Source organism: Cyrtonyx montezumae, unplaced genomic scaffold (assembly GCF_038088225.1).
Source record: "Cyrtonyx montezumae isolate F1298 unplaced genomic scaffold, pur_monq_1.0 scaffold_10, whole genome shotgun sequence".
Classification (NCBI taxonomy): Eukaryota; Metazoa; Chordata; class Aves; order Galliformes; family Odontophoridae; genus Cyrtonyx; species Cyrtonyx montezumae.
In genome coordinates, this window is record NW_027071826.1 from 26,669,551 (window position 1) to 26,813,729 (window position 144,179).

The window sequence follows — 144,179 nt, forward strand, 5'->3', positions numbered from 1 at the left end:
TGGATGTCAGTGAAAAAAAATCAAATAGAAACATCAAGTCAGCAGAAATAAACTCATCATTTTTCTTGCAGGGAAATGTTTGAAGAATATTTGTTGTTTCTGTGCCAAGTTCTGCTATTTATTGACCTTCAGGTGAATGTAAAGTATGAATGTCATACAGTCTGGGCAACCAGAATTAAAAAAAAAAAAAAAAGAAAAAAGTGATAGGGAATGACCAAACACATTTTGTAATCTAAACTATGAAAAAAGAACATGATTAGGACTCCTAGCCAAAAATTTGACTGATTTTTTTTTTTTCTCTCTCTCTGCTGTTCAAAATGCACCAGGAGTAACAAAATTCTGTCAACTTCTAACAAAAAATACATTCTAAGAAGAAAATATTATTAAATTACACTGGAAATCTTAGCAAAGGCAATGAAACTATCCCCACAATTTTAGCAGATGCACAAGAAATTTCTGTTGTCCAGAGAATGTGGTAAGTGACTTAAGTGAAATATTTGCCTTACACAGCAGTCTTTCATAGCATGCTATAACTAGTAATCTACCCAGGATCAAAGCCAAAGAGGGATTAACCCATCACAGAAAGACATTCTATTTTAGGCTGCAGGCACAAATGCCTACTGACTGAACACACTGAGCTTTGTGCAGTACGCAACTACAGTTTGCTGCTTGATGAAAAAGAACGCTATAATTTATCTTAAGCTTATAATACTGTGTCGATGAATCACACCTGTCAAAATGATGTTGCATAGTAGACTGATAAATCAGATGCTTCTTCCAAGATCCTTTTTTGGTGACTCCTGCAGTATAAAAAAGCACAGCTATGAATTTTCAGCAGCATTTTTTCAGTGTTAGAATCGCTCCTCCTCACTACTGCAGTGGATCCCATGTTTAGCACAGAGACTATAGACTTGCCAGCTGAACATCTTATTCATTATAATGACTATTAAGCTACTGACAAGTGACTGTAGTCCCCAGAGAACTATGCTTTAATCTATGTTCTAGAATACATAAATCTGATAGAGGGATTGAAAAATATTTTTCCTCCAGGGGTATGTGTAAGCCTTTTTCAACTATTTTCTGTAGCAATTACAGAATGCTTCTGTCTAGTCTTCTACTACCTTTCTTTGACAACACTGTGACCTTAATTTATGGTCACAAGAGATTCTTTCTACAAAGCAGGTTTAACAGTTTTCAAGGCTAAACTTCCCTTCAAGTATTCCCAACCCATCCATTTTAAGTTTATTTTACAAGTTGCAGTTTTCCCATTTATTTTTAATATGTCTTACTCAAAAGTATGTAATTCAGGATTTCCACGTGTGCCCATGTGCCTTAAAACTGCAGTCATTTCCTTTGGATTGCTTCACATTTGTGTGTGCTAAAGAGTCTGACATAATGCTGCAGTGGTTCAAAAAACACTGTTCAGCTACTGAGGGGAATGCTCATAGCAGGAGAGGAGCAATATAACTAAAATTATAGGTATGTTACCTTACAGGCTTAGCTTCAGATGATAAATCAAGGGATATGACTTTTCAGATGCAAAAAATCAGCTTGACACTAAAAGGCTTATAGTTACCTTGTGCAGTAGACATCCTTTTGGGTTTATTCTGGTTACACTTTGCTATCACTGATTCTAAAGCAGTGTAGAGAGCTCTCTGACATTTGGATGATTAGCGGAGACCTCCATTGGCTATAATTTCTCTGCACTCAGGTAACATTTTAAATGAGCAGAAAACAAGACATTATCTGGATGTGTACATTAATAAAATAGATAAGGAAATCAATAAGACCACTTTCATACGCTTTTAACTGTTATTTTAACAATTTTATTTACTTTCTTTAGGAGCAAAATGCAGTTGAGGTATGAACAGCTATTTCCTATTTTGCTTTGTCTTCGTGATAGAATGAATAGTACTAATCTTAATTACTATACATCAGCTGGTCTCTGTTCTGAAAACACACTTTCATGCATTGGCCTTCTACTTGTATAGCTTTTGTAGCTCTTAACGATATCACGGAGCTTTGTACTACTCTATAGTGAGCTGGTATTCTTATTCCCTGATGGAAGAATTCAAAACTCTGTGTGAATTTGGATACGCAGTTTTAAACAAAAGTACAAAGAATTTATCAATATATACCATTATTTATTTATGCACAAAAAAAGATTTTTGCTTTTAAATGACGTTTAAAACAACTTACATCTTCAGAAAAGAATAATCACACGTGGATACCCAAATTTACTTTAAACAAACTGTGTAACAGTTAAGGATAGAACCTAATTCTCCAGAGTGACTTTTCTTTGGGGGGGAAAGGGCAGGGTGAGGAAGGGGTGCTTATCATTCCCATTCTATATCTCTCTCTCAAATTCACCAGCAAATTGAACAGTTATCCAAAAGAGAGCAAACTAATTCAGCCACAGTACAGATCTACCTGGTGCACTGAAGTTGGCATTGCTGAGGGGGAAGTGGTGTGCGATCATGTCATTTTAGATCAGAGCTCTATACATTTCAGGACTCGAAGGGCTCATCTTGATCATTCAGTCTGACAACCTGTATACGAACAGTCCGTGGATGAATCTCCTTTCATAATACATAAGTACAAAGATACAGAATTAAAAATGTGTGGGCAGTTTCCATTCTGAAAATCCACGATTTAGAAGGCATGTTTTTGAAATGCATTTCTTCTACAGGAGAGAAGGGTAGAACTGCTGCATGTTTAATTCCTAGATGTTGGCTTCTGAAGCAATCAGAATTATCTATATTTATCCTTTTGAATCAATTTTCTTTCCTCTGGGGTGTAGAATAATGGCTCTGCAGTGTGCCAGTGAAGCAATCACATTGTCTGCAGGAGATGCCAAAAGGCAGATTCTGGAAGCACTGCATGAAATGAAGACATATCATTCTGGGGACAGCAAGTGAGTCTGGGGAATGGGATACAGAGGCCAGGTTTACAGCTAGAGAAAAGGGGGCAGGAATAGAAGGGTATCTAGGGATTTGTTATACCTTATTCTCCACATGCTGTAATTACTGTGTTTGCAGTCTATGGCATGTGTTTCTTGGAATTATGCCCACATCAGACTACCTTCATGACTATTATTTTTACTTATTTATTAATAGACTAAGCACTGTTTCTAAGTCACTTCCCAATTTTAGGGGCAAATACCTGTGAGTGAGGCACATTGGCTAGTGTAAAATGTTATAAATAGATTCAACGGACTAAGAATCAAAGAGTCAACTATTGAATTTTATTAATCAAATTGAGCAAGGAGCAAAGAGGCAATGCAGCGCTGGGCGACAGGGGACTCTGCGTTCCACCAACTGTCGCAACAGTTGAACCAATATCCGATCCTTTTATACAGTCCGTCTTCCGTATACGTGTCCTTTTCGCTTCCTCGTTGCGGTGTACTATGCGCATGATCCAGTTGTTGCTAGGGGGTCTTCTTCTGCCAGTAAGTAGTCCTCCTCCATATCTCCTTCTTGACCCTTTCTGGTGGTTTTTCCTTTTATGGTATGTTATTTATACAAACAAATCTCACTGCACAATCACTAGTCCTTGAACGTGTTTAGGCTAGCTCCTGGTTTGTGCAAGTTTTGTGTTTTCGCAAGCTAAGCTTTCTTATAGTAATGGCTATCTTTTGTGGCTTTCTTGACTGCTTAAGCAGAACATTCATCTGCGTTACATGCTAAATCACAAATCACGGTTACTTATTTACAGGTCCCTTCCTTCTTACAGCGAACAAAAAGATTACTTTCTCACATAAAAGACAACAATTTGTTTGTTCACATCTCAAAGCTTGTCTCCCTAAGCAACCAGAATTTGTAATAAATTGAGCTGAAAGAGCTGGTACACTGGGGTTTTGCACCCCCGATGGCAGGTTGGACAATGCATGAGATGCATTTGGTCAATCACATGCTTCTCCTCTCAGTCTTGTAAGGAGTCTGTTTGTCATAGCATTCTTTCCTCTAGATATATGTCTTTAATAAGACATAGTCACAATACTAAAAACTTGCTATTGTGGGCCAAATTCTGCTCTCAAGCACATTTAAATAAATCTGGAATTCAATAGCTAGACATTTTTTGGATTTGAGGATATGTACAATCTATTACTCTCATCCATATGCCTTTTAATCCAATCAGTTGAGCTGTTTGACCCCAACTGTATACACTTGCTTTGCAAAATGAAATGGAAAGCACACATGCCCTAGTACTTCAAATATCATTTTACCAACAGTCATCATGCAGTAAATGCTGTTAAAGTAACAGAGTTGTGCTTGGGGGATGGGGGTATAGTGCTGCCTGAATGTTCCTTACCTAAGAAGGGGAGAGATCTTTCTTTCTGCTGCTATTCATGTGACAGCAGAGCTGGAGGGACCAATTCAAACTTAAGAGCTAAATTTAATCTGAAATCATCAATACCCTGGAACTTGTCATGTCCTGCAAGATTAGGCCAAGCAGTAGCATCATACATTCTGAGCTTGTGTTGCAATCCACTGTGTAGTCACTAATTCTGTTAAGGAGAGTGCTTTTCCTACTCCTCATCCATTTCCAGTGGATAAGCCCATGCTAATGAATTTGACATTTAGCATTCAGAGAAGAAACAGCTACTGATATACAGAAAAACCTTTTCCAATAACATGCACGAATGCATTCCACAGATCTGTCATAGGATTAAAAGTAAATATCTTAATATTTAATGTTTTTATCAACAATAATTTTTAAAGCCAATATTAGTTCCTGGCTTACAAATTCTTTAATGGCACAGTGCTCATAAAGCTGTTGATTGTAGGCTTAGGGATCAGTCCATCCTAACACACCTTTATTCTGTGTCACTGGTTCTGGCTGCTTCTCTTACAGCAATATGCAGAAATGATCTTTAGGTTCTTTGGATTTTGAGTGATGTGGCAGTCACTTGGGATGAAGGCTTTTCTAGGGGTTAGTATTATTTCCTATGAAACCATTGTTTTTTGGTTTTGTTTTGCTTGTTTTGTTTGTTAATTTGTTTTTAACCCTGGATTCTTTCTGTATGGAAAAACCTGATATGGAATAACTGAATTACATAAGGGCCTGAGTTTGCAGTATGTGAACTATTACAGCTAGGAGCTAAAAACAAGCTTGCTTCTAAGAGTCTGCATGAAGACACTACATTCTTATTGAAGCAGAATATTTGTAAAATGTTGCTAAGTTTTTCCTGTTTTATCTTAGCAGCATCTCTGCCCTGTCTCAAGTCTTGCACTACATCTTGACTCAAGCCAAACTATCCTTATGGTATCCCATGCATAAATTAAACCTGAAAGCCTATTAATAAAACTCAGAGGTTGGAATAATAAGTCTAAACTAACTATTTCAAAAATCATATAGAAGCATGGCAACTTTGTGTCTGTTTTAGTACATTCATAGAGCATCTAGATACTAAAGGTATAGTGACCACAATGTCAGCATTGCATGCAGAGTCATCAGACCTCACCAGAATCATATACCACAGGTTATTACAAACTATTAACTGTCATTTCTTCCTTCACTAGAAGCAGGCCCACATAAAGCACTCTTATATGCAACCATAACATCAGTAGAATTTCAGGGCAGGTTTTGATCAGAAGGGGTATATTGAACTATATACTTTTCCAAATCAGAGCCGTAAGCATACACCCTTGAAATCAAAGATTTAATTAATTCCATGAGAGAAGAAAAAATGCTTTCTGAACACTGATAAAGAAAAACTTACTCCCCTTTACTCCCCTGTATTCAACTGAATTTCACATCTGTATCTACACAGAAGTACTATTCCTTGTCTGACTTTACAAGGAAAGAAAATACATACACAATCAGTGTATTTAGAGATATCAAATATATTACTAATTTAAACTAAGTCTAGATTATCACAGAAATTTAGTATGAAAACACAGTGTATGTTTTTGTTCTGTTTGCTTAGAAATCAAAGGTATTTGAAACAAAAGGAAAAAGCAAAGACCAGTGTGGACAGAAAGCTGAGACAGTACCATTTTTAACTTCACTTTCTATTTAACATCCAGTTGTTGGGCCAACTGCAAAAGCAACTGGTTTGGGGCCCTCTTTTGCTTCTCTTTGTTTTGATATGACTGACATGGCACTCTGTTAACAATTCTTCCTCTCTGAATCACTGATGAGGAGACTGAAGAAAGTTCATTAAAGGCACCCTGAAAAAGGAAAGTTGTAAGGACCACCTGTTGTCTGTAGTGTAATGAGGTCCCACTATGAAAAAAAACATTTTCTCTGAAACAGTTGTTACATTACATACTATTTTTATGAAGGATGTCCAGTTCTGGCCACAGCCACCCATCATAAATGGCAGCCATTTAAATATTCAATTGAGGAAGAAAAAAATCTATTTTCTGCTCTGTTTGTAACTGGCATGATCATCAGGCTGCTCAGTAATGTACATCCAGCAAAAGTTCTCCTTTCTGACTAACAAATGAACAAGCCCATCCAGTTCAAGACATTACTATCCACTCAGTCTGAGCAAGCATAAACATTCATTAAAAAGAACATCCTGTATTTGCTTAGTCTAAAGTCAGTGTCAGAATTGTTTTTGTCTGTAATGTCATTGTTAAATTTTTCCCAGTTCCCCTCAACTTCTGCCACCTTGAAAAACATTTAAATTTGCAGCACAGATAAAAGCAAAGAGACAAGTCCACACAAATTGATCACGTTCTGCAATATCTCACAAGACAAAAAATATCCATGTAAATTCCAGCAGTCTTCCAGTTCTGAGTGGACCTCTGCCTTTCATATTCATGGCTCACCTGCATTTTCATCAGTGTAGCATTCTGAGCCTGGTCCTGTGTTAGTATTTTAATAATTATCCAGCACCTGAATTGGACCAAACACCTATATTTCTACATCACAATGCACAACCAGAGACATTGTGGTTCATTCCACTGTTATCCATTCACAAGTAGAGCACCCAGTTAATATAAAGGTATTCAACTAGCTCACAGAGCTATATCACAAAAACAGATTCTGATCAGCTGGCCAAATACCACTTTTATGCTGTCAATGGCAAGAAGAACCCTACTACATCAAATAAGGTGGGGATCTCACCTTAAATATATTTCTGCCATTTAAGTGGGAGGCAAGCATGCAAAGTCCATTTTTTAAAGCAAAATCACAGTGATACATTATGACTTTTCCAGAGTCAAAAAGAGAACTCCAGCACTTAAGACTCTCAGAAATACCACAGAGAGATTCAAGTGTAAGCATAAGGCTTTAAGGAAGATTTGATTAGCACATTAAAATGGTATTTTTCACTACTGAGCAGTTAAATACTGGGACAAAGTTCACCAAATATTAAGTCACTATTGAAAAAGTGGATTAATAAGAATATATTTGAAAAAGCATTTTAAATCCAAGTATTTTTTCTTGAAGTCTGTGATGCTCTGCTCAGTGTTTTATGCTCCATATAGAACTCGAAGTCTGTTTCTATGAAGAATATAGAGAGCTTGCTACAACTTACATCTGTGTCTGCCAGAAAATTCTGACTGAGAGATTTAATGGCCAATGGTTCCGCATATGTTTCTGTCAACATGATCCTTGACTCCAACTGCATCCTACAGAGAAATGCTTGAGCACACAAGAGCTACAGCTGAGCCACACAATGACAAAGGCAAAGCTGACACAGTGATCCTGTTTTAGAATGGAGACAATATCTTAATTCATCATCTAGAGTAGAAGATGCACTGCTTGAACAGAATGCCATGATTCATAGCTGGATTGTCATTGTGTATGTTTTCACAAGAGGCAGCAAGTAAACTTGATAGGACTATCAATAATTACTAAGTGTTAATTTTGTTCTGAAGTTTCTATTGCATGAATTCACAATTTGAAAGCTGGTACAGCTTGTTTTAACACACTGTAGGTTTATCTGCTGTACAGTTAAACTTCCTTCTATTTTCATCAATAGCTAGGTGTATGAACAGGTATTGAGGATTATCTACTGTAATCTGTAAGGTTTTATAAGAGATATACATCAGAAAACTTGTGTTCACTTACCCTTTTCAAAGATGTGAGCTTACAAACTCAGCCCTCAGCACAAGAGGCAGAATACCTTAATAAACCATTCAATATAGCCAAACTAATACAAAAATCTGAGTCAAAATCATGCAGACTCAGCACCTTGGTCTGAAGTTTTACATTTCAAACTAAACCTGGGTCATAAACTGCTATTAAATAAATCTGTCGTGTCATTCTAATCTCACTGTTTGCTGATGATGAAAATAGAAGCATTTTCTTGGGCAGAGGGGGTGTTAGGAAATTTAAAAAAGCAATCAGTCTGAGCTCCAAGACTCAAGCCAGTGGCTAAGTTACTAAGAAATCCTAATAATTCAGTACATGAGTGAAAGGAGGGAGAGGCTGTGCCTTTCTCCTCAGATTCCCCAGGGGCCTACCACTGTCCCTCCTCCTCAAGTAGGTTTATCAGCAAATTTAAACAGTGACCAAAACAGCTGCAAAGTTGTTAGGAATATATAGAATTTCATTGTGGAGGTGGAGAGACAAATCATAGTAGCCCAGTATTTTTGGCTACTGCTTGCTATATATATTTTAACACATAGTCTAGAAACCCCAACCCTTGTCCTTGTTGAAGATCTTTTAAAGTAAAATGCAATGCTTTTTTTTTTTGTTGTTCCTCTTGAACAAGTCTTTCATATTCTGAGATTAGAAAAGAGAAATGATTTTTCCACCTGCTATCAGTTCACCAGGCCAAGTTGCCTGGGGTAGCTAAAAAAAAAAAAAGTATTCCATAACTCCACATGAATTCCAGTGGATTGTTGAGCCAAGCCAAGATCTGTAACTTTCAGCTGTTCCTTTGGGTTCATTTGGCAAACTACATAGAAAATGCCATACCAGTCATTCCTTCAGAGCAGATGGGTAGAGACTTTAACTAATCATCACAGAAACTGTTATAGGTGTTTAAATCCTCTTTATAAAAACAACTTGCTTTTCAGCCATTTGTTCAACAGCTACTAAACTGAATCTCTTCTACATATTCAAATGTTTGCCTTCTCTTTGGATGATATATGACAGTGACCACAACACACTCCCACTGTAGCTGCAACTCTTAGCAGCCTTATTCTGACCGCTAAAATTGTCCAAGACTCTACAGCTCTTTTATCCTCCATCATGAAATTAGTGCACAGATGAGTCAAAATATCAAACAGCCCAGTTCTATGGTTTCACACTTATCAGGGGAATTGACTGCAGCAGGCAGTATTACACGCCAATCACATGAACACTAGAGCTCTATATGCATGTAGCCTCCCTGCCCAACATTTAGCCAATGCTACCAAACCCTCAGTAATGGTCATCATTCCACTCTCTCCTGAAATCATGGAAAGAGTTTGAGACAGTCAGTCTTCACATCCTGTGTTTGACACATACTATAAGACATTAGGATCTATTTCTGGTTGCTACATTAGTGCCAGTACTACTATAAAAAATAAATATTCTTTCTAAGCACATTGCTGTTACTTTTTTGTTTTTACATTTTTTGCATTATTTTATCTACTATTATGTCTTATGTTTCTCTAGTTTTGAGGAAATTTCTTACTAGGTGGATTTAATATCATTAGGTTTTGCTGTTTCATAAACAAGATTTTTCTTCAGCAATTTATGTTTTCAGTCATTTATTATTGTGTTATCTGCAATGTGTCTATTTTATATTGCATAACTTCTTGATGTTTCTTAAAACTTATATTACAGCAATAAATAAAAATAGCTTGACACCATCTTGTGTCCTCAAGAAAGTGTCATTTGTTTACAGCTAAGAATCATGACAGCAGCTGCATACAGTCCAGAACTGAAGATTATTATCCCATGGTACCACAGTAATGTTATCTCTGTTTGTAGCTACAGAAATATTAGAGCTATCAGTCAAAAAGAAAATGTCTGCATGAAATCTCTGATGAATGAATCAGATACTGACATGTAAAGATTTGGCACTTGAAGTTGTAAGAGTGACAGAGAGACTTGTTAGAAAGAAGTTACAGAAATAATTCATTTTTTAGGAAAGATAGAAACCTTAAAAACAGGAGAGACATATGTCCCAGGAACAGAAAAAAACAAGTAAGCAAATTTTCCAGTAGGTTTTTAACTTTTAGCCCAGTCTCTCTCCCTGCTGCTCACGGATTTATAACAATTACAGCTCCTTCTGTCTCACTTTGAAATCTCCACTGGGAGAAATACAGCACAAGCCATGCCTTGTTAGCAGCTACAATTACACTGATTGGCCATGGAGTTCTTAATTACAGAGAAAGGGATCTGAGCTTGCTGTCAGGGAGAGATCATATTTAATTTTGTTACTGCCAATTCCCCTGTGTTAATTTTCTTAAAACTTTTAGAAGCTTAATTTTGAGATTCCAGATTTATTTGAAATCATTTGTAGAAGTCAGAAATAGTTAGGTGAAGAACAGATGATTCAGTAGACAGAAAGTCTGATTGCATAGATCCATTGTATTTAGGCAGTATTTCTTACTCCGTTTTGGTTTTTTTCCTTCCAGATTAGACAAATATGACATCTTTAAATTGGAATAGCTCTGGTATCATTTCCAGTAGTCACCAACATGTAGATTCTGTTCTTCTAATCTATTCATATAAGCAGAGCCAGAACATATGAGAATATTAATGAGAATCTTAAAGATGCAGCAACACACTATCTAAGCATTCTTGTACAGAATTGTACAGAATAAAACAACGCTGAATAATATAGTAAGTGAAAGTAGACTATCTCGGATCACCAGTAGCACTGGAGGCTTCTTACCTTCCCCGGGGAGCTGAAAGTGACTCAGCTTCTTTCAAGTCTTCAAGAAGAGCAGAAAACGCATACAAAAAATTCAGAAGATATATGGACTGGTGACAGAGCCAAGCATATTACAACACCTTATTTTAATGATATGGCAAGCGATGCTCTTCTGATATAGGCTGACATTCATCACTCTCCTTATAACCAGTATGAACTCCATTTCTCTTCTTGAATTTGCGTCAAGCTCTAGAGTGAAATTCATGGCCCAGAAGCAGCCAAGGTTGTGTTTTAAACTCCAAAAAGTAGATTACACTATATCAGGTAGAAACCAATTGCAAAATATGTATCTCTTTCTCTAGCTCTTTTCCTGTTTTCAAAAGCTAGCAAAAATTTAATTCAAAAATTTTGCTAAGATGGTAGACTTTGACTTAATGTGCAAGTATAGCTCAAAAGTAATTCCAGTAGCAGATGGCTGTAGGGATGGCTGTAGAGACAGTTGTAGAAATAGAGTTGAAAGAGATGGAATTGGACAACACCTGTTAATGAATGACAGACAGAAGCCTAGTGAATTATAAGACTTTAAAGAATGAGGAGATGACATGGAGCTTAGAGGAAGGAGAAAATTAAACTTCAGGGAAACAAGAATAGTATCCTGATAGATGTCCAATTAGTATGACATAAGGATGAATTTCATGTCAAACAGCTGGAGATCCTTAGTGGAAGATTATCATCAGGAATTTTGTAACATAGAACACAGGAAGAGACAAATAGAAATTGAGTTTTGGACAGAGACCAGGAAAGAAAAAAAGGAGCATAAATTATGGGAAAATATTGCTGAAATTGCTTTACATCAGAAAATATTTCATTGGAAGTGCATTTTTATACATACTTGCATATTTATATAAAGGATTTTAATATAATAAGTACAGTCATACTGTCCCAAGTTAGATTGTCAACACTACCTTTGTAAGACAAACTGGACAGGAATACAGAAGCTAAACCTCCCAGTTTATCATCTCAGTTTCCAGAAGTCTATAGTTCAAAGACATTCTGAACCAGAGGACATTGTGTTTAAAGTCCCAACCAAGGGACTTCAACAAATCTATCAAGCTATTATATTTGGAGTATGAAAAGATTTCTTGGCAAAAAGCTCAACAGTTTCATAGTGAAATCTACAATTACTACATGTAAATCATTATAACTCATCTTTTTCATTTATTATTTTGACAGCATACAAAATGCATTAAACAATTTTCTCAGAATTGAGAATCTTATTCTGTTCTTTTCTTTAATATTGCACTTAATATTTTTATATTCTTGCTGAATAGATTAGAGAACTCTTCAATTCTCAACAGTTAAACAACCAGGGGAATCATGCTTTTACTACTTTCGGAAATAATTTGTAGTAGTATAGGAAGAACACCATTCTAAAAGTCACATTTTGGAATGGAAGAGTGTTACAAAAAAATAGAGAACACTTTCAAACCCATACAATATTCCTTCCTACATCTAGAATCCAGAAGCAAGAAAAGCTCAGTAAATAGGCAATGAGAAGTTTGGAGATCACTCCATTAAGTGCATATCCCAGATTTGGTGGAAGCATATAGAAAAAATTGAAACCAATAGCATCCCAAGGGATGCCTGAGAGTTGCAGCTACGAGACCAGATGGAGGGCAGAATTTGAACCAATTGCTTTGTAAAGAAAATATAAGCCGTGCAAACAGAAGGGGTCAATCAAGGATATGGTTACTGTAAACCACCAAGTCTAATCCAGTGCCTTCACTCCAGTTCCAGCAGATTCAAGACAAATGCTCCCACATGGAATCAATGAGAATAAACGGAGAGCAATATTTTATGACTAACCTCACTGAACTCAATGGCAGAAAGTCTTTTTACCTTGTGACAATACTCTGAGCTCTAAAAGGAATTATTTGGAAGTGTTATCAGCCCTAAATGACATAAAACACCAAGGCACTGAGAGAAAATTAATAATCCTCCAGTTAGCCAGAAATGAAAGCATTATCTCTCATCACAAAATGAAGGTGGAAAAACAATCCTTTTCCACATCATTTGCAAAGGTTCCCCCCCCACAATTCAGTATGTATCCTTCTGAGCATAAATGTCTGCAAAAAAAATTATAGTATGTTGCAAATGCACTAATACAATTGCATTTACATAACAAGTCAGAGCATATCCATATATGAAATCTATATTTGAAGGCTTCATAAACAGTAAATGACTCCAAAACGGTTGTACAGAAATTTCATAGTTATCGTGTAACACAGTAATCCTACAGACTTTCCACATCTCTTTATGAAGAAAGTTATTTAAAAAATAAGCTCTTTGGATTATGAATTCTAACATACTGAATCCTATCACTGCAAAAACAAGTTAGATTTCATCTGGTTTTTACTGCACATCTAAGTTTCAGTTCTCTCATTTCTGAGTTACATACCATTGTGATCACAGCTACATAATCAATATTTATATTCACATACCAACAGGTCATATAAAACAAAACAGAAATTGATTTGTTCCTCACTTTCTGAGCTGCTGCACAGTGGGCAAGAATTTTTCTGTTGAGAGGCAGGCAAGCTACTTCCTGACAGGATCCAACCCACTGCACTGCCTTTACAAGCTTTTCTAGGTAGTAAACTTACTCCACAAGTTACACAAATTTTACTCTTAATAGTGCTTTGCAAGCGAAAGCGAAGCAGCCTGCTTCCTCCCCCCTCCATTCCCCCTCAACCCCACTCAATGACTTTTTTGTGAGATCAATGTATGCGACCAGTGCTGAGGCTTCTACCCAAGGTTAGGAAGCTTGCTTCTCTTGTTTAACAAGGTATCCAAATCCTAGGATACAGCTCACACAATTTTTTTTTGTTACTGATTCCTTACCATGGACCCAGGGAAACTTCTACATCACTGTCAAATGCTTCTACAAATAAGCATTCTTGCTCTATTACCTTGCCCTGTCTCAAATAATTTCCAAGTTCTTGTTAACAAGCACAAAGGAAGATGTAATACCTTAGATTAACACTCTACGCATGCCACTGGGCAGGTTCTTAGATGACTTCATGTGAAGTGTTAGATGCAAATTAAATCTTTATCAAGAGTTCTTGCTGCTTAGAGATAGTCATTTATTGTTAATGAAAGATGTTTACTGCCTACATTGCCCTTAGTTTCTCAGCAAAATACAAGGGTACTGGAATACTTTGCATGGCAATCATGCTTAGATATCAAATGTTTCTAGGCAGTTTATCTAGATAAAGGATCACTTTGAGAGATTCTGGTATTAAGTACTGAGGACAAATTAAGCATGAATTTTGTCAGAAGCAATTGTTCTTAAACAATATTCTTGGGCTTTTTAAATGCAGCCAGATACATACTCCACTGTTCCATTCTGATTCTGACACTGCCTAAGCAAGGTCATTTCAGGTGATCTATTTATAGAGAAAAATCTTAGCCTCTCAAAGACTATACTGAAAAAAAACCTGTATAATTGACTGCTACAGGGAGATGATCCAACTCGTTATTTGAATTACACATCCATCTGTTTCAGTCAGTGTGGTCTATAAAGACGGTTTAAAAGTTAGTTGAGATTGTCAAATAGATAATTTTAAATTGCAGAAGAGATTTAATATTCTCCTGCTGTTATGAATCAGCTTTCTAAATTTTTCAAATAAACACAACAAAAAAATGTGTTGCATAAACCAGAGATTTTCAGGAGTTTGTATCATTCCCCTTTGGGCCTTAGACTATCTATTACACTGAGCCTACATGTTGCATATTCCTTGCCCTCTTCTCATTCTGCTGATTTTGTTGTATTCAGTTTGGCCTCTCATGTTGTTTCAATGAGAAATACTTAAAACATATTAAATCATAGGTGGTGCAATATACATAATTCTTTTTTTAATTCCTTCCTGCAGAATATTATGTGAAGAAAGAATGAAAACCTCTCCACAGGGCAGACTCAGGCTGTATTTCATCAGCACTATGTTTCTTAATGTTTTAGCTACTCACAGAGACCAAGCAGATTTTAACAATGTGATACTGCACGATCTCTAACACGTCTCACATTTAAGAACTCCTGCTATCATTTTTTTCCTTCATTTTCATTAGTTACTTTAAGTTGCAAAGGTCCCAATATAACCACTGCTACAGTGCAATCTATTGCCTCCAGTCTTTCACGGCATCACAACCAGAACCTAACTTCTACGATCTGGAATTTCTTACCATCTCATTGAGAAGCATTAGCACATATTTCCTTCCACCTTTATTCTACGTTTATCTGTTACATTACATAACCTCTTTCAAAACTCTGGAAGTCACTGATCTTTTTAAGCTATGGATCACTATGAATAGCTCAGAATTACGTTTTTGTCTATAAATTTTGAATTCTGAATATTGACATAGGTCACTTTGGAAATATATTTTTCACACAGTCTGAGAAAGTGCTTGTAACTCTATAATGTGATCAAAGGCACAGCAACAATAGTAAAATGGCAAAGTCTTTGGCTACAGCAGATGAGGACAAGCCCAAACACAGTAGCTATAGACACAAAAATGAAGGGAAAAAAAGAAACTGCTTACCTTTAGCAAGCCTCCAGAAGGCAGAGACCTCTAGTGAGATACCCTCAGCCCTACTGCCCTTAAATGAGGTCTAGGAAGGGATGAATCCTGGCTCCAACCCTTTCAGTCACTCAGGTGCATTGTTTGCACCTGAGCTTCCCTGAGTTGGCCCTGCCTTCCCACCAGGTCCTGCTCAATCACTGTTTCAGGTTGTGACTTGCATATCTGCTACAGTACCTCAGTAATTGATAAGGTCATTCTTTGTATGTTAGGTCATTAGTAGTGAAATCTTCTTCCAAATATACTTCCACTATAATCTGCATGAAGGTAATTGTTTAGTTTGGGTGTGATACTTGTGGTAAAATTTTTATCCAACTCATTATAAAGAGTGACAAGGGACCCCTCCTTACATGGACAACTGTACCTACACCTGTTATTGATCTTCTTAGGTCTGGAGAAACTTTGCTGGTTTGCAACAGCTCTATGTTAGTGTACTCTTATTTCAGAATATTTCAATGTCTTTTAGAAAATGAAAGAAGTGGGAATTTCCTAGTAAACACACTTGTAATATTAATCACTAACAATTCACTGACATAACAGTTCATTTCTACTCAGAAGAATAAACTGAGATAACAGTTGAGTTCCCCTCTTTTTAACCACAGATGTGGAAAGCCTAACTTGCCAAATACACCTGTCTTTATTTTTTTATTTACTAAGAGAACATTAGCTCAAAAGTTAAGTACAGAATCTTTGTTTCTTGCACTGCCATGAAGTGCAAAGATGGAGAGGTTCGTGTCCACAAGAAAACAGGACAGGAATTTAGTAAATTAACTTTCTCCCTTAGCTTGTTGATGCTGTTTTGTTTTCAGGCCCATCTCCCTACTCTTTTCCCCCTCTCCCCCTTTCCAGGGTGTGGTCTCCGTACCCCATTAGTCACAGAACCATTCTTCCATTGAAGAAAACATGCTAATGAAAGAAAATAAGCCTTTAGCTCCTGCTAAGATAAATAAAGTTAGCTAAGTAAATATCCAAATTCATAAGCTGTAGTATGGAAGCAGACTTAACCTGAAAATATTCATATTCGAGCTGTCATTTAAATACCCACAGCCTAGTGATGTTCCTTCGGAGCTTTCCCATAATATTTTCAATGTTCCCCAAAAAACTGGAAGTATGACATTATCTCATCCAAATCTCTTCAGAAATAAGACATATTTGAAGGCAGTAAGCTCTCCTGGCCAAATACTTCTAACAGTCTCTTTTGAGGATCTTCAAACTATAACCCACCACCAGATCTGAAGCCTCTAAAATGGCAATTGGAATACGTGTTCTTCAGAAGGTACACACAGGTTTTACCAGATCCACCAGGACAACCAGTATGGAAAAAAAGTTACTACTGCATTCTATATCCTCTCACCTTGCTCTTAGTTGTCCTTGTTTGTTCATTTGAAACAGGGAGTCAAAAATCAATCAAGCATAGTCTCCAGCCTCTTTACCCATATTTCCAGCTATAGAATAATTAATCAGGCAGTACAATATACCAAGGAAGTAAGCCTCAACTTCCCTCATTCATAAGAAATACTTCACCTAATTTGAAGGAGATATTTTCATATTCTAGACAGATACTAGGTATGAAAAATGTCAACTCATAACCCCATGATTACAATCACTTTAGTCTGTACAGAATAGAGTTTGGATATTTTAGGAACTTCTAAGCTGGAGCTAAATATACTGTAGAATTTACTGTTCTGTGAATAAAAGTTTCACAGCACTCTAAAGTGATCTGAGGAGATGGTTATGCTAACTTAAATTTGAAGATGAGGGCCAGCCTTGTTACAAATCTTAGTCCAAAATGTTAGGCTTATTGTCACTACAGTATTAATACTGCTATATTAAATATTATCTCTACTGAGATATAATCCCTAAACATATCTTCTCCAAAATTTCAAATATATATACACACAGTTCCATATCTTAACTCTATTGAGTTACTGATAACACAGGCTTATTTAGACCCTGTGTTCAATGGAAACAAAGGATGCTGTATATATATAACCCCTACTGAAAAAGAAAATATACTGTAGGTTATTGTTGGATTTTGTCTCTGACAGCTCCCTGAGGAAATTGTACAAAAGTATTTATTATTTATATGTAAGCTAGCATGTCAACACATTTTTAGATAACTGTGTATTTTTTTTCTGTCTAGCAATAGAAACTACAGAATAAATTATATATGACATTTGTAGCTATTCTAAGAACATTGGTATTGCACAGCCAGCAATATACAAATTAGATACAATACATTGGATGAAGACAGTGGTTTTGGTATGTTGTTGATGTTCCTAACTATTTCATGCCACAGTCTACACATAATATAAAAACTAGTCAGCCTAGTTTTCTGTAATCTGATAATATCTGTCCACTTTATGCACTTTCAGATGTCCTGAGGTTGTATGCCAGCTGTTAGGAAAGTTGTATTTTACTTCAAAACCCACAGGTATATAGCAAACATATTTTACTATGCATACCATCTGGTACCTGTTTTTACCAGAGAACAGAGTGTGTTTTATCTTTAAATCCCATCCTGCAATACTTAAATTAATTCAGATAGATATATGCATTTTACTCCCTATGGGTTTTCCTATCCATAGGGTAAATAGTCCCCAAGGATGGTACTCAAAAATAGTATGAAAGACAGTATGAAGATGGCATATTTCTGAAGATCTATATAGATGGTACACAAATAGTAAGCAAAAGAAGATAGCTCACCTTTAGGACAATAAAGGCTCACTGTGGACTCCACACAGGAGGGATCTCCAAGAAGAGATCCTTCCCTGATGGTGGTCAGCCAGGCTCCACCCCTTCCACTCACACAGGTATATCACCTTCACCTGTGCTCCTGTGGCTGACTCAGTGCTCACCTTAGGTGACCAATCAGTGGTTCAGGCCGTGATTCAACAGTTCCCATACACTATCAAAATAATCTTTTTGCTTTTTGTGGCTGCCGATGAACTCAGTGAATCAAATTATACTCAGACAGCCACAGATAGCAAACAGAAAATCAATAGGTTTGTACAAACATAAGTGTTCAGAAAGTAATCAGATGTAAATTACAGCTATGATTAACAAGTATCATGTATGCATGGTGGATTATCAACTTCTCTAATTTTATCATGGTATGATTTAATTAGGAAATCAGGATTTATTCTGTGTTCACATTGAGGATAGGTACCAATATTCTTTACCTAGTTTATTCCTGAAATTCAATTCTAACAATATTTCTTCTGTGAACTAATGAAATTTTTTGTACAGTACTTTGGTCAATTTCATTACACAAAGGATTTTCTAAGGAAAATATATATTTTCGTCAATGGAAGAAGGCTGAGATATATTCCAAGATCATAAAAAAAAAAAAAAAAAGAAAAGCAGAAAAAAAATTTGCATCCCAAATAGAGAAATACAGTAAATAAATAGAAAGCAAATAGAATCTTTCCTTTGTTTTTTTTCTTCTATCTTCAATTGAATGAACAGACACTTTGGAATATGAAAAATGATTTTCACAATTATTGAAAAATTGCAGTTTTTCACAAGAAATTAGAAGTTTGTATGAACATCCATGTTTTAATGCAAAAAATAAAAATAATAACAATTTAAGAGTTACAACTAATTCTTCCCAGGAACAAAACTTTATTTGGTGGTTAGAAAAGGTGGATCTGCAAAGCTGTGAAATGGTAATCTACTGAATTAAATCTTTATTACAGAAGACTGTAATTAACTGCATATCTCACTTTTATCCCTGATACCAATCTCTCATCAGGGTGTTACAGTGCTACATATGGAGAGTATTTTTGGAATGCTCCATTCTTTCACCTTCAAGATTTTTGCATAATGAGATTCATTCCTATTCATCTGCTTTTGCTCAGGACATCAGAGGAATTACACATTACTGTACTGAAAGCATCCTTGGGTTGTACATAAAGAATTGGAACCAATTAATGAGCCACAAAATGGCTATTTTTAGCATATATGCATGACATGGATATTTTTGTCCTGAGTTTTATACAGTGGTCATACCTCCAGACTTCTAAACCAAATTCTAAACAAAGAACTGGCTCCATGCAAAAGGGCTCTATAAAATTTTACAAACTTTGTAATGCAGGAAGAATATAAAAATTCAGGAAATTCAGCATTTCCCTTCCCAACTCAAAGTTTCTGCTAACCTCCTACTTAGTAACACAATTCCAAGGTGGCTGTCAGACTTTGAACGTGTGACTCGTCTGAGAGTAAATGTCAATCCTCCACTATAACCAGTCCTGAACAAGAAATGTTCCTCGCTTCTCTCCATCACCTCTTTATAGATGTATGGGTTTAATTCTCTATTAGGTCTTACCCCAGAGTGTGTTTGTAGAGTAATAATCACCCACGAAAGCATAACGTTGAAATAAATGGTGCTATTTTGTTTTCAGTTCTCTCCTTTTTTTGCAGTACTGTAATACAGAGGGTTGGAGAAGGTTATGTGAAATTCATTTAATTACAAGCTCTTAATCTCTAATAACTAATTCAGAGCACCAGTTTTCAAAAGAGCGGGTTAACTTAATCAACAGCATTTGAGAAACTAGATTAAAAAAAAATCTCAAATACCTCTCAGCTGTTAAGAAACACCACAGGAAGTCTCTTGGTCATTTTGCTATGTTATGAAGATGCTATATAGAAGGAGACTGAATTACATTATGTGGTTTAGTCAAGTAGTTCCAGGTCATTTACTTTAAGTAACACAGCTTGGCCAATTTTGTTACCATTCATCTTTGTAGTCTGTGTATCAGCTATCAAACATGCTTGAATAGCTTCTGAATAATGAAGAACAAGGATTCACACCGCACTGAGAGTAGAACACTAGAAATTACAGCCTGATGTACCTTTAACCTTATCATTAGGGCTTGAATGTTCCTATAAGCTTTATTATTGACTCTGCTGCAGATTTTCCTCGTGTTTCATAAAGTATCTTTGCCATTTTTTTTAACATCTTCCTCTGACTTTTACTTGCATACGAGATGTCAAAGGACAGTCCAGTTTGTTTAATAAACAAGCAACCATGTTCCCACAGTTTCATGGAAGGGAATAAAGTGAAAAAGAGTAAAGCAGTTAAATTTGCTACACCAAACGGACATGCATATTTGAGCTTATTTTATTATTTTAGGTTTGATTGATGTACAATGCAGAATATTTTCATAAAACTTACATTGAGACCTCGTGGTCTATCATGAGCTTTTAGTAGCATGGGAGGCATGGGGGAGAATATTCTTTGCTCCACCACTCCGCTATTTATGACAGTATAGCTCCAGCACAATTTTCACAGAAGACACCTAAACTGCACCCTAAACATCCCTAAATTGCCCACACTGGGGTAAATTGAAACCCAGGTTTATTTAACCCTGGACAACTGAGCCTCAGGAGAATGGCAGTCAGGAGGCATTAACAGCTCTGAGTTCTTTGTCATCACTGTTAGATTCATAAAAGTGTTTGAGCTTAGTTGTGTTTGCAGCATAGTAGTCCTCACAGTGAGTGACAGGCAGGACTAGAAGAAAATGACTTACAGGGAGAGAGGCACAGGTTTTCTCACGGTATGTTCAAGTCAGTGGAGTAACTATAAATAGGAGTAACTGATAAATTCAGCAGAAGGAACTGCACCAGGTAATTTAATTTAAAGGTGACTGAATTTCCTCTCGCTATGACAAGATGTTCTGCTGTTCCATGAGGCTAAGCCACTTACTTTCCTTGATGTGTGTTTTTGTCATTAGCTTCTAAAGTCACCTGAATGAAGTAAAAATGATCCCATGGCTATTAAAGTGCAGTCCATGTGGAAGGGAAGGCCTAACACATCTGAGCAATAAGAAGGATCTTTGAAACCATCTCTCTTTGTAAATATGTATAAGACAGCCTAAACACACCAAGGGAGTTGACAGAACCTCAGATCTTTACAACAAATATAAATAATATCCTGAGTATCTTAATTCAATGGGGAACTAGCAAGATGACAATGTGACTGGAGTAAAGAAAGAAAAAGACGGCTGTCATACCAGTTTTGAAGTGCCATACTGTTCATACTGAGACGCAGCTGCAGAAACTGCACAACAGAATAGATGTAATCAGTATTATATTTTTATGACACTGCTTAGTTGTAGAAACAGCACTAGATTCCATTCTCACTTTACACGGTGATAATGAGAGTCTGAACCAATTCTACAAACCAGTCTGCACACTAGTGAAGGGAAGCTAGGTCAGGACCACCACGGGCAAGTTATATTGCCAATATTTCTGCACATTCTTTTTTATTCAAATATTTCCATCTTCATATTTGCTCAGTGCATACCACATTCCTTGCATCTTCTTTGCAAGAGGACAGATGATGAGCAGCTGTCTGCTGCGCAGTACTTCAAGACAGACCTGCCACCTGTAATAAATATACCTGAAAAATATTCAGGTATCAGATTCTAACAGAGCATTTGTGAGAGGCATTTTTTATGCATTAAAATAGCTTTTTCCATTAATACCAACAAACACTGAGCTGAAGAGAAAGAAACCGATTTACAAATATGAGGATTGAAATACAAACTATTTTTTGAATTAATCAGATTAACAAACTAAATGAAAACAAAAAACAAGTAACAGGACCTTCACATATTTTTTCATACATTGAAAATGTGTGAAATCATAAACCCAACAGTCAAAACTTTACATATATGCTGTCAATAACATTGTTGTGAATTTAAAAAACAAAAACAAACAAGCAAACATAGGAACGGCAGCGTGGATAAAAGGGTAAGTTTTTCATTTTTAAGAATAAAACTCTAGATGAAAACCTGTGTTCCTTCAATTAGACATAAACCCTAAATGCTCATAAAAATCTCTTGCATATACAGAAGTTATAATGTTCTTCCCAAGGAATTCAGTAATAGATTTGGACCAGGGCTACAGAACCTAATGTCTCAATCCAGAAAAACGATTTATCACATGCTATGATGGACAGAAGCTGCTTTGCTGACTGAGAAACAAATCTAAGGCTGCTGACAGGTATTGAAGAAGAACCAGCTGAGATGATTTAAGAAGTCACTGACCCCAGCTCTCAGTTCCCCTTGAGAAGACGTCAGCGGTGAATTTCTTAACTGTGAAGTCAGCTTGCACTTAGGTTACTGTGAGACGCTTTCATTGAGCTGATGAAAGAAATGATATCCCAGGTATAAAGTGACTGAATACCCGAGCAAAATAAGAAAAAACTTCCGTGTTTGCGCTCTCAGATTCTTCTTACAAAGCTTACCAATGTAAGTTGAAGCAACAACCTTGGCAGTTTGCAAGGATCTTGCACAAATACTGTTGAGGAGATTTTAGCACTTTTCCTGTTATGTGTTTCTGCCATAAGCTCCCACAGCAGGATGACAAAAATTCCAAACGCCACAGACAAATGTGGTAGAAGGTTTTATGTGCTAAAAGCTCATCTGCACTTTCACTTAACAAGGTGATTAATCGTTTTAGTCAATACCCTAAGTCACACTCCTTATTCTTTACACAACTTCAATGCAATTAATTACCAGGGGAATTTAGATTTGCAAATATACTGAAAAATAGAATTAAAAACTTTTTAAGAACTATAGATTTTCTTCTTTCTTTGTCTTTCCTCTGTCTTGTGTTTCTAAAATGTCAATCAATTTGCAAAGAAAAAATTGGTTAGAAAAGTTAGGAAACTTTGACAGATGACATGCCAATAGTGATTCTGCCCCACCAGCTGTAGCAATAGCAGTGGCTATATGTTCTGTACATAGACCTACAAACTGAGAACTTGCTTTAAATAAACTGTAAATATGACAAGATCAAAAACCGTTCTTTAAGCATGGATTTATAAGTGCACACTGCTATTACACAAAGATTTTTTTCAGCATCCTCTAAAAAAATATATAGGGATTTAAAATATATTGAATCATGTCATTCTAATACCAGCAATATTTGCCATTTTCATTTAAGTTAGTCTCTCCTGACACTTGTTTATATCTTTTCTTGATACATTTTGTTTTAAGAAACAATTCAAATGATTTCTAAAGCATAGTCAGTAGAATTTAATCTCAAATGATTTCTAAAGCATAGTCAGTAGAATTTATTCTAGACTTTTAAAACTTCATCTTTTTTCATTTGAGGATGTTTATGGATTTAAATACATTCATCTCAGTATAGAACTATCTTAAAGCTCTGAGTATTCTGAGTGTTTTCAGAAAAAGGTGTTATTAAAAGTATAAGAAAAAAAGTAGCATGGGGCATCTATGCACTTGGTTGACACTTTATATATATCATTTAGCATTTTATTTTAAAATAAAAATGAACTTCAAAGAAAATATTGACCTTATTATTTTTTACTCCTCATTAATTTGCTTGTGACATTTTGTTTTTCCTCAGATTACTCTGAAGTTTTCCAGCTGGCACTGAAAAAAATACCCTCACACTTCTGTAGGTAAAATTTAACATGAAATATACATTAGTTCTGTAATGAGCCAGTATTTCTGGACAAATGATCTGATATAAAGAATTTTGTTGTGTACAACTCTGAGCCACTGAGAAATTAAAGCCTTAATTTCATTTAAAAGACTGTCATGCTTTGTGAGACTCTTTTTTGCACTGTGGGTTGAATGCATGAATAATCATACCCAAGGCAAGACTTGATATTACAGGCAGCTGTCTTGCACAAGAAGAATGAAGCTATCCCTGGACAAGCAAGTTGCCAACTGTCTGGGTTCTTCTGTTGTTGGTCCCATTACAAATCCTGCAGAGGCTCGACAACAACAGGCCCTGCCACTGAGCTTGCCACAGCTGCTAAGTCCAGGGAAGGGCTGCATATGCGAGGTGACAGCCGCCTCTAAGCAGAGAAGGCAGGGGTGAAGGCAAGGACAAGCTGTAATCACAGCCTTACTTCCCCACTTCTCCTTAGCAGTAGAAAACTGGCAAAGCCAGATCTTCCTGTTCTCTCTCCCCCATGGTTTTGCTTATGCTGCTGCTGAACAGACTTGAGTCCGTTTTGTGCTAGTTCCTCTGAGAATATGTTCTGCTGTCCTTGGATGAACTTTGAGAAAACACATTCAGTTCAGTGAATGTCTTTTATTTCACCGTGAATAACTGGATAGTGATGCAGACAAAAAAAAAAAAAAAAAGGGGGGGGGGTTTCATTCTTTGACAGGAATGTAAGCCATACCACTGGCCACATAGGGGCTAATTACATTCAAATATTTGCATGGAGGAGTGTAGCAGATGTATTGTAGCTGGGATAGCCTTATAGCATCATTCATAGCCTTATATACTAGTAACTTGCTCAGAAACATAACGTAGTAGGTTATGTTTCTGAGCAAGTTCTGCTTGGCTATGATTAATGGTCCGTGCACTGCTAAATCTTTATATTTTTGATTTAGAACCTTACACATATTTCCTTACCATAGCCAGACCTTCTGACCACACTTTTATCACAATTTCTTTTTTGTGTTTTTTTTATTCAAAGTAGAAGGTCATTGGAAAAGAAAAATTCCTAGGCTTTTCAGTATTAGGAGGAATCAAGTATCCAGCCCAGCTACTTGGTTCACTGTAGGATTACAAAGCATTTAATACTGCAAAGCATAAACTGCTAATACAATGGTGTGACAGTTTCAATGTATCCAATTTGACACCTTTTCAATAAAATAGGCTAAATTTAGATAACCATATGCTCATCCTGACAAGTTGGCTTCTCCCTGGTATGTGTTCTCATGAGTATACAGGAGGGCCTCAAAGTTTAATTAGTTTAAAGTGAATTCAAAATACTGTATAATTTACTGTAGAAAGTTCATGGTACTGACTAAATATCAGAGATTAATTAATATATTCCGCTTAGTGAACTAAGATTTAGCTGCACGCTACTCGTTAATGTTAATGAGTCACATTGGCAAATTCATAAATCATACTAGAAATGTTTTATCTATCCATGCTTCTAGTGCATTGCAAAAAAAAAAAAAAATGAGGGCAAAGTTGAACTGTGCATGCAATTTCTCAATTACATTCTAATCTATACATCATCTTGAGACAGTTTTAACCAACCATTTGAGACATTTAATAACTAATGATTTTAAAACAGGAGTCCCTCAGTAATCAGATGATTCTATGATTCTATGAATCTCTACTGCCTTTTTGTTGGTAAGGTTGTGTATGATACACAATATCTACTTATGTATGTCTCATAATACCATAGAGACTGACTTAATTTACTATATAATAAGAATGTCATTCTAAAATTCACTTTTTTTTCTGTGTGTCCCACTGATCATTTTGATTCCCTTGATTGCTCATACACTGATCTTACTGATCTAAAAGGAAGCCAAAATCTGAAGAACATATCACATTGCTGAAGGTAGAGGAAATCTTCAGTATACACTTCTAGACAAAGACAATTCCATGAGAAAACACAGAACACATAATTTCTTAAAATAGAGTAATAATTAAAGTGCTAAACATAGCCCAGTGAAAAGAGTTGGACTTCTGTTTGTTTTCATAAAGCAAACAAACAAGCTCACAATTACACAGTTCTATTGATACTTAGTAGTCTATCTCATGTAAATCTGGCAAAAAACTGACAGTATTTATTAACCCAGTTCCAGAATTACAGTACCTCAAAATATGTGCAGAATTTCAGTTCATTATAATGATTACAAAAGAAAAATAAGAAAAAAACACATCTCTGGAGGCATAATCTGGAAAACTAAATTGAAGATTTAAAGAAAAGATAAAAATTTCCCCTCATTCAAATAAAATTAAACAAAACAAAATAAAATAAAAACTACCAAGTATGCTGTGAAATTAACATCAAGTTAAATCTTTTTTTTTTTTCTGGATTCTACAGCCAGGATTTTACTTAGAATATGATACTACTCCATTTATAAATAGAGAAACCTCAGCGGTTTCATTAAATAGAAATATGAAATGTTTCACTGCTGAGAAATTACAACATATAACAGATACAAAGAGGTACAAATTATTTTCCTGCTCTTAAATGAGAAAATTGAAGTAAAGAATTGAATGTGTTTGAAAATTGAAATAAAGAATTGAACATGTTTAATTCAAGTACATTGAAGACATTTAGCAAAGTCAGATGTGGAATCTTCCCTCTCAGAAGCAATGCATACACAGAGCTTCACACATGCTTGTACAAAAGATACTGCTGGAGCAGTGGGACAATTTTTTTAAGGGTAAGAAGTTTCTAGTTTTCCTAGCTAGTTTCCTAGTTTCTAGGAAAGCTAGAAACTAGCTAGAAACTTCTTAACTAGAAGCTAGAAAGCTCCAAAACATGTATGCATTTAGTACATCACATGTAGTGGAAATGTAGAAGCCCCTTTATATTTATATTTTTCCAATGATGCAATAAGTCCATTAATATGTGTTCATCCCAAGTTACCCTTAAGTGTGAAGCAATATTTTAACTATTTTTTTAATTTATCATGATTGCACAAGAAGCATCATAAAATATTTTTAAAATTAAACTTACATTTGATTTCATACCACACATTTTTATAGATAAATCATATGTATTTAGTAATCATCTGTATTCCAATTATTATCAGGAAAAAGCTGACAGATTTTAATACAGTGAAGGCAAGCCTCTTTTTAGCTATAACTTACATACACAGTTGCTCAGTTAACCTTGATATTAGCATAGTTCACAGCCAAATAATTCCATAGGAAAAAAAAAAGGTGGTTTTTTTTTTTTTACTGTGAATTGTTCAGTTAGAAGACTATACTTAGTTTTTATAGTGTCTTTAATTACTTGACTTCTTGTGTATCCACCCCTGAAATTCAGTTTCTGACACAATAATATAATTTAGGGAAAATTGGCAGTCTTTCAAGGAAAATTAGCAATCTTTCAAATATCTGTGCGTATGTGTGTGTGTACACACGTGTGTGTATGGTTTATTATTATTGTAGTTCTATGGAATGATATGGGGAAGTACCATCTGACTGCACTTATTTCTCATACAGCTGACTCCTGACTTACTTAGTGCATTTTAATAGGCACAATATGAAGCATTTTCTAGTTCTGTTTTTCTTCACAGAAATATTACCAGTGTTTCACAGAGTGGAATATGATTTACAATCTGGTTCTAAGCATAATAGCTGACAGCAACCTAGTATGTTTTCTGAAAACATAACAGTTTTACAATAACATAGAACTTCTGGGAAAAGTACACCAAAATGTCTTGAGAATGGGTGGACAACAGAGAAGTGTAATCCCCACTGTTAATCTCAGGAAATAATGTGATGTTCCCTTCATTTGGGAACACACTTGGTCTCACAGAAAGTGAAATCTCATCATTTCATAAAGAATAATATCAGACTTTAAACAAGGTATAATCTATGCCTGTTCTCTCCCTCACGATTCTCCACATTTTTGACCCCATTTCTAAACTTGTACATCAAATAAATCAAAAGTCTCTAACCATTTTCTCTGTTAGACTAAGAGGGCACAGAACATCCATATTCAAACGAACAAAGCCAGAAGGATGTTGTGACAATACCTATCTTGTCCATTCTCTTTCCCTACAGGAAATGTATGTACAGTTTATGTTGTGCATTTAAAAATAATAATAATAATAATAAATTCTTCTTCGCACTAACCTTAGCCTTAGCCTTTGATGTTATGGTGCTACATAGCAACAGCTATATCTTATCCTATCAGATATAATGCTGGACAAGATCTGAGCCCTCTTTGGAGCTTCCGAGTGTTTCTGACTTCCCTAGTGTAAAACCCAAATCAGACTCACTACTTCATTGATATATTCATTCCAGTTGACCTGTTTGTTCTCCAAACATTCTTTAAGAAAGATGAAGGTCTTTACACATTTTTAAGTCAATGATCTATAAAGCTGAACTATTTATGAGAACAATTCAAACAGTTTAGCTTCCCCATGTAAAAATGAGATTATTTTTTATTATTAAATAAAAAAGCAATTCCTAATTTTTTAAAAAACATTTCATATAACATTATTTCAACTTAAAAACACCTAGCAAGACAAAAACCCCATACAAATAATTTTAGAAATCCACACAGGTTTAAGGAGAGCAATATCAAAGCTATGCAAAAAATATCATCATTATTTTAGGTCTATTTATAGAAACCAATAATATATTCAAATCTGCTGCAGATTTATATAAAAGTTTAGTGATCATAATATTTGTTTTCATTTAAGATGAGAAACAACATTGTCCACTAGTTCGAAACAGGGTATTCAGTCAATTTTTATATTTAATATCTGATTCTTCCATACATATCCCTGGAAAAATGAATTCATTTCATTGAAACAGGAGCAAAGTCTAAGTGACTGTAGTGTATGCTTCAGCTTTGTGTTCATTCAGTTCTATTCAGTTAACACACTTTCTCATTGTTGTGATAATTCTAAAGCATTTATTCTGTAAATGAATAGTCAGCTTTCATACAAACAGTCCATTAGCATTAATCATACGAATCTCATATGATATATTGAGTGAAAAAAGTGTATCCAATATTTATCTTGCTCATGACAAATAAATTGTAGATAAGAAATGAAAAGTAGCAGTCAAAAAGGCAGACTAGAACACTTATTTTCTGACATCATTTAATTTCTCTTCTGAAATACAAAAAATGATTTAGAACTTAGTGAAAAATAATAGAGGAATTGCATTTCTGTTGACCAAATTATGAGTGTTTGCTTTCTTTATCACTGATCCTATTGAAAAAATCAATATCTGCATTTCCTTACATATTTTTTTTATGAAAATTCTGAAGAAGCCCAGCTTACTGGAGTACAAAATGTGCAACTGCATAAAGTAATTGAATGAACTGAGTCAGTGGCTTTGACTGTTATAAACAGATCCTTTCTGTGTCATATGCAAAGGAATTTAAAGCATTAAAACCTTACAGCTATCAAGATGTGCACCTTCACTTGAGTTTGACTGAACACTGGCCACAGGAGATAACCTGCATTAGGGCTTCTGCCTGACAGGAAATCAAGCTGAACCTGAACCAAAGCCCAGTGAAGTCAGCATGATTTTTTTCCGTCAATTTTAATTGGCAATGGATCAAGCCCTTTGCACAAAATCTCCTATTTCTTCAACTTTAAAACAATTCTTACAACTGTCAAATATTTTCCACTTCAATATACACTGAAAGGGAGATTTTATAGAACACCCCACGAATCCATAAAATGAAGATCAGGCTTGGATTTCTGTGTCAAATGGTAATCTTTAGAAGCTTGTTATATTGCAGATGGAGATTTTAGCTGCCATGTTGCCTTTCTAAAAATAACAGGCAGTTTTCCAGTGAACATGCAGTCAACTAGCAATATCAGTGAGCATTTATACTGCAGAGAATCATTTGACAAATCCATTTTATGATCTTCTATAATCAAACTGTAAAAACTGTTCATTTTACACATAAGGAAATAGATTTTAAAAATCTCTAAAAACATGACACTTTTCAAAGTCTTTTATGTTTCACTGTAAAAGAAAAAAGCCCATAAATGAAAAAGATAATGAATACACTATCTAAGAACTAATGATTTCTGTGGTTTTTGTTTTTTGCTTTTTTGTTTGTTCATTTGTTTGTTTTGTGGTAACATTGGCAAGCTGCAAGAATTATGTTGAATTATTTACAGTAATCCAAAAAGAAAAGACTTATATGCATTATTTTCAGGCCAAAGTACAATAAAATCCATTGTCAGGCTTGAAATAAAATAAAATCAAAAGGCCATTTGCAGCTCCAAGCCCTCATCTCCTTCATGTGTTATATAGTATCCCCAATTTTTCTAGCACCATTTGGGCCAGTTTTTTTTTAAGTGCACCACTAAGGTAAGAATGAGCTTGTATGGTTTTTTGAGTCCTGATCCAAGTCCTACTGTTGCCAGTGAGATATTTTCTGTCAAATTCTGTGGGAATTAAGTACAGCCCAGAAGGAAACCTTAGTATCCTCTATTGAAATCATTGCTATAAATATTTTTTTTCTGATTGTCCCAGTGGCTCACCAGTAAGTTGAGGGGACAGGAACAGTGTATTTCTTGAATCATCTATAAAGCAGAAAAGCTGAGGCTACTATTTGGATTCCCTGATGAAAAGCTGCAATTGTTTCATTTTCAAGGTAAATGCACCCTGCTATTTCCAGAGTGACCTTGGCGGCCAACTGTGTTGCCCTTAGTGTCAGCAGAAAGAAGGCTGTTGGTGTCAGTGGGCTTTGGATCAGGCTTTAAAGACAGATTGCTTAAGGATGAAAACAGACATAATGAATAGTCCTGATTTCCCAGGTTTTGTCACTTAGAGTTCAGAATATCAACAAGATACTTTAAACCCTTAAGAGTATTTGTAAGTAAGTTATTTTGACCTTGTATATTTCTACAACTGTCCACAATAATAAAGAAGAACAAACCTCTCTGGCTTACAAAAAAAAAAAAAAAAGGCAAATACTTTATTAATGAATAGAGATTTTAGCTGCTTTTTACACCATTGCAAGGACTAAACAAATAGCATAGAATAAACAAAGGAGAGTATAAAATCACTTTATTCCAGCTGGTATTCCAAGACAACTTTCTGATTAAGTACAGAGTTGGATGTTTCAAGTATGGCACTTATATAAATAAGAGCAGAGATAAGGTGATATAATCACAGTTAAAAGCAATGAACTCTGTTCCTTTGGTATGTGTAGGTAACTGTAGGTAAGTATGTAACTTGGCCAGCACGAACCAACTCCTTCTTTTTCATGCACATATCAGGGAAAGAATTGAAATGTACTGATATATTTTGTAGATCACAACTAACATAAGATGATTAAGGTCTCTGGTGTGTTTGTGGACAGGCAAACAATAAATGGCAAAATTATACTCAGCATTTATTGTTCAGCATAACTAAATGATGCACAAACTATGTTTGAAAATAGCTAGTGATACACACCAGGAATAAACTCTGTGATTTAGACAAGCAAAATAACATCAGACATCTGTGAGATAGGTGAGAGCAGATGTCCTGATTGAGCTGTGGTCACAGTGCAATTACCCTCCTTTTAAAACATGCTTACATCTGCACATCGCAACAGTTTCCCCCACCCCATCCCACCCCACATAGAATATCCTTGCAGATTTTTAATATGAACATTCTACATGTTTACAAAGATTAGCCAGACAGTCCAAACTGTAAACTCATCCTAATCATGACCAAAAAGTCATTCCACCAACAGATAACATCCGATCTTTAGAAAGAAAATTAGTAATAATAGTAGCTGTAAGGCTAGATCAAGCATGGTTTTATAGCTGGGTTTTTTTGTTTTTGTTTTTGATTTTTCCAGTCTTTTACATAGCACTGTATTTCTGCAGCTAGTTCAGTAAGTGCAGATCCAATACCTTAATGGCTTTCTTGGTGGTTTGATAAAATGCTTGCCTAAGCAATGTACCTTTCTCTAATGGTGTCTGGGTCTGTTCCACCTGGCACCAAGTTTCAGTTCTGTCACAGCCTCACACATAAGCTGAGTCACTTGACTGAGTCCTGCCAAAGTTAGGCATGCTCATTCTTGGCAGGTCCTTATTTCTGATTTCGTATATGGATTTCCTTTTTGCCTGTACTCCTCTCACTGCCATTTTGATCTTTCTCCAGCCCAAGTGGTTCAGTTCTGCCAAATTGAGCACCACACAAATGCCACTGACAGCAAACATAAACACCAAGAACACAGTCTTCTCAGTGGGTCTAGAGACATAGCACTCTACTTCTTTAATGCAAGGGTATCTGTCACATTCATACATGGAAGGGACATTGAATCCATACAGAAAATACTGCCCCACTAAGAATCCAATCTCTAGGGCATTTCGAAAGACCACTTGGATGATATAAAATCGAGAAATGCCTTCTTGCCTCCTCATCTTTGATTTTGTAGTTCTGATTGCAGGATTGGGGATCTCCTTCACTTCTAAGCAGTCTGGTTCTGCCTCTTTGGTGGAGTTCTCAGTGTTCTGCAGCACCCCATTGACAATCGTGTTCTTGATTTTTTTACTGTCCTCACGCTTCATTGAATCCTGGTCTCTCTCCAAGGTGAGGAAGACAGTGGAGTACCTCCGTTCCCTTTGCTTAGCAGACTGGTGAACAGAGTACGTTATGAAGCACAGGCTGGGAGTGCACACCATGATGATCTGGAACACCCAGTACCTTATATGAGAAATAGGGAAAGCCTGGTCGTAACAAGCCTGATTGCAGCCTGGCTGCAGCGTATTACAAACAAACATAGTTTGCTCGTCATCGTACACCGTCTCCCCTACAATAGCCACAATGAGGATCCTGAAGATCACCACCACGGTCAGCAGGATCCTGGAACAGAGAAGCCCGTCAGTGCGCGCGGCCGGGAGCTGTCCAGTGCTGAACGGCCCGGGGCGCCGCAGCCGGCGCGGTATCGCCTCGGCGCGGCGGGAACCGGCCGTGCCTCGTCGCCAGCCCCAGCCCCGGTGGGGGCTGCCCCGGCCCCTCTGGGAGAAACGACAGCGACCGCGCGGGCCGCAGCCGCCGAACGCGCACAGAGGCGCGGAGGGGCGCCGGCTGCGGGACCCTCTCGATGTCCGCCCGCCGCCCCCCTGCTCCTCGGAGCCGGGGTCGGGCCGAGCGCCGTGCCTCCGCGGCTCTGCGTCCTGTGCCGTGGCTCCGTGCCCGCACACGGGCGCTCTCCAGGCGCGCACGGCAAGAGCCCCGCGCAGGCTGCCCGCATCGCCAGCACTCTGTAGAGCAGCAGGGCACCCCCGCGTCCCCCGCAGCGCCCCGTCGCCCTTACCTCCCTATCATAGTAGAGTGCTGCTGCACGGCAGCTTCCAGTAGCCTCTCTAGAATAGTCCATTCCCCCATCGCTGTTCATCCGGAGAGAAAGACTTTGGCCAGCGGATCTCTTCACTTCTTCCTGCCCCTTTCTTCCTCCCCCCCCCCCTTTTTTTTTTTCTCTTTTTTTTTTTTTTTTTGGTTTGGTTTTGCTGTTGTATCGCAAGGGATGGAGGGAGAAAAACAATAAAACGAGAGGAAACCCCCGCTCAACCGCCTGCAGTCCGATTGTAGGAAGCCGGTTGGACACGGCAGCCCTTCCGAGCGCTCCCGGCTCGGCTCGGTTCGGCCCGACTCAGCTCGGGGACCCGCGGCGGCCGAGCCCTGCCCGGCCCGCTCGGCTCGTGCCGCGGCGGACCCGCGCCGGAGAGAGAGGAAGGTTGGCTTTTAATGTCTTGCTGCCTCTAATCTGCCTTTAAGTAGTCTCCGCTTGCGTCACTGACAGGTTGGTGGAGAGCAGCCAAAAGCAGCGCTCGGATTTTCTCATTTTTTTTTATTATTCTCGTGAATACAAATAAATAAATAAACGCGTTAAAACAAATGAAGTAAATAAATGAGGAGGAGGGAGGGAGGAGGAAGAGCTGCCCCAGCCGCCACGAGGTTCCTCTCGCCAGCGAGCGGCTCCTCGCGCGAACAGAGCCCGCCCTATTTCGCGGTCAGGCCACTCCAGCCTCAGCCCCGCCGTTGGGACCGGGCCCCAGGGAAGCGGGGATGCTATGCCCCCACGCCTGGCTGCCATCTCTAGGGCTGCGGGGCTCTGCAAGCTCCCCGGGCTTGAGAGAACAGCAGTGTCATGCAGCAGTAATCTCATCTAGTACAACTGCTTACCTTCGAGGGATACCAGCCTTAAAATTGTATTGTTACTCTCCTCTGATAACAGATATAATGCAAGAATCACCAAGGAGAAGTGAACACGTATAGCCATTTCAGAGAATTCTGAGATGGAATTTAAGATAGGAAAGACACCAAACCTTTCACTCAAAGCATCTCTAAACAGCACAAGAATAAAGTATCTCAAAGACATATATAATTATTATAATGAATTATAAAACATCTACACATTCCATCCAAATTATTACAACATATTTAAAATACTTTCATTTTACAGTTACCCTGAGAGACTGTACCTGAGACACTACAAAATAACCCCAGACAATGCTCTGACACTGGCTAGGATTGACACTTTCCAGGTAGTGAAGCCTGAAGTGTGTTCTTTAACATTTCCATAAAGATAAACCATAGCTTTCTTCTACCTGCTCATCTATCTTATGAAAATGAACATAAGAAAAATTCAAATTTGTCTGATCGTAACATCCCTGTTGCCAAACTCAGTAAAATCAGCCTAGTTCCTCAGCAGAACTGTTCAGGCCACTGTAAATAGTGTGGTCCATTGTTTACTTTGCTGCTCTCTCATGAAACAACAGTGTTGTGTTAATGATGTGAAATGTTCTCTAAATAAATGGGACCAAGCTTCATCAACGCAGAAAACACTGGCATGTTATAGGCACCCCAAAAATCATCTTTTCATTTGATGTTTGCAGATGGTCTCTGATTCACATGTTATTGGGTCAGTTGTCTGATTGAATGGGAAATGGGAAAGTATTAAATATGAGAAAATCAGTGAATACCTCTATTTGCACAGAAAACTGTAGATTTTCATCTTTCCCAATCAAGAATCTGTTAAGTAATCTGGATTGTTTTTTCCTATACCATTGCTTTTCCTTAAATTCTGACTGCAACCTTCTTTAAACCTGAATCTCACACCTTCTGCAATGTATATATGTGTATGTAAAACCTGCTGCTGCAGTAACACCATAAAGAAAAAAAACACCACGTTGTTCCTTTTGTTTTAAGAGGACTCTAGTATCTACCTACCAACCATGAAGATGAAGCACTTCATGCAGGCCCCAAAGTATCTAATTGGTGAGGGATCTGAAAATAACAGATCTAAACAGTAGAGGAAGCAGTAAAGCATGTGCAGAAGGAGAGAGGGCAGGGAGTACGCTAATAAGCTAATGATGATAATCCTATTTGGAGAACCAAGCAGAGAGAAAAAGACCTTGACAGAAATTACTGAAGAGAGCAGAGGAGATTTTGGTAGACAGTCAAGTATAAGCACTCCTACAAAGGGAAGCTGTTATATAGCCTCAGGATAGAATACATACATATGAGCTTTTATGACCATCAAACAAAAAGAAATCAAATTCTGATCAAATCAAATACTGAGCCTTTGACGAACAGTTGACCAATAGTCACTGTATGCGATGGGATCTACTTATTGCTTGTAGCCCACCTGTGGAAACATGAAGGGTAGGTAACAAATGAATGCTATAGATATGTAAACACTGATATGAAGTATTTATATGTTTTAAACTTGACAGAGTTTACTAGACTTTAGACCTCCGTGAATGTGGGCAAGAAGATAACTTCAATCTGAGTACCACTTTCTTGATGCTAACAGATATTTTAAGTGACTGGTAAGTAATTATTCACATTCCTATTGTTCACCAGATGTGTAACAGCAACCTGTGGACTTGTCTGACATATCTAAAGTACTGAGTGTTCAGAGTTTGAACAGTAGACATAACATTTTCAGCTTCTCAAGGTTCTTATTAGATTTCCCATTTCCCCTGAATCCTTCAGCGCATGATAAAGCCAAGAGCAGAGCAGCAGGCTGCTGTGAATCCTACAAAAGTATCTACATCATGTATGATAGCCCCATTAGAAAATTGTACACCTATTTCATTCACAAGCACTCAGGATTATCAGTGCTTTAGGTCTTACAAAGCTCATGGCTTATAACGAACCATTTTGAAGCAGCAGGGCAAGGCCTGTCCAGTCAATAGATTTGCCAGCTGTATACAAAGGAAACAAAGTCTACTTCACACTCCCTAGTGTAGGCTCTGGAGCTGAGAGTGTATTTGTGTTCAGTTTGCTCTGCATTTGAAGAAAATGAATATTTGTCTGCAGATTAAATTCAGTATGTACATTCATAACACAACCTTCACAAACTCCACACCAGCAAAAAGAACTCCCCACACCAAAGCCAAGACAGCAACCAAGCTCAAACAATGTTTGCAAAACAAAATCAGAACCCCAGCTCCCAGATGCACTCAAAGATGGCTCTGCCTCTATATTAATTCATGTTAACATAATACAGATGGAGCTGATCTTGGATTAGATTTGGAGAATGAGACTGTGTGTGTCCTCAGTTCAGATGCCAAACCGAGGTTAATCTGTCTCTAAGAAGCGGTAGGACTGATTCTCTCTAAGAAATCCAGCCCTTTTGCCCTGATTTGGTTTTGCAAAAGGCTGGGAAGCCAACAAATCTCTCAGGCTATGCATTCCTCAAATACAGGGCTGACCACATAGAGCTTGCGCTGACACATTTGGCTCTGGTGTCAAACTCCCTGCAGCCTCAGTGACAAGATGGCAGGGCAAAGCAGCCACCTGGCTGCTCCCTACCTGCTGTCAAACTGTAAACAGAATCATTGTGTTCCCACCTTGTTCTTTATGTTGAGATCAATTCATGCACATTTATTTTTTTTCCATATATTTTGTCTCATAATATGTCTCTGTATTTTTGTTACTATCCCAAGGACCTTCCTTGGCGATCTTGTTTTGCATTTGGTGGATCTGAAATTACAGCAAACATATAAATAAATGTCAGGCTTAGAATCAAAATCTGAATGGCAATGCTGTATTTCATGTCTGTATTACAAAACCATTTCTACCTACTGTAGAAAACTGAGCAAAGAAACAGCTTTTAATTAAAAAACTGTAAGCTATTGCTTAGGAATAATAGGCTACCATAATAATAGGCTTTCCTTTCAAACGTTTCTGTGAAATGTGTTGCCCTACATCAGCTTTGTGATTGCATTTTCCAGCTAGTATCACAAAAGGGAGATATTCCAGTGTTACTTTATAAAAACTGGAGTACTTTCTTTCAAAGACCAATGTGATGAGTGCTTCCTTTCTGATAGCATTTGGTGTAATCCACAAAATCTAAGTAGTTAGCTACTAGACTGAAAACGCCTAAGACCTCTCGCAGCCATCTGCTACACTCTGCTTTCATTTGATGCCATGCGTGTATTAATGAAATGATTGCATCAGATTATATCTTTTATTCATAAAATCATCTAGGTCATCTTCTTCCACCTACACTTCCTCATTAAGATGAGCAGTTGTGTGTACATTCTCTCCTCCCTGCGTGAGTGCAACTCTGGCACAATGGCTCTGCATTTTAATCAGAATTCTATGCTTTTTCTCCTATGAGTTTTCTACAAAAGGCAATTTCTGTTTCACACCACAGAGAGTACATCTGAAGAAAAGTCTTCCTAAAAGGTGCAAGACCTGGAGCTGGAGATGCACTGTCAGAGGTCATCTGATTTTAGACTTTCTCTCAAGTCAAAACTATTGAATTATCTTTTCAACTACTTCAGTCCAAGTGTATCAAGAATATACAGTTTAATAGAATAATCTGATATACTTTCAAGAGTTCACATAATATTAAAAAAATTAAGTGAATTTAAATTTTATAGTTTTTTGGTGGTGTGATGCATAAGTACACAAAAATGACAAGTCTTCAGCCTAGAATCTTTAGTCGCATTCACAGATCTACACGCCAAAAAAATCTAACTCAGAGTATGTATTCCCAGACCTACTCCAGCTAGACTTTCACAGGTGGGGATTTAAGTTGGCCTTTTTATCACTTCCACAACTGCATTTAACACATTGCATCTTCTCAGTGCTCAGCAGAGTATTATCTTTTCAGAACATTGTTTTTTAAACTCTCAAACAAAAAAACACCAGGACATTCCTAAAATTTTTTGCAATGTTTTTCCTTCATTTTGAAACAAACAATTTTAGAGTATCACAATGTTCTATGAATATAAACTCCTGAGTTTTAAAAAGATGCCATTACAGTACTCAATTTCTTTTGCCCATGTAAAACCAAAATGGTTGTACTCATTTACCTAATATATTTTTAAGCATCTATCAAAACTCATTTATTTATGTCAGAAAGAATGTGTGGAAAAAAAAAAACAACAAATTGAGTAATATAAATACAAAACAGTGTAGAAATGTGCATGCTTTATTTCTGTGCTTCAAAGAAAAAAACCTGTTCATCCTACATAATGTCACTGTGGCACTGGAAGTTAGAGTTTATTTTTCTAGACAATGGTGAAGCCTGCAAAATTTCTCACATAGGTCACAGTTGCTCTAGGGCTGCAATGAATTGAACACATCCTATGCAAATTTGACCTATTTTTAACCAGATATTTACTTTTCATTTGAGATTTAGATCTTTGCAATCTTTTTCCATATTTCCTAGCAAGAAATCAGAGTGTGTTTTCCCATGGGGAACACTTAGGAACTACAAGCAATTTTTAGAAAAAAAAAAAAATTATTCTATATCTTGCCCCCTGATTTTCTCAGTTGAAAGATGTATCTGTCCTCCTGAGCAGAAAGTTAAGCATGTTAAAAAGTACCTTCCTTTCTCCTACCTTCTCCATGACATCCCTAGGAGGTTAGAGGCTGCTGAGGACAGGGGGCCCATGCACAGTGGTGTCAGCAGCTGTTACAGAACCCCTGGGGGACCATCCTCAAGCTAGTGGGGTGGCAGGGGACCTAGAGCATGCCATCATCACCACTTGTCAGCCTGGACTACTTCCCCGTATTTCCTGTCATTTAAAATGCCAGTCCAAGTGAGTGTCAAGGGTTTCAACAGTGAGAAAACTGCAATAGATTTACACTTGCACGTAAATGGGTGAATATTTTGCACACATTTTCATCAATTTATTACTTTGCATCAATTAATAAGATTTGTTGTAAAGAACGCTTTGTGTTTTATCTACACTTACCATTTTCCAGTTTTTGAAGCATCTTCTACAATTGCACGTGTCTGTACCTGCTGGGCACATAATAAAAACCACAGGATTTTATTTACTTCAGTCAGCCTCTTCATTTTGCACACAGTTTCCTCAGCACAGATTTATTCAGGCTGTGTCCAAATATCCCGCCTTGGGACAATAAACCTCCCTTTTCCCACCCAGATTTACTCTCCTCTCTCACGCTCAGCACTTAACAGAACAGATTCTCCTCAGGAACCAGTCCATGGAAAACTTGTCTTACCCCATAGGCTTCACTCTGACAAATAAGAAATTACAGAGAGCCAATGAAACAGAACCAGGCATTTGAGGGAATGCAGAATGTAATAGCAACAGGACCTTGCACTGGTCCTGAGGTATATCAAAGAAAGAAGAAAATAGAATGCTCACCCAGCTCCAATGATCCAGGCTCACAGGAAAAACTCCACAAAGGAGAACTCACCAACAGGAAAGCCTCAGTCAGCCCTTAAGTGAGATCTAAGAGGGGTGCAGCCTGGATCCATTTTTGCTTTCACCTGTGCTCCCAGGGCTGACAGGGCCTTTTCTTCAGGTGCTCAATCAGTGGTTCAGGCCTTGACTCAGCAGTTGCTAAACACTCCACCCCTTCACAGCATGAACCAAAGACTGAGCCAGTTGGAGGGTGAGCCTTTCCTAATACAGGGATCCAATGCATTGCAATGCTTATACAATTAGCCTGTCATGGTACAGGTTGACACAATGTACGGCAATTGCTGATCGGTTCATGGTTGAGGTTCATGTTCTCTCATGGGCTAGTGCTCAGTGGTGTTACTGGAGGTAAGCAGATATATAGGCCATCACCAGATGTCATTCTTGATCTAACAGCGATCTGGAGCACTTTGATGACATTTCGTTCCTTTCAGTGATCCTAGAGACTCCAAAGACTCATGGGGAGTAGTACAGATGTTTCTGAGGTACCAAGAGGGGGATTTCTGCCTTCCATGGCAAGATACAGGCCATATTCCAATCCTGGGACAGCACTTCGGCTTGCACTGGGGCATATCTCAGCTATCTGTACCACATCCTTTAGCCAGGGGGTGCTGATCTGCCAGAGGGACATGTTCAGGGTCCCCTTAGCAAGGAAGACTGGAATGGTGACCACAATATCAGTAGGCCATGTACCAGTTACCAGAGAGACTACCAAACATTCCACTTCCAGTAATCTCCCTCAATGTGCAAGTAGGCCACACCACTTTTGTCCTGCTTGCACCTTCCAGGGCCATTCTATTCTATGGGTACTGGGTTCTAGGTTCTCAGGGGCAGGGAGAGAAGTTTGTTCTTATTACCAACTTGGGATCTTACCTGATTGTCAGTGCCCACAATTTGGATCCTAAGAGAGGAGGCCCAAGTTATCTGAAGCATTTTTAGGGCACTGGCTCTGCCATCCCTTGGTCTTTCATTCAGGTCCCACAGGGTTTCATGAAATCACTTCATCCACCCCCTCAGGGACCCAAATTCTATCTTCAGAGCAGCCTTAAGGATGCCATTATAATGTTCAGGGAGGCCTGCTCCTATTGGATTATATGGCAGATTAAATTGCCATTCAATGTTGTACTCTTCCACCTAGCGTTGTACCATTGTGCCTGCGAAGGGTGTACCCTGGCTTCCATTTTCCAGCATTTGCAGACAGGGATTTCAAGCTCTCATATTGCAACACAGCTACTCAGTGTTTTCCAAAACTCTGAAACACTCAGCATTTTATGAGGATTCCAATATTGAAGAATCAGTAGTTTCCAGCCTTTATTTCACTGGATTTTGCTGTGTAAGGACATTCATGCTTGATTTTTTGTGAACAAAAACCAGGCAAGTGACTTCAAATATTAACTGATAAGCACTAAAAGACCTTAACTATTTAAATAAGTAATATAACATGAAAACATGGATAAACTATCAAACTGTTTTGTTTCATTAGCATTTTTCTTATAAATTTAATTATTTCATGCATTTCCTCTGAGCAAAGGATCTTTCTTGGGTCAGGAACTGTATTACAAGGAGAAAGTGCTTACAGGAAGGCTAGTCCAGGTGGAGAGAAAAAAGTCCCCACAGGGCTCTAATAAAAAATGTATAAGGCTTATTTGGACTAATTACACCAAGTTGTCAAAGTTCAGGGTCACAGTACCTGAAATGTCAGTGCAAAATGTTCCCTGGCCTTGAAGGCAGTAGGTACAGCAACACTGAATGTGTGAAATCCAAATATAACTGCCACAAAGACAAACAAGGCGTGAGAGAAAACATGAGCTCAAAGATAGATCAATTAATTCAAAGAACACCAACTAGACAGGTGGATGAGTCAGAGATACCAGGCAGACTGAGTTTTTGTTGAATGGAAAATGTATTTAATACAGCATGTTTCACTGTGCGAGACAATGAGACCAACAAGCTAAGATAAATTTGGTGGCACTGTGCCATGATGACAGAAACATCCTTAAGCAAAGAATACAAAATTAGTTTCCCTCTTTTATAACATTTCTCCTCTCGTGATTTCCCCTTCCCAAATCAAACAGTAAGTTTTTCTTCAGTTTTTAAGATTATATTGGAAAAAAATAGATAATATACAGCAAGATATTCTGAGAAATATATTAACTGAATATATCTAGACATAATTAAAGATTTTTAATTGTTCTTTTCTCTAGGGAAAAGCAATTGCAGGGAAAAGCAGTTTTTCCAGAACTAGAAAGTGCTAATGTACTTGCAGCGCAAGGCAGAGATGACTGTCCTGCAGAGATGGTATGTCATATCACAGCTGGCTCTGCAGCAAATCTGGTGCACTGCTACAATGTCTATGAATAGCTCATTACTACTTTTTTTTTTTTTTTTTTGGCTTTTAATTAAGGAAATGTGTAAATAGGAAAGCCAAATCATAATATACACAGAAAATGCAAATATGAAGTTGTACATTACTTGAATTATAAATTGTCTTGTGACTGTGGTAGTACATTCTTACTTAAAAGAATAAATGTTTCTTATATTTGGCATTTATGATGAAAATCATCTTCTCAGAAGTGAAGGTGTACATTTGGATGCATATGACCGCTTTTAATGTAACACATAAACCTCCAGCATTTTGATGGGCATAATAAACAATTCAGAATTTGCAAACATCAGCACTGATGTTAATCCTTACTACCTGCAGCAAGTTGTACTAGGATCTGGCCCAAGACACACAATTTGAAAAATGAGAACATAGAGTTTCTCCACTGTTTTCAGACACTGTATTCAATGTTTGACTAAAAGTATATGTAGATTTAAAGCACAGTAATTAAAAAAAAAAAAGCTTCAGTAAAATAGTCATACCTTCACCTGCTTTAGACAGTCTGCTAGTATCATTGCCTTTGAAACAGCAGCAACGTTCCAGTTTATTCAAGCCCCTAATATTTTTACTATCAACCCAAGAATATAGTGCAATTTTTGTTCTACATTTAAGTCATATTCATAATTCCAGTCTTCCAAAATATCTACCAAAGCAAAACACAATCTGCTCTTCAAGTGATTTTTAAATATATCAGTCTACTCATGATCTGGGGAAATATTAAAATATTATAGAAATGACTGAAGTTGGATATAGTACCTTCTTTCCTTACTATATACTTCACTTCTTTCAGCACACAGATTCTCTCTTTTGCATGTGTGTGTGTGTGTGTGTGTGTGTGTGTGTGTGCGATGTGGAAATAGCAAGGAATTTTGGGGAGAATGCTAAATTAAGGTGAAGAGTTCATATCAATGACAGAAAATAAGCCTGAGCTGTTAACATGGAAATTTTGTTCCCAGACCAGGAATTTCACTATATATATTTTTCAGTGCCATCTGCTATATCCATTCAATAACTTAAGAGGTGATCAAAGACAAAGCCTTAACACCTCCATGGAAGGGACATTATCTAACAAAGGGTAAAAGCCCCTTCTTCACAACTATGACCAAATTCTTTCAGCTTTTTGCTACACTTCTTAAGCAATAGCAAAAAAAATAACCCTTTATGCAACTTTAATACCCATGGCGTTCATCAACACAGCACCTCCTTCAGTCAAGGAGGGACAGAACTACACCTGCAGATGTAAAGGCTTGTGAGGAGCAGTCCATGTTCAGAACCCTCTGAGCCTGCAGAATCCTTCATCACTATACTTCCTTCCATATCCATATCCAACAAAGGGTGGAGATTTTCTTTAATCCTTTAATTTTGTTGCTAAAGTATTTATAGATGCATTTTTAATTGTTTTCAATGGCTGTAGCCAGATTAATCTCCATCTGGGCTCTGAATCTTCTAATTTTCTCCCTGTATAGCCTCATGACATATCTGTAGTCCTTCTGAGTAGTGTGCTCCTTATTCTCAAGGTCAAAAACTATCTTTTTCTCCCTCAGTTCTAGACAAAGCTCTGTTCAGTCAGGTTAGTCCTCTTACCCACCAGTTTATCTTTCAGCGTATGAGAATGGCTTGTTCCTGTGCCATTAAGATTTCCTTTATGAGTGACCAGTCTTCTTTTGCCCTTCAGGACTGCCTCCCAGGGGACTCCATCAAGCAGTCTCCTAAATAGGCCAAAGTCTTCCTTCTGGAAGGCTGAGGTGGCAGTTCTGCTAACTCTCCTTCTTAGATTTCCAAGAATCAAAAACTCTTATTAATTCATGATCACTATGCCCAAAACAGCATCCAATCTTCACATCACCCACAAGTCAGCATTTATCTGTTCTGTGGTATTTGTGGCATTCTCCATACTTAGACTGGCAAATGCCACAAATACCATGATAAATTTAACCACTGTGAATGATAAATGTCAGGCTTTTAATAGCACCCACTGTTTCCATGTCACCACATGACCCTATTTGGAGACTGAACAATCATCTTCTCAGAATTATAACATGTAAAAGAAATCATGCTTTTAGCACTTAAAATGACGTTATATTTTCTTTGTATAATATACATAGATAGAAGAAGCAAAGTATACCTTTTGGCAAAAGGAAGACCCTTTTGGGTACTATACCTATACTATTTATTTAATATTTCTTTTTATTTAAAAAATAAGTTCAGAAGATAGATTCCTGTTTCTAGTTGCTGCCAGTACAATGGACGGAGTTTACTATCTCAGTTAAAATGAAAAGGAAGTAAATTTGCCTATCCAGCTGATGACCATGGTTGATGCTACATTTTATTAGAAAGAAAAATTCTACAAAACTATTGCTGCAGATCTTAAAACACTGAGTGTGACACCAGACACAGCAAACATTCTCTACATGACTTTGGGCACTTTTTACACTTCCAGCAGTAAGTGATAGATTCAGAATACATCTGAAAAGCATACCTCTGTGGCTTTTTGACTGCAGACTCTAAGTCAGATTTGACTAAAAATACTCAATTTTTGATTTTTTCTCAAAATTCCAAAGTTGAGAGATTTTTCTTCAACCAGAAAATTAAAGTGGGAATTAAGTTCTTTCTTAGAATCCAGGCTACAAAATATCAACAGTTCTGTGTTCATCAAATGTGTCTGAACTTTCTTGCAAGAAATATTTGTCCTTTCAACATCCATGATGCTATGTTGCTAGAGGAGATACTCCTATGCCATGTTATAAAGACATGATCTCTGATTTATGTCTGAGTTAGAGGCATTCTTCCACTGCAAAGAGAACGTAAAGATAAGATTTAGAGAAAATATTCGTATTTCAGAGAACTCAACCAAATGCAAGAGGCTTATCAACAGCAATAACATAACTACTCATTTTTCTATGTACAGTGAATCCACATAAATCTCTTCCAAAGTCCATTAAATTTAGCTGCCAAAATATACAGGCAAAAGACCAAAAGCTACTGCTGCATTACTGCGGTTTGTCTGGTTGCCATACAGAGTTGAGCTGCACAAGGTAGCTCCAATCCAATCCAATCATTTCAACACTAGTAAGTGTCGTAAATCCTAGGACCATTTTGTAAACCTCTTCATGACATGTCTACAATACAAGAAAGGACAATTTTATAGCATATCTGGGCAACTTGCAGTGTTTCATTATAATAGATTGTGACATTTAGTCATATTAAGCCAAATTAAACATCAAATTCCTACTAAATATTCTTTCTTGTGTATGTATATATAGATAATTTAAGCATGGATCAAATAAATTGTTAAATATTTTTAAGCATATAACCACAAGTTGTATTTCTCACAGTTGCTTCTTGAGACACCCAGCTGCAAGAAAGCCTTTCTGGATTTCAGTGATCTGAAAAACTATGATAATTTTACCTCTCCGTAGATCAAAATTTGCATCTTATTTTGCAAGATATTTAACGTTATAAGTGTCAAAGATATTAACAGACACAAAAGGGGGAAATTGTCTTTCGAGTAATTGGATTCCTCTAATTCCTTTACTGTTGGAATAACTGGCTATATCACAGCTAAAATAATAAACTACTACATATATCTCATTGATTCAATCACTAAGAATGAAAGAATATTAACATCATGCATACACACAGGCTATCTGCTATGAGTTCAGTATATTAGTTGTGAATGAAACAGCAAATTAAGTTGAATTCACAACCAATGCTGATCTACAAAATCAATTAATGACATTAATTCACATCATCAGTTATTCTAGTTGTCAAACTAATACAGATAATGGAGTCAAAAGTTTAGTACAAGAAAGGTGCTTTTTGTTATAACAGAAAACAGAGGAGGAAATGATTAAATCTAGTCTTTAGCCCAAAATAAAGTTACAGACATAACAAAGGCATGATTTAACTAATGGAAAACAATGGTTTTTTGCAGGTGAAGTTTCCTGTCCCTTGACAGTGAAGGATCTCCTTGTTTCAGTGGTGAATTCAAGGCATAGTTCATATAAAGGAAGTAAGAAGAACTTTTTTTTTCTTATGCTCTGAGTTATTTGTATTTAAAAATCTGCCGAGGTTTTTATTTCTGCAAGAAATGTACTTTCCTCTGGCTTACCAGAAGATCAGAGCACTGCAAACCATATTGCATTAGCTTTTCAAAGGAAGCTATTTTGTGCAAAATATTAGGTTTTTCATGCAGAGAAAAAATAAAATAAATAAAAATAAAAAAAATCTAACAGTTTTTTCACTAACCAAAAATATTTTTAAAAGAAGAGTCAAAATTGACAATATTTTTGCTTAAAAATTATGTTCCTTATTCTCTTAAGGGTTTATTTATTTATTTATTTATTGTTAAGTGGAAACATAACTTTTAAAGATAGAAGCCTGTGTCCTGGAAAGTTGTTATACAATCAAAAGAAATAGAGAACTTGCATGATATTTGATACCAAACCATATTTATCAAGTAAACATGACGATATGGCTTCATTCCTCCTTTTCTTGACATCTACTGCCCTAAGCCCCTGTGGATCTGGATGCTGTGTAAGATCTCCCTACCTTGACTCTCCCAGAAGTGTATTGCTTCCAGACCTCCTCTTCCTCAGAATGAAATGAAATGATTTTTCTTCCCAACTCATCTGAGGTACCTATAGTACTATCCTACTACAAGGACTATCAAATGGAGGGTAGTATGCTCTCCTCTATTAGAGAGGAGGAGCTGTGTTTTAGCAACATTTTTTAACCATATTCTGTCATATGATACAGGGGGAAAAGTGGATGGGGAACAGTGTAAGGATTTATTGACAAATTGAAGGTGAACTTTTATGACATATAAAAAATACAGTAAGTCAGGAAAGGTACCTGATAAAATTTAGGTAGCAAGACAGTAAGGAATTACTTCAAAGATTAGTTCTGAGTCCCTTCTGAACAGGCACAGATCACCAGGAGGAGTACTGTCAAGGAGAATCAGGAATATGGTGGCTTTCTTTCCAAAGGGTCTCAATTGCCTTGTGAGGTTTGCAGTGTCCTTCAGACACTTCATAATGGCAGTGCTTAAAGGGAAATTGAGGAATTGTGCTTTAGAGAGTGTCTGCAACTTCAGCTGCTCCAAGATAACCAAAATAAGTTGCAGTAACAGCAGAACAATGCCTGACATATTGCTGCCTCTCTATCCACTCTCCATAGCTGGCTATCTATGTGAATTATTCCTTTCCGATGATAAATAAGATAATCACCAGGTATAGTAAATTTTTGCTAATGTCTGCCGAGATCGTTTTATGCCTAATCACAAAATAAAGCAATCTTTTAACTACGTATCAACGTATTTTCCCCCCAACAATTAACATTTCTATATGCTGAATTTCCAAGTGTCAACAGTCATAAACACCATCAAGAGAAAAAGCAAAGATAACTGGTGGTAATATATTGACTGCCTGAATCGCTTCTTTCTTGAGTCCAGTGAGTGAGATTTACTAATCATTCATTATTTACATATACATATACATACATACATATACATATATATCCATATCTTCTGTCTTGATAATAACAGAGATAATTATGCTAACTCAGAGATATGATGCTCCAGCGTGGATTTAACTATCAGTAAAAGAAAGCAACAATCTCTTCCTGTCTGGTCTTTCTATTCCATCTGTCCTATCAGCAGAGAAAGGGGTTTTCTCTTTTTCTATTGTTGTATTATTATTGTAGATTAATCCGACTGTCACATATACTTATGGTTATCTTAATTTTTAAATATAAATCTCTCTTATAGTCTACATGCATAAGTTATGGGATTCAAATCTTCTGAATTCTTCTGAAGATAAAAATTTTCATAATGATGCTTAGCCCTAGGGTGGCATTTTAAGGCTTTAGATGAAACTTCATTTTTAGGGATTAGCACAACGTAGACAACTATCAAGTTTATGAAGAGTATTGTACCTTCCTTTTAAAGAGCCTTGAAGTACTAACAAGAAGCTTCTGAAACATGTCCTTATTTCCTGTTAAAAAAACCATCATTTTAAATGCATTCCAAAATCTTTATTTACCCCATAAAATGTCACAAACTGTAATTGAGGCTTGCTGTAAAATATAAACGGGATACATTTCAGCAATGGGTTCTGTTAGCAGAGTTTTGACCTAGCTTATGTGACCTAAATTCCCATCAATCAAACTGGTCAGTTGCATTATCTACATTTAAAAGTTATAAAAATGTCCCATGTTTTGTTTCCATAAATAGTTATCATACTTCCTATTCCACTGAATTATTCAAGTTTTCACTGTGCTGACTGTGAATGCATATTTGATAATGGCAAAATAAGGGATAACTGCATTAAAATTGAATATATCTGGAAAGATGTTATAAGAAGAGAAAAGGAGTAAAGTGCCAGGACCATTTTATCATATCCTACTTGTGGTGAAGCACGCTATCTTTTTACATAATACTTGCTGCTCCTATCCATCTCCATAAACTGTAAATTACATAGCCAGAACTGTCTATGGAAAGAATTTTTCCACTAGCCATGGAATCAGTGGCTTCCTTCAGTTCCCTCCTTATGCCCACAAGCTTAAGGACAAACTTCTAATTACAGTCACAGCAGTGCTGCCAGCCATATGCTTGCCAGTCCTGACCTGGTGGATCCAGGCAGTGAGGAATCTAGAGGGCCTGACTTGCTATGCCCTTTGCATGCTTGCTTAACATTTTAAGCTTCAATTAGTTGCAATTTATGTCCAGTATCATCTCACTAATTCACAGTAATACCTGAGATGACCTCTTTGATCGGCCAAATCTTTTAAATAGTAGCAAGACCAAGCAAGAAAAGTGCAATTTCATTTAAGTGTGAACACTTAAATTCCTCTTGTTCAGACATCTGGTATAGTTTCTATATTTTCAAAACACATGCAATTCCTCAGTGATGTGGACTTCAGCTTAATGTCCTACTCTGGAAACCTTATTGAAAATACCAGTAGATGTTGACTTTACCTTAAGATTTGCAGGTATATAATCTGTACTGCATTGTGACAAGTTCTGTTTGTAGAAGGATTTCAGTGATATTTTGTACAGTACGTTTCAGATTTATGTTCAATTGATATTTATATTTAACAATTCCATCCACCTTCTGTGCCCAAAATCAAATAAATACCAAGAAGCAGCTAAATATTTCAAGTATGTGTCAGTGGTAAGCAATTACAATAGTACCTAAGCCAAGTGGCTTCAACTGCCTTCTATTATTGAGACATGTAGTAAATTATGTCTAAATTAGTCAGAAGATCAATTCTCTTAACTGCAGATCACATCAAACACCCTTCCAAAGATTAAGAGAGAGGAGGAATAGAAAAGGTTTTTGTTCATCTATGTAAACTGCTTATTACTAAATATATATTCTTTTCAATTAGCATGAGTATAAAATTAGCATTAAATCTCACGTTTTTAAACAACTGTGATGGTCCTTAGCTGAGCACGTGCCTAACTACAGGTTCTAATTCGATACACGCTTTAACTGATCTCTTAAATCAAGTTCAGACTAACTCCAGTCTGTACACAGTTCAAGCTACGATACTGAGCAGTTCCAGTATTTTGATGAATACCTTCCAGGTGATTCTGGTTCTTCACCTTTTAGATATTACTTTTTTAAAACAATGAGCACAGTTAGAAAAAAGTCACGGTGAGGAACACAAAAGCCCATGAAAGCATATCTAGGTCAAGTAGTAAGAACAGGAAAGATTATGGATTAAAAACTGCCTGAGACTTATGAATGATGATGTGAAACTAATCAGGGTTATATCTATTGTGTGTTTACATAGCAACAGTTTGGTTCTTTGCATTAATACAGCTAGAGCTTCTGGCTTTGAGGAGATGGAAGAAAATGAGTAAACTGTCAGTTAGAAATAATGATTTGTCATAAATATTTATAACCCACAGAAAACAATTGTATGACTCTCAAGTACTGAGTTAATTAGTTATAAATTGCATTCTAGGCGTATTAGCATAATTCTTCTTGAGAGGCTTTGGCTTTCAGTAAGTTGATGCTAAATTACTTGGGTTATAATTAACGCAATGGAAAAAAAAAAAAAACAAAACCAATTCTAAGCCCATTGAATGGATGTGAGAGGTTTCCTTCTACTGGTTCCACTCGAGGGGTTTACCCTCAAGGATACTTTCTTGTAAATGATGGTCCTTCTGTTTCAAGTTTACAAATTAAAACTGTAAGTATGAAGCATAACCTAACACGTCAACGTCACGTAGAAAAGACATGCATGCAGTGAAACTGATGACAAATGTGATGGGAGTTTGCAAATCCAAGGGTATTCACAGATTCATTTTTAACCAAGTAATTCTTACAATAAAACAATATGAAACATTTTTAGGTTGCAAGTCCCAGATCTTTATTTATAAAGCAATAAATATTAGAAGCACAAATAAATTGCACAAGTGTGTAAACAAACTGTACAATGACTGAGGAGTTCAGGAAGGGCTGCCAGAAGACTCCAAGAAGCATACTGTCATCATCCTGAGTAGGAAGTAAATGTAGGGAAAAGTGCTTAGAAGCACTTACGGTGGACAATGGATGGACCAGCTTCATCATACTCCTGTTTGCTGATCCACATTTGCTGGAAGGTGGACAAAGATGCTAGAATGGAGCCACCAATCCAGACAGAGTACTTGCGTTCAGGCGGAGCAATGATCTAGGATGAAGAGAAACAGCAGAATCCTATGTTAACAGTTCAGTTCCTGCACAACTAACACACATCATCAACGCACCCAACTGCTAGGTGTTTCTTTAAGTATGAACATACAGTAACATACTGGTCTTCAGCAGCTGGTAATGTAGTATTCTTTAAGTAAATCTACAGATCAATTTTCCTGTTTTGTAACAATTGCTTCTCATCAAGATCATTATGTTAATTAAAAGGAAATACTTCACATTCGCCCATCAGCTGATGAACTCATTTATGAGTTGTTCCTATACCCTCATTTAAAGATACGGACATTTTCCCCAATCTTATTCATATTTTATAGTAGAGTCAAAGTCATCACCTTGATCTTCATTGTGCTAGGAGCAAGTGCAGTGATTTCTTTCTGCATGCGATCAGCAATACCAGGGTACATTGTTGTACCACCTGAGAGGACGTTGTTAGCATACAGATCCTTACGAATATCAATATCACACTTCATGATGCTGTTGTAGGTAGTTTCATGAATACCAGCAGATTCCATACCTTAAGAAAAAAGAAGATGATCAGTAAATTATAAAAGAGGTCTTTGTGAAAAGGGCACACAGCATTTCCCCTGCCTATAATTATGAACTTCTACTGTTTTGTTCTAAAATTGCTTATAGATTACTAAGTTGTATAGAAAAACAAACAAATCCCAAAACTATAGGACAAGCTTAGAAAACTAATGTTTTTTGTTAGAAAAGCTATTAATCATAATGCATGTGAAAAGAAAAGACACAAGACCTACAGTAAAAGAAGAGGTAGACGCAAGATAAAGTAATTTATTGTGAGTCTATGCCATTTATAAACATGAAGGCAGGACCAAGACATGGACCAGGATGTTAGTGTTTGGTGATAAGTAAAAATAAACCAGAAGCAAGTGTTCGTAGGTTGCATTCCAATTTATAATTTCAACAGGTGCTTCCTGAAAGAACTGACACTAAATCCTCAGTAACACGTCAGCTGATGAACAACTGCATTTGCTGCTTGGGGCTTAGATTATAAGCATTTGCTGTTATCTGTCAGCTGCATCTACACACAGCAAAAACAGCCATCTTGTCCATGGCAAGGTTTAATTTCAGTACACGTAAATATACACTTTACACTTCTTCATTACATCTTTTTTCCTCCTAAACATTTTACTTCTTCAAGAAATCAGATAATGTTTGAAGTGCGAATGGTACAAACACAGCACTGAAAGCTGTTCTTGCCATTGGTGGCTTGGTAACATCAGAAGTGTACGTTCCATCACTAAAAATTGTAAGGTTAAATTGTAAGCTTAAAACCTGACCTAAAAGTTGCAACAGGAGCCCAGAGCCCAGCTAATTACTATCTAGTTAATCACATTAAGCATAGCTAACAGGGAGCAGAGAATCAAATTCCCCATTTATATTTGATTTTGTGCAAAATGTGGATAAACAGGAGGGGGAATGGGACACCTAGAACTCCTCATTCATCTGCACCTCTCCTACTGAAAGAAGAATTTCCTGGGAGCACTTACCAATAAAGGATGGCTGGAATAAGGTTTCAGGGCAGCGGAAACGTTCATTACCAATTGTGATCACTTGACCATCAGGCAATTCGTAGCTCTTCTCCAGGGAGGATGACGAAGCAGCAGTGGCCATTTCATTCTCAAAGTCCAGCGCAACATAGCACAATTTCTCTTTGATATCACGAACAATCTCACGTTCAGCTGCAGATACACAGAAATCAAATCAAGTTTTGGAGAAGCAAAACATCGGGGAAAACAGATGGCCCAAGGGAGTCATAAGGATATTCAGAAGAGGGTCAAGTTGAAGGACAAACCTGTTGTCACAAAGGAATAGCCACGTTCTGTGAGGATCTTCATGAGGTAATCGGTCAGATCCCTGCCAGCCAGATCCAGGCGCATGATAGCATGAGGCAAAGCATAACCTTCATAAATAGGCACGTTGTGGGTGACACCATCGCCAGAGTCAAGAACAATACCTGAGAAAGAAATGTCAGAAACCAGCTGTAATCACCCGAGAAACCTTACAACACAGCGAGCAGTACCACAGACAACAGAACATAGCATTTTTCAGGTACTATAAAGCAGCATGGCTTTATTTTATCCAGTTCCTGCCCTATCAGTCTTGTCAACTCCTCATATTCCCATTTAGTCAAACAATCCCCACAAAAATTGCCCTTTACAGACCTGTAATGAATCCATATGAATAGCCTTCCAATGCTACACTGAGCAGCAAGTGTACTGACAGCAGTGATCACCTTGATCCAGTAAAGGGCAACTATTAGGCCCAGTTTAAACTCCAACCAGTGTAATTCTTGTGTAACTAGTGCAATAATGCTGTGATGTCTCCTTGTTTGCATCATGACAAGCAGCAGGAAAATCAGTTCTTTAGAGCCTTTCTTTTAAACCAGTGCAGACAAATTCATATAGTTCCTTCCACAAACTAGCTTTTCTGCCATTTAAAGTCACCTTTAATAAATAAAATCTAAAAAAATAAGCCAACAGCATAGTTTTCTGCAGATTTGACTTTTGTGTTGGGGTGTTTGTGTGTGTATCTTTAGTGGGAAGGAATGAGGGTTTGGGGGTCCTGAAAGGAAAAAAGTGTTTTACCTGTGGTACGACCGGAGGCATACAGGGACAGGACAGCCTGGATTGCTACATACATAGCAGGTACATTGAAGGTCTCAAACATTATCTGGGTCATCTTCTCACGATTAGCTTTAGGGTTCAAGGGGGCTTCTGTGAGCAAGGTGGGGTGCTCCTCAGGGGCCACGCGAAGTTCATTGTAGAAAGTGTGGTGCCAGATCTTTTCCATATCATCCCAGTTGGTGATGATGCCATGTTCAATGGGATATTTCAAGGTGAGAATACCTCTTTTGCTCTGTGCTTCATCACCCACGTAGGAATCTTTTTGACCCATACCAACCATAACACCCTAAAAGAACAAAATAGAGGAATGCATGATTCGAGAAGGACAACACCACAGAGCTATATTTACATCTCAATCAATTACATTATAAGTTCATAAGTTCATAAGTTCATAAGGTTGGAAAGGACCTATAAGATCATCTAGTCCAACCATCCTCCTATCACTATCTCTACCCAACTACTAAATTATCTCCCAGAAAGATGCAAACAGTAATGCCACTAAAGGATTTTTAAAGTTGTTTATTAAAATATTAACAGAAGTCAATCAAAGGACTTCTCCCACATTTATTTATTTTTTAATATATTATTTTCAATTACCTCTTTCTGGTCCAAAAGTTCAACTGACAGTGAAAAGAATAATAAGCTTTTTGCCACAGAAATTATAGGAGAAAAAGTGCTGTTTTCTGTATGTTTGACAAACTGTGAGAAAGCACAAGCAGAATGAAATGGGACCTCTGAAAAGGAGGTAAGAAGGTGGTAAGAAGGCAAAGTCAGAAACAGACAAAAGCAGCAGAGGAAATGCAAGGGCTTGATATGTGGGACATTCAATTGGATGGGTGGGACGAATTCAGCACATGGAGATGCCTTTGAACCAACACCAGCAGCACGTCTGGCCTGGCGGATGACGGGGGCAGCAGCTCTGGAGGAAAATGGGTTTGGAAGGAGAGGAGGGACGCTGGTGAATCGGTAAGAGCTGGGACAAGGAGTGACAGTGACAGGATAAGATAGCTGACGGTGAGCCAGAGGGAAACGGAGGGAAGCAAAAGGTGTCAGTGGGACACAAGAAAAGAGAAGGCTAGCATGAGAACAGAGCTGAGGAGTGGAGATAACTCCTGGCCAGCGGATCCCACCCACGGGCAAGAATTTACCTGGTGCCTGGGGCGGCCGACGATGGATGGGAACACAGCCCTGGGGGCATCGTCCCCAGCAAAGCCCGCCTTGACCAGCCCCGAGCCGTTGTCGCACACCAGCGCGGTGGTCTCCTCGTCGTCACACATCTCGGCTGAGAGGCACGGACCTGCAAGACAGCGCACGGCGCGTACAGACTCCTGCGGGCTTCCAGAACGCTAACTCAGAGCATCAGCAGCGGTACCCTCAGGGCCCCCCATCCGTTCTTCTCTCTCCACCCCTCCGTCCCGCCGCCTTACAGCACCACTCACCGGAGCAGCACGGGCGCCGGCAGTTTACCGAGGAGCGCTTGGGTGCCGGCGGGGCGTGAAGCCGCCGCTTTATATCCCGCGGCGGGGCCGGGCGGGCTGCGGGCCGGGGCAGCCACCTTGTCCTTATTTGGCCGGCTCGGCGCGGCCATGAATGGCGCGAGGCGCGGCGCGGCAGCCCGGCCATCTAAGGCAGGTGCGGAGCGGCGCGGTCCCGCCGCCGCATGGCCAAATAGGGAGACCCTAGCCGGTGGGGATCCTTTCCCCCCTACTTTTCGTTTTTGTTTCCAGCGAAAACCAAAATTCCAGGCTGCTGCCTGTGTGGTCGATGACCAGTGAGGCAATGGAGGTGTCCCCGCTGCACGTGGGCAGCTTCTGCACTGCCCTGCTTCTCTTCAGCTTTGATCAGCACGTGCAGACCAAAATGGGGCTCCTTTCTAGTTTTGGCTGACAACATCTGTGGCACAAAATGGGACCTCCGATACATTGAAACCACTCATTTTTACTCTTTTAGTGCAGACTGCATCGGTAATGCACAGCGATAAGCACAAGGCAGAGGAGATGGGAATAGTTCAGACAAAAAGAAAAAAAGAAGCTATGTTATTAATGTAATGTGGCAGTTATTTTCCTGCTCAGTTGTTCAAACATCCACATTGATAATTTGTTCCAACGGTGGAACCCAGAAAATCCATCTAACTTCACTTTTTTTTTTTTTTTTTTAAGTTAAAAATAGAAATATGGGAGAGGCATCCCTTAAGTGGGCTTGGCATGGTATGTGAAGCTGAGCCTGTCTGCGTGAGTCCCAGAGGGAATGCACTGGAACAGCAAAGTCCTTCATCTCTCAGGAGTGCCGTGTGTAGCGGCCCAGCACTGGCCTGCCAAAGGCACAACAGGAACAAGAATGAAGATTTGGAGCATAAGGCAAGGAGTGGTGAAACCATCAAGGAGGGAACCCAGCCAGTTGCATCAGCTGCTTCACACAGGTTGAGATTATTGGTGTCACCTCCATCGTATGGCTGTATGCAGCTTCAGAGAGGTGGGAGCAAAGAGCTTGTGAGTGCATCCCAACCTGGAAGTGGTTTGTTGTGAGTGCTATCTGTGCTGTGACTTCGCTCTGACAAAGAATACAAAGATGGGAACTGACACTCACTGCTGAATCATATCCAAAGGGGGCGTCAGAGGCTCCTAAACTGTGATTTATTCTGAAATCAGAGATAGTAGCATCAGTTTCCTCATTAATAGCACAATTAATGAGGTCGTTAGCTCCACCCCAACCCTGGTTTGTCTTGAAGTTGTGCCCAGTTATGAACACAACTCTGAAGCAGATGTGGCAATAAACTTCTCAGTCATTCCTAGGTCCGGCTTTTCTCTAAGTGCCTTGGGAGACACAACCTGTTTCAGGTGAGACACTATATGTGTGTAAAGGTGTGTATGTATTTTCTATGTGTATATACATATATATATACATATATATATATATATATTTTCCTTTGCAACATGGGAAGGGGAGGTGTAGGGCTGTAAAAAATAGTGACCTAAAAAGGTCATAGCAGGGAAGGACTGTATGCCAGTGCTACTGCTCTGGGCAAACTTCAGCTCTCATTCTCTAGATGTAGGTGAGAAGTGATCCAAAATTAATGGTGATGGGAGAAGGACTCCAAGTCAGCATGTATTTATCTAAATTGATATAGGTTAACAAAGGGTTGAAAATATTTTGGTGATAGCAGTGCCTATTTGTGTAAGAATTCATGTATCTATGCCAGAGTGTATAGTACAACACAGGCTATGTGTGCAGAGAGTAGCATTTTGAAGAAAAAATACTACGCACTGCTTTCAATTAAAAAAAAAGGAAAAAGAAACAAACAAAGGAAGAAAAAGTAAATTTTACTCTGTTATAAGTTGCCACATCTGCTTTTTTTTTTTCCTCTAGCACATCTTTTCTTCAGAAACCTTACAATGGGAGGGATTGCCAGCTTCACTAGCACTAGAGATTAGTTTACGGTGTTATCTCAGCTGCTCCTCCATGCAGAGGTGTTACAGTATTTACATAGAAGCTTGCTGCTGATAGCTGCATTGAATTCCTTTCCAATCAGACCCTCCTGTCACATCCTGCATTCCCTTTGGCTCGAGAGACTCCTGAAAGTGAGACAGAGCCAGCTCTTGCTGCAAAATCTGAGCAAAATAGTCTGCATTTTCTTGTTTCCTTCATAACTAAATATTGGCTTTCTCTGTTCCTTCCTCAAGTTTTGGATTTCTAATCCAGCAGGAGCAGGTTTAGATCCAAATCCAAAACTAGAGCTCTGTACTTCAGAGCTCATCAGTCTCTTCACCCTTCTCTCTCTCTCTCCTTACTGCATACTGCAAGGTCAAACAAAAAGAGAAGCACACAATGCACATAAATCCAAAATTGCATCTGCTTCCTCACAGCCCTTTGAAAAGTCCCCAGATAAACTTACACCTGAGGCCAAATTCACCTTGTTTTCTGCAACAAAGCGCTATCAGAGCTTAAAGTAAACAAAACAAAACAAACAAACAAAGAACCAAGAACCTACTTAAATGTGTTGCATGTCATCTAGGGGAAAAACATTCTGGCATTTGACTGGCAAGGGTCCCACGTGCTGTGTGCATTTCTCATGACACAGCTACCGACAGCACCATGATGACATAGGAACAAGCAGCAGTGTGGAGTGTGCAGGCAGATCTGCAACAAATCTGAGCTGCACATCCCTGGAAACAGCCTGAACTCTTGGGAGCTGTCTACACAGTTTTACTGGCGTAGCACAAGTACTGTCTGTGATACACAGGCGGAGCTGTATGCGTTCCCCAACTAACAAGACACTCTTAGGGCTCAAAGTGGCATAACACAGAGTTCTCTCTGCATACTAAATCCGCAAATAAAAAAAGTTACACAGGGTTTTGCGACTTCCTGAAATCCTCTCAATTGATATTTGATTTTTGAATGAAAAACAAAGATGCTTCACAGAAAGATGAAGCTTTGTTCTTTAAACATTTTAAAGTATCAAACACTACGACTGACTTCAGATTATTTACAGTAGGTAACGCTGCTTTTACTCATAAAATGGAAACATGTAGAATCACTCTCATTTTTGTCTTTCACATTGTTCTTTTGGTATCTGTAGATGTTCCCATAAAAACAATAAACTCTTCATAACACATCAATAATGTCATTATTTAGATTTAAAAGTACAGTGCATGTCTTAGAACAGAAGACTTTTGTTCTCACTTAAAATCTACTTTTTCCAAATCCAATGAATCATGAGGAATCTGTCCTAGCAAAGAGCTGAATGTTACCTCTCTTAAGCCTCAGACCATTGTAGTCATTGGAAGAGATTTCACTTTTGTAAAAATAAGAAGGAAATACCACTCTGACAGGTTTTATTTTGTCTCGTGACAGCTGTTTGGAGCAATGTGTGCTTTAGAAGTACAAGAAGCATCACAGTAAAGTCTTACTCATGGGCAGGAGTCCTGATGAGATGAGAATGTTAAATAAACAACATATATCATGAATGTCACTGTCACTACTGAGTCACTGTCATAAATGAGACATACACAGTTATCTATATCTGTGTAGCTATGAATGTGACTGCACATGAAGATAGATAAAAACAAAAATGACAATTCTGCAGTTGCCAGCAACATAAAGTTGTTCCCTATTAAATCCCTGTAGTAGTCTTTTACAGTCAGAATTTGAAACTCCCAAGTGAGAAATCTTTCTCCTCTTGTGCTAGATGACAGCCTCCCAATGTTATAACCACATTGCCAGGCATACTTCCCAGGAGAATTCATCAGATACTTCCCTTTCTCAGTTATGTCTCACTCACCCTAGTTATAGCACATGGTTCATACTTAATACATGCCCTCAATACCTTCTCTGTTTTCTCAGCATTTAAAGCCTTTGCATAGTTGCAGGCTGTTATTATCATCTCTCTGCGTTTCTTTCTCTCACTCACTTTTGTACTGCTGCACCTCTATAATTAACCTAAAACCTCTCAAGTGTGCTCTGAAATGACAGAGTAACGAGGTGGGCATTGGGAGTGGAAGATGTAGCTATAAACCATTGTGTTAGGAAGCTGAGAGGAGTAGACACAGGCAGCATCAACAGAGGTGAAAGGAATGTGTGCCTGTGAGTCTAACCCTCCACAATCATTATTTGCCACACATCACTTGCAAAGAACAGCAGAGACTTCATCCCATTAAATACCCTTTGCAACAGAAAGAGGGCTCAAGGAGAGCCTGGAGACTCCACAAACATGAGGCCAGCACAGGAGGAATTTCTCGCTTCTTCTCCCACGAGCCGCAGCATAGCAGGCATGACAGGGGTAGGACGCCAGATTTTTGTGCTGCAAATACTGCAGGCTGCTTGGAAATAAATGCAGCTCAGGAAAGCTGCTGCAGCTTGGGCACCTCGGGTGGTCATTGGCATCGAGGGACGCAGAGCAGTTTAGGAGGACAGAAATATGTCTGGAACACTTCAGCTGTTTCCAGCATCTATCTTTGTTGCTGATCCTGTGCAGTGTCTCTGAGAGATTACCTGCCTTCCACAAGAATGCTGACAGGCAATTTCTCTACCAGACTCCACGTCTCATTTCAACTGTTTGGCTTTTTAGTTTGAAAAAAATATCTGACCTAAACATCAGGAAAGATGGGATGTGAAGAACATCTGTGTGTCTGTTTGTTCAGTATCACCCCATCACCATCAATGAGTGTCTGGCTGTTAGCACAGCACCAACAAATAACAAAGGTAATGAGTAATTGCTAAATGTACCAAAGCCAGTTTGAAGATCTTTTATACTAGGCACGATTAAAACAAAAACAGAACAGAACAAAACAATACAATGTTCAAGGCTAAATTAGACCCAGCTAATTGAATTATGTGGTTGTTTTTATTTAAACTACATTCCCTTCTCATATGTAACTAGAAAAAGCTCAAATTTGCAGAACATCCAGCAAGCAGGTGCTTCACTTATAATATCAGTTATGTAGATTAACGCTTACATACTTAAAAATGTCAGAGAAGATCAGTTAAAGACAGAAAAAGAGAGAGGAAGAAAAAACAGAGAATCCAGAAATGGCAGCCAAATGCACTTCACCCTGATTTATGTCTCACTCCACCCTCAGTCTCCTCCACAAGTATACTGCACTCTTGTTTCTTCGCCATAGATTCTGCACCTGTCCTGGTCTAAAGAAAGTCATCACGACTTCATAGTCTATCTGTGTATTGCTTTTCAAATTTAGCATCAGAATTGCTACCAGAACAGTGCCACGAGCAGAGCCAAATGACCCCTGCTACCAATAGTCTGGTGGCATTAATAGTAAACTGCTGTAACCTTTAAATATAATCTATTTTTCTTCTGTAAGCTCTTTGCAAGTCACGGTCACCTATGATAATTTGTGTCAGTGTCAGTTGTTAAGAACCACTCAGACTGTTGCGAACTAGGAATTGGATCTTTTCTTCATTGCTTCCCATATTCTCCCTCTTCATAAAGCTCCCTTACTTGTTTTTATTTACAGTTTACATAAATCTCATTTTCTGTTTCATCACTCTCCTCGTGCAATTCCCATTTTTGTGTGTATTTGTAAGTCTAATTCCAAAGAAACAAAGAACATAATGTGGTGATAGGACAGGAGGAAATGGTCACAAACTGAAGCATAGGAAGTTCTGCACAAATGTGTGTGGGAACTTCTTCCCAGTGCAGTGACGGAGCAGTGGCACAGCTGCACAGAGAGGTGGTGGAGTCTCCTTCTCTGGAGACGTTTCAGACCCACCTGGACGCCTACCTGTGCAACCTGGGCTAGGGAGCTGCTTTGGCAGGGGGCTGGACTAGATGATCTCTAGAGGTCCCTTCCAAATCCTACAATTCTGTGATTCTGTTTTCTTCCCCAAGTGGCATGTAGTTCTAAGAAGATAATCTAATATGTCTGTCTTGTCTTTACTGGCATATCATCTAGGATTCTCCTTGTTTATAACACACCCCATTGCTTTGGTCTCACCAGTCTTCATGAACTCTCATTTGAAATCCACTGCAGTGAGTTCAATAATCTGAAACAAAAAGAACCTAAATCTGCCAGCTGCTGCAAAGCCTCGTGCTTCTCCAGATTGTTTCTCAGCTGACTTCTATTTTTCAGAATCAGAGACAGATGTCTCAGAATTATAGGAAAAGCAGCAATTAAGCAGTATATTCTAATTGCATTCTAGCTAAGGAATTAACTTTCAACGAATTTGTTCTCAAATATGAATACATAGGGCTCTGAATCTGTTGTGTACACAGAAACACTTTGTCCCAATATATCCTAAGAAGTATCATTTTACAAGTCTGGTGGATTCTACTGTTATTGTTAGGAATACTAAGATCCTTTTTGAATGTAACAATCCCAATCTACAATTTTGCAGAGTTGTAAAACAATTCATATAAAATCATGTGAATTGTTAACGGAAGATATAGCTGGACACTGCTATGGAGAAAACACCACAATACTCAGGAAATTAAAAAGCAGGAGTGGGATATGTGAGACTGGCTCAGAACTTCTTGGCAAAATTATTTCTCTCCATAAAATATTTATTTATTTATTTATTTATTTATTTTTTGCACTGAAACATTTCACTCAATTTTTTTGAAGAATGGTTTTAAATCAGCTCATCTCATTTTCCTATGGGCTAAAAGAAGAAAAGAAGGAAGGAATGAACAAAAGAAGAAAGGAAGAAGGGAAGGAAAAAGAGAAGAAAGGGAAGAAAGCTACTGCTGATTTAATTTTCAGAAAAACTGCATCTGAATTATGAACAAAACATTTTAACTGACAGAAACTATTCTTTTCTCCAAATTCTGTTTCTGAGTATTTTCAGAATTTTTACCTTTTAGCCAAATTCATTAGAAAAATATTTTTACCTAACATTTTTAAAAGGATGAAAAAATTAACTCACACATAGCAGATTATTAATCAAAGCTAAAACTTTGGTCATCAAAATGAAGTTTCTCTGGAATCGTGCTGGCCATTTAGAATCCCTTGATTATAAAGAGCTAGCTATAAGTTTGCAGGAGTGGAGTCAAAATTGCTAATTTTTTTTTTTCTCTTTTCAACAAACAGCTTTAAAACAGACTTTAAGCAATATAAAAACATACACAAGTGTAAATTATATATTTTCACTACATATGTTGCAGAAGCACATCTTACCTGCTTTTCACAATTCATTTCTCCTTATGTCCAATTGGAATTGAGAATGAAAGCATTCAAAAATCTAGACTTCCTAGTGAAGACAACAGGTGTATATATTAATTAAATTTTCCAAATTTTCAGACCAAAAACTTTAATGGTGCCTTCACAGTATAAATAATATTTTTGTGCATATAACAGTTAGGATACTATTCTTCTACTAGTTTTTGCAAATGGTGAATTTTGTGTTTATAAAGAATATACAAATCTTTCAGGAACAGTTTCCTACAAATTCATTTCAATCCAGCATTCTCCTAATGCATTCCCTACAATTAAAAGGAATTCATAACAGACTGACATTTGCCATTTTAACAATAAAATAGCAGTACTGACATGTACATAACATATTTTTCAGATCTCGGAGACTGTTCGCCAAGCCTGTGCATACACTCAAAGTAAAAAAATACCACAGAGGCAGAAGAGAGTTGGACCAAAATGAAGTTCAGAAAGATTATTGAGAGAAAGAAAGAAAGAACTAAGAAGAAGATAAATATATGAAGGTCACACAGTAGTATTTATAAATGTTTTCAAGAAACTTATTTCTATACAAGAAAAAAACACATTTCTACAGATAGATATATCAGAACTTCCAACAATAACAACAAAAAAGATTTTTATCTAAAGTTTATTTCAGTACTCTTTGATTATGTGAAAGTATAAAAGAAAGAGAAAAAATTATTCAAGCAATTCTGTTTGTGCTGAGTAGGTCAAACAAAAAATTATTCTTTTGTCCCATCGCTTTGAAGGCTCCCTACCAGCAGTCCATCATGTGAACAAATAGTTTTAGGGTTTGAATTTGCATTAGTTCTGCTTCACTCTCCACATTCAGGACACATATTGTGATCAGCCTGAATCACATATAGATGTTAAATCTAATTCATACATTTCAACTATTTACTCTGCCATAGTATAGAACTCACAGCTTCTCAGTTCAGTGATAACACACAGGGGAAGTTAGATTGTAGATTCAGAGAACTAAGTTAGCCCAAAGAAAACAAAAACAAACAAAACAAAACAAAAATTAGATAATAATAAAAAAGCAAGCAAACATTGAATCTCCTTAGTCAGCATTGTTTTTTTCTCTGGTCTTGTCCTCTAACGTTAAAATTCTATATATCATGGCCTAATTTGGCATAAGATGATACTGGATATTTGAGGCCAATTGAGGACAAGGGTGTTTTTGAAACACTATTTCAAAATTTAGGACTTCTTGTTTACTAGCTAGGATTCATACCCTGAAACCATTTTTTTCACAGCCTCTTGCAGTTCTGTTTGAGAAAAAAAAAATAAATAAAAATGATTTCAGTTATTGCAAACTTTATTTTACCATGTCTCAATGCCTTTTTTTTATTGCAGTGGGTTACTGGTAAGCATATGCAGTCCTCTTCTGTTCTGAAAATAGCAAAAGAAATTATCCATCTTACTTCCCTACATCAAATTTCAAATGTGTAAATAATGGACTGATTGTAACTCCTCAGCAAATTGGCTCTTCTTCCATATCTTTACAGCATGCATTCTTTTTTCTGGTTTCATTTTCAAAAATAGTGATGCAATTTTGGGACTTTTCAAAATATCCAACCTGAGATATATCAAATTACATTTTACATGAAAAAGCTATGACCAAACCTTTACAGTAGCAAAATAGAGGAGTTCACAGAAAATTAATACAGAGTGAGATCACAGTACAAAAGGAACTTCTTTTACTTTCTTTTAAGATAGAACTGAAACATGTAAAAATGAAAAGGTGCATGCTATGAAGACATCAGATCAGAATTTCACGTCTTACTGTCCAACAGGGTGCACTGTAGAATAAAATATTCACAAAAATAAATTTCCAGTTCAGAATGCACTCTTTCCAAATGTCATAGACCCATTAAGTGCATTCCACCTTCTAGGCAGTATTTTCAACCATTTAAATAGATTTTTGCTCATATCTTGCAATACATACATAGCAACCTTCTTCATGTACGCATTACACATTTTCAAAACAACAGCTCCAACTTGTATTGTAAATTCTCAGTGACAAACTTCTGAATTGTGAATGTTTCCAGACACCTGAAAGAGAAATAGACTCACTGAAAAGCTTTTTGAAAAATAGTATATTATTTGGAACTGGAAAAAAAATATAAGATTCATAGAGTAAACTTCGAAATCTTGTGGCATACAGGTAAATGCTTGTTTTACACAGGGTTCTCTTAACAGAGGAACTTGCCATTACACACGTTGTGAGCACACTGCCTCCCCAGACATGCACCATTTCTCCTGGTTTTACTTGTAATCATTTTAAAAAATGATTTAAAAATATAAACTGCTTAGATACTACAGAAATTCTTTTAAAATATGCATTGACTATATGCATGTTGTTTATAAAAGAATTGCTAACCATCCATATTTATGTAGGTGATAAAGTGAACATATAACCACAAATTAGGGTAGTGAGAAGCATTATTACTCTGCCTAGTGAGTAATCACTCTGAAGGTGGTAGAGGGTTATTTAGTTGGATAGCTTGCTCTAATTCATATGCTTCTAGAATAAAACAATATAGCAACAGGCAGTGCTTTCAAATTGTGAAGGAGTAAGCAATGCCATGAGAAATAACAGTAACCGTGCCTATGGATAGCCACAACAGTTCAATTTACCTAGCAATGTTTTGTTTAAAAAAAAAACAACTTTAAAATATAATCAGAAAGAATAACTGTAGGTAGACAGAGCTGCTCATTGACTAACTGTACAAGTATTTCATGCTTACTGTGACAACTGCAAGGCATAGGACAGGATGGCATATATTTAGTCGCTGAACTTATGCTGCTTCATGATATTGTACAGAAAAGCATGCTGAACAGCAAAGCCAGAAAAATACAGGTAACAGCCTTACCTTTAAAACAGAACTATGGTTCATTAGATGATCAGATTTTCTCTTCCAGGCATTCACTAAAGCAGAAAATCAAGATGAGTGCACTGTTTGACCAAAGCCCTTTTCCCCTCCTGAACATGACCAGCAGCACCCAGTAACGAACATGGCCTCAGCCAAGGGCTTCTTTCTTACACTGGATACAGAGAACAATGCTAAAAAGAAAAAACTTATTCACAAATTCAGGTATCCCTACAAATGCCCTTCCCTCTCACTTTCCCCACCACAAGCTTGCCACTTGGCTGAATTTGGTTGCAAAATCCACAGAGGAGGAGGGCAGGTCCTCAGGGCCACACATCAGCCTCCTTGAAGCAGGGAATTCTACCTTGCCAAGGCCAACCTGGCTGACTCCTCACCTGGCATAGACCCACTGCTCACTGAGATGGAAATACATACACTTTTTCTGCTTAATCTCTTAATCTCTGCTCCCTTCAGCATCACCTGCTGCAAGCAGGGCTGTGGCAGTTGGAAATATAACTGAAGTCTCCCGAGGTTCCTAGCTTTAACACTGCGGGTAAACCAGCTGAAGCTTTGAGCAGCCAATGAACTTAAGCAAAAGAGCAAATTCAAGTAAAGAAAATGCATGGGACATAGTCAAACTACTAGTATTGTATCTTCAGTCTCATCTTTGCTAAACAAGTGCTTAATATTGTTGTAAAGCTGTTTTTCTTCCAGTAGAAAACTAACGGGCTAATCTTCATTCTGAGCACTTAGTCACTGAAATAATCTTGTGAATTAGTGCTCAGTCTTCTTTCATAAACCAACTGGGTAAATGGCTAATTAAAACTGTCTTCTGATATCTCAGGTGCTAATATATACAAGCTGTCCTAAATCTGACTTCAAGCTAGAGAAAGGAAGGAAAATACAGTCTGTATTGTTCTATTGAATGACTTTCCTATTCTGAACAGATTTTACTATGTTGATAGCCTACAGGTTTTAATAGAAACACTATAAATATGTTCAAGATTTTTCTCAGAATTAACAACAAAATCATTCTAATTGTTCTGTGTCTCCAAGATAACTGATTTGAAAAGGATGCTGTGTGACTCACTGCATTTTCTTCATCTGCTCTTATCCTATGAAGCCTAGATATGTCCAGTTCAGCACATAAATATGGCCTGTGTTTTTCCCCTCAACTCCCTGCAACGTAATCAGACTGCAAAAAGCAGCAGCAAAAAGCAGAGACACTAAAAGTTGGTTAGTAGGAAGAAAAAGGTCCAGCCACCAGTAGACTGAGATCGTGAACTCATGCCAGAAGGTGGAGAGCAGGGGGAAGATTCCTGTTTAGTGCTTAACTGGCTGACTTGAGAAAGACAGTTTTTTTCTTGAATGAGTATGAATAGTTATGAGCAATAATTTATTCTCTACTTTCTTATAGGAAAGAGGTAGCCTAAGGGGGTCAGACACGTGTTACATGGGAAGTTTTTGGATCAAAGTAATTGAGGGAAAGGCAAGGTATCCATAAGAAATGAATGCACTAATGGAGATCTCTTTGATCCCAGGATTCTTGCTGTGTTTTTTAGCATTGAGTCTCTCCAGTACTCCCATGGAATCACTGTTGTCTTCCAATTCTTTTAAAACAGAAGAAATAGCTACAGGCTGGACCCTGAAATTAGCATTTGAGACATCCCAAACTGATAAAGTTCATTTGTATACAGGTAATCTTTGCACTTTTAGCCATGGCCTAGGAAAAGTAACATCAAAACCCTTGACTCAGTTCCTCATGAGCTTGGATGCAACATGCTCTCCCCTAGTACTCACCTTTTTGGTAGAATTCAGACAGGTTGCTGTGTTCAAACCTGCTCCTACACTGTACAGGACCATCACCAATAACTTACATTGGCACTTTGTTCCATTATATTCATCTTGGAACACTACAGTTCAACATTATTAAATACAGCAAAATAAATCCAAATAGAGTAATTTTGAATTTGCAGGACAAACCCTTTTTGGAGAAATGCAACACACCAAAAGACAAATTAAAAAAAGCACTACATTTGTTTTTTTTAATTGAAGGGCTTTTCATACATTCCCATGGGAATAGAGCATGGACGTGATCATTCATAGCTCCGTATATTGTAATACCAAAACCATTTTAAGTTCTGATTTAAACTATTAGCCTAGTGAGTAGGCTTTGCCTTATATTAAGTAAAATATCAGGTTTTGTACAGACAAAATCAAGTACATTATCTGTTATTATAGTAAGAAATACTCTTCAGAATCATTATTCTCTTTAAAAACTTACTGGTACACAATATTCCATGTGTGTTCCACTGAAATCCACCTGGAGCATTTAAACACACCATGTTTCCTAAGTTTTTCTGTCCATTTTATAAGGATATTTGTTACAGCTCGGTGTTGCAGGAAGCTACTGTGCATAGGACCAAGAACCAAGCAAAATGAGTCAGAACCAGCAGCTGTCCTCTGTGTCTCATTTCATTACACAGCTCAAAATGACAGACCCGGTGGGTGAGCACTGCAGGAGCAAGGAGCAATCCAGGACAACAGCCCCATCACTGAAATATCTATGTATGTGGGAGCAAGATTCATTCATAGTATGTTAGAAATCAAGAGAGTTGAAGAACAGAGTCTATAAAAACAGAAGTAGAGAAGTCTTCTACTCTGTGTAAGCACTGCTCTCTGACAACTAAAATCACTGGTGTGTTATCACCACTCTTCATCACAGATCCTTAACACAGCTTCATATGAGAATCTAGAAAGAAAATTACTGTATCCCAGCCCAAGGCATGACAAATACTGAGACAACTCTTCCACAGTTGGGCTTTTCTTTTTCCCTAAGTCTTGTTTTCAGTGCTCTCTCATGTGCCCTCAGGCTAAAGAGGATTACTGGTAAGGCGCTTTCTCCCCTCTCTGACTCAGCATGCAAACCATGGAATTTCTCATTTTAGAAAACATGGTATTTCCCAGTAGGATATGATTGCTGCTGCCAAAAATCACTCCCAAAAATAGGGCAAGTCTCTACTGCTGTGGATTAAGGTCAGAAACAGAATCTTTGTATCTTTGTACTGAGCTCTCTATCTGCTTCAGCTGCCCCTAGACTACTTCCTTTACAGTAGTTACGATACATTATGTCCCTAATGACTGTCCCATCTAAAAATAAGTGCTCTTGACACACAAGAGATGTCAGACTAGCACAGCAGGATGCTGAAGCGTCTCTGGATGCGTAGCAGGGCTTCTCTTATGCTGGACTGTGGCAATTTAGGAATTCACACTTGATAAATGAAATAAAGGCGGCTTCTTTTTATCTCTTACAAACAGTGCCAAGACTAACATATTCTTGAACCTTTTTTGGATCTCTAGCTTACTCTTTTATGGTATTCTCTGGAATAATAACATTCTAATGCTTCATTAGGAAAATATACACTGCATATATATAGTTTATATATATCTTTGTATATTCTTTTTCACTGGCATTACAGATAAACTAATCGACAACAGCTGGGACAACTTCTTGCTTGCATCTACATTTTCCTAAAAGATAATTATACACCATAAAGAAACACATTCTATTTGTTCTGATACTGTTTTTCAAGTAAAGAGATAACACCTGAACTCTGGAAAGTTTACTCGTAGCTGAAATAACTCTTCTTTAGCTTTTATTTTTATCTTGTCTTCCAGTAATGCAAAAGGCTTCTCTGCATTCCATTGACATTATTACTTGATTCAGATCTTTGCCATTTTTCTTTTCCCAAGGTGAATGAAAATCATGACAGAAGCTAAATTAAATGCAACTGTTTTTCTCAATAGCACTATATTATATTATCCCTGATATGGGCTAGCTTAAGCTGATTTAAAGCCCTTCCAGAGCAAGGCCTGGAGAAATAATCTGCCCTTGTCACCTCCCATAGGAGGGAGGAAAAGATAATTTTTTCATTCCAATAGTGGTAGTTATGTTTCAGTAAACCAAATATTTACAAACAGAGATCAAGTCGTATTACAGGTTCTTCCTTTTGCATTCTTTTTAGGTAATGATTGAGCAGATACATGCTTGGGAAAGGAAGAACTTCATTTTTGAAGGCTGAGAATTGTACTTTTTTCAGAATCCACAAAAAATTAGGCAAATGCATGGACTTACAGAGGATGCTGAGCTGAAATCATTTAAGGAAGTTCTTTTTAAATTCACAATTTTAATAGCTTTATTTAAAAAATGTATTTAATAGTACTACAGCACAGAGATTTTTTGTCAGGTACTTAAGCAATCAATCTTCTGAGAAAAAAGATATTAAGAAAACTACACTGTAAAACCTCGTGATAAGAAACACATAAGCAGCCTCCAGAACTCCCCTGAAAACATTAATTTTGTATTGATTGATTCTGCTGGCCTTGTTTGGCAAAGGGAACTATACGCCATATGTCTTAATGGCATTCACAGCTTCTTGACTGCTGAGGGTTGTGATTAATTTGTTGGCTAGGACATTCACTTTTGTCTGCCTGCCCTATGAGATTCCAAGTGTTATCTAATTCTTGTTTCAGTAGAATTGTATGCCTTCTTTATCCAGTAATGTGAGCAACACTGCCTGCAGGTTTTTGGTATTTTTTTTTCATTCTTTGAAATCAGACATTTAAATGACTTGCCCTGTCAGCAACGCTTAACTTCTACTCCTCTTCAGAATACTTTTCTTGAGGACTGATATACTTTTCATCTCATGAAACTGCAAAGACCCATTCTCAGAAGGAGGTGAAGTGGCAGGATGCTTTTTTACCTTTTGGAAAATGTTAGAACCCTACCCAACACATATGCAGCAGTATTAATGCAGATTCAGAGCAGGCTAGGACCATTTTTTTAATGGAGTTTATGGGTGTAACACACTCATTAAGACCTCCAGCTTATGCAATCTTTCCCCCTTGATAAACTTTGTAGATCAAAATCACTTTTTTAGGCTGTTTCGTTCGTCCCACCAATTCTTTCTTGTAAGGAACCATCATATCAGTATAAACATATTTTGGTGTAAAAGACAAAGTTCATCCTTTACCAAAAATTACGTGCAGAACAACATCATTCTTCATGTTTGAAAATAAGTTTGCATCACTGAAAAGTGTAAAGTTCAGTATAAGAAAAGTAGCAGCAATGACTTGCTCAGTTCAACTCTGCAGAACATTCCATCTCTAGCACAGGCAGTGCTTGTTCCTTCAGAGAAGTGCATATTAAGGCTGTGAATGTTTTGCAGTAGTTTTTGATTCAGCTGCCTCTGCATGCTAACCAGCAATAAGCTCCGTTACAACTCTATTCACCATTTTAGAGCAACATGTTTGATGACTCTCACTTAGCTGTTCTAAAGAGGACCCCAAGAATCAGAAGGGACCAGATATACAGGTTTGCACGAGGAACACAATATTACACAGGCTAGGTGTGCTCATACACAAATAAAGATTTAACTACAAACCATATACAAATCAACATCTTTATGTTTTCCTTCAGATTTGGTTGCTTTTTCCCTGTAATATTTATTGATGGAATCCCTGTCAATTAAACCATCTATTTTAAAACACAAAAAAAAACCTTCCAGAATTTCTTAGTATTTTTTCCCCAGAATTTTGAAGCATAATGATTATGTGAGTCAAATACTTATTAAAATATGATTTGGGAAACAGAGATGAGAGATGTCAGCTAAGCTTGTTGCGTGTCGCCTGAAAGCCCAGGACTACTCTGCCCTGCTTGAACACGTGACTGTTACCACCAGAGCTTACCACCCTAGTATTAAACACACAGTTATTTGTCCTCCAACAGCAGAGAATTTACATCACCTTCCAAACAGAACAAGTAATGAAATCACAGAGCTGTAGGGGCTGGAAGGGACCTCTAGAGAACATAGAGTCCAACCCCCTGCCAAAGCAGCTCCCTAGCCCAGGTTGCACAGGTAGGCGTCCAGGTGGGTCCTGAACTTCATCTCCAGAGAAGGAGACTCCACCACCTCTCTGTGCAGCTGTGCCACTGCTCCGTCACTGCACTGGGAAGTTCCCACACACGTTTGTGCAGAACTTCTTATGCTTCAGTTTTTGACCATTTCCCCCCAGTCCTATTGCCACGCACTGCTGAAAAAAGTCTGGCCTCATTCCTTTGCCTCCCACTCCATAGATATTTATAGACGTTGATCAGATCAATAATAACAATTCCACTCTTTTTTGTGTGAATAAAAAAATAAAGAAAATATTCAAGACCCATTTGGAAACCTACCTGTGCAACCCAGTGTAGGGTACCTGCTTAAGCAGGGGAGTTAAGACTCAATCTTGAGATCCCTTCTAACTTCTTCAATTCTGTGATAAGGACCTTCAAACACAGTAATAAAAAGTTGAGAGTTCATTAATTTCTGGTCAATTTGGTGAAGAAATTCTCCTGGTAACTTCAGAACTGCAACACAGGAAGGCCAAATATTTTCCCTTTGTCAGTAGATTATTTTGTTTGAAAATTAAATTTGGGAATTCATAAATCTAGCTGAACCAGTGGATAATTTGCCAAGCTGGCAGATATTCTGAATAAACCAGGGAAAAACCTTTCATTGATCAGTTTATGAAAGATGTACATTTAGATATTACTCTAGAGAACGCATTCACCCATTTTATCTTTAATATTTACAAGTTTTGTGAATCCTGCATTCAAAGAACTCCCTTGATTTGCCTTCCTGATGGGGTTTTATCCTGTTGTCCTCCTAAAAATGAAAGAAATCTTATTTTAAGATACTAACTTAAAAAATAATGCCGTTGAGAAGTTGCATCATAAGAAACAATCAAGTAGTAAAAGCAGCAGCAGTCCACAATGAGGCAGTTGCTACAAGTACTCGGACCTTCTGACATTCTGAGAGCCTGCTAAATTCCCAACTCAATAAAACTTCACAAAATTTCCAAGTCCCACAGCAATTCCAATGCGTCAGACTTTTAGTTAAGCTTACTAACCTCAAGCCAATGCCTCAAATACCATCTTGGTGTATATAAACACTGTTTCGTGTAAAAAAAATTCTCCACTGGAAAATATTAAGGAAACTATAGCATCTGATTAATACTAAATATAGGTAATCAGTGAAGTTTAATGGCTAACTCAGTAACTGAATTAAAGGCCAATGACTATAGAAAAAAATCCAACTTTACTGAAAAACTTATATCATTTGAGGTGAATTAACAAGTTTCATTACTGATACTAACAAGATCATCTTGTTTGTCCACAAAAGATTTAGCGAAAATATACAGAACAGTGTTACATTACACATGGAATCATTTAAAAAAAGTCAAAAATAGCAATCATATTTCTAGCTGCATCTTCCCATCTGTTTTCCAAAACACAAGTAAGAGGAAGAACAGCACTTGGATCACTTTTCATTCTCATCCTCAGGTTCACTGTCTTCACTATCACTGTCTCTTCCAGGGTGTTCTGGCATTGTTCGATGTTTATCCACTTCTGCCACTTTCAATTCTTCTCCCTTTGTAATCTCTTCTTCTACCTTATTTTCTTCTTCTGCGTCTTCCTGAATACCCTGCACTTCAACTTCTGCTTCAGACTCTTGAGTTTGAGTAGTTTCAGGTTCTTCAATCATGGCAGGTGGGGGCAATAAACGCTGGATGATTAAAAAAAAGGTTTTCAGTTTTTACAATAAATGTATCGTTCTGGCATCTATTCCTATTTTAGCTCAAGCTCTTTGTTTACATTACATTTAGGGCTTTGCATCACATAAGCACAGCAACTTAAAATTTAGAAGTCTTAATCAATTTTAAGCATAAAAATAAATAATAAAATGAATCATCTTGGCTCACACATGCATGAGAATGAAAAGTAGGTGTTAAAACTCATTACTTCCGATTCAATGATACCAAACACATTATCCCAACAGCCACTAAAGTAATGGGACTACAGTGCTGTGGGAGGAACAAGCACATTCCTACCATAACCACATTATTACCATTACGAACTCCTAGATAAGTTTGACTTCCTTTTTTAAGTGTCATTCATAACTTACTCCAGTAATTTCCCCCTTGAAACATCTTATAAAGTGTTATATGTACATTATCTGCATTTATACAACTTTCACCCACATCTCTAAGCGTAGAAAAATGTAATTTCCAGTAACAGATGAGGTGATGCTTATATGTCTTCCACATAACACTTCTGTAAAAGTATTTTAGTACATTCAAAGTGCTTTGTGCACAACCAAGAACATGGTTTACTAGCACAAAGCATTACAAATAGCAGTATTTCTTTTTCCAAGTGAGCAACAGACTATGATGAAGCTATTCAACCTCAGGCTGTATGGAAATGCTTATACCTCTGCAGCCTGATATTATCTAAAGACATGATGAATACTTCCTTAAAATACTGTGAAGTATTTTAATGAAATAGAAGCTTGATAAATCTCCCAAGGATGGTTGTTTAGTTACATTTTGCTTAAAGGCAACTTGGTTTCACATGAAAAATTAAGTGTGTAATTACAGTAAAGTCTTATCTTCAATTAGATGACATTAATATTACAAGTTTCTGACAAGCATTGGCCAATCTATGAAACAAATGTGACTACTAGCAGAGATGAGAAAAGCAATTGTTTTTAACAGACTTTGAAGTTATCATGCTGATCTCCATAATCCATTTGTTCACGGAAAAAAGAATTAAAAGAGCCCTGATTTTGAAACAACAAAAAAATATACATCCTCGAAGTATGAGACAAACTCAGACTTTCTGTAATGCAGCTAGATTCATGTTATGCTATATAACTCTACAGTTATGCCCAGTGGAAAAGGAAAAATATCACGATGTAAAAATATCAGAAAGGATAAGGAAAACTTTGTTTTTCTTTTTTTTAACTTCACTTTTTGGCTTCTGCTACAGTAGTATGATTCATTCCCACAGCAGGGAGCTGGTGTTTTTGCTTTTTTAACAAATTTTGGCTAGCAACATGAAACTAGGATGCTATAAAAGAATAGCTGGTATTAGCAGAAGGTTCAGGTGCACATTCAATTCAGGTGTCACACAAACCGCCTTGCATTACAGAACAGAAACTGGATCTCACAGACAAATGGAATCATGCTGATGCTCCTTGCACAATCAGATTGCATCTCTTTTACATCAGTGTTTTCTACTTTCAGAAATTCTTCAGAAGAGCAAAAACTCATAAGGGAGTAGCATCTAAGATTACATTATAGGTAACATAATCACAATATTCACAGACATTAAATGGAAGGTGTTGCAGTTCAGAGATAGCATTAAAGACCTCTCCGTTTATGCTGACTGTCAACTATCTCTAGGCATCTACAGATCCAAGTACACTGACTAAAAGCAGATCTCTGTATATCAAACTCTTTTAAAGCTCAGCTCACATACACAATGAAGAGTCACGGTGCTCCTAATGGGTTTTGAATTCTGCTCCAGGGCTTAAACAGTGACAAAGTTAAGTACAAACAGTGAGAAATCTATCTACCACTACTTCCAACACTGTAGTGCTAAGTATGGTGCTGAACCAGTGCTGAAAAAAATTTCTCCAGACTAGAAATGCTACGGCTGCTAACCAGACTGAGTAATACAGTGAGCTAACTTGATTAAAATGGTCTGAAGGCAGACCTAGTCTTCTATGTAGGATGCAGCCATGTTAAGAAACTATCATACCATGCAGCGAAATGTGTGAAATATAACACAAGTTTACTTCAGTTGAACACTGGACAAGCTAGCTCCTTAGCATTAACAAGGAACTTTTGGGCCCAGACAGAATCAAGTCTAGCACTCAGCACTTTTTAACTTCTGTCTAGGTAGCCTTAAATTGTGCCCTCAGTTACTTGCCACTGCAAGCTTTTACAGCCCTCAATATTTTCACTCTCAGCCTTAAAACCTCCTTGAATTTTAAATGTAAAAGTAAGTCTCAAACTACAACAGCATTTCTGGTTACTTACCAAGACAAGTTTTATTTTGTATGAATACCTTCAGTTAGCAGGTTCTTACCTGTTGGTAGTGGCGTGTACTCTGTATCATGTGCATATACATGTTGTAAACAAAGTTAGCCATTTGAGGCATATTCTTGATAACATGTATTTGGTGAGAGGGTAGTTCCCCATTCTAAATAAGCACAAAAAGCAGAAATTCAGCAAGCAAAGAAACATAGCCACTATTCAAAAAGTTATTTAACTGTATTAGGAAACAAACCGAAGAAATTTAAAAAAATGCTTTTTAAAGAAATAGCAGAATTCTTTTGAAAGGTAGGAAATACAGGTCTTGCACTTTGGGCAACTGTATATTTATAAGGACCTTTTAGTCTGATGAAGAAGTTTAATTTCAAAAGGACAGGCTGGGTTCCAATACTGTATCTGTAAAGTAAATTTTGACTCAAGGATGACTTGATTAAAAATATAACTAGTTTCAGCTCAGAGTATAAATGACTGCCAAAGCCCAACTTCTCCTTGCCTACATGTACTTTCCATTCTTTGCTGTAGAGCACCTGAGTTTTGAAAAGAAGGGCTCTCTTCCAAACTTTGGACTAGATGATCTTATAGGTCCTTTCCAACCTTATGAACTTATGAACTTGTCAACAGCACTTAGGACCACGTAAAGACTTCTAATGGTTTTGGATTCATGCAGTACCCTTCTCAAAACTCCAGGGAGCAAAGCAGGTACATTCCTCCATTTCTTATTTGTTTAGCATACTATTCATTGCAAGTCTTGCTTTTAAATGCTAAAGATCTAGTGCATTATAAGGTTTTTGTACTTAAGCATTCAGTTCAGCAACACTTTCATTATCCTGAGTTGCTCAGCTGAAGACAATTTTACCTCTTTTAATAAGACTTTAGCTTCGTACATTTGTTTAAAGAAATGACATTTTGTTTAATAATGAGTGAAGACAACACACACTGCAAAACCTTACATATTTATCCTGAAATAAAAGCCCGGAATCACTTTCACATGCAGAACTTACCAAGAAAAGCAGACAAAACTGACCAGTTACACTGGTAAATTAGTTTTGTAGAAAAATCAGTTAAAAGCAGCTAGTGTGTTGTGATCTAAGTCAAATCTAGGGGCACAATTATCCAAGGAGCATTTGTTTAAAAGTGAAGACACTGCAGGTTCCATGTCTTCCAGCCCACTCACAAAGGCAGGCAACAAGCACACCACTGACATTCGGAACAGTTGTTCCTACCTGTCTTGCTGCTGGAAAACATTCTGTGGGAATTATATGGAGGTGAAGCGGTCTAGCTGTGAGCTGGCTGAAAGCTGGAGTTAGCTCAAAGCAGTTCTGAAAGAGTGATACTCTTGCAAAGATATAAAGCCCAAGCCTGGCTCTGGACATGGCAACAACTAATCGCCGGACATCCCTTCAAAACAAAACATAACAGCCAAATTAATCATATACTTTTTCACTGATTCTATAGTTTCAATAAAACATAAAAGAAGCAAGCTAAAATCCTAATTAAAAGAAAATACAAAGGCATCGACTAAAACAATTCTTGGTCTTCCTACATTTTTCTTCCTACATACTGTTTCAACAACTACTAAAAACCCTAGAACCTTATATAAACAGGCTTACTATGTTCTTACTGATATGAAAATTACCCTTTAGTTCTAAAGCCTAGAAAAACAGTTTATACTGGTAACAAATCATAACAGTCGTTCTGTATTCCTGAATAAGAAAATATAGGTTCTGAAACTCATCTTACTACCGCTGAGCAGACAAGTCTTTCTCCACCTCACTCCAAAACTGAAGCATAAACATTTTAGACTACAAGTAAAACAACTCACAAAGTGTTCAAACACTTCTGATACAAAACAAAGCAAGCTCACTTACAGAAAAGAATTAGAGGAAGTTTAAGCCTGCATTTATTCAACAGCATTAATTACATTCCTATTATTCCACTACATTGAATTTCAAGTTTAGACTACCTGCAGTAATAAAAACTTTCTTTTCTTATAGAGTAATAACCATTACTAAAGGATAAAGTGGTTGTGAAGTGGGAAGCAGAGCTGTAAAATAAACAAGGTCTAAACTTCCTTCAATACACAGCATTAAACTTCAGTTCTACTATACACTGAAATAGTTGAAACTTATTATGCATTATTAGTATGTTAAAAGACTTTCTGAAGTGGAAAATGTGTACTTTAACAATAGTGCAAGAGTACTTTTCTACATACCTAAGGTGGCCTACAGCTTTGGTACGCACTAGTGAAAGGAGAATATAATCATTTTGTTGACCTTGAAATCTGTCCACAGTTGTTACCTAGAGAATAAAAAGCAACAAACTCCATAGGTTAAATCTCTGCCATTTTAACTGCAGTGTGACATCAAAGTTTTAGCACCAACTTCTGATTCAGAATGCAATAAATAGAAAGAGAGATGAAAATGTTTGATTCTGTTTTAGTTCACCTCTATCTAAAAAAGATCTCTAAAAACGTCTCTTCCTGGGAGACGCTGAGACTTTATATACCATTTCTTTCCTATTTTTTCTTAACTTAGACAGATAACTCTGGGGAGCGAATATCAAAAGTTTGTGGAAAACAATCACGTTTTATAACATATTGTAACCTGCAGATACCAGACTTATGTAAACATATTTCTGTATGTTTTATAATATTCTTCATCATGTATGTTATCAAATCCAAACCATATCCACTCTATAGGTGGATCTATTTATTTTACTTTTTAAAAGGAGCACAAAATACACGACAAAGAAAGGAATTATTCTGCCTCATACAGTCCATGACATATTGAACTTGATCAATTTTGCAGTTTCTTTCTATGACTAGTTTCAAACACACAACTAAAAATGAATCTGTGAAATCCCATAGAACGTATGTTGGTAAATACATACTATTAGTCAATGAATATTTGCACAAAAAGCAGAGAATGTATTCAATCAATTCTATAATATGATAATAATGAAAAAAAAGAACCAGTTCAATGCCCAATATATTTTGAAAGTCACCTTGTTTGGCCGTCCAATCAGTGGATTATTTCCACAACGCTGGTTAATGACATCTCTGATCAGGTGTTTCTGTCCATTGTATGTTGTCAGGATACTTATCCTGTCTGCAGGATAACCAAGCAGGCACATATACATGAACAGTGCTACAACATATTCTGCTTCACCCAGATTCTGAAGATTAAAAGGACAGAAAAAGGAAGTTCTTTGTAAGTCTGTTAGGCATTGATGGTTTTCTGGTACATACAAGAAGTACAGTTTAATTTCTGTTTAAATTTAAAGATTGATTAGTCATCAAATATATTAATATTTACTTGTTCTAGATATTTAAATGATTTTCAACATCTTAAACATTCACACCTAAATGTATTTATATACTTACAGCTGTCTGCCACAGGAATGTCACTGTAATATACAATTACGGAACCCAAATGCCAATACAACATTTGTCTTATACTTCGCATAGAAAAAAATTCTCTTATGTAAAATGGTGGAACTATAATTTGTGAAGTATTAAAACTTGATAGCATAGTGATATTATTATTTAAAATGGCAGGATTCAGAAACAACAACAAAGAAATGAAAAAGAGCACCTGCTTAGCATTAATTTCATAACGTTCACAAGAAGAAAGCAAAGAAAGTTGCAATTGATCACTCTCCACTATGCTAGAAGTAAGAACTAATTGAACTAGAATAATTAAACTCCTTTCATCTCCTAATAATTCAGTTCCTTTTCTCTAGGTAGATAGATTTCTGGATCATCAAAACCAGTTATTTCTATTTTAGGTCACATCTATTCAATCTCAAATGACTGACTGTTTCTGCACATTTTCTAACTTTTTTTCTTTTTGTATACTTTTAATATTGTCAGTCCCAGATCATTCTTTTGGCTGTTGGAAGGTTTCACTGTTTTACAAATGCACTTTTCTGCATTCTTATATACAGATTAAATCAAAACACCCACTCTTTATACTCAAGTGTGTGTCACAGAGCAAACTTTGATCTTTTATACAGTGGAATGTTACCATTTATTTCACTGCTGTAACAGTACAGCAGAATTAAACATCTTTAATTTGCCAAAGACCAAAATGTTTCATAATGTACCAAGTCTCCTTCCCCCAACAACTCTGAGAAAATGGAGACAGCAAGCAGAGATATTGAGCAAGAAGGCATAACAAGTTAGTATCCTTTTCACAACACTCAAAACTGATTACAAGGAGAAAAAAAATCATGCACATATACAATCCCAAAATCTGAGAACATAACTACTGGCTTACAGTATGTGGATTCACCCCAGATTCAACAAATCAAGGTCAGATTAAATTAAGTATACATTCAATATTTCTCTTACCTGATAGAAATAAGGATTGGGTTCAGACTCTCCCACACCATTGAAGTCTTCTACATTTATAAGTTGGAAGTCATATAAAAACCCAGCATTGGCCGTTCTGAACTCTGGCATAAGCTGCACGTGAGGCAGATTACCCAGATTTTTATAACGCCAGTTGTAGAGGTTACATAAACTGCCCAAAAAAAAAACCAACACAAGCAGTTAACATGTGTTTTTTGAGTTCAACTATGTATTATTATTGCTATTACTATTTTAATTTCTCTCTGGTTCTTTCACAGAAAACTCAACTGCTTAATTGGAAGAACCACAGTATATTCCATTGTTCAAATTGAGAAAAAAGGCACAAACATTCTAATAGCAAAGTTGTCAGAAAGGATTTTGGCCGTTTTCTTCAAATTCTGCAGCTAGAACAAACTTTCTCCATGGTAACCCTTCAGAACATTGCCGTACGTAGCCTCAATTTATCTGTGGATGAATGAACGTTACAACACAGAGCGTGATTTAAAATCACCATTTTGCACAGACTCCTGTCTTAACAATCCAAAGTTTCCAATACTCTAAGTGTGCTTTTCCAATTCTTAACCTGGTAGCAGATAGACACGCCACTTTATTTCACTCACCTTGCTCTTGCTCTTCCTTGTGCATCCAAATCAACAGTTGGCACCCCAACACGAACAAACCGTGTGAAGAGGGACTGCTCCATGTTGGAGTATTTTTGAAAAGCCATGTTCTTAATGACTGGAGGCAGCTGGTGATGGTCACCAATCATAATCCACCGCTTCAAACGGCTGAACCCATCCTGAGGGTTCTAAAAGCAATTCAAACAACAGTCAAAGTATTACATTATAATCAAGGCACTCAATTAAAAGACACTAATAGTCAAGTTGGTTGACTTATAGGGCTACGGCTATTTCAGCATTTGTTCTTAAACCACACTAAGTTGAAACAATTTGAAGTCAACTATCTTCTTTCCAATCTGTCTCCTGCTTTTCAAGGTTTTTTTGAGTTTGTATGTTTCTCTATTTTAGCTCTGGAATCCTAACATTTTTTCTCCTGAAAGCTCTTGGACTGAAAGCTCTTCAGAACGTTCAGTATACCCGTTCCCAGTTATCTATGATTGTTTGCACATCTATATTATGTACTGACAGAGTGAATGAAGGACTATTTTAACAGACATAAAGCAAACAGACACATAGGAAACACTAATCAACAATCAGAATCCTGAAGATTTCTGCCTGCCAGCACTACAGTCCATATCTTAAAACATTCCACTAGCATTTTCTCATAGGAGAATTATTCAAGAGAGAGTCTGAAGTTCCTTTTCTTGCCACCTGAAGAGCTCTGAAGCCCTCTCTAATCCAGGAATGAAGAACAAAAACTGAACTCTGTCCACCTCACAAAGACAGAAGAAGATATCTTAGTAAGAAAGTAGGAGGATGAAAATTATTTTCAAAGGCTACGAGGAACATTTCTTTTCTTTTTCCTCAAAAAAAGGTTACTTAGACTTCTCCAAATGAGTATTCTGTATTTGCTATTATCAGTAGTTTTAAGCTCAGACAGCAAAGAGCTGTCTAAATAATTGTTTGGCCTTCAGTGATGAAGTGATGGTATTGGTGGACAAAGGGAAGACAAGTGATGTCACCTACTTGGACTTCTGCAAGGCCTTTGACATGGTACCCTACCACATCCTTATCTCTACATTAGAGAGACATGGATTTGAAGGGTGGACTGTTAGGTGGATAAGGAATTGGTTGGAAGGTCACAGTCGGAGGGCTGTGATTAATGGCTCTATGTCCAGGTGGAGGCTGGTGATAAGCAGTGTCCTCCAGAGGTCTGTTTTGGGACTTGTACCTTTTAACATCTTAAAGAATGACAATGATGATGAGACACCATGCTAAGTGCTGCAGCTGATACAGCAGAAAGAAGGGATGCTATCTAGAGAGACCTTGATAAACTTGAAAGCTGGGCCCATGTGAACCTTATGAGGTTCAACAAAGTAAAGTGCAGTTTGTTTGGGGTAATCCCTGCTGAGAAGCACTTAGTGATCCAGGTAGATGAAGAAATTAAAGTGACCCAGCAGTGTGTGATTGTAGCCTAAAAGGCCAACTGTATCCTGGGCTGCATCAGAAGAGGGGTGGCCAGCAGGGACAGGGAGGGGATTACCCCTCTCTACTCTGCACTTAAGCCACTTTTGGAGTACTGCAGCCAGGTTTGAAACCCTAAATACAGGAAAAATGTTGAGCTTTTGGAGAGGATCCAGAGGAGGGCTAGGAAGATGATAAGAGGCCTAGAGATCCTCTCCTATTAAGACAGGCAGAAGGAGTTCAGACTGTTCAGTCTAGAGAAGAGAAGGTGGCAGGGATACATCACTGTGGCTTTTCAATATTTAAAGGCAGAATATAAACAGGAGGGAAATCAACTTTTTACATGGGTAGATAGTTACAGGACAGAAGAATGGTTTTAAACTAAAGCAGAGGAAATTTAGATTACATGTCGGGGAATTTTTCACTGAGAGGGTGGTGAGGTGCTGGAACAGGCTGCCCAAAGAGGTTGTGGATGCTCTGCACCTACAGGAATTCAAGGCTAAGTTGGATGGAGCCCTGTGCAACCTGATCAAGTACTCGATCTATAGGTTGGGAACCCTTCCAGCAGCACAGGGGTTGGAACTTGATCCTTGAGGCCCCTTCCAACCTTCCAACCCTAGCTATTCTATGGCTCTTACCCTGAACTGCAAGCACAAGAAACCAAGTACTATTAGTTCACAAACCTCATTCTTTTTTTTTTTCTTTAATCAAAACAACATTCAAAAATAATAAAGCAAAACACCTCAGAAATAAACAATCCTTAATTTTCAATGACTATTTGGATAACTGTTCTATGAATGGACATGGGATATCCTACAGAACATAGCTGTATGGTGAAAAGGTCTACCTTAATTACAAAAGTCTTCAGCTTCTGCATTGCTCATTTACGCTTCTTCTTTTTGCTAACCTCATGCATCAGGTTTTTCACCACTGAAACGGTTGAAAAGTGCTGTGATTACTTCACTAAATGGAATAATCTCATAATCAACAAAAACCATGTTGAGAGCCACGAAGGATTTAATCATTTGTTTACACAGCACTGCAGTAGTAGCATTAAATTCAGAACTGCGAGAAGGCAAAAAACAACATCCTAGGTAACTTACATTGATCTTTAAAAAAGGATAAAAATAACCTAAATCTCTAAAGACCACCTGCATTTGCAGAAGTCACCTAAACTACAACCTATGCGTACATTCCCTTCTGACAGTTAGAAGCATCTAACAAAGCAGAAAGAAATCTCCTATTTGCAAGAAGCCTCATTCAGTTTGTTTGCTCTCCAGACATTCTCATAATGACAGAAATATGTGCTCCTGTACAGAGTTCAAGCCATATTAAAGTCTAGAGGGTAAATAATTAGTTGCTTATCTGCTCTGAATTATTAAAACTTTAGTCTTTACCAAATCAAAAAGGTGATAAAAAGCAACATTAATGTATCCCAAACTGAAGAAGCCTATATTTAGACAACATCTGAGCATAGAACTTGGGCGTTAACAGCTGCATGTTTCTTGGACATGCACATTCTCTTTTGCACTAGGCATATAACGTGTTACCTTTTTGTAACTGTATGTGATCCTCTACTGTTAAGAAGCTATGTGAAAAATTATGAGCTGTAATTAAAATATATAAACATTTCATGGAGATACTATTAAATCCTTATTTTAATAAGAGCTTGGATCTGGATTTCTAGAGGAATTTAAATCATTGATTTTCAATTAAAATATCTGCTCCAAACAATACTTCCATAAAGGAAACTCACTTTCAGAAAAATAAAAAAACAGACTCCAAATTTTTACGAAACCCACTAAAATAAGAATCAAATGAACAACACAGGCTCTCAGTTTCACTAACTTCCCACATATCATTTCCTGCTTCACAGCTAAAGAGTTCCTGAGAGAATCCACACTATACTTCCAATGGTGAAATTTTATTTCATGACAATCTGAGATTCAGAGATAACTTGAAAGCTGTAATTTAAGCTGCAGATGGGCAGGAAGCACAGTTTTCTGAAGACCTATAACTCTTAAAAGAAGGAAATGATGCATCTCAAGCTGAGGTTGCTAGAAGCAATCCCAGTACTGGACCAACAACCTTCACCTGAGACACAACAAATTTAAAGACAGGCTGACTAAACACACTGAGTTTGGGACAATCAGAGTAAATGTTTTTAGGGAAAGATACTTACTGAATCATTGAATCCTTAGAGTTGGAAGGGACTGTTAAATGATGTTTAAGTCCAACTCCCATGCAATGAACAAGGACATCCATAGCTAGGTCAGGTTGCCCAGAGCCTGATCCAACCTCACCTTGAAAGACACCAGGGACTAGGCATCCACCACATCTCTGGGCACTTGACTGTAACTGTAGCATTGGCCCTCTACTACAACAACCCCTTACATTAGAAGGGTCACGGACATAATCCTTTGCAAACAGAGCTATTGCTATGTGACATTTCTAAGACTGCTATAAACATCCAGTGTCACACTAGCTTTATTTTCCTTCCTTTCTTCCCTTCATTAAATAGCACCTTCCGAGCTACAGGACCTCCATTACCAATTCTAGGTTTGGCAAATACTACAAGCTACTGTTGATTCCAAGCTACACAGTTACCAATTCAGCCAGATAAAAGTTGCCTAATTATTGGTCAAAAGTAGACATAATAGAACCAGTTTCTATTCCTCCTCTCCCACCCACCCACGGTGGTGCAGTAACATAAGTAAAAATGTCTTATTTCTACCACACTCCAGTTTTCCTGAAAGTTGTAGGTAATTGGCACCCACTTCACCTTTTAGTTTTTAACTGCAACTGGCCAAACACTGATGGGATGACAATGAGCAATGATTTAGGTGTTATACTCTTGGGAAACAGCTAAAACAGTTATTTTGTAACAATTGCTAATTTTAACAAACCATTACAATTACTGAAGATCTAAAAATAGCTATGAAACAGCAAAGAACAAAAGTAAAAACAACAACAAAAAAAGACAAAGCAAGGTACTAGAGTTCACTCACATTTCTTCACATTTTGAAAGTGAAAACCTGACAGTCACAAATAGGGTAAAACACAGGATAAACAACTAATGAAGTAAAAGTTGTTAGCATCTGCAAAATAGGGAATATCAGTTCTATGCTAACTTCCACACATTATATTTTTCTTTTAATAGTCTGTATTATTCAGTAACACCGACTTCCAATTTTCTTTTTTTTTTTTTTTTTTTGCAGCATGTTTTATAGTACAAGTCTAACCTGCAACAGGAGAGGTATAAAGGTTTCTATCTCCAGAATCTGTGCAGATTCTTCCATTAAGATGTTGTCATACTGCAAGAGAAAAAGTACAGAGATGTCCATCAGTCAAATAATACAAGTTAAGGCTGACATTCAACCTACCAAAGGGAAGCATCAATTGCTTACTTGGGGAATTAAAAGTTGGGTTTATATATTTATTCGTATTTGATCAGTAGGACAGTTACAGAGCAGGATTTTCCTTTATAGGCAAAATACTAGTAGTACTGAAATCAGTTCAAGTAGGTGAAATCCCATTACATCAACAGGAAACCTATCTATACCAATCAGCCCTTAGGATCTAGAAACAACTCACAACTCAACTACATATATTCTTTCCATATGCCATAAGTCACCCTCAAAGGAAAAGCTTTCTGCAATGGGGCAACCTAACTTGGTATTCTTGCACTGAATAGAAAAGTTGTACTTCTGGCATCCAGTGCATTACAGGAGAAAAATACTGAAAGAGATGAGGGAATTTGTCCATTTTTGTCAGAAATCTGTAGTAAACAAATGTCAGTGGTTAACACTGCAGAGCAAAAACAGCACTACAACATAGCTCTTCTCAAATTGTTCATTTTTTAAATAAGCAGTGTTGTAACAAAGCTGTTTTTCCCAGTTCATCTAATATGGCAAAAGTATTTAAAAAAAAACAACAAACATGCATGCACTTTCAAGCATTTCAATATATGCAACTTAAGAAGTGCTATCATCTTTATCTTCCGGTTCTATCACTAAGTTTGCTTCAAAAAATACAATTAGAAACATATTGGTAAAAACATGCAACTCAAAATCTAGTCTCTTAGATCAAGGACAGATCAAAGGTCTAAACAAGGTGGCAGGGGAGGGAATGACAACATGACAAAAAACAAAAAAAATATATATATAAATCAAAACACATCATTAGTGTACTATTACAAATATAATAATTACTTTGAAACCTAATTCGACCAGGTCATGCCGTTTCAGAGCCGCATGAGTACAAGTCATAGCAATGATTTTTGCTTCTTTCACCAACAGGTATTTGGATCTATCCAGGCCACTGCGGAGAAGTTCAAATGCTCTGAATTCCTACGGTAGAAAAAAATTGAGAGAAAAATTTTATATAAAACTTATAAAATTCATATCAAATGGGTACTTCCTAAGCTCAAAATAAAACAGATTAGACTCCCGTCCCTACTGCAAAGCACGTCTAAATCATTTGAAGGGAGAAACGCTCATTTGGATATATGCCTTGCAAGCTAAAAAAGTTGCCTACAGCTATATACTACTTTTAGGATTTAGGACAAAGAATAATCTTGGAAGGTGGAGTTTCATTAGGATTTGACAGAATTATTTACCTTTAACAGGTAAGTCTTACCTCAAGCTGAGTGAATATTTTCTTTAGATGTCTAAAACACCCTTCAGCAATCTCCATATCTTCTTCGTAGGATCTGCCTTTGAAAATTGGTTGAGGAGCATTTGCAAAATACTGATGAAAGGGAAAGAAACTGGACACATCTGTAACATCTGGTATTTTTCCACATTTAACTTTCACTTTGCTGATATATTCTTCCCAACGAGACATTACCTATGGCAAACAGAAGTGTTATACAGTCATGACTTTATATGATGAAGACACTAAATACATGTCATCTTGTATACACAACTTAAATGGTTATTTTATTAAATCAATTTTATTTAATAACTGTTTTTAAACACAAAACCTACATGTCTAAACTACCACTTAATCTTAACACATATCAGGATGATTGAGGCTTTACATTTTCATTCCTAACTGTTCCACTTCCTCCTCACTCCTCTTGAAGAACTGTTCCAACGTATGTCCTTCCACAGAGCACAGCCCTTAAGAAGACTTCTTGCCAGGAGCCTTTTCCAGCATAGGCTTTCCATGGACTCCAGTTTCCTTGAGGGCACATCCACCTGCTGCAGCCGTTCCTCCTTCCTCTTCTTATTCGCTCACCTTGGTGTCCGTGAGGCTGTTTCTCTCATGTCATCTCCCATCCTGCTATTTTCCTATTTATCTCTACTTAAAATACTTTTATTTAAATAATAAACTAAATTCCTTCAGAAGAAAACTTAAACCAAAAGATGATCTTGATCAGTGCCCCTTTCCTAGCAGTCTCCAACTCCTAATGATTCATTTAATGTTTGGAACCATGCTACAGCTAACCCAAGATAACTTCTCTCAAAATATATATGGTGTGGGGACTTACTCCTAAGAACCACTACAAAGTCTGCCTAAGCCACATATACTTGCCTAAGATGACACTGTGTCTAAACTGAACAGAAATGAAGGACATATATTACATAGAAAAATCAGTTTTGTAGACTGCATCAGATTTCAAACACAAAAGCTTTCTTTTGGAGCATTTAGCAGCAGCTGTAATGTTTGGCCAAAATATAAAGCATCCCAACAGATTTTCATATTTGAAGGGGAAATTCAAGATTAGAAATCTTGCCAGTAGTCATAAAAAGCAAGTATGCTAGCTTTTTAATTAATGAGCCAGCAGGCAGAAGTTAAAACTATGGCAATAAAAAATAAATAATAAGTATGGCTTTGGTCATTTTGTATTTTGAACCACCAAAGAAAATGTTTCTTATAGACTTAATTCTGAAAAATCACTCTAATTTTCATAACACACTGAAGTCATGCAGTCTCCGTAAAGTATTTCAGTCCTTACCTGGTATAAGAAAAAGTGGCCAGCTGTTTCACAAGTGTAAGAAACATCTCCTGGGACACCAAGACTCTCTTGCAATCGCCCAACTTCTCGCAGGAGTTCTAGTCGTCGAGCCAGAACATAATTCACTCTTCCATACCTACAAAATGAAATAAAGTTTACCTATTTTGTATATAGATTTATTTAATTCCAAGTGGTTTATATAAGTACCACAATTGGTACCACAAACACTTCCCCCACTTTGATAACCAAAATGATTAAGTCTAACCATTCAAATTTGAAAAAAAACAAAAAACAAAAAAAACCAAGGATTTCTTCTAAGTGAAACTCAATGTGCATGTGATTAACTTCTCGTGACTACATATAATCTTTACTATATCTTTTAGAAGTCAAGGTATTGCTATAAAAATCCAGTACTGGACAGTCCAGTTATTTCCACTGCATGACCCTTACATCTCCTGCTTGCACTTATGAATGTGTGTAATTCTACTGACGTCAACTGGACTGGCATGTAACATAAAGTGTACAAGCATTTACAAGAACAGGCTCATAACTCTTCATACCAATGCACACATCACAGCTTGCCTAACAGATGTATTCTTCAAAATATATTGCCAATAAAATAAGTAAATTTAGTATTATTTAATATTTTGAAAAACTAGAAGCGCAAAATTGTATTTTCTTCTTTATGTGAATACAATATTCAGCAACCAAGTAGAGCTAATACCATATTTGCACAAAAATTCCTAACTGCAAAAACCTAACTTTATGAAACTTTATCCCATAAAACAGATAAAGTAATAAAATACGTATGCTCCTAGTACATAGTAAACTACTTTGATTCCAGCAGCTGAATTTGCAAGCAAATAACTGCCAGATTTGCCTTTGGATTCTCAAAAGAAGAGTTTTGCATCTGAACAAGAAGCAAAATTACTCGATCCTATTCTGAAAATAAGTAAACTCTGCATTATTAGTATTCAACAGTATGAAAAACTTGCCAACCACAGCTTCTTGCTCTTTTACAAGGGAATAAGAATGGACAACACACAGCTACAATACTTACATAAACTATTATTAGCACCTTCTTTCTCACCTGCTGAAATCTTTCTCTGTCTCTAATTCCTCTTCCCCGTGACCCAGACGCAGGAGGTGGCGCTCATCAATGTCTAGTGCCATGATTTTTTCAAACAGCTGGTTCAAAGCCTAAAGATTGACAAGAACAGGGGAAAAGGCAGTTTTCAGAAGCTCTTGTAGAAAAAACTGAAGGATGACTGGTAAACCAGCTAAGACATGATGCCTATTATAGTATAATGAAAGCCAAAGCAAACATGAAGTTAATGCTGAGGTTTGTATTAATCTTGACAATGTCAACAGAGAAATCAGTCTACTGAAACTCTTGTCCTCTCATGCTTTGTACATTTGTATTTATTATCCTAATGAAATCACATAATTTTTAAAAACCTAAATGATAAAGCTATCGATTTACAAAATTTCCTTCAAAATTTAAAATTTTGCAAACACTGAGTTGTTTTTCTTTTTCTTTTTTCTTTTTTTTAAGATCACTTTGAACCAATTTTGTTCGTTTAATTTTTTCTGTAAATTAGAAGAGCGCAACTAGTACTGATTGGCAGGAACTGTGATTACTCCATACGGATAAATGAATTTTGATAAACTTCAGGATGAGCTATTTCTCCCGCCTCCAACTCTTCACTTCTCTAAAGCTTAGTATTAACTGTACAAAGGTTGTAACCACAGGGTCATTGAACTTTGAAACTAAGAATGAAGTAAAAGTGAAGTTTGCTTGTGTCAAATTCAACTGGAAATCGTGCAAACACATTAAAATTTGGTATTAAGGCACAAGAAATGAACCCTGCTGAGATACAGTCTACTTCCTGAAGTACAACTAAAAAAGTTCATTTTAGGCTTTGTCTCCTAAGACTCCTACGTGCCTCAGAAATTGATTGTCTCTTTTCATTTAATCTCCTGCTCTTGACTCTAATACCTGTTGATCACTCACCTGCAATTAGCTGTAGACTGGCCTACATTATTCTGAGTTGTAACCACCAAAAGCTACACTGCTGACTAATAAACGATCAATGGAGGCACCTATCTTATTCTGATGGACAAAGATGAAAAAAAGTAAGCTCAATTAAGATAAAAGATAAAGGAGATAGTATAGACTACACAGGGAGACCAAGAGAGGTTTCAAAACAAATCCTTCTAAACTGCAGACAACTTTAGAGTAATAAATTATAATAATTTTATATATGTAGCCAGATTTCATCTCTTATGAATGGGAAGCAAACACTCAATTGAACATACCATGCTAACTTTCATGCCTTTCCTTAGCAGAAAGGAGCATAGAGAAAAGGTACCTGAGAGAACTAGTTAAAGTCAAGTCTGGCTTATATGTTTGTGACTGTAAAACTGCATAAGCCTTCTGCCCCCCCCCAAAAAAAAATCTTTCTAATTTCAAATCTCCTAAACATTTAAACACCCTGAAAAACTCTGCTAAATATCTTAGAGATGCATGAAATTCAAAAATCTCATCTCATTTTTAGAATTGGCAGAACTGCTCAGAAATCATAAGATTACACTTCAAAGAGACAACTGCAGCCCCAAACTTACTGATCTCAGTATCTCCTGCTATTCATGATTTCAACTACAAGAAAATATCATACATTACTATTACCTTACCTGATTGGAGTGAGTAACTATAAGAGTTCGTTGTTCTGGGAAATTATGATAGAGATTGGATATTATCTGGACAGCAACATCAGTTTTCCCTGTACCAGGTGGACCCACTACCTAAAAACAAACAAAAAACAAGAAATGCCATCAATTTAACACAATACTCCATTGGACAAATTTAGTCTCCTAGGAAGAACAGAAAAATCTCACGTGATACCCTAAGACAAACAAAGCAACACAATTCAGCCTTGAGACAGGCTACATACACAAGAAACAACAGGAAAACATAATTAAAAAATAATAAAGTAAGGTAAAAAACAGAAGACAGACGTCACACTTTTCACTTAGTCAAAAATCTACAACTGATAATACAATACCAAGAATTAATGTTTCCATAGGCTCAAGTATACCATCAACTTAAAATCTTACGTATGAAATTTCTTCAAGTACTATAAAACCACCTCAAAATAACTTTTTTCAGTAGAAAGAGTTTCATAGTAGCAGGTTTCATACATACCTACACATAAAATTCACAAACTGCAGAAAAACAAGTTGGTTTTATTTAGACAGAGCTTCTCATTAATTGCTAGACTTAAAAACAAGGATAGTATTTTTCAATTGTGTTTGTCTTTGTCACTTGTTTCTGTCAAAAATATGTTTGTACTGCATAACTTTCTCAAGCACTCTGCTTCCACTCTCTCCACAAAATAATGCAGATGTTTTAATATAAAAAGTAATTCACAAAAACAAAAATGGCTTCGCCACTGTTTTTCCTTTTAGACCTACCAGACTCCACCCTGTGACTCCTCAAAAAAAAAATTAACAATTGATTTTTTAGCAGTAAAGTTAGAACTGTATAAAACCCATCTTTCTCAAAGACTTACATAAGGTGGTAGAGAATTAGACATAGTAACATTACCATTTTAAAGCCCCCCAAACATGGTGTATGTGGTAGATTATAATGCATTATACAGTTGCATTAGAAAGCAATTCATATTCAACTAGTCTTTGGTGATAACAATGAACAATACGCAATGTTATTTCATATAAGATCAAAGAAGAACCTAGGTGATAGAAAGGATGCTAGGTGCTATACTGAGGATTCACTATCAGGATAGTCCACACTTCACTGGAATACAGGCATTTGTAGTCAGGTAAGCCTTGGAGATCTATGCAGAAATTCACTGATCAATAATTACTTTCCTAACAAATCTACAATTCTGATCTTTTTTGTACATCTCCTTATGTCTATAAGTCAGCAGGATATAAGAGATTCCGTCTTATGAAATTTTATGTACAAAAAGCTCCATAGGGACAATTAAATAATGTTCATTTCTTTTAGTGGAGCTAGATCAAAATAAAATTGATGCAAAAAATTTAAAACAGTTAAACAGTTTCAGACTTTTAGTTTTTGCCACATCTACCAGCAATCCAACCACTGAAAAAATAAATTCATTTGTTGAGGAAAGACTTCAGTCATTAAGTTAAAAACAATTCAGTTAAAAAACCAGCGATCAAATATAAAATATTTACATATAGTTTTCTCATGTTTTTAATCTATTAATAGAATAATAACCCTTAAAGAGGCTACAAAAAATGGCATTACATGAATTTCACTGAATGTACGTAAAAGCTAGAAACAAATAAACAAGAGCAGTTTAAAATATTCTTACCATAGTTAGTCCAGGTTGCATTCCTGCACGAATAGCCTCAATCTGAGTATGGGTAAACTGAATTGTATTGCTGTAACAAAGCAAGAAAAAAATATCAGAACACTGACAAATTTTGCCAACAGTTTCAGTAATTAAAAAAAAATAAAAAATTGCTTTAATTGAATTGGTTACACATATCTCCAGAACTGCACGACTCTCAACAAGACAGTAAATTATACTGGCCCCATGACAACAACATTATCCAAGTCTTTAGTTAATATTCGCTGAGAATGCTGTAGAATTATTTAGCTATAATTCTCCTTTAATAACCCTTGAGTAATTCAACAGTGACATGCTGAAATACCAAGTTAAACGTCATTACTAGATTACCTGGATATAGAGAAAACTGAACAATTGTTTTTTCTCCCTTCAGTAAGGCAATCTGACACAGGCCTGTCAAAAATTCACTTCCAGAACCTCTACAGTGCAAACAAGAAGAGTTCTACAAGTACCATCTATACATACTTTAAAAGCATACCTAACACACCTACTTCAAGTGGGAGCAGACCTCACTTTAAACACTTAAGCAATATCAAGACAGCTTTTTAAGTAAATATACAGATTCCCTTTTAGTTCATCACAGCAAGTTACTGCTGATACTATCATTATCATATATTGTACTATCATAGAGGTATATATACGCACAGGTACAGGAGAAACAATTTGTAAAATAACCATACAGCTTCAGAACTATTGTATTTCTTACTGCTTTTAATGCTAATTATTGAAAACAAATGGCAACTTCTAATGGAAGCTTTGTTCATCCAAGAAACTCTTCAGATTCTGGTGTTATGGCAAAAATAAGTATTTTGCATTCCTCTAGAAGAAAAATATTCAGTCACTACCGTTCTTTTCTATGATCTCAATTATCACAAAAGCCATTGGAAAAAAAACAAGGGCAGTTACACAAGTGTTATATTTTCAATACTAATATTCAAAAGTCTTGATAATACGAGAAGCCAGTATTTATCTTCTTTTTTAATCAATTTTTTTTAAATAGAAAGAATATTTGTATAGTAGAACATTAGATTTAAAAAACACATTTAAAAAACCACATAATGAAATCACAGTTACGTTTTAAAAATAAAAGTGAGTTTAGTTCTTAAAATGAACTGTTAGCACTTTTAACCAAATTCATATACATCTATTACCGTTTTGGTTGGTTATATGGATATGGTCCCCTGTTTGGAATGATGTGAGGCTCTACTATCAGTGTTTTAGCTTCTTCAGACTTTTCTTCATTCTCATCCTCTTTTCTTTTCTTTCCTTTACCTCCCTTTATTGGGAAAGTTATCCTGTAACATATAATTTAAATCTAAGCTTCAACACATGCACTATAACACCAGACTGTTTTACCAGCTCACAGAGAAAGATTTTGTCACTACTGAGATAAACTTTCATATCATGGATACAGAAAAATTATAGATGAGGAGAAGGAATAAAAAAATAAGTTGAGGAACCAGACTAAGGAAGTATATTTGAAAAGAAGTACATCAAAAGTGAACTTCACATTGCTTGAAAAGACAGAAGCTATGCGGTAAGACAAATGGAAAAATACTGATGGCAAAGAGCTCAAAAATACAGGAGTCAAGATAGAATAGAGAGCCACTGGCACTGTCTGGTTAGCTGTAACAACCTGATTTTGTTCTAGAACTGATGGACACCTTTACAGAATGTGTCAATGTTTTAAACTGTTCTAACACAAGGACTTTCATCCTCTCACTTCAGCTTTATTTTTATAGCCCTCAATTACAAATTACTAGGCTGAACTTGAAGAGGCCAGACACCAACAGAGGTGTGAATACTATACATTGTGATTCTGTTTGTCACTGTTCTTTTTCCCATAAATTCAATAGGCTGATTTACAAGCAGTGCTGTACTATACAGTTATATATACTGCTATGTAACTAAACCTTGATATTAACTTATAAATATCTCATCCTAAAAGAGCACCTTCCTTCAATCAATGAACTCAATTCCATCCAACAATGCACTACAGTAAGAGTATACCACAAGTATTTGAAATTTTGAGATCACCTGAAAGGAGGTACTTGTAGTTCTGGATTGTCAACAGTTACTTTAATATTGTACCCAGGAAAGCTGGCTTTTAAGTGATCAATGGACAGGAAAGTGTCATTAAAATCTAGAGATGCGATCTGATTCGGCATTTTTGAATAGTGTGCACTACTTGGGTCTCCGTATCCAAGAATGATGTCATGTAGCCAGTCAGGAACCACACAATCTGTGTTCATCAGATTTCTAATAGTCTCCAGAACAGCCTGAAAATTGGAAAAAAAACAGATGAAAAAAAAGATTGGAGAGTGACCTTTTAACTGATTAAATATGACACACTGAAATCTAATGAAGTTATTCTAGGATCCTATCATCTGTAGTCATTCACTTACAGGTATTTGGTTAGTTACAGTCTGTGTTTTTTGTTGGTTTTTTTTTTTTTAATATATGTAGTGTACAGATAAAGAAAAAAAACAACAAACACCAGCGTCAAACCGTATAAATCCTAAATTGTCCTTCTAGCAAATACCTTAATTAGCAGTGAAGTTTTCATTCTAGAGCACTCAGAGAAGGAGAAAAATAAAGTTCAAATATCTATAAAGAAAATAAATAGCATCTGATAACAATCCTGCTGTCCTCATTTCACAATAAGTTACCAGTTCATGTCAATAGCTACAAATATTTCTGCTCTATTTTCTTCTCCAGGACTCCCAGACCATCCTGTTTGTATTAGGAATGCTTTATAATTTTTGTGTGACTACAGAATAGGAATATAAACAGGGCTTATATTTCACGTATTCCCACGGCCCCAAGGGCCAAATATAACTATACTGTAGGCTACCTGGCAAAAGACTAGAATTATGAACTACAGTTACTTTTTTTTTTTTATTTCTAATTACTACTCTGAGTTTGATTCTGATTTTCAGTTATCCTAACACTTAGCTGTAAGGAGGAAATTACTACCTGGTGACAGGCTATAACTTGCTGAAGTGAACAAGGTCCGTTTGAAAAGCCCACCCACAAGCAACTAAAACAAATGAGCATCAGTAATTCTTAGCAGAACATTTCATCTTCATGACTTCAGCGTTGATGAGCAGTACCTTACCTTGAAATTGTTTTCTTTTGGTTTTCTTCTCATTATTATATTAAAAGTCTCATATACATCTTCTGCTCCATTTTGGATTGTATTGGTCATGTCTTGTTGATACTGGTTTGGGTCCAGAAATATTCTGTATGTTCTGCAGTCTCCTTTAAGTCTTGGTTTGGGTTCAGGCCCTTCCCGTAATGAAACAGTAAAATTAGAATTTGATACAGCACAAAAGCAGATTAGTACTCAAATAAGCCATCCATCTTCTTTGTGAGAGAGATTTTAGGCATATTCATGTAATTAAATTACTATATGGATGGTATCATTTCATATTTTTATACTAATTCCAAAATAATTTTAGAATATTAGTTTAATCCTAAAAACTGAAGTGTGCTAAATGCCATTTAATTATATCAACTTGTGTCAGAGGTAAACAAGTAACCTCTCTCAAGGACTGCTCATAAAATAAGTTTGTCTGTTTTTCAATTAAATAATGAACTCACTGAGTACCACTCAAAAGAGAAGCTGTTACCAAAAACCAATGAATAAAAACAAAAAACCGCAACCCAAAAACCGTATTTCAAAGACGTTTTTTTGCATCATACCCTCTTCAATAACACGTCCTTTCTCATCCAACATGCCCTGGATTTCACAGCCTCTAACATACACCAGGCCAGTCTGCTCAACAAAAGGTCGTCTTCGGTCAAACTTAGTGCCATAAGGTTGTGTGGGGCGTACCGTAACCAAGAAACAGACATCATGTTTCCGTAGACCTAATTTCAAAAAGGAACATTTCGTGAATGGATTAAATTCCATTTTCTCCTCCTATTCTTTAAAAATATATACAATATTATTTTTTTTATTAAAAAGTCAGATCAATTAACTTAGATCATAATACATTCAAACTATGCCTTTAACTCTGAAGATAGAAAATCACAGCCAATAGTTGTTTTTTCTACTACTCTTGCACACTAAAAACCACTAGGACCTCAGAAACAAAGAGAAGAAAATGATTGTTTTCATGCCAATAAGCTTTTGCATACCTAAAATACTGCACTCCCAATAATCTTACTTAAGTTATACAACCTAGGTACCCTCATTGCTTTCTTCTGGATTACTTTCCAATTGTTTTCCAACAATTTAAGTGCAGTGCCTTGAACTAGGCACAAAATTCCAAACAAAGTTAGTTATCTATTTAGTAGAGTAGAAGGTGACTTAACCATGTTATATTCCAATTTGTAAATCCCAATATGACCTAGTAGTGTTTTTCCCTTGCCTGCAGCATACTGAACTCACTCTTTTCCTCATGCATGGTGACCACCTAACAAATTATTTCCAAAACATGTACTTGGGCAGTGAATTTTCATGTTTAAGATTAGTATCTTCTACTCATTTGAACAAGGTCATCAAGACCTTGTTATGCCAGACACTTACTTATCTATTCTTCACATCAGTCTTCATTCAGCAATAGTTTTAAATATTTATCTAACTTAAAGCAATACTGTTTTTGAATTTCCAGAGCCGACAATGGTATTAAGAACTAGAATATCTACCTACTTAGAGATTAGTAAAAAAATAAAGAAAAAGCAACAGAAAAGATACTAGCAACTGGATTATTTGTGTAATGTAATATTTATGACAGAATACATTACTGAATTGCAGAGGATTACTAGCATCAATAAATACTTGTACTTGAAAAAGAAAGATAAATACAGTAAAAATAACTGGAAAACACTGGAAAAACGAATCTACACTAGAGACAAATACTGTTTTCTTGGAATATGCAGACAAAATTCCTTGGTGTTAATTCTATTAACTAGATTAATAATGGAATTGAAAAACGCATCTGAGTCACCTTACTATAAAACCTAATCTTAAAGTACTTAAAAGTATATAAAGCACACTCAGAAATAACATTACGATTTTACTGACAAATATAGATCTAACAGAGAATATTGGTATAGGAGTATATAAATAGGTATAGGAGTACTATAAATCTTATCAAAGCATATAGAACTGCATTTTCAAAATAATTATAAATTAGTAACTATAATTTCTATCATTCTTGTAACATAAAATAGTTAAGACATTAAGTATAGAAATGGGAGATTACTATCAGAGGAAGCTGTTTACATTAAAGGTTTCCATGAAGAAACAAAGACAGAACAGAAGGGAGGGATGTCATCCAATGGGACCTGGTCAAACTTAAAAAGTGGGTCCACAAGAACCTAATGAGATATACAAGGCCAAGTTAATGGTGTTGCACCTGGGTCCATGGCAATCTGAGTCATATATGTGAACATGCTGGGAGAAGGACCCATTGAGCGGCCTTGCAGAGAAGGATGAAAACTAGTGCATGAAAAGCTTTACGTGAACAAGTGTGTAAGCCCAAAAGGCCAATGGATCCCAGGCTGTATCAAAAGAAGGGTGGCCAGCAGAATTTCACAGTTACCAACTGAATCATTTCACTGTGAAATGGTAAATATCCTGTCCCCAGCGTAAGTGTAAATATTTCAATAATCCTAATCTTAGATTCAGAAAAGTCCGAATCTCTTAAAATTGGAACTTGAATAACACAATTTTGAAGCATACTAAGATTGGCAAGTCTGTTTCAGACACAAAATCTTTCTTACAAATAAAATCAAGACAAAGGATATTTTGATGAGCAGTTATTTTAAGCACCTTATTTCACAGAACATGACAAGTACCTTCCCATTCATCTTTGATGCTATCTCTGACATTCAAATTAATCGTGACATCTGCTCGTACTCGCATAGGCCAGTTTTCACCAATATTGGGCTTCGCAACCTCCACCACTGTGAAAGACACAATGGGCTGTGCCATCCTAGCCCATCCACCAAAGACCACACCTCCATATTCAGATAACCTAAAATAAAACAAACAAACCAACCAAAAGGTAAGAAATCAGTTTTGTCAGTCGTTATCTGATAAGTTTCAGTTTTTAAGTGTGAAACAATTCACCTCAAAAAAGGCCTTAATTTACATACTACTGAACTGGACTCATGCAACCCAATTTTTTAAACTGCATAACACAAACTGATTTACATTACAATTGATACAACTGATTTACAAAATTTACATTTCAAGATACAGAAGCAATGTATGCTGGCATTATTAAAAAAGTAAAACTGAAGACAGAGAGGAAAAAAAGCAAGATAATAAAAAGCAAATACTGAGTAAAGAGATGCCACACCAAATGATCCTTTGAAATCTAAACAGGATCAAAATATGGCAGATTCAAGAACACTCAAGTAAAATGTAATGAAGAACCAGAGGCTGTGTTCCTGTATTTCATAAAGTAAGACGATATTCATTACTGTTAGAAAATCACCACATACTTGTAGCACCACAAAGATCGTTAACATCCAACACCTAGCGCTAAGACTTTCAAGTTAAGACTATGGGTAAACATACCAACTCGTTCTTGCAACACCTTCTCAAGGAACAGAAACATCTTGTAGAAGAGCTCAGTACAAAACATTATATCTTATAATTTAAAATACATTTTTAGGCATTAAGTACATACACAACATCAGTTACTCGTTCTCAAATGCACTCTGTTACAACCGAAGCTGAGCTGACTGGTTCAGGTCATTGAATAAACATTACCATGGTTTCATCCTACTGACGCTATCTTCAATGTCCTGTCTGATCTCATAAGTGGACTCTAAGCGAAAGAGATTGAAGTTCCTTAGCAGGTAATCGTGAAGAGTCAGAAACTGTAGATTCAGTTTGGGAAGGGCAAGACAACCTAAGGAAGGAGAGGATCAGGAGAGAAGAGATATTTGGTGAATAAAAAAAAAAGAAAATGGATTAATATTTTGGTTCTATATAATTACAAATACATAAACCCATTATTCTGAAACTGCTGAAGTCATTATAAGAGATTCCAAGAATTTCTCTTTTTGTAGATATACTTCACTAACAAGTGCACATTTTCATCCCTTCCTCCTCTAAATTTTTTAACTCTTCTCTAGATGAATCTATACAAGATTAAAACAATACTCATCCTTTCTGAAACAATAATTTAGCTGTCTTAAAGAACACAGAAAAGAAATACAATACCAGAGAATACACTGAGTTTAAAAAGGGAAAGCGTAAGCTGAAATTGAGAGAAGAAAAACAAAAAAAATATTTCTAATCATCTCACAGCAATGAATGAAGAAATGCTTCACAAGAGCACTACCAACACACAGATAACAGATGTCTCAAACAATGTTTCTTGCCAAAATTACAGTTCAAGTTACATTTTACATTAATAAAAATTCTTTACAGAATTATGAATAATTTACAGAACAGCACAGGAACAGGTGTAATGAGATGTGCCACTCCATTTCCTTCTCCAACATCAGCAGTAAATATATAGTGATTGTCGTATTGATTTTTATCTGAGTACTCTGTTTGCTAAGAGATGCCAAATGACTGCATAAACTCTGAAGACAGAATAAACACAGGCTCTCGTTTGGGGCATTTGCTGTTTCTTTCAGTCTTTACTAAATTGCTAATCATACCTTCTCCAGAATAATATTCAGTTGGGACAATATTTTCATCCCAAATAATCTTTTCTGTGGGATAGAGAGGCATCTGATTGAGTTGCTGAATTTGAGATATTCGTCGCTCATGACGGGAAACCTAAAGGATGCATTTAAAATTTCTGTAAATCAAAACAGGAAAACAAAGGTATCCTTAAAACATTTGCAATAATCCACAAGAATGCTAGAGGTCACTTGCCATGTGCTCTGTTTAATAACCTCTTTTTTCCTCCATTGAAACACAACTAAATGCATTTGATGATACTGAAAGATGAGCAAGCATATATTACAACCATCAGACATTCAAAGAATCATCTTATTTACTGACTGATGAAAAATGTTTGGTTTTTTGTTTGCTTGTTTTGTTTTGCATTGAACACATACTTTCAGTAGCTAACGGAAACACCAGCCATCCAGTAATATCTAATCTTAATTTCCCCTTTGGGAGAAAAAAATCCATCCAATACCACTATATTTCAAGCTGGATAAAATATTTATTAGTGGTATCAATAAGCATCGTATTACTACCATCTAAATCTTACAAAATTGCATGTAAAAATTTTGAAGAAATAATCAACACAAAAATATTTATGGAAGACATAAAAAGATTAGATGACTACAGTTAAGTGTTATACATTGAATATTAAAAAAAGACCATCTTGTACACTGTCTGAAATTATAAATAGGCTCAAGGAACAAAACAGATACTGAACAGATTTAGTAGACTTTTTTTTTTTTAAGAAAGAAACAACAAACAAAATAGGTAATTAAATAAACTACAACTTTCCCCAAAGAGCTTAAAACTGTTGCTGAGGCTCTGCTTACTGACTCTTAATTATGCCAAACATAAACATACTAGTTTCTTAAGAAACATTTCCAACATTTCAAGTTTATCAAATACTTAAATTTGTATCTTTTTGAGCTCCATCTTATTATCTGAATTACTTTTGTAATGCTACTGTGGTTCCCAGATGGTTTACCAAGGTCCTAAACAGCTACTTTAGGACAGTGTAGTTGGTAAATTACATGAATGATGATTTTACCAGCAGCTCTAGCAGAAACTCCTTCTCATAGCTGGTATCGCCCCCTTCTGGAAGGGAAGGCAGCAAACAGAGGTATGATGCCACCTGGTGGAGGACGTTTGAGCTGCAACAGTATAAAATAAAATATCATTTCTTGTTAGTAATTAAAATGAAGCCTATGAAAGAGAGGTTATGGTTAGCTTTTTTAAAAAAATTAAATTACTAGAATTAAAAATCACCGTAGCAGCAATTAAATGACAATAATTAACCACTAATTTTTAAAAAATGCTAGCTATTTTCCAGAAGTTTAATGCTTTTCGTGCTCATTAGTAAAACGGAACAATATTTTTCTAATGCTGTAATTCCAGTTTTTCACTACTAGCCTGTACCATTCTACAATTCTGTACTAATGGACCCAGACTCTCAATTTTTCCATGTTTTAATTGAAAATAATTGTTCCAAAAAAAAGAATATGTATTAATTGATTTCAGTGACATGAGAAGTCGAAGAATTTCGTTAAATTAAGACACACTGAGAACAACGAATATCAATTTTATGTTAAATACCATTCTGATTACTTACCTCAGTGGTCCAAATATCTTCACCAGTGCATCACGAGTATCTACTGCAGCTACATTTGTGAGTGCAAAGTCATACAACTCTGGGAAGTGTGCAAAAGCTGCTTTCTATAAAATCCACCCAAAAGAAATTGAATGCAAGCACATTAATGAAACAATTTAATTACAATCTAAGCATTCATACAAAATACAGTCTTTTTTTGTGATTTCTAGTACTCTGCAAGACAACTCCAGGATAGAAATAAAAACAGCACAATCTCCATTTTTCTTAGCATCAGCTATTTAGTATTCCAGTGTTTCTGACATATTGTCTTTCTGATACAGCTCCTATTAGTATTTGTTCTATCATTAAAACAAAAACATAAGGGACAGGCGTAGCCTTTTAGTAAACTAAGAAAAACAAGGCAAAGGTTAATTTTCACCACGCTTCCTTGAATTTTGTTGTTAAATCTGATGTGAAAAGTGTTTCTGACAACCATAACTATCTTAGCATAAAACATACTATGAGAATCTTCATTCTCTGCATCTGATGTATAAAGACCCACTACTATCACACAGGTACTGACCTTGATAAAATGGTACCACCTACTGCATAACCAAATCAAGTTCAAACGTCACAGAATGTTCCCTTTTAAATAGATCTAATAGGAGCAGTTCACCTTAATCTAAAAAGTGGTTTTGCTTTGCTACTGTGTATTTTTTGTCACAGTCACATCCACAAATCAAAACCTTCCAAATGGCATAAGGAATCAAGTAAAACTACTCCTAATACTGAAAACGAATAGTAAGAAGTATGCTTTGGGAAATACTCTAATTTGTATACAGAATAGTTTCAACAGCAAAACTACATCCCTTTCCTCTTTCCCCCAGAAATATTACCTGTAATGAAGTAATTCTGTCATAGTGAATTGTTGTCATCTCATTCTCTGTCAAAGCATTTCCAGTTTGATCGTTGATTTCAAAGCCAGTGTAGAATTTAAGCATATCTAAAAGCTGAGACATTGTGCATATAATTGAGTGGATTAACAATACCTCTACTGCAAACGTAAACACTATTTAACGCAGCAAATCTCCATGCACAAACAGCTTGTCAAAGTATATAAAGAAATGGATCAGAGAGTGATAGCTAAGTTTGGCTGATACATGGAATAGTGTTGAAATACAGCCATAGTAATTACAGCACAGCCAACAAACAACACCATTTCTTTTACACATCAATACTAGAAATGAAGTGCATTGCATTGACCTACACAAGGGTTCACTGAGACACCGAATCCAATTTATGGCTTGCTGCTATCAAAAGGGAAAATTCACGCCCACTCCTGCCTTCTCTGACACCAGCCTTAGAATTCTTTGTACTTTTCAATGACAGTATGCAGCTTAAAAGAAGAAAATTAAACAGATGTGCTTCTGGCATTCCATTCCATCAACAAAGACTCTCAGAGAGACTGAAGCAATTCTAGAAATGGGGGACAGTAAGCAGCAAAATATGCAGACGAAAAGATCTTCAGATCTCGCTGTAAACAACTGTCCATCTATGGCTGAGTAAATTGAAGGAGATTAGTGATAAACAGCACCATTGTAAAATTGTTTGAGGTTAAAATGAAGGAGAGAATGTACTGCCAACATCTTCTGGAATACCCGGGATAAAGCAATGCAGGAATTGCACCACTTTCTAGGTTCTACTTCTAAAAACAGCTCAAAGAGTCAGAAACATAAAAGCAGACACGCATGGGTACAGACAAGAAGGGAGTATTATCTGAAAGATTTTGATAAACATGAAGTTTGCATCCATCAGAAATTTTCATAAAAATCTGTCTTAACACAGAAGTCACCACAGAATGAAAAACAACATCTTCTTTCACCTGGCAGAAAAGATGACCCTCCTTCTCTCTCTTGGCAAGACTAGACAGGTAACAGTGAACAACAAGATGGGAGTCATCCAACACTGTATTAAACCAGCGTCGTGTGGGAAGCAAAGCCTGTGGTAAATAAGCTCATATTAATACAAACAATTCTTCAAAATTAAAGAAATCTTGGTTTCTCAAATTGCCATTTCAAGAAGGCAGATCAAGATAGATTGCAGCAGTTGTTTACATATCTAATTCCCTAACAGACGGAATTTAAGGAATTTCATAGTAAGGCAGCATTTACATGTGCTAAATCACTGTTTTTATGCAGGTAGGCTGCTATGAACTTCTATTAGTCTGGCAGCCACAGTGCAGTGACGGAGCACTGGCACAGGCTGCACAGAGAGGTGGTCGAGTCTCCTTCTCTGGAGATGTTCAAGACCTGCCTGGACACCTACCTGTGCAACCTGGACTAGGGAGTTGCTTTGGCAGGGGCATTAGGATTAATCTAGTATCTTTTGTGTTGCATATTATAATCCCAGAAGGCACATGTAATTCTGAAATGCAAGCTATTTTTATTTGACTAGAGTTCATTATTTACAAGAGACGGTTCTGGTGATCTAAGTTTGGTGCAGAATAATACATGGAGGCCAAGTGAGGTTTTCCGGAATTTATCTGCAGATAACTAAATGGGACAGTTTAAAGCTTTGCAGCACCAGGATAAAAAGTGAGATATTAATTGACATCTTTTCACATGAGTAACAAAGTAATTTCAGCTTGAGAAGACATTCCGGAATAGGACAGTTTGCTGAAACATTAAGCACAGGCAATTTTAAACAACTTAATCTCGAACTCATGTAGGTTAACTGTCCTCTACGCCTGTGCTTATAGCTGCAACAGAAGAAAAAAAGCCTCTAAATGAGAGATTGCTGTCTTATAGACACAATATCTCTTCCTAAGAGAATGAGATATATAATGTTAAGCTTAAATCTTGTTTCTGGCCAAAACATACATAAAAGTAGCTTGCAATTCATAACTACACATGCCTTCTGGGATTACAATCTGCAACACAAAAGATACTTTAAGTAGCCTATCATGCTTTGAGAAAATGCTTCCTAGATTAATCCTAATGGATTAAAGCTTCACACATTTTCCTTAATTGCTGAAATTATTACTGTTCTCATTAGCAGTCTTCACAGAACAACCTCGAATCTTGGACTTCTCCAATCATTTATAAATCAGCTAAATTGTCTATCAAGTTCCAGTGTAGCTTCACTGGTACAGCCTCCTATTTACAGCTAGAAAAACACTATTAAGCATCCTTATGCACAGCTGTGTCATAGCTATCTGTTAACTGGAATAAGGCTAAAATGACAACTCTATGATACAAAATTTAGAAAGCACAACTAGAAACAGGTAAAACAAATCGACTTACCTCAAGATCTATCATGAGTTCAATGAATCTCTCACAATAATGAACTTTGTCCATAGAAATAGAACCTAGATATGAATAAAGAATTTATGATTGATCCACACCACAATATATTTTTAATATACCTAATTATTAAATACTACAAATACCTACTTATTAAATATTACAAATATTGCTAAATACACCAGTATAAGCTTCTAATAAGATAAGAAAACTAACCAGCTTATTCTTCTCTTTTTTCTCAAATAATCCTTTCTTTCACTGTGAACCAGAAAATATTTGGATATAAGAAATAAATGAAACCAGACTTCTAGAAATGAATCTACCCACTGAAAAACACAACATGCCACACAAAAATGGTCACTTTCACAAGACACCAGGCCTGCTACATTTCATATAAACCTTTCATGTCAACTCCTAAAAAAATAGTTCAATTACCTTTCAGAACTGCAGTCAAATCTGAGCAAAACACTGCCACAAATTTCAAAGGTACTGAATGCTGCATTAGGTCAACCTATTTATTTTGCATCACAAGTGGTCTAGAAGTGCGTGCAATCTGGTAAAGTGTAGTATCTTTCAAACATATTAGGCTCAGAGAAATCTCTTTCCACATCTTGCCCCTTTCCCACAAAAATCTTCTCAGCTAAAATACTTCTGGTATGTGTGTGCCAAGTGTGGTCAACTGGCTCAAAGTCCTTATTAATTGTCCAACTGTCTGTTATACTTCCTAGGATAAATTCAAGTCTAATTGGACAAGGGGCTGGACTACACCTGAGCAACCTCCTCCTTCGATCAAGGGGCTGGACTACACAATGTTGAATGGTCCCCTCCAATTTCAGCTATTCTGCAACCCTGTGAAAACATTTAAATGAAGCACTCCTAAGAAAAAAAAAAGACGTAGTATGAAAAGGAAATGAGACTCGTGTGAAGATTTTCTTCAAATGAAGCAGATAGATGAACCAACTTAGATCTAAAAAGCATGAAAAAAGTAATAATCTAAGAACTGGTACTTTCACCAGTACGTTATCCACTGAAACTTCACAAAATGAACCATCAAGGGCTTCCACTGTACAACGCCAAAAGCAGAGTGTATAATTTTTAAGTGGACTGCTGAAAATCTAAAAGAATCAAGTCGAAACACAGTACAAAATTTGCTTTAATGAATGTCTATTTACTAAAGCTTCCAGCATACTGTTAATACAGTTGTGTATTAAAATATAAACATATCATTATAAAATCAGTCCTTGCACAACTGGGAAGATGGATGGGTTAGGTATCTCTTTTGGGGAAGTCTTGGTACACAGATATTCCCCTTAGAGCTCACGTAAATTCTTATCAAGCTTCAGCTCTTAAGAACAAAAGCAGAATTCTGGGAAGTGATGTCACCCAAATTGTACTTAGATAATAAGCAGTTAATTTATTTGTCAAAAGCTAATACCCTTCTGTAGAAATGCTTCCTTATTCAGCAAGGCAAGCACATTTTTCTTGTCAATGTAACTTCTTACAGATCAAGAGTAGTCAAGTTTTACAGAATTTTAACTTCACTTATGTTTCTGTTCTCACCATATATCAACATTACTGACAGAATACAGACTTTTAATATTCATTTATTACAATCCATCTAAATATGTATTGAAATGCTTTAATATTGTAAGGAAGTCCTAAGTACACAATAAAGAGTATCACTATCAAAAAATATGTTTAAGTCCACACTAAACCTAAATAGAGGATGTTTAAAGTAACTTTCCACAATTTCATTTTTAAAGCATATGCAAATATGAATACTAACTTCAACATGAAATGCATGCAGACAGGCTTATTAATAAAACCCCAAACAGATAAGGTCTCTAACCTCAGGCTCTAACTTATCTTAAATAGTTACTTTTCAACAGAAATAGAAGAATTTAAGACATTACTAGATTACAAAATAACACAAGAAACAGTTACCTGTGACAGGTATAGATTTTAGCACAGCAATGAACTTCTGAATGAGCTGTGAAAGAAATCTTCTCTCTCGATATGCTCTAAAACCAAATATAGGATGAAAGGATGAATACTCCTAAAATGAAAACTGAAAATATATTTCACACATACAAAAACTTAGCTACTTTCTGACATGTATAACGGTAATAATTTGTTTTGAGCCATACCCAGGTTGTTTATATGATAAATTTTCTTCCACCCAGGCAGACAGACTAACAGAACCTATTTTTAACTTCCAGAAAAAAAACAGATTAACATCCCATACACTAGTGAGTAAAAGAAATATGACATCACCCACATTTTACTGCATTATAGTACAAAAATTACTGGAACATTTAAGTTTAGTAAGATGCACACAAGTTTATTTCAGCATTTTAATTCACATAAGAGTCAAATCCTTGCTTAAAGTCATGGAAAAAAAATATGAGTGACTATCTAATAGTCTCATATAGCTCTCATCCACTGGCTTTAAAATTTGTAATCATAAAATCAATGATTAAATAAAATGATAGCTTCTGTAACATTATTTTGAATAAAGACTACTGGAAAACAAAATAGATGGTCCTTATGTGTGATCTTCACAAGTTATTGTATGTTTGTTCTTTTTTAATTACACATTATCATTATAACAACTTCATTTAGTTAAATTACAATGATGAATACATTGGTTTTAGGATTTAACTGGAAAAAAGTCTTTTGTAACATACTGCATTCTTGCCTCCTCATCCATTTTCTCATCATTTTTCTTAATTAAATTCCAGAATTTTCTTAGTTTTGGTGTCCTTTTCAGCTCTTGTTCCAGTCGTTTCTGAAAAGGGAAAAGATTCCTTGTTATGACAAGAAAAGCAAATATTCAAACTCAATACCGACAAGTACTAATTCTGAAAAATGTCTACAGAAGTCACTGACACACATCTGTACCATCCATCTAGTTAAACCTTATTCCCTCAGTAGTACCACATACACCCTTCTCAGTTGGCTTTTTGGTATTCTCTTCCCTATTCCCATGCTTCCCATTTCCACACAGCAGGTCTATAGAGCATGAGAATGCTAGGACTGGGAAAGCCTACAAGCTATACTTCAAAAAAGCTATAGGCAATAAAGCTTTGATATGTGAAAGGAAAAAAAATACAACTGCAAATGAACATGGAAATTTGTAACAAACATTTTCATTTTACCAAGCACACAAAAATAAAATACAAAATACAAAAAAACTGATCCACTGTAACACAGCCAGCTTCAAATACCGGGCAGTCACAATACAATTCACATTACAGAACCTGCATATCATCTAGAAGATTACGTTATGCTTACAGGTTGTAGAGCCATCCACATCGGTAACGAAATGAGCTGCTGCACCTGACTTCTTATCAAATCCACTTCCTGGTAGAAAGTCAGAGAAATAAAAAGCATTTTTAAGGACTCTTACACTTTCTGATGTGACTGTCTTGCAAGTATACTCTTACAAAATAATCAATGGACAATTACAATCCGCATGTATGCTGCTACATTAGATTTCACAACCTCCTAGCAGGAAACTATGTAGCACCTCTCTCCAATAACACTTAGAACTGTTTGTTGCTTGTGTGGACCTTGATTTTAACTAATATATCTTGTGTCCAATATATCCAATGGCAAGAGAGTTAAAAGAGACGTTTCATAATACATGCATGTTTGTTTGTTTTTTTGCTCTCTACACTTGCAAATTATAATCTAAAATTCTGTGAAGCTTTTACTATAGACTGAGAACAATGCGATCAAATGGATCCTTAGGACTAACGTATAGAAAGTGCAGATAAAAATATAACCCAAGTATAACCTCTTTTCAAAGAGGTCTCTTTTCAAAAATCTCTTTTTCAAAACTCTACCTAATCTCTCTCAATAATAAAAATCATAATATGCAGTAATACGTTAATAAAAATAGTTTTACGCAATTTTGCAATCAAACTAAAAGAGAGCTGTAGTAAGGAATTAATTTTTAAGGTCAAAACATATTTCTAAGTAAAAGTAATTTTAAGCACTATATGAAATGTAATTGAGTATATACCTCTAAATTGCAGTGTCATTACTTCAAATTTTAGTTTGCTACAACTTTGTGACAATAAAAATGTGTTGAGAGAGACCAAGCAAGTGTCAAAAAGAAGGGTAAAAGCCCCCCAGTATCGTCATCATCTCTAAATTGAAATTTCGCTTTATCAGTCCCCTAAGGAATTGCTAAAACTAAACTGCTACCTGCTAACAGACTGGCATAACCACACTAACAGTATTATAAGAGTAGCATTTAACATACCAAACTATTGAAGCAATGATCAAGGAAAAGTAGAAGAACTGTCTGTTCTTGTAGAGAGAATTCATTCTCATTCTCAACCAGTGATGCTTCTAGAATGCGTTTGAAAAAGGCAGGAAAGTGTTCTGACTTCTTTTTAAATGTCTAGGAATAGTAAAGGAAGATAAAGTGAGCAAGTGAAAACAACAAAGACTAACTGCAGCTGAGGAAGGTGCATTCAGCTGTCTTGGCCAGGGAAAGATAAACTGAGTAACTGTGGAGATAAAACTGCTTTTTCACAAGAAACACGTACCAAATAACAGATTTAACTAAACTGTGGGTAATATGGGTAATGGGTGGTAACTTGCATACGGTCATCTTGCTTCTAGTAGCTATGCCAGACCAAAATACAAGACAGAGGCATCAAACATAAGTTATTCACCCTTTATATTTTGTCAGTACTGAAGTAACAGTGCAACTATCAGAATAATAGTGCTTCTAATATGATGCTTGCACAGAATTCCTGAATAAGCTCATGTTATTGAGAGAGACCACATAAACCAGACAATTCGTAGAAACACTTCTCTGAAGCTACTACTAAACAAAGCAATACACAGAAGCAGCATAAGAGATTCAGTTGAAAATTTCATGCAATTTAGTCACAAACCATATTCACAGGTACTAAGCATGATAATATGAGATAAAATGTCAGACTTCCAGTGGTGTCTTCTTACGTGGAAAGATATAAAAATTGTCTTCTTCCTTTTGATATCAGAGAAATAACTTCTCTGCAAGTGCCAAAAAAGTAAAGTTAGCAGAACTGAAGATTTCTCCACTGAAAAAAAAAAATCAGGTCATCTTTCATCCATGTACTGCTTTCTGAGAGAATTCACACCATGTAATAAGAGATATTCCAGCTGAAGCATCATTTAATTTAAATGCTGCCAGCTTTGCTACTTTCCATCTGTATAAGAGAACACACTGCAGAAACTGCAACTTGTGGATAAAGGAAATTCTAGCTGTAATTGTTATCGGTTACCTCCCATGCAGGGACATTCTCTCTGAACTTCTCGTTCACCATACAGCAGATTGACATTAAATATGCCTTACTGGACACCTCTGGAGAATAATTCATCCATAGGTAATTTTCAAGGTACTGACTGTGAAAAGACAAAGAACGTATCATTAGTTGCTGCCACCCACATAATCTGTCACTCATATGAAAAAGCAATTATCCACAGGGGTGTTGGTTTGACATCTTTATAGTTTGTAAGTAGTTCCTGAAGCTAATTCTCATCCAGGTCACCGCAGCAGAACTTGGTAATGGCAGACTCACATAACTGCTAGAGGAGACAAATGAGTTTCTCATCAGGAAGATAAACTGTTAAGTGGGGTTTCAAATGCACTAAGTAGCCACAGCTCAGCGCAAAATCAGAAAAAGAATTCATATTGATTTTCCAGAAGGAAAATGAATTTATTCAAATCAACAATGTCACATACAGCACGTCCTAGCATAAGATGCAAAGGACAGCTACTGTATAATACTATCTGAACAATTAAATAACCTTAATTATTAAGTGAATTGAAGAAAATAGAAAAAAAAATTACCAAGACGCTGGGAAATAGCAACTACCCAGCAACAAGCATTTCTTCTTCGTTAGGATGGAACTTTTCTCATAGAAGAACCCCTCAAAACTAGAGCTTAGAGATGAGAAGCAATTTGAACTCACAGCTGCCTCCCTCCTCTAGCTACTCCTTGAAGCTATGCAGGATATTCACTACCAAGGAGAAAATCTCTAAATGCATTATTTTCAACATATTATTCGCACCTCATGCCACCAGAAATTCTTGTTCTTTCCTAATCCAGTTGCTCACCCGCTCCCTCCCTTCTTAATGCTAGCTCTAACAATCTTTTTACCCTTTCACAAGCCCATTAAGTTTTACTTATTTATTTTTTTTTCAATACTTTGAGTAAGACAAATACCAGGGACAGTGAGAAAAAAAACAAACCAGCAAGGGTATGCACATACATATATAACCAGGAGCAGACTCAATTTGGGTCACAGAAGCACAAAAAAGGAAAATTCATCCTACTTTTCTAGCCAGTGGTACCACTTGCATATTTCAGCCTCTTCAAGCTAAGAATCTATCCTAACCAAAAGCATCTCAATCCTGCCTGCTCATAAGACTTGAGACAGAAACAGCGTCAAGTAAACTACCTTCAAGCAGATTCACTGCTCTGCACTTCTTTTTCATTTTCATTGGTTTCTACAGAAAAAAAACAACACTTTAAATATTACTCCATTCAGCGTACCTGAATTCAAGAAGCATTATCTTTCTAATTGCAAACCTAAAAAAAAGAAGTCATCAATTAACACAGAAAGGAAAGCTTCAGTATGCAGCTGCACAGAAAATGGCTATTTTTCCCCCTTGTTTTGCAATATATTACAAATCCATCTAGACATTCAAGTACAAGGACACCATTTCTTACAGTCTTGAAAGGCAAGTTTGCTCTGATTCTGTATGGCTATTTTTAGATTACTTTCATAAAGCAATTACAAACAAGATTCAAACTTGTCTTGACGAGCTTCTAAATCCTATTGTTAACACTCTTTTCCATACACACAGCTGTAAAAGATGAACTCTATTCTTCTTCCCTATCTGCCTCATTCAACATTAAAATTCACCGAAATAAGATTCTTGCTTTAACTCTAGCTACAAAAACTAGGGGAACAAAGCAAAAAAAGCAAAAAGCACTACAAACCTTAAGTGATTTTCTTCTTTACATATCATATAATAATAAAGAGACCTGCCTTCTATAACAATCACAACACAAAATTCAACATAAATCAATACAGTGCCAGATCAAACAAGAGCTGCCAAACAAAATTATGTTACCCTCATATACAAGGAGAGCGAGATCATGAATTTTCTTTTTGTCATGTTTGAACTCTGAAATAACATAATTACTACTATATCAATACTGCATTGTGTTTATGTCATTCTCATCTGCTTTGAAAATATGAACGTATTTTTAAAGCACTCTGTGAAACATCAGAAACAACTGCAATACCCATAACACTGGAATTGCTGTCCTTAACAGAAAGTGACAAGTGTACTTACTTTGACTTGACAATCTCTTTTGCATATACATCTTCAATAACCTATGGGTAAGAATAATTTAAAAATTATACTTCATAAAATTATAGCCAAAGCATTCAGATATTTTGAGCATTTCAAGATACCGTACATTAGTTACTCTCTGTTCAGTGCTATTTGATAAAACGTCACACCAAATATGCCTCAGCTCTTCAGAGAGAAAAAAGAAATTACCTACACCTCACTCAGAGTTTTATATGAAATCAAAATGATATGCAAGTCTTTTTATTGTTAGTCTTCAACTTAATGTTGAAATTAAAATAGTCCTAAAGAACCTGTATCAACTTGGTCATCAACTGTTGCTGTGTTTTATAAACAGCATCAAACCCAAAACAGCTGTTCTTAACCAGTTTTTCCAACAGGAATGAAAGAATCTGCTCTACCTGCTGCAATACGCACACTTTGACATCAGATGACAAAGACTTGTAATTCAATTGCTTATCTTCATCCTTGTTCTATCTATCATATAAATGCTATCATTAATATACTATAAAGAACAAACGAACAGAGGCTGAAAATGAAGATTAAGCCAAATAACAGCTAGGGAAAGAAACACTAAAGGATCCAGCACTACAGAATGCCAAGACAAAACCAAATATATACAGCAAAGTTTTAAAAATTAAAAACAAAGATATCAACCACAACAGTCTTACAATCTAAACCCTCATAAGAAGCTTTTGGGAAGTATTACCATGCAGACATACATATCTTTCTACCTTCTTTAATTCCAAAGCACCTTTTAGCTCACAAGCTCTTGGCTAAAATAAACCAACCAAACAGGACGCAAAAGAACTGTGACATTATAGCACATTTTCATGATAATGCCTATATTCTTATATTACAACAACAACAACAAAAAAATCAACTAAAACTATAGTGTGCTAAGTGATGACCTTTCAAGCAGTCATCCATACTGTCTTATGAAATAGGAACCATCAGAGGTCAGAAAAAGGCTGATCATGATGCCAATACAATTCCAGTTGATGTATTTACCTTTAAATCAAAAGACAGTTTTTTCTTCGCATGTGGAGCCCAATATTTATTTGCTAACTGTATGGAGAAAGAAACAAACATGGTAAGCATATACACTTTTCAATCATGACATGACAGCTCCGTAACAGACTCAAACCCCAGAGCTTATTACACTAGTTTCTTGCTTAATCACAACCTCCAATGACCGTAATTAACAATGTTTTTATAGTAGTGCTTTCCACCAGTAATGATTCTACACCTACATGCTTTGTAAGAGAAGCACACTGCAGAAGTTTCAGATGCAGAGTATGCTATATAATAAATACTCGTTTTTGTTGCTGCTCTGAAGTTCCTTCTAGCAAATCCCTCAGAGTATGCAACCTTTCAGCAGCTGCAAAGGATTACACCCCCCTTGAGAAACCTGACTGACACAAAGAGAGCCCTCCAAGTCCTGCTACATTATGACAGCATGCTGTAGCCTTAAGGCCCACACCGCTGAGGGCGAAAGGCAGGCGCGGCCATCTCACCTGAGTAACGAACTCCGCATTAATCTGAGACACGGTGGGTGCCACGATCTTCTTCGTCGGCGCCGCGGAAGTCGCCGCCGCCGCCGCCATTGCTCCACGAGCCCCGGGCGGCACCGCACTCCCAGCGCCCGTCCGACAGAGCTATCCCGCCGCGCGCCGGCGCTCAGGGCAGCGGAAAGGCGCCACCCCCGCGAAGCACTTCCGGGGCGCGAGGCGGGCGCTAGAGTGTCTCCATGGCGGCTGTAGCGCCACCTGGCGTGCTCCTCCCGCCCTGCAGCCGGGGTTGGCTCGCGGACGAAATGAGCAGAGTCCCCAGAGAAGTTGGAGCGCTTTGTGTCTGTGCTCATTATCCAGCACCTGCCAGCTGAGCACTTTAAACTTCCAGGCAGACACCATTGAAGTCTGCTTGAATGTGACCTCCTTTGTTTTGATATGAAGGTGATCGCCATTTCATTTCTTCAAGCAGAGGTTAAACTAAATATTCTTTTTGAAGTTGAATTAGATGTGGGAATGGAAAAAAGTAATGACAGTACCTTGAATAGGATCAGAGAATGGCTGTATTCAGAAAAATATGCCTCCTTCATGCCTTCACTTTGAAAGTTCCAGAGAAGCATGTTGTGTGGAATCTAGTAAGACAAAGAAGTTTTCTGAACAGCAAGGACTGAGCACTGCCTTGTCTAAAGATTGAAGCCTTTAGAGTGAACTGCGATGAATGAAAACATGTAAATGCAAAGCAATTAAAATACGTTTACGCCATTGTACCCTATCTGCTGCGTAAACTGTGATAAAAGTAAACAAATTAAGATACGAGGGCTGGTCCAAAAGTAACACCTCCTATTTTATCACATTGGCCCATGATGCCAGAGGCAGATGCTGATGGTATGGCAGTAGAGGTTGAACTTTCCCTCCAATACTCCATTACATTTTGTTGCTGTGTGACAGGTGGCAGCACAGGAGCAGTCCGACAAAATGGCATCTGACATGGAAGTGAGTATGAAGCAAAGGTGTGTCTTGAATTTATCCACAAGGGAAAAATATCAGCTCTTGACATTCATTGGTGCTCGCTGAATGTTTATGGGGACCAAACAGTAGATGTGAGCACAGTGATGCAGTGAGCTGTGTGTTTCACCCATGGTGACAATAATGTGAAAAACAAACCACATTTCAGCCGGCCGTGCAGATTTTTATAAGTATGGCATGCAGGCTTTTGTTCATCAAGGTTGTACATCAGTTTTGCTCTCAGGCCTCAAGAGGTGTTGAAGCTTTAAAGAGGAATTGAGACCAGACATTATGATACCCAGTTTTGTATCCATGACTCTCACTCCTGCTCATAACTGTGTTATAATGCTAGTCTTTTGAGTGCTATGCTCACTTTCCCCCAGACTAGAGGCATGTCTATCACTTTCCACCTCAAACTGCTTTGTTCTTAAGGGAAAAATAAAATCCTAAACTCCATATTCCACAAAGCCTTCTGTGAAATTACCCACCTTTCTGTACTCATTGACTTAATGAATCTAAAAAAATCAAATATTCTTTCTTTTTAAAAAATCTGTTAATTCATTCATGAAGGCATACATTATTCAAAAAGCCACACATTTTAGTAGATGCAGTTTTAAAAATATTATGTACTTTTAGGCTGCATATAGTCCTGGTCAATTTATATTCAATTCTGCTTTGACTCTTACCTAGCTGTTCTTGTTTTGGACACGTATTATTGGAGCCAACAAAAACATGCTTTTCTTTTATTTGTAAAGTATACAAGCCCAGGTCATAAATAAGCTGTCCATTTTATTATTTATTTTATTTTATTTTATTTATTTTATTTTATTTTATTTATTTTCATTTTTGTTAATATCAATGATATCCTCCCAGTTACAGTAACTATGGGTCAGGAAGTATTTAGTGATAATCGGCAGGGACTGAGTCTGTGTTCTACCCTGTATTTTAGATTATTTTGGGTTCTACCTAGAGACACATAAATGATTGATTTATAGTGCTAAAACTCCAAACAATTCATCATCACAGAAGGAAATAAATTTTTCCATAAAAGAGAAGCAGGAATATATTTATTGACAGAACATGATACAGTGATTTAATAGTGACTTAACAAGATTTGAGATAGCTGGGTACACTTGATTACTTACTGCATAAAGGGTAGGGTTAAACAAACACATACAGGAGGCTCTCCCACTGAGTCACAAGGTTCAGAGTGGACCCCCTTGCTTTCTAACCTCCTTGAACCAGGGAGGTAATGAGCCTAGGTGCACCTGGATCCACTCCTAGTCCTAGACTTGGTCAACAGTTTGTGTCTAAGGGATTTTATGTACGCAACCAGTCTAAGATTTAATCTTAGCAAAGTTAACTAAGCTTATGATCAGATATGATCTTACTGAATCTAACAAAGCCTAAACCAAACTATTAGTCACTTACCAAGGTTCTGTCATGGCAAGGTGTCTTGACATCATCGTGTAAGGGAACCCTGCAGGCATAACCTTTAGAGGCATCCCTGCTCAAGGGGGGATCCTGCTGTGTACTCAGAGGCCACATAGGAAAGTTCAAGGGGCTCTTGAGCTGCTTACTATTTAGGGGATGATTGACCCATAGTCATACTTTGTTTTTTTAAAAAGGCACGTGCTCAAGTAGTTCTCAATTGTTGAGCCAGGTGTCTGTTCTCAGTTATTTTAGCTCCCTCAGTTTGAGACAGGTTTGCAGTTGTTAATCTGTTTTTGCAAGTGTTGTCGGTACTGTTGCTCAGTGTCTTCCTGTGCAAGGCCTTGTGCATGAGGCAAGGCCAGAGGAGGGAGTTGGAAGAAAAAAAGAAAGGGGGGTGGGGGGGATGATGCATACCATCACACGCATCCATAAATGTTTATAATATTAACTCTTGTAAAATTGTTATACTAGGGTCTATAGTGAGACATGAGTTAATTCACAGGAAACTGCTGATGTTTTGATTATCTAAAACAATTCAGTAGCTTAATGACACATCTGTAATAAATTTGTGGGTTTGTGAGCTGTGAGGCTAATTTGGTATATATATTATTTAACCACTAATTAGCAATTCAAGGACATTATAAATTTGCAAAGTGCTTTGGATTTTTATGTATTATGTAAGGAGTAAATATCATTCTTAATTCACTTTTACTGGGAAAGGATCTCAGTAATATACACACATTATGCCATGTTTGAATTACAGCCTGTTTTTACTCCAAGTCATACTAACATACTAGTCTAGCAGAGAATTCATGCCTGTGGAATTTTCTGATCTAGAATTATCTAGGGGTAAGAATTCATTATCATCCTACTTGTGGAGATGCAGTATAAATACAGGCCTGAATTTCTTCACCAGTTTAACTAGATTCAGCAGCTACATGTTCTAACCTAAAACTTGCTTCACTTTCTGCTGCTACTCTTTCAAACAAATATAGGAATTACACCTTTTAATCTTTTCTTTCAGTTGTTAGAAATAAAAAAACCCTGCACAGAGGAATACAGATTGTGTATAGACAACACATTGTATCTACCAGTGGGAAAGCTTTGTTCCAAAGCATATAATAAACATCAGCACTTCCCTCAGGTTGCAGGGTCACTACCTTACCCTTCAGAAAGGAGTTGAATTTGATGATCATTATGAGTCCCTTCCAACTGAGAATATTCTATGATTCTAAGAAGACCAGAAACCCCATGTTCTTGAAGTAATAGGAAAAAAAAAAAAAAAGTACTGATTACATTTGCTTTCAAATATAAAAAAGAAAGAAATCAGAAAAGCCTGTCAAAATAGATCACAGGAATCTTTCAGCTTGTAAAAAGTTTAGGCAAAATATTAGGGGTTACTCATTTCGTTAATCTTTCATAGTAGATAATATTCACATAGAATAAATATTCAGTCTGTTCATTATCATTTTAATTCAATCATATTATATCACTTTTTTAATTTTAAGTGTATTCTTCTAGTCCAAGAGTTTGTCACTGTGTTCATCTTAGTAAACATGTGTACTTCCAAGTATGTGTACTTCCACTAAGTAAATATGGGGACTTTCAAAAATGATGCCTTGCTTTAGTAACAGATGCTTCTTAAAATATTTAGAATTCTAAAGTGTAAAGAAGCCGTCAGTAGCATTCTGATTTGTGTATAAATATTTATTTATCACACGTTCTGGCCAATGTACTGCCCTTGATTTTTGTGCAAAACTTAGAGTAACTTCAATGGAAATTCTGAGCTCATGACTAGAGAAAAATATGGCTAATTCAGCAGCCCAGCTGCTTTTATATTCCAGAACAGCAAGCAGTGCCTCTAGTGAAGGAGATGGGGAATTATGGGATTTTCTGTCACTCTTAGCTTTCTGTTGCTGGGCAGACATTTGTCTAACAGCTCAAATTAGAGCAGACTATGGGCTACCATAATTCTCTTCAGATACTTTTACCTGGATTCCTACTGATTGGAACAGAACAGTGATGTAAACGTAAGAAACCAGTGGCCAGTACTTAATGCTCTAGAAATACTTGCTAGAAATCCAGTGAGACTGATATATGATAACATTTCTATGGGGAAATTTCCCTCTAAAATCTATAGTGCAGCTTAACCCCTTTAAAACTACAGTTTCTAGCTTTTCAAAAATGTCTTCTCTTTTTTATCATTTACTTACACTTCTCCATCTGTCCCACAAACCAGATATTAGTAACAGAAATGCTACACCTAGTAGAAATTCCCTACAAAAAAACCTGAGATGTATAGAAGGCTCAGCTGATTTCTAGTCAGCTTAGTAGGACTTCATTGTTACAAACAGGACCCTCTTTGAAAATTAAGGAAAAAATGATGACATCAGCTGAGTTTCTGCAGCTCAGCAAGCTGTTTTCAAACAAATACAAAGCATTAAAATGTATATTATTTTTAAAGAAAGAAAAAACCCACACATTTGCATGGCAAGAAAGTAGTGTTTCCCTTGAATTCAGTAAAAGTTTAATCAGTCTGATGTATTAGCAACATACATGGGAGACAGTGTGTGTATTTTCACAGTAGTGACCAAATAATTTTCTGCATTCCTCACATTCTAGTTCCACATCAAGCAAAGCAACAAGAGGCAAAGCTTGGTAGCCACTATTTCCATATGCTCTTAAGTAACCTAAATACCCAAAGCTCTTGCTTGCATTGAAGGATACGCTCCACTGTTTACGTCATGGCTGGTCACCTTCTCACATACTCATGCACTGCTTCTCATACCACTACTTCAAGTGTGTGGCACCAAAATGATTAACTCAGACCCATAGATGGGCCCTCAGACCTCTTTCACATACATTCTTGTCAAGACACACATCTCCTCTACAAACTTTTTCAGTTTGAAAGCTTTAATCGCCTTCTGCATACCACATTCTTTGTTACTCATGCACCTCATGTACAGCCCCGAAATGTATTTTCTTCATAGCCCACCATAGCTAGACAATCAGAGAACTGTGGAGCTTTTTGGGACGGGTACCCAAGGCACTGTTCTGCATGCCATGGCAGCACATATGTGACGAACAACTCTGTGAAGTCACATATGGGTTTTCACAGATTCATACAAATTAAGATCATGTATACTGGAAGAACTCCAGTGAAGAGGAAAAATTTCAGCTGCATATACAAATTACATCAGGTACATAGAAGAATCAAGTCATTCATCAGCAGATCCAGTAAGAAGATGGGAACTGAAATCCTGGAGCGTGCAAATGTAGAACAGCATTTAAAAACATGTGACAGCTTGTGCCAGAAAATGCTCATGTTAGAACAGCAGTTTCTGAACAAGGAAATAACCAATTCTACTTGTGTGTGATTTTGTTGATATAGAGAGATTAACACATTAATGGACTTTGAAGATCTACTTTTTAAACAGATGCTAGAAATATGCTGCGTAAAAGCTGCTTGACAGACTTATATGAAGAAATATGATCAGTAAGCTCAACCTGGAGAACATAAGGTATATGAGAGCAGAGAAAAGCCACTTCTGTAATTTTCGTTTTCCTTATAACTGTCTCTCAGCCATCAGACCATAAAAGCAAGGCTATTAAGTTCAGATTTGCATTTAAAAAAATCCACAAAACTTTGTACTAGAAATATGAACCGTGAACTCTTTAGTTATTTAGGACACCTAGACGTTTGGAACATTATTACCAGGGGCCATTAGAAAGATCAAATTTATAGTGCGTTTGATTTAAGACTCATCCAACTATACTTGTCTAATTGTTACTCAAATGAGGTACTGTTGCTAGAAAGCAGCCAGAAAAACTAAGCATTAAATCCAGCATCACTATTTAAAAGCCTAAAAGTCTCGTTAACTTAAGTTTCTTTTGTATCTGTTTTCCATTTGCCTCATTAACTTTTCATGTTGGCTACAGAAATACTAGTGAGAGATCACAGGAAGTGAAAATGTAATTGCTTAGTGAGAGGTAGCTAAAAAATGAAAAAATGTTTCTTACAGTTTCTTTTTCTAGATTTTTTTTCCCAGTACATATATATATTCAAGTTGTGACTTTCTACAAGCACTGCAAGGAGAGCACGGCAACCATGTAAAATCATAAATGTTTTAAAATTCACCATAGCTGTTTTCTTAGAAAGAAAATGGACTGTGATCAGATTGTACTGCAGTTCCAGTGAATTTAGTATTGCATACTTTGACTCAGAAAAAACCCATCCCTTTAAACTTGTTCTGTTTATTTGTCCTTTTTTTTTCATAAGTCACATAGAACTTTCTCACAGCTGAATCCATGTAGTTTTAGAAGTTCTCCTGAAATAAGTTCACTATTATCATAGGGGGATCTAACCATTTTCCTGTTTACATATGCTTTAGTTTTGTGGATTCTCTTTAAAGAAACACAACAAGAAACCACTACATCTCTATGAGGTTATTACTACTATCTATCAGCTCATTCCAACAAAATTACTGGCAATGTTTATGCCACCAAATGTACTTCAGAGACTGATAGCTTGAACTTGCCTAGAAGCATGATGGAAAATGACTAATATAAAATAAATAACAACCTGAAGTATTATTCCTAACACTTGGAAAAATCACTCTAGCTCAAATTCTCAAATGTAGCTGCAGAATTTTCGTGTCAACTTCAAGAGTGAAGATTTCAATCTTAGATTTTTTTTTCCCCTAACCTGTAGAAACCTTTTACTTACATCTAGCTGCTTAATGCTGTAATTCCCCTAAAACTGTGAATTTATACTAGCACAAAACTTTTGATAAATATAATAGAGCCAGATAAGCAAAATGGCCATCATTGCCCTTCCAAAATCCCGTGGAGCCCAAACATAACCTTAGATTCCCAATTAACCAGACATTAATATTCTTTTTCTTCTACTTGCCCCTCAAATTTATCTTTCTGTATTTATCTTTCCTCCGTTTCACTAAAATTGATAATTCTCAAAACACTCCAAGTTTATTTTTCTCCAAACATAATGCTAAGAATATATATTTTTTCAAATGACTGAGCCTTCTTTAAAAAAAAAAACAAAAAAACAAAACTTACTCTCTTTAAAAATATTAAACTTTATTTAACTCAGAAAGAAAACCTATTTATTCTAACATGCAAAGTGTTAAATTATTCTAATATCTAGTCTAACTTCTCTGCATACTGAATATTATATAGTTTCAATACACTGGTTTGCACATGAAATATACAATAAAAGTGCAATATAAATAAAATAGTTTATTACAATTATTTTAAGAGCCCTACAATAAACCTTCAAAACATTTTACGAAGTATTCTCATTCAATATAAAACAATTCACATGGGAACAAAAAAATCTCAGTATATAACTACAGTCATTCTTAAGATACTGAATTAGTCTGTCATATAAAAATCATAGTTATATTACATTCTCTCTGAAAGTGGGAAATAACACACACAAAAATATGCTAAGAACTCTTTTCATCCTTCACTTCATTTATATCAACTACTACAAAGCCTATTCCACAGCAAGACCTAGAGAAATCACTTCAAGTCAAAAAAAAAAAAAAAAAAGGTTTACTTAAATATTTAAATAATAAAAAGAATGCCACATAACTTAAAGTTGTTAATTTTTAGATATAGGATAAAAAACCTCAGGATTAAAATATTCAGAAGTTGCATAACGAAGAAAAAGGTACTAAAAGTTTAGGTTTGACGTTAAGAAGAGATTCGTTACACAGAAGGTGGTGAGGCACTGGAGCAGGTTGCCCAGAGAAGCTGCAGATGCCCCACCCCTGGAGGTGTTCAAGGTCAGGCTGGATGGGGACCTAGACAGCCTGATGTGGTGAATGGCATCCCTGCCCATGGCTTAGGTTGGAACTAGATGATCTTTAAGGTCCCTTCCAACCTAAGCCATTCTGTGATTCTATGATTCTTCTTCAGAAAAAACGAAAGAAGAGAAAAAAAAAGGAACTTCATTCTTTTCTTAACGATTAAAGCTCCACTGTACCTACACTTTTTTCCAAACCCACATGAACACAGGTAAAGCTCTCTACTTACCACAAGTATAACCACAGATTCCATTCACAAAACCAGAATTACTTAATTTGATCTAAAAGTCATTTTTAGTCTCTTATATTTAATGTAACAAGAACGTGATTTCCCGACAAAACTCCTTGCCTGGTTTATCACACCTTAGAAAACATTTCTTTTACTGGTGCAATATGCACAACAGAAGGAACAGATAATTGCATGTGTATTACCCATGATAATTTTTTGCCTTCTTTGCTTGCAGAAAATAATTCAATATTGCATGAAAAAGATACGAAAAGAGATACTGCAAGAAGTGGAAATAATGAAGTGGTAAAAGGGATTGATTATGAACCCTGTTACTTTAACACTACCTCTTTGTTTTACCGTTAATAAGGAAAGTATGTAATTTCTCACCCATAGATCTCCAAGAACATTACAAATGTGGAGTTAGGCTTTTTTTTCCCTCTATTAACTGTTCTATAATGCTAGTCAACAGTTTTTTTTCTCATTAAGTACTACTTTCCACTTCTTCAGCTTTGTTCTTTTTTCCTATATCTTGTTCATCTAAAATTAACTTCTAATCTCTTTGAAAAAAGCACGAACTAAATACAGCAAATGTACACAACATTTGAATACTTGCTTGCACTGTACAGGGAGCCAGAAGAAAGCAGCAGGACCATTTTTCCTGTATTCCAGAAGTTGCCTTTTTATCTTTACTTTCTGATAATTATCATTGAACAGCTTAGTGTCATAAAAATACCATGAAGGAAAGAGTATGGAGCACTGCAGATTGTCATGACACCATCAATACAGTAAGAATGCATATTTAAAAATACATGTGAAGAAAAGTGAAGTAGCTTTTTTATTGCTTTGTTTTGTTTTTACCACCTTCTCACAGTTCCAGATATTATAATCAAGTGGTCAGTTCTGATAAAAGCAAATTAACTCTTTATCAGGTTGTCTTCACAACACAGAAAGATAATCCTGTTCACTTAGTTGTTCACTTTAATATAATCTTTTCAATGATCATACAGTCAAAAATGTTAATGTGCAAGTTCAGAGGACAGCATCCAGGTTCAGTGAAAACAATATATTCTCTGGTTGTTGCTGACTGGAACTCAGTTTTAACCTCTCTTTAAAGTGAGTAAGGTGATGTCTTTTCAAATGTGGAGACTGTCGGAAATTTTTACCACAAACTGAACATTCAAATGGCTTCTGTCCAGCATGCATCAAGTAATGTCTTTCAAGCTTAGAAGGTGATTTAAATGTCTTAAAGCAGAGACTGCACTGATACAGTTGCCTTTTTTCAATACTTTCTGAAAAATCATGCCAGTAACTGTAACAGCTTTGCTCTGTTTCCAACAATTTGCTACACATATAAGGCTCCATGTTACTACTGCCAGCATCAAGAAGAAAGTCCTCTGACTCAATTTCAACTTTGATTTCAGCTGCTTGATTTGATTGAGTTAGCTTAAATTCTTGAAAGCCAGGTGCCTGTGAAGGTGCTTGAGAATAATCTGAATAACCCACAGGCCGAGAAGACTCAAATTCTACGTGATCTTCCTGATGATTGAAAAATCTGCTCAGATTTTCAAATTCTACCTGGCAAACAGGGCTTTTACAGGAGTTCTTTTCAGTATGGGTGAGCTGATGTCTTTTTAAGTGAGCTGACTGTCTAAATGTCTTCCCACAAACATTACAGCCAAAGGGCTTCTGTCCTGTGTGTATAAGGTAATGTCTTTGAAGTTTGGATGAAGACGGAAATACTTTTTCACATCTGTCACATTTACACACTTTGTGTCGGTTATGTATATTTTTAGGAGGAGCTGAAAAAGCACAGTGAAGTACTTCTGCATTATCAAAGAAGCCATCATCTGATGAACCGTAAAAAGCATCATCCCTATTATGCACTGCATCATTGATGCTTAACATGCTTTCACCAGCAAGCACACCTTTTAAATTAATTCCTACTTTGAGAGCCTCCAGGTGCTCTTGCCAGTGTAATGGCACAGCAAAACTTCTTTTCATCCAACTGACTGCCTTGCACAGGTCAAGCTTGCTACAGCAGTCCTTGAAAGTTTTAGTGGAAACATTCTCATCAGAATGCTGATCTCTAACTGCAGTCAGGTCAGGGCTCCTGAAGTGACCTGATTTCGTTTTTTCTCTGCCAGTCACAGAAGAACCTGATCCCTTTCCTCCAGTGCGCTTCAGCTTCATCATGATCTTGCTTTTCACGCTGACTGTACGGCTGCATGCTGTTTTGCAATCTGAGCTTTTATCATCTCTTAGATAACGACATTTATGCAAATTTAGGACTTCCTCTGTTTCAAAACACTGCTCACATACTGGACACTGAAATGGTACAACATAAATTGAATAAACATCATGTGGCTCATTCTCCTGCAACTCCAACGTGTCAGCATTCTCAAAACTATCCATCTTTCCTTCTGACAGTTTCTGTAGCCTGAGATATTTACTTTTTCCTTTGTATATGATATTGGAGACAGCCTTATTTCTGGCATGGAGTTGTTTGTGCTTTATGAGTTTGCTCTGTATTTTAAAACCCTTCTGACAAAAACAGCACTGAAAGGGCCTTTCTTCAGTGTGCGTGAGCTGATGGATTTTCAAATGCGTTGACTGTCTGAAAGATTTGCCACATGAAGAACACTTAAAAGGTTTCTGCCCAGTGTGAATAAGGAAATGTCGTTCTAGCTTAGATCTCGATGGAAATGTCTTGTTACATGATTCACAAACATGAGTTTTCTTTCTCCTTCTGGTACCACGTAGATGATCTGCCTTCTGACACTGATGTAGTATCCACCTCTGTTCAGTTGTAAAAGACTTCCAGCACACAGAACATTGAAATATCCCACAGGTGACCCTGTCCTGCTCAGAACTCACAGATTTTTCTTCTTGCTTGATACAATTCTGATAATTTTCATTATGAAGCTGCTGATGTTTCAATAAAGTAATTATATTTTTGAAGTTTCTATGACAAAAAGTACACTTAAAAGGCAGATTATGGGTTAACTGATGCCTCTCCAGATGGACTAACTGCCTAAATGTTTTACAGCACACGTGACATTCAAATGGCTTTTGACCAGTATGTATCAGATAATGTCTTGCTAGTTTTGAGGGAGTTTCAAACAGCTTATAGCAGATATCACAAGTATATGGCTTTTTCTTGGGTATCGTGTTAGCTGTTACACAATGCTGAATTCTTAACATTGTTAGAAAGCAGTTATACCTTGCCTACTGTTAATTTCTTCAGGTGAGTATTTCAAGTGAAATCATCAATTGTGCACTAAAGTGACAGGCTGTAGAAGCAGTATGTTTTCTTAACTGAGATACCACAGGTTCCTAAAATAAGAGAAAAAAAAAAAACAACAGAACAGTATTTTATCCTATATTAATACAAGATTCCTTGCCCCCCCTCCTCTTACCCCCCCCCCCTCCCCCCCCAAAGACCAAAAACATCCAGATAATATTCCTGATTTAATTTGGTTTAAAATACCTTCCTGATAACTCAGTATTCACTTGTTATTTGATATAATATTGAAATCTGGACTACTTTTCAGAATAAGCAAGTTTAAGTAACCAGTGCTGTAAAACATATTTTAATCCTGCCTGTTACTTTTAAGTTATCTGTAGTTCAGCTACATTATAAGGTTTTGTTTATTCACAAAGAAAGGATATACTAAAAAAAACAACAACAACAACAAAAACAACTTATTACAATACTTTTCTTCCCTACAACACTTAGGAATTGTAAAGAATTAAGAATTTTTAGTAAAGAATTCTAAATCCCACACATGGAATTTGTGAAGATGATAAAAAAAGGTAAGAGCTAGGGATTCTTGGACTTAAAAAATCAAAATTAAATGAATGCAATGTTTGTAGGAAGTGAATTAATTATTACATTAAAACAAAGCACAAACTTACATTTGTGTGTCTTGTCAACTGTATGCAGAAAAAACAGCAATCATTTTTACTTTATCTCAGAATGGCACATACAGCAGCCAGCCAGTGAGCATAGCAGACTGTAACCATTAACTATCATCAGAATGAGGATGAAACACAGGCTGTCTGCTGCAACAAAACCAAGCTACAACATCTGAGTTTCAGTATTTAACCATGCATATGCATGGTTGTAAACATAAACATCTTAAATTGTCGCAGTGAATGTTTTAGAATAAACCAAAGTCACGAACCAGTCTTTTACTCTTCTGAAATTTTCAAGTCAGAACACACTTAAGTGATATGCTGTGTCTCAACTGGACCACAATGACTTGAAAATAAGAATCTTCTCACGCACTCATTAACTGCATCTTTAATAAAATATTCATAGGAACATCCCAAGCAACCTTTTAGCCCAAACCTTCCACTCATATCAGAGACAACTTCCAAAGAGCTTTTAAGCACTTCTATTAAAGGAAGTTAACTTCACCAGTGTTCCCTATCCAATGTTTGTCCTTCTCACCAAGCTTTCCTTGTGCTCAGCTGAACCTTGCTTTACTACAAAGTTACTTCTTTTGCCCTTCACCCCATGAACATGGAAAACAATTATTAGTTGTTCCCCTCAAGGTACACAATACATTTTCACCAACTACAATTTGTGGTATTTTGACACTGTAACTCACAATTTCTTTATTCTTTCTACATGCCACCAGAGTTAATTTATTCAGTGTTTCTAAAAGCCCTGCTACCTCCCAATGTGATAGACAATGTCTGTCGTTTTTAAGAATTCAAAAATACCTGAGAAGATCATTTAAAGTAATTCCAAAAAATAAAAGCCTACTGCAATGTAAAGCAAGCTATGATGAGATTTAAAACAAGTGCACCAGAGAACAAAAATAACTGATAAACCAAGGTTTTTCTTATTTTCAACAAAATGAAACTCAGTCATCTTGTAGGATCTTTCCATCTCTCATAGGCGTGATACTTAATGAAATAATGTTTGGATGTGTACTTTAGATGCTGGTGTTACTGCACCAACTAGTTATCTAATGTCAGTTGTTCGAGTTAAGACTTAACACTATGGAGCAGATGAAAAAGTGAACTTTTCCTTTACTATTTGCTTCCTGTATAATTTTAACAGCTATTCAGTTTCAGCCTTTTGAACATGCAAAACATAATGCTCCTAGGAGACTCCCTTTTCCCCCTTGCTGTCATGTCACATGAAGGCAAGGAGCTTAGAGTGAATGTGTGACACAGAATGTTTTCTAGTTTGTGCTTCAGTGAATGCAGAGACAGGTAGGCTGAGAAAAGTAGTATGCTTCTCAGCTGTGCTGGAACTTCCTGTATAGCTATGGTTCAAGGCAGCCTCCATTAGAATTGAAGGAAAACCTCCAGAGAAAGAGCTGTTAAGACTGACAAATTTTAGCTAACATGCTGTCATAAAGATCTAATTTACACATCAGGGAAGTACTCAAACAGTACAGTGACATGCAAAGAAAAAAGTCCAAAGCGAGAGACAGCTGTGGCATATTACACAAGGGATTTTCTATTTAGCTTATAAATGTATTAAAGATTCTATCTGATGAATGAGGAAAGTGTTCTGTAGTAAAAGGTGTCAAAAGCAGAGTAGAGCTGGTCATCTGCCACTGAAAGACTTTAAGCTCAAATAAGGCAATGCAGAAGGAGAAAAATGTTAAGAAATGAAGCTCTGTGTGGTCAAAATACATTGTCAAATTGTATTCACTAAGGATAGATTTCTCCATATCTATTTCATCATGAACTTCGCCTTCCACATTTAAAAAATAAACATGCTGCTAAGATCAAAGAACAAAAGACAAGTTTGGAATATTCTCTTCTGCAAGCCCTGGAAATGGCTTGTGTAGAATCAGAAAAAGTACTTCCCTGTGTGATACAGATTTAGTTTACAGATCTAGTCTGTAGACTAGGCCTAGTTTAATATTAAATTGACTCCACTTTTCTCGTCTGTGAGGTCATGCAGAAAAATAAGATAAAGATGTAGGCCACTGAAGGCCCACAGAGGGCATTCTTAAGTCTAAATATTATTTAAATACATATTATTTTTACTTATTTTTTTCAGATGATAGCAAACAGATAATCAGAGGTCTAAAGGGAAAAAAAAAGCAACAAAAAACTGGAATCGCATTAAGAAGACAAGATCTTCTACTAAAGAGGAATATTCAACTAGAAGATGAACAGCTAACTAGTTAACAGTTAAAAACAAGAGACCTGGAGGCAGTTAGAACAGATGTTGAATATGCCAATACTATACTGTTTTACCAGGATATATAAACAGAAACAGAGCTTGAAAGGCACATAAATCGCCCATGCTACCGCTTAGAATTCAACTGGAATACTTTATCCTGTTTTGAACACTGCCTTTCAAATTGAATGACGTATATGAACTTAATGGAATGAGTCCAGATGAGAGGATCAATAAAGATCAGAGCTTAAATACATAATATATCGGAAAATATTAAAAATAATTGGGAATGTTAACAATAAAGGAGAGGAGACCTTATTAAAAACAAAAGCAAGCCAAACAAGCTCAAAAAAAAAAAAAAGTCTGCTGCAAGGAAAAGGAGAATTGTTCCTCAAGCCATCTAGAAATGGATTCAAATTATAGAAGAGGATTCAACTCCACTATCCTTACAGTGAAACAATCCTTTTTGATAAGTATAAAAATTATTGGAGGCACAGCAGTCTCCCCACACACCCGTAAAGTCTTCAAAGCGAGGTTGCACAAAGGTATCTCAGATTCCCTCATTGTCCTTTGATGCATGGGAATAAATGCAAAATGCTCTTGCCTGTTTTCCTATTAATTCAAAACTTAAAGTTGAAAAGTCAGTGTTTCCAAATTTGACACTGAAGGATTATTCTGCCTTGACTGTATATTCTCAGGCCTCAAGAAACACTATGATGTCTATAGTACTCCAGACAGCCACATAAATAAATAAATAAATAAATAAAGGCAATAAACACATTAAGGAACATAAAGTGCTTCTTCTATCATTAATTAACTACGAAACAGACAATTGAAAATCTAGCTGCTTATCTATGAAACACAGCATCCAACAGGAACATAACTGCCTACCAAAACAAACAGTTTCCTCACCTGTCCTTCACCAAGGATAAGGTTAGCATGCCGCACTGAGGGAAAAGCTTACCAGAAACATGATCTCTAACACAGAAATCAGCATCAGCCATTATGGCTCCTCAAGCCTAGCGCATCTCATTTGCCTGCTTTCCATGCATTTTTCAACGCATTATCTGAAACAAAACCAAAAACATATAGATGAAGAGCAGCAGCACTAGTTTAACTAAGTTTTGCTGGAGGGACTTGCGACCTGACGCTAACCCACCCCAAACGCCGAGACAATTTCGACCCTTCCTTCCTTCAAGGAAGACCCTCTTAAATACGGCTAAAGTCAGTAACACAGAGGCTCCTACAGACAGCGAATCGGCAGACAACCCCGCGCAGCTTGTCCGTATCAGCACGCGGGGTCCGCGCAGGGCGGCGGCGGCCCGGCTCAGCGCTGTCCGCACCGGCTATGCCCCGGGGCTGTGCCGCGACGCACCGCGCTACCGGTACGAGGGCAGAGAGGGGAAGAACCTTAAAGATGCACTCATCACACGTACACCAGCCCACCCGTGGCTGCCGTCGCCTAAACGCTTCCCCCCGGATGGCGCCCGGTCGCCGGGAAGCCCGGAAACCTGGGCCGGAGCTTTCGGTTCCCATGCGCGATGCGGTCTCGGCGCCCACTGCGCGGGGGCAGCAGTGTGGAGCGGCCGGCCAGGCCGAAGCGACCGCCAAGGGTAGCCCTCATCCCGCGTCTGAAAGCCACGCTGATGAGACACCCCTGAGGGGCTGGAACTAGATCTCCTTCGGACTCAAAACATTCTATGGTTGTGTGCAATTACACTGTCATGCAACCAGTGGATAAACATGCCAAAGCTTGTAGCCTTATAGGTTGGGAAGCCGTGGAGAGAGGGGCCATGGAAATGGAGAAGCTCATGGGCAGAAGAAGGCAACTGGAAACCCCAGGGATAATGGCAGTGCCATTGCCTTCTGCAGCCTAGCTGTGGCTGACCTCAGGCCTGCCAGGTAAAGGCCAAAGACTGCGAGAAAAAGGCAGAAACCCTTTATTTCAGAAAGGAACTTGCAGATGGTGTAGCAGAGAATAAGATATTCACCATAAAAGTCTGTTAATAATTGATAAAATGCAAGAATATGGATGAGGCTGATGGTGTGCTCAGACTGCTGATTATTATGCTGATGTTCACTGTTCTGCTCTACTTCCCTCTTATGTGCCTGTTTTCTCCATCCTTCTGCTTAAACTGTATTTAAGCTCTTTGGGACAAGCATTCCCAATTACATGCAAAATTCCCAATTACAGGCAGGTAAAATCACATTTACCTTCATAGCAAATGTGGGTGGGATCCACATTTCCATTTCTGTTGTTCCCACACATGCAGTACCAAGTGGTGACTGCACAATGTCTTTTTTTTTTTGCAAAACAGAATGGACATTTTTGTACTGTGCCTAGCATAAGTGGATCCTGAGCTATTACAGTTTTAAAAGAATAGAATAAAGATAAAATGGCATCCAGAATTGTCCTGATATCAAAAAGTTCCACACAGCGAGCATTTGTCTTTGGTGTTTTCTTGCTGTGATGCAATATTGAGCAGGATTCAAGAAATAACTGGGTATTTATCTAGAAAGCAGCAATATCCAGTAAATAAATAAGTAAATTAATTAATTAATGAGGAAGATTGGAAATGACATAAAGATTCATGTTTCAGGACAAAAAAAAAACCCACTCAGCCTAACGGCATTGTGAAGGATCTTTCCATCTGGACCAGTGACTTCATATGTGAGATTTTCAGTTTCTTTCTGCAAACTGTAAGTAAAAGAATACAACACAGCACTGGAAATGAGATCTAGTAGAGACAGACCCTTCATCTTAAATGGTGTGGCATTTTCTGCATTTTAGTCCTAGTAAATTTATTTTTCTCTAGTTTAACAACCAGAGGAGCTTCCCCTTCTCCAGTGTGGTAAAGGCATAGTCAGCAAAGGCACATACTAGAGAGGGTTGCATCCATAGAGGGTCATGGCCCCTCCTAACACTGACTTTTCAGTAAACAGCAGCTTCTGGCTTCTGGCCAGGTATTTCTTTAGCCAGTCTCAGAATTGGACTGTACACAAAACCTACATATATGCATAAATGTTTGTTGATGAAAATAATATGATTGTGACCCTGGGGCATATAACTTACATAGTACAAGCCATTGTAGTATGCTGCTAGATGAGTAAATAATATTAAAACATAGAATTTGATTATCACTCCGTCTTTGTGTAGAAGATGCATCCAATCACGTTTATCTCACTGTTACTGAAAACAGACAGATATCCTGCTGCTAAAAAAATATAATAATAACAATAGGTTACTAATGGATTCTGTATACAGTAACAAAAAAAGAAGTTGACAGCATTTACAGGCTTAAGTGTAAGGTGCTTTCGTAGGCCCCAGTATCTGGTAAATATAACAGGGACACACTAAAGTACTCTTTGTCATTATTATCTAATTTAGCATTAAGTATTTAAGCAAATCTGGATCTGGTGATAGCTATAATCATATAGAAGATTTTTTTTCCTATCATTCTTTTCTTTTTCCAAAGAAAATAAATAATACTAATTAAAAAAGGAATTATTTTTTTAACTGGAAAAACTGGACTATACTATAGTTTTACTGCCTAGAACTGAATTTCAAGATCTTGGAATGCGGAATTGCTTTTCTGAAAGAAAGCTATTTCCTACTTGCAACAGCAAAATAAGCTGTGTAATCCTTTTATCCTACCATAAATGCACATTTCTCAATTTCTTATAGAAATTACAAGTACAAAATTTAGAAAAGATATTAGCACCTCAGATTTACTGTTAATAAAAATGAGTGATTGCTTCCTTTGTGGATGTACACTGTAGAATATTCATATGAAAATAATTTTCAGTTCTCTTTAAATGCTAGGCGTTTAAGATTTTGCCTTAAAATATTGTAAAGGTGCCTCTGCAAACTGATATTTGGTAATTCAATCATGTGAGTTGCATGGACAGCCTGTGAGTTAACTGCAACACATTAACATTAATAGTTTTTCTGCTTTTTAGAAGTGTTCCATACTTTAAACATGTACTGTATATACAATTTATTGTGGTTATTACCCTGGTGTTATTTTCATGGAATTTTAGATTAAATAAGAACATAACACAGTATATAACTTGCTAATGTGTCAATTAATGCCACCTCAGGGGTGAAACAAATTGCAAACACTTCTAACACTGTGAATACACATTTCATGCTAGTTTTAGATTTCTTCCTTCCTCTCTCATTTCCTATTTTCTGTTTGTTTTTTTTTCCCCCCTAAATACTTCATCTAAGAGCCCTCTAGTGCATAACAATGAATTGCCTTAAGGGGAAATAGTTGCTTAATGAATCTCAGAAATATGTATTCTACATGTCCAAGACTCATATTGTATTTGATTAAGCAGTATATATGGCAAAAACTCTAGAAATTCTCTTTTTACATTAAAAACAAACAAACAAAAAAGCATCTTTTACTGACATTTTTCAAGGAAAGTCAACTTTATTCATCCAGACCTGTAAACAGCTAGAGCATCATTATCAAAATATCCATTTTAAAAAAAGTATGACAAAAATTTTAAAAGCAACAATCCTGTTCTGTGAAATCTTGTATTATATTTAAAATTAATATAGAAAACTGTTAATTTGGATGTTTTTTCTGCCAGCGTTTGGTCCAGCATAATCACAACATAATTTTGTGATCCACTGATGAGTTCCAAGTGTATGTGTGGCATATGTATTTGTTATAAAACCATCCTCTTTCCTATAGTAACAAATTAATAATTTCAAAAAACTAATCAGAGTTCACCAACTGTACAAGTTCAGCCAACGAACAGACAAAGCAGACAAACCAAACACCTGAAAGTCACCTGGAGAGACCAATGCAATGTATAGAAAAATTAGAAACCAAAAGATCACTCAAAGCAAAGAGAGAAAGGAAGATAGTCCTTGCCATTACTTGCCTTCTTATGTTTTAAGAACCTAATAACCACAAAGAAATTTTGTCTGGTTTATGAGTTAGAGACAAAGCACTCATTCACTAGAAGGAAATATCTAATTTTCAAGATGAATAAATTGTTAACTGAGAACACACTGCCATAGCCACCTACTAATGAATGATAGTCAGAGATGGTGGCCATTTCAGAACAGATCACCTCAGTCCTGCTCAATGTGTGCTGATCCACGTCTTCATTTATGTTTTTATCATCTTTGCTAAAAACATCACAATACAACTTAGGATACTTTTTCAGCAGCCTATATATATTAATCACAATAAAGAACAACAGATCTTTAATATTTCCTTTGTGCCATCTACAAGCATTTTGAAAATGATGCTACTTAAGAAAGTTAGAAAAAAAAAAGAGATTATTATGGATGTTTCAGCTCTTCAACAGGTTCATTGCAAGAACTGAGAGAAGAAAGATGTGAGAGAAAATGTGTACTGCCACATAACTTGCTTGACTACTTCAGCATCATAGCTGTCAGCATTTATAAACAAATGCCACACTGAGAACTTTGTATTTTAAAGTTTACGAAACACATAAGGACAAACAGCATCAGTTAATCCTGGTTTATTTTACTTGCATGCATCATTAACTACTTCCTTCCTGTAGGACAGGCAGCATGTGACAATAGAGTTAATGGATGAGATTCAGTTGTTCTTAAATTCAGTTATACCCTTTGCACATGAAGTACGAGGGTTGTGTCAGCACTTCCATTATAAGCTCTTGTTTGCCAGGGTTTATTTCACAAAATACAAGCACATAAAATTATGCTTCTGCCATAGACTTGCAAGATCACTGATAACTACCAGGAAACATTTTAGTGTATTTCAAGCTCATGATATGAGGTCTTCATTCTTCATTTTCTTATATGTTAGGAAGTTACCAAAACTATTGGTAAGGTCACATTAGGGGAACAAGTCACAGAATGCTTGAGGAAATCACATTTTTGTCAGAAAATTCTGATTCACTAAAATTGTGAATCAGCTATCTCCTAGTAAACACGTTTTCCCAACTCAAACTGTAAAGTAAACTCTGCCGGAACCTGAACAAATAAATAGCTTAAGTACTGATAGGAAATGTGGAAAATCTCAGTCCAGATCTGTGCTTTTAATCTGGTGAAACTGAAGTCTAAACCCTCGTGTGTGTGTAGGTGTATCTGCAAGATAAATTAGCCAGCCCACACTTACCTTAGGAAAATGAATAAAAAAATTTTTGTCTGAGTTCAATTTATCAGTTTTGATCAGAAATTCAAGCAGGAGAAAAGGGATGGAGATCAAACTGTCTATTTGTACTGTAAGTTTGAAATTTAGGATAAATCCTTTAGAAAGGAAAAAGTCAAACTTTGCCTAAAATATAGTTGTCTCATGCTTAGATTAAAGTGGCTTAAGCATATCATATCATGCTTTTATACATGCTTACCTTCAGCATACGGCTAGTATGATGAAAAGAGTGATCTGAGATCTTGAATACTTCTGGCTTCAGTTACTGATGATAATACAGTGAGAAGTACAGGGAACTTAGGAAATCACTTGGGGTTAATATTCCAGAAGAGAACATGAAAGATTAGTTTGAAATTAAAGGTACTTTTCATATCTCTAATATAACTGAAGCAAGGAAAACAGTTGGTGAATGTCACTCACATTTGAGACGTCACAGCTGTCCACATGCTTGCCATATCACCCTATATTCAATTCTTAGAGTTTTTAAATACGAATATCAATCCTCCTTTTCATAAATGTAACCTATAAAAGCCAGGAATCCCTTAGGAGTTTTCTCAGACTTTATTTAATGCCCCACAAGATGGGATGTAAAAGAGACCTTTCTTTTGTAAAGTGATCTTATAATTCTGTTCAATATCCATCATTTTCAAGGCCAACTAATCACATTTAATAGATCCTAAATTACTTTCCAACAGGCAAGGATTCCCATGATAATATTAACCAGTTCAGAGGACTGATACTTGGAGGGCTGAAACTATGAGGTTTTTGTTTGCTTTTGTTTTTTGATTTCTTTTTAAATTATTATTACTGTTACTGTTATTATTATTTCAAGCAGCTTACAGGTGCTTTGACTGGGGTGGCATTTACTAGCACTTCAGTAGGTAAGGGTCAATATTTCCATTTTGAGCTGGGTTTTCATGGGTTTTAGCCTGGCAATAAGTATTTAAGTTGTTTTCTGTCAAAAAGCAGTGCCTAAGGTGACTTGCAAAAGACTTTTATCCTTTGCTGTTTGTCTTCTGTTTGGTCTCTCATTTAACTGAGGGTGTGTAGCTGCACTGTATTCTGCTGTTGACTGAAACACAGACAAATCCCTTGGAACCAAACCCCACGGAGTGCTCTCAGAGTACTGATAATTGTCTACAATTTTTTCCTACTTCAGCCTTTCTTACTTTTTCCATACTAATCAGATGTTTCTTTTTTTTTTTTAAACAATGAAACTCTTAAGTGTCAAGATGAGAAGCGATGCATCCAGTCTTTCATTTTGAGTTGAGGCTTGTGTAGAAGAAGGTTGTCAAGCTGCGTGAGAACTATCTGAAAAGCATTATGCCTTAAGTAGTGTCTAGAATTTGATGCAGAGAGATTTCACTAATTCAAAAGTTACAGCACTGATATTTTAACGATGACAATCTATTCCAAATTATTCAGTGGACATTTAAGTTGAACAAATATTTAATAAAAGCCAATTAAGACCCTCAAAACTCCATCTCACTTGTTTATCTGTTTATTTTTCAATAGGAGATGAGATAGAGATTTCAAGTTTTGAAAATGTGGACTACAGTGGCTTTATATAATATATATATATAATTTGCTGTGGAGTGAAATGGGAAATTAGTTGTTATAACTATGTACAATTGACTCCAGCAGTAACAAGGAATGGATCTACTCTGCAATGCTGGAATTCTTGAGCAATAATAGGATATACTGAAAAAGTTAGTGTTACCAATGTATTTTTTAAGACACTAGAGTTTTATGGGCTTTAAAGATCTGGGTAACATTTCTCAGTTTGCTGACACAAAATTATATTTTTTACTGTGGATCAGTCACTTAAAAGCTGATCTGGGCTCCATTATTTTCTCCTAAGAGTGAGGTAAATGCCTTTTAATCTGATAGGAAATATCAGGAATATCAAAAATTTCCTTCCACACAAAAATGGAGTAGTAAAAAGGAAAATATGACTTTCAAACTTCCTCTGTGCTTTAGTTACTTTCTGCAAGATGGAGAAAGCAAATCCCTTCCTGATCAAAATATGCTTTAAAATAAAATTAGTTACATCTTGAGAAGTGTTGAAATACCACTGACACCCAGTGGCATGTAATGGCTACAAGGGAACATTCCTGCTACCCAGAGAAAGTGCTTCTCTTGTTTCTCCTGGAGTCACACTCCACAGGTGTAGCTAAGAGTGGAAGAAACAAATTTCAGTTGAAGAATTTTGCCTTCAAAGCTTCTTCTTAATAATTTAAATAACAACCAAAATATCCAATGAAGAAAAAAAGGAATTTGAGCCACAAACAACCAAGATTTCCTTGGAGACAGGAGAAACAAGGCAATGAGCAACAATCTGCACAAGAGATAACTCAAAAATCTTCTCTTAAGTAAATATTCTTAATCACATTATTTCCATGAAGATTTACAAGTCTTTTGCAAATGATGATTTAGTGTATAGATCTTGGATGGGAAAGGCACTCATGTCTGTTTTGTCTGATTTGAAAAGATTAAAACTCAATTAATTAAATGGGAAAAAAGCTTATTTTTTACTTCCATAGTTTAGGCTAGTACCTTCACTAGCAGGAAAATGACTTCCCAAATGAAAAGGAGAAGTGACAAAAATTGCTAAAGAAATGGGAAAAAATTGCTAAAGAAAGTTTTCGGCATTTAAAGCTCAGTCCACTTCATACAGTTTTTCCAGAAGAAAATTGATATGCAACTATAAACTGAGCTATAAGTAGTTGTTACACTGAGCAAAAAAAGTTTGATATGCTAAACTGCTTAACTAAATAAATAATTTAGGTAAGTAAGTCAATGGTGCTGAAAAGTAAGTCTTCATTAATGGACATCACTAGAGCAAAGAAAGCAGAATGAATCATCAGTCCCTTGCCTTTAATAATATGATTAAAGGAAAAAAAGTACTGAATTATTAAGGACAGTGTGAATGGAAAAGAAAAAGAGCAAACATCATCAAGAGTACCAGTATGCAGAAAGATGAAGAACTTTTGCTGCTCTGAAGGGTTCTGTTTTTCTTTTCATTTCTTAACTCTGATAACTGAATCATTTAGTCCTTGATTCTCCACCTAGCAAAATCACAGATATCTTCTTCCCTCATTTTCAGATAAATCAATGATTCATGCAATTTACATTTAAAAGTAGATTAGTGACTAAGTCTGGAGGAGGCCCTTGAAGTAGTATTAAAATCAAGTCCTGTTCCTGCTGAGGTTAATAGCAAGAATCAGACAGACTCTAATGAGGACAGGAAGAACCTCCAGGATTTTGATGTTATGACAAGAGAGTGACTTTTAGAGATTATTCCCTCTACAGAGAAATAAAGAGTGAATACACAGAATTTAATTGCATAAAAGAAGGTATATTTTAGGATGATAGTAGTATGTTTTTGAATCTACTTTCAAAATAATTACACAAAGCCAATTCACTAAAATAATTTTCCTCATGAAAAGGATAGACATAATGCCCAATTTTATTCAACTATTCAGATATATATTGCTCTCTCTATATATAATCTTATTCTGTACTTAAAAGGGGTGTATAGCTCAAAGTTTTCTTTTATGCAGGACTGGATTTTCTCACGCAAATGATCCGATTCAGATCTCTGGATATGGAATCCCTTAAGTAATTATACATTTGGATTTATTTTAATTTGCAGCTCTTCAAAAGAATATTGTAAAAAGCTGAGGTAAGTCACTGTTCATGACAACTTCACAAAGATTTTCTCAGAATCAATTGGTCATCTACATGCTTTTCACATGCCATTGAAACATGAGTAGGTATGCTGAGGATTCTATATTATAATTCAATTTGATATATTCTTGACTTTTTATTTTCTCTGAATTGGACATTCTAATAGTAAGGATAACCTAATTGGCTGTATTACAGAGACTTCTATTATTATTATTACTAAATTCAAAGACATAATCTTCATTTTCTGTCTCAGAGAAGAAAATATTCCTAATTCTGTGTTCTAAGATATTTCAACACCTGAGAGTATCCAGTCCCCATTAACATGCCCTACTGGAAAACATTCAATGCATGTAAGTCCACAAATCAAAAGTTTGGTTTTGCCCAAGTCAGATGAAGAAACTGAGAACTATGGTAAACAGAATAATCAGGATCTCAATTACTTGTGTCATCCCTATATTCCTCATTCAAAAGCACTTTTGACAAAGGAACTTCACAACCAATGTATATTTGGGCCTAATATTCTAATTAAATAAACTGCAGTGAAATATGGTAGGACTTATACACTTGGAGAACGTTTTACTTCATCTAAGAAAATTGAGACTTCAGAGGTAACATTACAGATTTTTTTCTTTTTTGGTTTTTCTTCTTGCAAATCCCTCTGTTTTGGGAATAATCATTTGTCTAGATGTGGTTCTTAGCTGAAAGGCATCAAGACTTCTGCCTGTGACTGTGACAGTCACTGAATTCACGTTTTAGGAGAAGCTTTCCAGCTTTCCTAGTAATACTGAAAATGGACAATGTTTTGAACTACCTCAATAGCCTGTTGTGGACTGCGTAGAGTAATGATGATGAGTCAGAGTTACTCAGGTAGCATAGGCTGTTGCTGACCAGAACTGAAGGTAGCAGTCACCTATCTTCAATACATTATTTAAAGAAATCTTGGCCTCTATTGTAAGTTGATGTTTTTTAGAAAGCCAAGAAAAGTGCCTAAGGGCAGTTGTATGTCCAGTGATAAAAGTCTTGCTGTGCTGAATCTCTGATCTTTTGAAATCTTTATATATCCTGTGGACTGCAAACCTGGATCTATGAACAAACAGCAGATCCAGCTTTTAGAGTTAATATCTTTTAGGGGTAATCTCATTTATATACAGCAGACACTACATTAAATGAAAGGCATTTTATACGGGGAGATGATAGAGGGGCTACAGCAACTCCTCTGCCACCTCAGAACCAGTTCATCCAAAATTAAAACTGTCTGGTTAGCAGATTTATCATTTCACTCAAAGGAAAGCAGGTATCTTCCAGACAACCTAATAAGTCCTCCTCTGATGAGCATTCTCCTCCTGGAGCCCGATGCATGGTTTTTGGCAGTTACAACTGAATCAAAATATAGATACACAAGAGCCTCCACTATCTCTTCTCACTAAGTATTGCATTATTTTTTAAAAAGCATGATGTTTCCAGGGCCCATCTCAACGGTAATGTTTCTTCTATAATGTTTGACTGAAAAAAAACAAACAAACACCCCAAGTTTTAGCAGATATAGTCATTTTGTTTAACAGGGTTACTTGATTTAGCTGGCATTGTAGCTTTTTTCACTTACAGTCTGCATACAGTTATAATAATGATCCTTGGTATCATCTGCATTCAGCTTTTTCCATTTTAATTAGATGTCCATCAAATGCAGGCAAGGCATATCAGATACACATGGCAAAAAGGCAATACCCTGAGACATTGAAGTGTTTTAGCAATTTCAAATGCTCTCTAGAAAACAAGGATGCATAATCGAGGCTTGATATATCACCTCTGTAATACTGCCAGGGAAAAAAAATTCTAGAAAACAGCTAGCAAGGATATGAGTGTGTGTGTGCGTGTTGGGGACGTATGTTTTAAAAAGCCTTCTGATTCCTCTAAGGGAAAGTTGACGTATAGCAAACTATATGCAGACATAGACCAAAAAAAACAAAAACAAAAAAAGAGAACAGACATTATACTGTTGTTGGACAAATTCCTATACCATTGTTAGTCTTGCAATGCATGACTTAATTTCTACACTATGTTTTCTTAAATCAAGATTTTCAAGACCAGTAGTAGTTTGAGATGTGAATAAACTTCTACTAAGGAAGACAAAAGCTATCAACTGTAAGACTAGTGGCTGTGCTGCCTGTGACCCTTCCTGTCTTTCTCACTGCAGACTTGAAATTAATGCTGTACTTAAAATATATGAGATTGTTTAAATCACATTGAACCTCCCTTAGGGAAATGTTAAACAAACAGAGAACCTGTTAACATAACATTTATCAGCACACACACTGGCAGAAACAGTCTCAGAGATTTTGAATAAATCACAAAGCTGTTTCCAACTTCTCATTTTTCAGAAGACAAAGTGAACGGACAGATGACTTGATTAAGTGATAAGAGGTGAGATACTATAAACGTCAGGTTAATAACAAGACATACATGCTCCAGTAAAAATCTGCAGTGTGATCAGTTTGGCATTCATTATTCATAAATATTTTATAGTATTTACATTTAGTCACTATGTAAGACAACAGTAGCTAAGCCGTGCCTGTTCCAGACAAAGCTGAAAGAGTTTGGAGCTGTTCCATCAGCCAATATCACAGTAATTTCCATCTTTTCAATCTGTCTCAAATGGAATAAAACTGTCCAGTCATGCTGTGCAACAATATTTTCTCAAACGCATATCAACTCTTTTGGAGACCTCTTAATTTATATTCCACATATGAAAGTGCTTTTCCAGAGGGAGGATGTTGGAAGGAGCTAAAGGGGAAGGAAAAGAATCTTGTCCAAATATTTTACAATTGATTCAAAATCTAGTTAAATGCTGAGTCCCTGACAGTTTCTGTGGCTATATTTCAAGCCCTGATTTCAAAATGTATGCTGCTCCAATCCCTGCAGAAGTCCCTACTGGCTGGTAACTCTTACTCCACCTTTGATCAAGTCTCAAGCGTTCACTCCAAGCTGTCAGGCAGCCTTCGTTTTCTCTAAGAACCCATGCAGATCAGGCCAGGTGGGCCTGCTGCAATCCAGAAATCACAAGTTATTGTGGGTTTTTTTTTTCTTTTGCACAGTATGGTATACTAATTTAAATCTCTCACCCATCATAACTTTGCTCTTTGTAAGACAGCTTCATTTATGTCTCCACTTTGGCCTCCGGGAATACAGGCTATACAAATTCTTAAAAAAAATACTGTTAAGTAACAATATATAGCCTGCCAAAACATGATTTGTGAAGCTCTCTTCAATCTTGTTAACAAGACATTCCAAGCCCTCTTAACGATGTACGCGGGGCTCAAAACATAAAAGGAGTCCTGGCAATCCACAAGCCGCATAGTACTGTGTGAAGCTCTGAGGAAATAGTAGGAAGTAGCTATTTTGTGGTGTCTTCAGGATTACTTTCCAACCCTATCCAGACTTCAGAGTACCATTCTATTTTTCTAGGAGTTGAACTAGTTGACAGGAGTTGGACTCAGTGATCCTTGTGGGTCCCTACCAACTACAGATACTTTCTTCCATTCCTGAAATGAGACAGCTGTAAATCACATAGTGTGCATACATCAGAGCTTTATAGAGAGTTACCGGTAGGTCACTGATATGCAAAGCTAGCCTGTAATTGTCTTCAAACGTTTCAGGATCATTTAAATTGTAGTCCTACAGAGAATGGAATATGGAAGTGTGAAATAAAGAGTCTATGGGCCTGATTCATGAAAAAGCTACAGACCATTTACATAGGAAAGGAATGCAAGAAAATCCTTTACAGTGTGCCTACGTGATTCATTGAATTCCTTTTCCCTGTGTAAGTGGTTAACTGCACTTGAAAGGTGTTGAACGTATAAACGAGACAAAAAAGGCAAAAAAAATGAGACAGAACATTGTAGCTTGCTCAAGATTTGTGCTTAACAGGCAAACAAAAAGGCAACTGTGGTAAATATTCAGAAGACTTTTTGAGGTTTGATAGACTACCTTTGAAATGGTCATTGAGGATGAGTTCATGTGTGCTTGGAGTTCTCCTACACTGGAACAAGAAGTACAGCTACACTGGAAAGTGAAAAATGATCATATGCTTGAGCTCTTTGTTCGTTTGTTTGCTTGTTTGTTTTTAAAGTTACTGTTTTTAAAGTAACATCAGTATTAAAACCTCAAAATAGCAAAACTGCAACACTTCATAGTCAAAGAAAGACAAAGAAAGATTCACGAAGACTAAAGATGCAGTCTAGCTAAAAACGTTCCATATGTCTGTTCTTTCATCTAACTCTTCTTTGTCTTATATTAGATGGTATAAGATGCAAGGTCAGCAGAATGAAAAATATCATATGGCATTATAGCCAGATATTTTATAAATGATATAGTTCAACAGATTATTGTGATGGAAAAGCAACAATCAAAACAAAGGGAAAACACTCACCAGTGTCCTAGGTTCACAATAGCAAACTCCAAAAGAGCAGTCTCCAGAAAGAAAGCCTTCCCCAGCGGTGGTCAGCCCTTACATGGGGTCTGGGAGAGGTGTAGTCAGGCCCCACCCCTTCCTGTCACACAGGTGAATTGACTTCACCTGTGCTCTGGTGGCTGACTCAGTGCTCACCTCAGGTGAACAATCAGTGGTTCAGGCTGTGATTCAACAGTTCCCATACAGATGGTTTCACCAAAAGTAGAGATTTCCCTTCTTGCTTCTCCATTATCAGTGGCTTGCAGAAAGATAATGGGAGCTCTTGCTTGTTTTGCTCTGCCTCTCCATTCTAGCTGGAACTATATAACCCTTTACTGTGGCCCCCCAAAACGCTTGTTGACTGTGCCTTAAAGGTCAGGGTTCAAGATCAGAGACCAACATTGTTCAGGAAGGATTGTTTCATTTTTCTTGTGGAGGAAACTTCCTACAACAGCTTCCAAGTGAAGCTTTCACTAAACAAAAACATATAATGAACAGATTGAAGAGTGGAACCAGGAATGTATTCTGAATATTTAAAGTGGGACCTGGCAGCTAGATATGACTTGTTAACATTTAAAGTTGGAATTTCCTTACGTTAAAGACAAAATTGTTTATCGTACTAGGTAAGACATTCTCAGTAACACATGGAAGGCTCTGAGAACTGGGTTGAAAGGATAATATCAGAGTTTATCGAACTATGTGAACTAGAATTTCTGTTGAATGTCCTACAGTGAAAGAAAATTCAGGTGGCTAAGGGAAATATAGACAAATGGCTAAAGCAAGTGTAAAAGAGAAGGGAAAAGGTAAGGAAAGAATAAGAAATTTTTTATTTGACGAATAGATAACAAATAATATGCAGTTTGAAGGATTTCTTTAATTTGAAGACAAACAGGAAGTTTTTGTAGGAATGCAGTAAGTCATTGGAGATGGAGAGAGAGAAAGAAGAATTTCCCAGAACCTCTAAAAAGATTGATGAAATCTAAAATTATATGAGCTGGAAAGGCAAGATAACGAAAAATGTATAGAGAAGAACATAGAATGTATATCAGTACATGTTAATATGTGTTGTGCTGGAGATAAATGAAGTCCAAGCTGAGTGGAATCTGTGTGGGCCTGGAGCTTATATAGGACATGAAGACAATAAAATCTGGATGTGTCCTGGGACATGTTGAAGAGATTGAATAAGTATGTATAAAAAACATGAGAAAATGAACTAAGTTATGTGGGATGATCTGGCATGGAAGTGGAATGAATTTCTGCATATATCAAACAAATGGTTTGGTTGTATTTATGATTTACAGGATGAAAAGGGAGCTTTTTTTTACCCGTGTTTTGCTTAGCAACAGCAACAAAAAGAAGTACTCAGCTGGGACTGTCAATTGCTCAGCTCATTAGAATATTAAGGAACGCATTTTAGCATAGTTATGAGCCTGCAGAGCTGCCAAAATCATCTTCCTAATATCCAGGGAAAGCACTGAGAGTTTTTTGCTTTTTTCTTTTCCATTTTACCCCTTTTTGTCACCAGTCTTGGAACAGACTGCTTCCTACAGTTAGTTTTTACTGGCTACCTTTCCCATGTCTGAAGTAAAGGTGCACAGCATGCTATGTTCCAAGGCTTCTTGAGCAGATAATACACATTAACGTTCATTCCTGAAAATGAATCTGTTGCAATAGGTTTCTTTTCCTCAGGTTTTCATGCAGGCATAGCAAAGCAAAGGTTCCCCCACGCTCCATGGCAACGTAATTTACATAAGAGAAATAATAGGACCCAAACTAGGAAGATAACTTAGAGGTCTAGAGATACTGAGGCTTGTTAGGTTTTCTAGATGACTGGATGCACTGATTAAAGTAGCAATGCACACAGTCTCACATATCACAAAATCATATTTTAAGTGTCTTGCTGAATTGTTTTTGATTAGCAGTTTTAACGTACATTAGGGAATTAATTCTTACTGTTAAGTCAGTATTAAAGAAGGCTAACCCAACATCAGTGCAGTAGCTCTCAATGAAGAGGAGGATTTCTTAAAAATAAATGTGAATATCATTGACAGTTGGATACAAAACACCTTAGAAACCCACACAACTTGTTCTTTGTGCTGAACATTTTGTAAGTGAAATAGCAAAAAAGGACAGACAGAAAGAGAGGGAAATAATTTATTTTCTTTTTCATTGTTTACTTAGTGACAGACCTGTCCTTGAAAGGAAACACAAGTGCTCAAATATTAAAAATAAGTAAATTCAAGCAGTAAT

General features: G+C 36.7%; 4 protein-coding genes across 4 annotated transcripts; all 4 read right to left on the reverse strand.

Annotated features, from left to right (window-relative positions):
- Nucleotides 1–31,707: 31,707 nt before the first annotated feature.
- Nucleotides 31,708–33,409, reverse strand: GJD2 (gap junction protein delta 2). Its single transcript, XM_065755705.1, has 2 exons — nucleotides 33,168–33,409; nucleotides 31,708–32,713 (listed from the first exon to the last, which is right to left on the reverse strand). The coding sequence occupies exons 1-2, from the start codon at nucleotides 33,236–33,238 to the stop codon at nucleotides 31,870–31,872; spliced, it is 915 nt and encodes a 304-aa protein (XP_065611777.1). The 5' UTR covers nucleotides 33,239–33,409; the 3' UTR covers nucleotides 31,708–31,869.
- A 16,874-nt stretch (nucleotides 33,410–50,283) lies between these two features.
- On the reverse strand, nucleotides 50,284–54,780 carry ACTC1 (actin alpha cardiac muscle 1). The gene is made up of 7 exons (XM_065753880.1): nucleotides 54,716–54,780; nucleotides 54,425–54,573; nucleotides 53,238–53,562; nucleotides 52,445–52,606; nucleotides 52,140–52,331; nucleotides 50,961–51,142; nucleotides 50,284–50,608 (listed from the first exon to the last, which is right to left on the reverse strand). Exons 2-7 carry the CDS (start codon nucleotides 54,551–54,553, stop codon nucleotides 50,465–50,467), a joined length of 1,134 nt encoding a protein of 377 aa, XP_065609952.1. The 5' UTR covers nucleotides 54,554–54,573; nucleotides 54,716–54,780; the 3' UTR covers nucleotides 50,284–50,464.
- Nucleotides 54,781–72,022: 17,242 nt separating this feature from the next.
- Nucleotides 72,023–113,106, reverse strand: AQR (aquarius intron-binding spliceosomal factor). Its single transcript, XM_065753841.1, has 35 exons — nucleotides 112,994–113,106; nucleotides 112,488–112,544; nucleotides 111,459–111,499; nucleotides 110,650–110,685; nucleotides 109,375–109,495; nucleotides 108,360–108,500; nucleotides 107,384–107,452; nucleotides 106,777–106,877; nucleotides 106,034–106,110; nucleotides 104,090–104,154; nucleotides 102,670–102,786; nucleotides 101,684–101,797; nucleotides 100,809–100,912; nucleotides 100,248–100,350; nucleotides 99,184–99,304; nucleotides 98,282–98,423; nucleotides 97,360–97,538; nucleotides 95,257–95,424; nucleotides 94,670–94,839; nucleotides 93,589–93,830; nucleotides 92,703–92,846; nucleotides 91,513–91,582; nucleotides 89,846–89,956; nucleotides 88,242–88,351; nucleotides 87,152–87,287; nucleotides 85,828–86,037; nucleotides 85,401–85,538; nucleotides 84,432–84,503; nucleotides 79,726–79,913; nucleotides 79,106–79,277; nucleotides 77,758–77,928; nucleotides 76,967–77,052; nucleotides 75,978–76,152; nucleotides 74,789–74,902; nucleotides 72,023–72,422 (listed from the first exon to the last, which is right to left on the reverse strand). The coding sequence occupies exons 1-35, from the start codon at nucleotides 113,081–113,083 to the stop codon at nucleotides 72,177–72,179; spliced, it is 4,401 nt and encodes a 1,466-aa protein (XP_065609913.1). The 5' UTR covers nucleotides 113,084–113,106; the 3' UTR covers nucleotides 72,023–72,176.
- Nucleotides 113,107–121,984: 8,878 nt separating this feature from the next.
- On the reverse strand, nucleotides 121,985–129,102 carry ZNF770 (zinc finger protein 770). Its single transcript, XM_065755706.1, has 3 exons — nucleotides 129,081–129,102; nucleotides 128,599–128,701; nucleotides 121,985–124,816 (listed from the first exon to the last, which is right to left on the reverse strand). Exon 3 carries the CDS (start codon nucleotides 124,682–124,684, stop codon nucleotides 122,513–122,515), a length of 2,172 nt encoding a protein of 723 aa, XP_065611778.1. The 5' UTR covers nucleotides 124,685–124,816; nucleotides 128,599–128,701; nucleotides 129,081–129,102; the 3' UTR covers nucleotides 121,985–122,512.
- Nucleotides 129,103–144,179: the final 15,077 nt, after the last annotated feature.

What these genes read in the sequence shown, in the direction of transcription:
- GJD2 (XM_065755705.1), bottom strand. Translation starts at nt 33,238, where the DNA reads ATGGGGGAATGGACTATTCTAGAGAGGCTACTGGAAGCTGCCGTGCAG. An exon ending in CACTCTACTATGATAGGGAG is followed by an intron (nt 32,714 to 33,167) that starts GTAAGGGCGACG and finishes TCTCTGTTCCAG; the next exon opens with GATCCTGCTGACCGTGGTGG.
- ACTC1 (XM_065753880.1), bottom strand. Translation starts at nt 54,553, where the DNA reads ATGTGTGACGACGAGGAGACCACCGCGCTGGTGTGCGACAACGGCTCG. An exon ending in ATTCCAGCCATCCTTTATTG is followed by an intron (nt 51,143 to 52,139) that starts GTAAGTGCTCCC and finishes TTTTTTCTTAAG; the next exon opens with GTATGGAATCTGCTGGTATT. An exon ending in CTAGCACAATGAAGATCAAG is followed by an intron (nt 50,609 to 50,960) that starts GTGATGACTTTG and finishes TCTTCATCCTAG; the next exon opens with ATCATTGCTCCGCCTGAACG.
- AQR (XM_065753841.1), bottom strand. Translation starts at nt 113,083, where the DNA reads ATGGCGGCGGCGGCGGCGACTTCCGCGGCGCCGACGAAGAAGATCGTG. An exon ending in TGTGGATGGCTCTACAACCT is followed by an intron (nt 106,878 to 107,383) that starts GTAAGCATAACG and finishes TTCCCTTTTCAG; the next exon opens with AAACGACTGGAACAAGAGCT. An exon ending in TGCAACCTGGACTAACTATG is followed by an intron (nt 89,957 to 91,512) that starts GTAAGAATATTT and finishes GTTTGTTTTTAG; the next exon opens with GTAGTGGGTCCACCTGGTAC.
- ZNF770 (XM_065755706.1), bottom strand. Translation starts at nt 124,684, where the DNA reads ATGTTAAGAATTCAGCATTGTGTAACAGCTAACACGATACCCAAGAAA.